At 43.3% G+C, this 129,839-nt stretch overlaps 2 protein-coding genes, 1 long non-coding RNA gene and 1 pseudogene across 5 annotated transcripts; 2 read left to right on the top strand and 2 right to left on the bottom strand.

Annotated features, from left to right (window-relative positions):
• Positions 1-28,128: 28,128 nt before the first annotated feature.
• TSHB (thyroid stimulating hormone subunit beta) lies at positions 28,129-28,959 on the top strand. Its single transcript, XM_036101608.2, has 2 exons — positions 28,129-28,290; positions 28,705-28,959. The coding sequence occupies exons 1-2, from the start codon at positions 28,129-28,131 to the stop codon at positions 28,957-28,959; spliced, it is 417 nt and encodes a 138-aa protein (XP_035957501.2).
• Positions 28,960-32,956: 3,997 nt separating this feature from the next.
• Positions 32,957-36,388, bottom strand: LOC118541801 (large ribosomal subunit protein eL30 pseudogene; annotated as a pseudogene). The gene is made up of 2 exons (XR_013447532.1): positions 36,114-36,388; positions 32,957-34,019 (listed from the first exon to the last, which is right to left on the bottom strand). The product of XR_013447532.1 is annotated as a large ribosomal subunit protein eL30 pseudogene (transcript).
• A 2,590-nt stretch (positions 36,389-38,978) lies between these two features.
• Positions 38,979-94,277, bottom strand: TSPAN2 (tetraspanin 2). 2 transcript variants are annotated; one of them, XM_036101606.2, is made up of 8 exons: positions 94,156-94,277; positions 78,000-78,102; positions 66,194-66,291; positions 64,361-64,435; positions 62,978-63,076; positions 61,660-61,731; positions 42,905-42,988; positions 38,979-40,303 (listed from the first exon to the last, which is right to left on the bottom strand). In XM_036101606.2, the coding sequence occupies exons 1-8, from the start codon at positions 94,222-94,224 to the stop codon at positions 40,238-40,240; spliced, it is 666 nt and encodes a 221-aa protein (XP_035957499.1). In that variant the 5' UTR covers positions 94,225-94,277; the 3' UTR covers positions 38,979-40,237. The 2 variants fall into 2 exon arrangements, with proteins under 2 accessions (XP_035957499.1, XP_035957500.1); XM_036101607.2 differs by lacking the exon at positions 42,905-42,988.
• LOC144381876 (uncharacterized) lies at positions 94,123-110,520 on the top strand. Its single transcript, XR_013447971.1, has 3 exons — positions 94,123-94,185; positions 109,007-109,107; positions 109,910-110,520. It is a non-coding gene; the product is annotated as an uncharacterized LOC144381876 (long non-coding RNA).
• Positions 110,521-129,839: the final 19,319 nt, after the last annotated feature.

The following is a 129,839-nucleotide window of genomic DNA, read 5'->3' as shown; positions in this document are numbered from 1 at the left end:
AGGGGAGGGATGGGGTAGCCAGGTTGATCGGTATTAAGGAGGGCACGTGTTGTGATGCACACTGGGTGTTATATGCAACTGATGAATCTTTGAACACTACATCAAAAACTAATGATGTACTATATGGTGGCTAACTGAACATAATAAAAACATAAATGTGTAAACAATTGAATCATAATGTAAGTAACTCAACAGTATGTAAATGTAAGGTACAGAGACATGAAAGATAATTTCATGTTTTGGCTTCTGAGGCCTTCTAGAAGAGATGAGTTTTGGACATAAATAAGAATACTATAGGGGTGCCTGGGTGGGTCAGTCAGTTGGGTGACTGACTCTTGATTTCTGCTCAGGTCATGATCTCAGGGTTGTGAGACTGGGCCCTGCCTCGGGCTCTCTCCTGAGTGTGGAGCCTGCTTAAGATTCTCTCTCTCCCCCTACCCTTCCCCACCCAACTCACATGCTCGCTCTCTCTTTAAAAAAAAAATGTTATAGGTGTATAAGAAGGACAAGAGAAAATTAAGGCAGAAGAAATAGCAATCTTTAGAAAGCTCATTAAAGGTAAATTGGAACAGGGTGAAGCTATTGCAGCTATTGAAATAGTCCAGGTGGGATATGGGAAGATTTCTTAGACTAAGAATTTAAGTTCCAGACTTTCAGATTATATCTAATACCTAGCCTAAGAAAAATATCCATGATTTTGTCACTTTAACAGTAATAAAATGTCTCCCACTTCATGTAAATGTAAATTCATGATGTCAAAGAGCAACTTGCTTTGGTTGATATAAAGGTTAGAAATAAATTATTTATAATTCAGGCAACCTGAATTCAGTATAATTAATAGTCCACAGGCTATAGAAGTACATCCAGAACTTTAATCAGTGGCAGGTCAGCTCTGGGTTGGAAATAGGCAATAACAAGTAGGAGACAGATAAGACTTAATATTTTTTAAGTTATGAAATCATAGAGTTTAGAGCTGGAGGGAACTGAAAAGATTTAATTTCAACAGATCAGTAATTTGAGGCAATCATAAAAGCAATCAAAATTAAAAGGAAAAGATAGTTTTGAAAAATGACTTGATTTTCTATATGCATATACATAATTTACATCAGTACATAAATATAATCCTATAAAATCTTAGCGCCCTCTTTTTTCCCCCCTTTTGCTTTCGTCCTCACCCTCTTTCTTCCCCTCACTACACACATCAGGGCCCCCCTCTGCCAAATCTCCCTCTCCTAAGGGAAAAAAAATCTTTCCTATTTTTCTCAGTGACAGATAGATGTCGATAATAAATATAATGTACTTAATTACATATTTTCACATATGCATGTATGCACACAGGATTCTCTGGTCATGGTTAATTTATGAAAATGGGATGATATATATACTTTTCAGTATATATAATAAAGTATAATAAAGTCCCACCTGGACTTTAATTTACACCTCACCTCACCACACTCACACCTGTTTTATCTGTTTATAAAAATGACAAATGGCCTTTTGTTGTAGGAAAAAAAAGACTATACTTTTTAATGTTTGATAGAATTCACCAGTGAAATCATCTGGAAATGGGAATTTTCTTTCTTTTTTTTTTTTTTTTTTAGTTTTTGATGTAGTGTTCCATGACTCATTGTTTGCGTATAACACCCAAACACCCAGTGCTCCATTCAGTACGTGCCCTCTTTAATACCTATCACCAGGCTAACCCATCCCCCTACCCCCTCCCCTCTAGAACCCTCAGTTTGGTTCTCAGAGTCCATAGTCTCTCATGGTTCGTCTCCCCCTCCAATTTCCCCCCTTCATTTTCCACTTCCTGCTATCTTCTTCTTCTTTTTTTTTTTTTTAACATATAATGTATTATTTGTTTCAGAGGTACAGGTCTGTGACTCAACAGTCTTACACAATTCACAGCGCTCACCATAGCACATACCCTCCTCAATGTCTATCACCTAGCCACCCCATCCCTCCCACCCGCTGCCACACCAGCAACCCTCAGTTTGTTTCGTGAGATTAAGAATTCCCCATATCAGTGAGGTCATATGATACATGTCTTTCTCTGATTGACTTATTTCGCTCAGCAGTTCCCTATGTCTGTTCTTGTGTTCCATAATTTCTTTCTCTCTTTTGTTCAGCTTCATTATTTTCCATTTTTTAATCTTCTTTATTACTTATTTGTTCCTCTGCTTCTTCCATCCTTGTGTTTATTGCATCAAGTCTGTTTTAAATCTCAGTTATTGTATTTTTCATTTCTGACTGTTCTTTATTTTTTTATTTTTTATTTTTTATTTTTTTAAGATTTTATTTATTTATTTGACAGAGAGAGACACAGCGAGAGAGGGAACACAAGCAGGGGGAGGGGAGAGGGAGAAGCAGGCTTCCTGCTGAGCAGGGAGCCCGATGTGGGGCTCGATCCCAGGACCCTGGGATCATGACCTGAGCCGAAGGCAGACGCTTAACAACTGAGCCACCCAGGCGCCCCTTCTGACTGTTTTTTAACTATCTCTGCAGTAGGGGTCTCCCTGAAGCCTTCCAATCTTTTCTCAAGCCCACTGAGTATCCTTATGACTGTTGCTTTAAATTCTCCACCAGTCATGTTACTTATATCTGTTTTGCTTAAATCTCTGGCTAAGACTTTATCTTGTTCTTTCATGTTGGATGAATTTCTCCCATTTTGGCATTCTAAGTCTCTGTCTTCTTCTCTGTGTTAGAAAAGCCCATTATGTTTCCTGCTCCTAAGAGTAATTGCTTTATGAAGAAGAGGTCATATAGTATCCGGCCTGGTGCTTGAATTCTCTGGTTGGGAGACATGGTGTGGGCAGGGGTTCTGGTGATCTTCTGGGAAAGGGGCCCACCGTGCTGGGACTGAGGCAAACTTGACTGAGAAGGGCAGTACCGCCGTGGTGCAGGGGTATGCGACTTGGTGTAAGCAGGGTACACAGCCAGTGTCAGTGCTGCCCTATTTACCACAATTGGCTCTGTATTTATACTGAGGGGTGCAGGAAGGAAATGGAGCCAGCCAGCCCCCTTGTCTCTGAAGGGGAGTCTCCATGCACACTGCTGCTTAGGGAAGCACTCTGAGAAGAGTAAATAATCTCCTCACTGGTTTGCCCCAGGCATTTTTCAGATCGATGTTTCCACACTGTTTGCTTCTGGTTTGTTTGCCTGCCTCCTTTCCAGGAGCAGGGCAGTGCCCTCTAGGCTCTATCCCAGCCAAGCCTGCTGAGTTTTAAAACTCCAGGCTTTAGGGATGTGGTGTGGACAAGGGGCCTGCACTGGTCTTCTGGGGAAGTATCTTGTCACCTTAGGACTAAGGCAGGCTTGACTGAGAAGGGCAGTTGTGCCAGAGCACAGGGGTGTGGGACTTGGTGTAAGCAGATTAGGCAGTCAGTGTTGGGGCTGAGCTGCTTCCCACAGGTGGCTCTGCATTTATGCTGAGGGGCAGGGGAGAGAAATAGTGCCAGCCAGCTCCTTTGTCTTCAGAGAGGTGTCTCTGTGAATGTTACCTCTCAGGGATGTGCTCTAAGAAGAGTGAATAATCTCCCCTCTGTGTGCTCCAGGTGTTCTTCAGATCCCTGTTTCCATGTGGTCTGCCCCCAGGTTTTTTTGCCTGCCTTCTCTCTAGGAGCAGGGGAACACCCTCAGGGCTCCATATCTGCCAAGCCCCCTGACCTTTAAAACACCAGTCTTTAAACCCTCCTGGTTGCAAGAACTCACAAAAATCAGTCCCTCTCATTTTCCCAGCCAATGGCTTTGGGGAAACATTCTCCTTGTGAGTTTCCTTGTGTTCTCCTCTCTCTCTCTCCTGCCCTTCTCCATGATCATGGCTTCCTCCCCTTCACAGCACCTACGTCAGTTTTCCCCCCATACCACATCTTTGCACTCCTTACCTTCCTCATGGCCTCTTCTTTCCCTCTAGTTATGCAGTTTTGTCAGTCTTCAGGTTGATTTCTGGGGTATTTAGAATGATTTGATAGTTATCTAGTTGGCTTCAGGGGATGAGATGAGTCTAGGGTCCTCCTACTATGCCATCATCTTAGCTCCCCCAACCTCTACTTTAATTTTTTGAGGAAACTCCATACTGTTTTCTGTGGTGGCTGCATCATTTTGCATTCCCACCAACAATGCATGAAGGTTCTCTTTTTTCTACATCTTTCCTAACACTTGTTATTTCTTGTCTTTTTGATAATAGCCAGTATGACAGGTATGAGGTGATATCTCATTGTGGTTTTGATTTGTATTTCTCTAATGATTAGTGAAGTTGAGCATCTTTTCATGTGTCTGTTGGCCATTTGTATGTCTTCTTTGGTGAAATGTCTTTTCAGATTCTCTGCCCATTTTTTGATTGGTTTGTTTTTTTATATTGAGTTGTGTGAATAACTAATGATATTTTTAATGTCTCTGTAGTTTTGCCTTTTACAGAATTCCAGAATGTCATATAGTTGGAATAATACAGTATGTAGCCTTTTCAGATTGCCTTTTTTCACTTAGTAATATGCATTTAGGGTTCCTCCATATTTTTTCATGGCTTGGTAGCATTTTTGTAGCTACTGCTGAATAATATTCCTTTGTCTGGATATACCTTCACCCCTTGAAGGATATCTTGTTGGCTTCCAAGTTTTGACAGTTATGAATAAAGCTGCTATTAACATCTGTGTATAGGTTTTTGTGTGGACATGGTTTTCAAGTTTTTTTGGGTAAACACCAAAGAGTGAGATTGCTGGATCATATGGTAAGAGTATGTTTAATTTTGAGAGAAACTGCCAAACTGTCTTCCAAAGTGGCTGCAGCATTTTGCCTTCCCACCAGCAATGAATGAGAGTTCCTGTTGCTCCAAATTCTTTTAGTAATGTCATTGTTCTGGATTTTGACCATACTAATAGGTGAGTAGTGGTATCTCTTTGCTGTTTTAATTTGCATTTCCCTGATGACATATGATGTGAAGCCTCTTTTCATATGCTTATTTCCCATCTGTGTGTCTTCTTGGTTGCAGTATCTCTTCAGATCTTTTGTCTGTTTTTAAAATCAGATTGTTAGTTTTCTACGGTTGAGTTTTAAGAGTTCTTTGTATATTTCAGATAACAGTCTTTTACCTGATGTGTCTTTTGCCAATATTTTCTCCCAGTCTGTCTTCTCAATCTTTTGACACTCTTGGCTTTTTAGCTATACTTTTATTTTTAGTGATTGCTCTAAGATTTGCAACATCTTCAACTTATCATAGCTTACCTTCAAATAATGTTATAGCACTTCACACATAGTATAAGAATCTTACAGAAATACATTTCCATTTTCCATTCTTGTCCTTTGTTCTGTTCTTGACATGTAATTTACTTTTTTTAAAAAAAGATTTTATTTATTCATTTGACAGAGAGAAAGAGAGCACAAGCAGGGGAAGTGGCAGAGAGAGAGGGAGAAGCAGACTCCCCGCTGAGCAGGGAGCCCGATGCGGGGCTCGATCCCAGCACCCTGGGATCATGACCTGAGCCAAGGCAGACGCTTAACCGACTGAGCAACCCAGAGGCCCTATAATTTACTTTTTTATAACATATGTTACAAATCCCACAATACATTGCTACTTTTGCTTCAAGCTGTCAGTTGTCTTTTTTTTTTTTAAGTTAGGTGAAAATTACATAATAAAATTAAACATTTTAATGTGAACAGTTCTGTGGTATTTAATACATTCACAATGTTGTGCAAGCACTACCTTTATCTAGTTTCAAATCACTTTCATAACCCCAAAAGAATACCCGTTTGCTGTACCCATTTGCTGTTATTCCCTGTTCCCACTCCCTGAAGCTCTTGGTAACTACCAGTGTGCTTTCTGTCTTTATGGATTTACCTATCCTGTATATTTCAAATAAATGGAGTTGCACCATATGTGATCTTTTGTGTCTAGCTTCTCTCACTTCAATTGTTTTTTTTTTTTTTTTAAAGATTTTATTTAGTCATTTGACAGAGAGAGACACAGCAAGACAAGGAACACAAGCAGGGGGAGTGGGAGAGGGAGAAGCAGGCTTCCCACCGAGCAGGGAGCCCAATGCGGGGCTCGATGCCAGGACCTTGGGATCATGACCTGAGCCGAAGGCAGACGCTTAATGACTGAGCCACCCAGGCACCCCTCACTTCAATTGTTTTATACACGCATGTAGTGAAGGAAGTTAACTGCACTATTTATTATTTCTTGGGTACCACAGATTAATTTGCTAACAGAATCTTTTATTGATTTTTGCATATAAAATACTGTGAACTTCTTTTAAAATAAAAGGTGTACTAAACAAAAATGAGAAAAGTTGAAATAATTTTTGGTGAGATTAATAACCAAAAATTAGTGTTACATTGTTGATTAATATTGTTGATTAGCTGCTAGGAAATGGCTACACATGTTATTATGAGTACAGTTAATACTGCTCATATTATTCAGCCAGAGAAATACTATCTAATTACTAAGAGTTTATATGAAGTAACAAAAATAGAGTGAATGATATTACACTAAGGGATCAAGAGATAAGTTTTTATATACAGGAAAGAAAATTTGATACTGATCTGACTTTATAACACTATGAATTTTATTACTGAAGATGCTAGTAATTCCTATTAACATTTATATATAAACTTAATTTCAAAAATGTTTTGAAATGGTTGGAAAAAGCTTATGTAAATTCATATAAATCTGGCATTTTAGGGGCTTTAAAATGTTCCCAGAAGAGAGAAGCAAATTGACATAATTTTTATACATATTAAATCAATTTTGTCTCTCCACTTGGGAGCTTCAGGATAATGAAATGATCAACATGCACATTAGGTCCAACTCTACTTGCTATCATTTATCTGTACTGTTTAAGAAAAAAAGCATTAGAAAGAGTTTAATAAACAGGTTTTGCTTCAAATGGCAGACTAGTCTAAGGTGACCCTCTCAACTCAGATAGATAAACTATTTTTTTTAAAAACTGTTGCACAGGGTTTTTAGAATTTTATGGAAGTAGAGCAAGCTAGAAAATCAGTAAGTCCCAGATTCATATTCCAATGTCGCTCCTCTGTTTAGCTAATTGAAGATTGTGGGTGGCTTTTTTTTTTCTCTTTTAAAATGAGTTAAAATTTTAATGCAATATAAGGACATCAGGAAACTTGAGTTTTAGCCTGCCTTTGCCTGTAACTATCTATAGAACATCAGAGCAGTTGGGGCGCCTGGCTGGCTCAGCTGGTAAAGCATGTGACTCTTGATCTCAGGGTGGTAAGTTAAAGCCCCATGTTGGGCATGGAGCCTACTTAAAAAAGAAAAAAAAAATGCAAAAAAAAAAAAATCCAGAACATCAGAGTAGTTAATAACATCTCTATGTTTCTAATTATAAACTCTGGGAAAAGCATATCTATTTCCATTTATTTATGCATTCAATAAATATTAATTGAACATCCAGTATATGTAATAGGCTGGTTTGAATTCTAAGGATACAGTGATGACCAAGACAGATAATCCCCTCCATTTAGGGTGGTTACATCCTACTTGGAAGGGGAGAAATAGAGAATAAACATGTTAACAAATAACAGAACATCAAAGTTTTAAGTTCTATGAAGAAAGTATGAGATAATGGATTAAAAAACGACAGGGTCGGCGCACATGGGTGGCTCGGTTGAGGATCTGAATTTGGCTCAGGTCATCTCGGAGTCCTGGGATTGAGCCTGGTGTCAGGCTCCCCGCTCAGCAGGGAAATCTGTTTGTCCTGCTCCCTCTGTCCCTCACCCTCACCCTCCCCCTGCTCGTGCCCTCTCTTTTTCTCAAATAAATAAAATCTTAAAAAAAAAATAAATGACAGGGCCAAGGTGCTATAGTAGACTTGGTGAAGGAAGGCTTTTCTGAGGAAGTAGTTTTTAAGCTGACCTGATGAGGAAGCTATTTGGAGAGCTGGTGAAAGAGCTCTTCATAAGGAACAATAGCAAATGAAAAGTCCTGTTATAAGAACAAGTTTAGAATGTTCAAAGGAACATTGTAAGTAATGGGTAGAGTGTGAGAGTGGTATGACATGAAGCCAGAAAAGTGGGCACAGATCATTTCTACAGACTGGATTTTAAAAATGGCTTTGTTGAGGAATAGTTGACATACAATAAACTGCATGTATTTGTTCCCTATGGGCTGCCATAATAAAGTACCACAAACTGAGTGGCTTAAACAACAGAAATTTATTGTCTCACAGTTCTAGAGGCTAGAAGTCTGAGATAAGATGTTAGTAGGGCCAGGCTCCCTCTGATGGTGCTGGGAAAGGATCTGTTCCAAGTCTATGTCCTAGCTTCTGATAGTTCTTTGCCTTGTGGCAGCATAATTCCAATCTTCATTTGGCATTCTCCCTGTCCATGTGTCTGTGTCCAGATTTCCCCTTTTTATAAGGATACCAATCAGTTGGATAAGGAGACTACCCTACTCCAGAATTGCATCTTAACTAATTACATCTGCAATGCCCCTGTTTCCCAAATATGGTCACATTCAGAGATATTAGGGGTTAGGACTTCAACATATGAAATTTGGGGTACACAATTCAAATCATAACACTGCCTATATTTAAAGTACATAATTTGATGGGTTTTGACATATGTATATGCTGTCACAATCAAGATAACATCACAATCAAGATAATAAATATATTCATCCCCCCTAAAAGTTTCCTCTACCCCTTTGCAACCTCTCTTTTCTGCTCTTCCTTCCCGTTCCCCATATTAGGCACTCACTAATTTGCTTTTTCTCTTATGATTAATTTGTATTGTCTAGAATTTTCTATAAACAGAATCATAGTGAGACATAGTTTTTTTTTGGTCTGGCTTTTTCACATAACAATTACATTTTGAGATTCATCCATGTTTTTACTGTATCAATAGTTTATTCCTATTTATTGAAAATATTCCATTGTATGTATATATCATCATTTTTTTTTTTTATCACCTTTGGATGGACATTAGGGTTGTTTCTAGTTTTTGGCTTTTACAAATAAAAATGTTACGAATGTTTGTATATAAGTCTTTGTAGGAACATGTCCTTTGATTTCTCTTGGGTAAGTAGCTAAGAGTGGGATGGCTGGGTCGTAATATAGGTGTATGTTTAACTTCTTAAGAAATTACCTATTTGGGGCACCTGGGTGGCTCAGTCATTAAGTGTCTGCCTTCAGCTCAGGTCATGATCCCAGGGTCCTGGGATCGAGCCCCATGCCAGGCTCCCTGCTCTGTGGGAAGCCTGCTTCTCCCTCTCTTGCTCCCCCTGCTTGTGCTCCCTCTCTGGCTGTCTCTCTCTCTCTGTCAAATAAATAAAATCTTAAAAAAAAAAAAAAAGAAATTGCCTATTTAACAAATTATACCATTTTATATTTCCACCAGCAGTGTATGAGAATTTCAGTTGTTCCACATCCTTGCTAACACTTGATATGGTCAATTTTAAATTTTTAGACATCCCAAGAAGTGTGCAGTAGCACATCACTGAAGTTTTAATTTGCATACTCCTAAGACTCATGATGAACATTTATTTATTGACATAAAATGGAACATTAGTTTCAGGTATACAAAGTGATTTGACAAGTCTATAGGTATGCTATCCTCACCACAAGTATAGCTACTATCTGTCACCATACAATGCTATTATGATACCATTGATTATATTCCTTCTGTTGTACATTTTATTCCTGTGACTTATTCATTCTGTAACTGGAAGCCTGTATCTCCCACTCCCCTTCACCCATTCTGCCCATCCTCGCACCCCCTTCCCTCTGGCAGCCATCAGTTTGTTCTCTGTATTTATGGGGCTTTTTCTGCTTTTTATTTGTCTATTCATTTGTTTTATTTTTTATACTCCATGTGTAAGTGAGATAATATGGTATTTGTCTTTTTCTGTCTGACTTATTTCACTTAGCATAATACCCTCAAGGTCTATCCATGTTGCAAATGCAAGATCTCTTTCTTTTTAATGGCTGACTATTCCATTGTACATATATACTGTATCTTCTTTACCCATTTATCTATCAATGGACACTTGGGTTGCTTCCATATCTTGGCTATTATAAACAATGCTGCAATAAAGATAGGAGTGCATATATCTTTTCAAATTAGTGGGTTTCTTTTTCCTTTGGGTAAATAGTAATGGAATTAACCGAATCATGTGGTATATGAATTTTTAATTTTTTGAGGAACCTCCATATTGTTTTCCACAGTGCATAGTTTTTATGGTTTAGTCTGTTAGTATAGTGAATTACATTGATTGAATGCAAATTAAACTTGCATTCCTGGAATAAACTCTATTTGGTCATGTTTTATCCTTTTATATATTATTTGATTTGATCTGCTAAAATTTTGTGAAGAATTTCATGAAGGTTATTGTCTATGGTTTTCTTTTCTTATAATGTCTTTGTCTAGCTTTGGTATCAGGATAATGTTGGCTTCATATAATGTATTGTGATGTACTTCCTTCTCTTCACATTTTTGAAGAATATGAGTTTGTATACAACTGGTAACGTAGTTCTCATCACATGAGTTGAGAAATGTTCCATCGTCTGTTACTTTCTGGATTTGTGTAAATTTTGTGGTATTTCTTTTCTAAAAGTTTGGTGGAATTTCCCTAGTGAAGTCATTTGAGCCTGGAATAGTATTTCTGGGAATGTTTTTAACTACAAATTCAATTTCTTTACTAGATAAAGGGCTATTCAAGTAACCTTTTTTTTTTTTTTAGCATTAGTTTGTGTCTTTCACAGAATCTGTCAACTTTATCTGAATTGTTGATTTTTTTGACATAAAGTTCTTCATAATACTCTCTTATCATTTTATTTTTTATTTTTATTTTTTAAGTTTTATTTAAGTAATCTCTATATCCAGTATGGGGTTCAAACTCATGACCCTGAGATCAAGAGTTGCATGCTCTTATGACTGCCAGCCAGCAGCCCCCACCACTTACTATTTTAATACCTGTAGAGTCTGTAGTGATGTCACCTCTCTCATTTCTAATCCTAGTCATATGTGTTTATCTTTTTCCTTATCAGTATGGCTAGAGGATTATTGATCTTACTGATCTTCTCAAGGGATTAACTTTTAGTTTCACTGATGTTTTTCTACTGTTTTCTTGTTTTTTATTTAATTCATTTTCTTTTTGACCTTTATTTCCTTTCCTTTGCTTATTTTGGGCTTATTTTGCTCTTCTAGGTTCTTAAGATGGAAGCTGAAGTCGTTGATTTGAGACCATTATCTTTTCTAAGGCATTATCTTCCCAGGCATGCAGTGGTATAAATTTCCCTATAAGTTCTGCTTTAGTTGCATATCCCAAATTTTTATGTGTTGTGTTTTAATTTTCATTCTATTCAAAATACTTTCTAATTTTCCCTTCAAATGTTTTTTTCAACCCAGGGGGTATGTAGAGTGTGTTATTTAGTTTCTAAATATTTGAGGTTATTCCTGATAACTTTTTATTACTGATTTGTAATTTAATTCCATTTTTGTCAGAGATTATACTTTGTATGACTTGAATCTTTTTATAAGAATGTGTATTATATTGTTTTTGGATAGAATGTTCTACAAATATCAATTAGGAAATGTTGGATAATATTGTTTAAATCTTCTCTCTCTCTTTTTTTAAGATTTTACTTATTTATTTATTTGACAGAGAGAGAGAGAGCACAAGTAGGGGTAGCAGCAGGCAGAGGGAGAAGCAGGCTCCTCTCAAGGCAGGGCTCAATCTCAGGGCCCTGGGATCATGACCTGAGCCAAATGCAGACGCTTAATGACTGAGCCCCCCAGATGCCCCTAAATCTTCTCTATCTTTAATAATTCTCTGTCCTTATCTATCAAAAGTTGAGAGAAGGGCATTGAAATTTCCACTTATAGTTATGGTTTTGCAGATTTCTCTTTGACCTGAGCTGAAGGCAGTTGCTTAACCAACTGAGCCACCCAGGCGCCCCAGCAGATTTCTCTTTGAAGTGCTATCATTGTTTCATGTAATTTGAAGCTTTGTTACTATATGTCCTCTTGATGGATTGGCTTCTTTATAATTTTCAAATGACACTTTTTAACCCTGGTAATGTTCTTTGAAATCTAGTTTGTTTTATATTAATATAGTTACTCCAGCTTTCTTACTCCATCTATATTGATGCTAGTATAGTATATCATTTTATATTTTTAACTTGTAACCTATTTATTCATGTTTAAAGTAGGTTTGTTATAGGTGGCATATAATTGAGTAGGTTTTTTCCCCCTCCACTCTGACAGCCTATGCCTTTTAATTGGTGTTCTTTTTTTAAAGATTTTATTTGTTTATTTGAGAGAGAGAATGAGAGAGAGAGAGAGAGCATGAGAAGGGGGATGGTCAGAGGGAGAAGCAGACTCCCTGCTGAACAGGGAGTCCGATGCAGGACTCGATCCCAGGACTCCAGGATCATGACCTGAGCCGAAGGCAGTTGCTTAACCAACTGAGCCACCCAGGGGCCCTTAATTGGTGTTTTTATAACATGTGTTAGTTTGCTGAGTGAGAAATTACCACAAACAGCCATTTAAAACAACATAAATTTATAATTTCATAGTTTACATGGATCACTGGTCTGGTGCATCCTACGTGGGCTGCCTGCTCAGGGCTTCACAAGGCTGACATCAAGGTGCCAGTAGGCTGCATCATCATCTGGAGACTTGATTATGGAAAGATCTGCTTCCAAGCTCCCTCAAATTGTTGGTATAATTCAGTTCCTAGCAGCTGTATGAGTTCTTGCTTATGATCAGGGGCTACTCTCAGCTCCTTGAGGCTACTCTCAGGTCCTTGCCATTTGGCCCTCTCCTCAACATGGCAGTTTGCTTCTTCAAGACCAAGAGGAGGTTATCTGTTATAGCTTTGAATCTTTCTGACTTTTTCTGTTTCTGATCTTCTTTTAAAAGAGCCTACCCATATTTGCAAATATCTTCTCCCATTCTGTGGGTTGCCTCTTTGTTTTGTTGACTGTTTCCTTTGTTGTGCAGAAGCTTTTTAAGGGCTGGTATCCAAGATCTATAAAGAATTTCTCAAACTCAACACCCCAAAAACAAATAATCAAGTCAAAAACTGGGCAGAAGATATGAACAGACACTTCTCTGAAGAAGACTTACAAATGGCTAACAGACACATGAAAAAATGTTCATCATCATTAGCCATCAGGGAAATTCCAATCAAAACCACATTGAGATACCACCTTACACCAGTTAGAATGGCAAAAATTGACAAGGCAAGAAACAATAAATGTTGGAGAGGTTGTAGAGAAATGGGAACCCTCTTACACCGTTGGTGGGAATGCAAGTTGGTACAGCCACTTTGGAAAACAGTGTGGAGGTGCCTCAAAAAATTAAAAATAGAGCTACCCTATGACCCAGCAATTGCACTCCTGGGTATTTACCCCAAAGACACAGATGTAGTGAAAAGAAGGGCCATATGCACCCCAATGTTCATAGCAGCAATGTCCACAATAGTCAAACTGTAGAAAGAGCCGAGATGCCCTTCAACAGATGAATGGATAAAGAAGATGGGGCCCATATATACAATGGAATATTACTCAGCCATCAGAAAGTATGAATACCCAACTTTAACATCAACATGGATGGGACTGGAGGAGATTATGCTAAGTGAAAGAAGTCAAGCAGAGAAAATCAGTTATCATATGGTTTCACTTATTTGTGGAACATAAGGAATAGCATGGAGGACTTTAGAAGAAGGAAGGGAAAAAGGAAGGGGGGGAAATGGGAGGGAGAGATGAACCATGAGAGACTATGGACTCTGAGAAACAAACTGAGGGTTTTAGAGGGGAGGGGGGTGGGGGGATGGGTTAGCCCGGTGATGGGTATTAAGGAGGGCACGTACTGCATGGGGCACTGGGTGTTATACGAAAATAATGAATTGTGGATCACTACATCAAAAACTAATGATGTATTGTATGGCGACTAACATAAAACAAAAAAACAAAAAAAACAAGAGCCTACCCATAATCAAGGGGAGGGAATTATACAGGGTGTACGTAATAGGAGTCAGGAATCTTAGGGGCTCTCTGAGATTCTGCCTACTACAGACTATTTAAATTAATGCAATTATTGATATGGTTGGATTTAAATTTATCATCTTGTTGTTTTCTATTTCACCCATCTGTTTTGTTGTTGTTGTTACCTTTTCCCTTCTTTTTATGACTTTTTTTGGATTGAGCATGTTTTATAATTCTATTTTATTTACTTTGTTTGCTTATTACCTATAATTCTTTGTTGTGTTAATAGTTTAAGTATTATGTCTTCATTCATCTTTAACTTAATCTTAGGCTACCTTCACGTGATATTATATCATTTTACATGGGGTATAAGAACATTATAACAGAATACTCCCATTTCTGCCTCTTGGCCGTTGTGTTATTATTGTCATATAATTTACTTCTTCATATATTATGACCCCTATATTATTATTATTTGTTCCCTAAGCATTCAATTATCTTTTAAAGAAATGTAAATAATGATACAAAAATATCTTATGCATGTAATTACCATTTCCAGTGCTCTTCATTCCTTTGTCTAGGTTTCCATCTGCCTTCATTCCCTTCTGCTTATGGTGCAGATCTGTTGGTGATAAATTCTTTCAGGTTGTGATTGTGTATGTCTGGGAAAGTGTGTATTTTCCCTTCATTTTTGAAAGCTGACTTAAGAATTCTGTGTTGATAGTTTTTTTTTCTTTCAGTATTTTATTTTTTTTATTATTATGTTATGTTAATCACCATACATTACATCATTAGTTTTTGATGTAGTGTTCCATGATTCATTGTTTGCATATAACACCCAGTGCTCCATTCAGAACGTGCCCTCCTTAATATCCATCACCAGGTTAACCCATCCCCCCACCCCCCTCCCCTCTAGAACCCTCAGTTTGTTTTTCAGAGTCCATAGTCTCTCATGGTTCGTCTCTCCCTCTGATTTCCCCCACTTCATTCTTCCCCTCCTGCTATCTTCTTCCCTTTTTTTTTTTTTTTTTTTTTTTAACATATAATGTATTATTTGTTTCAGAGGTACAGGTCTGTGATTCAACAGTCTTACACAATTCACAGCACTCACCATAGCACATACCCTCCCCAGTGTCTATCACCCAGTCACTCCATTCCTCCCACCCCCCACCACTCCAGCAACCCTCAGTTTGTTTCCTGAGATTAAGAATTCCCCATATCAGTGAGGTCATGTGATACATGTCTTTCTCTGATTGACTTATTTTGCTAAGCATAATACCCTCCAGTTTCATCCACAAATTGCAAATGGCAAGATTTCATTCCTTTTGATGGCTGCATAATATTCCATTGTATATATATACCACATCTTCTTTATCCATTCATCTGTCGATGGACATCTTGGCTCTTTCCACAGTTTGGCTATTGTGGACATTGCTGCTATAAACATTGGGGTGTATGTACCCCTTCATAGCCCTACATTTGTATCTTTGGGGTAAATACCCAGTAGTGCAATTGCCGGATCGTAGGGTAGCTCTATTTTCAACTTTTTGAGGAACCTCCATACTGTTTTCCAGAGTGGCTGCACCAGCTTGCATTCCCACCAACAGTGTAGGAGGGTTCCCCTCCCATTTCTGCCTCCCATTTTGATTTGGATTTCCCTGATGCCAAGCGATGCTGAGCACTTTTTCATGTGTCTGTTGGCCATTTGGATGTCTTCTTTGGAAAAATGTCTGTTCATGTCTTCTGCCCATTTCTTGATTGGATCATTTGTTCTTTGGGTGTTGAGTTTAAGAAGTTCTTTATAGATTTTGGATACTAGCCTTTTATCTGATATGTCATTTGCAAATATCTTCTCCCATTCTGTCGGTTGTCTTTTGGTTTTGTTGACTGTTTCTTCCACTGTGCAAAAGCTTTTTATCTTGATGAAGTCCCAATAGTTTAGTTTTGCCCTTGCTTCCCTTGCCTTTGGCGATGTTTCTAGGAAGAAGTTGCTGCAGCTGAGGTCAAAGAGGTTGCTGCCTGTGTTCTCCTTTAGGATTTTGATGGACTCCTGTCTCACATTTAGGTCTTTCAACCATTTTGAGTCTATTTTTGTGTGTGGTGTAAGGAAATGGTCCAGTTTCATTCTTCTGCATGTGGCTGTCCAATTTTCCCAACACCATTTGTTGAAGAGACTGTCCTTTTTCCATTGGACATTCTTTCCTGCTTTGTTGAAGATTAATTGACCATAAAGTTGAGGGTCCATTTCTGGCTCTCTATTCTGTTGCATTGATCTATGTGTCTGTTTTTGTGCCAGTACCATACTGTCTTGATGATGACAGCTTTGTAATAGAGCTTGAAGTCCGGAATTGTGATGCCACCAGCTTTGCTTTTCTTTTTCAACATTCCTCTGGCTATTCGGGGTCTTTTCTGGTTCCATACAAATTTTAGGATTATTTGTTCCATTTCTTTGAAAAAAGCTGATGGTACTTTGATAGGGATTGCATTGAATGTGTAGATTGCTCTAGTTAGCATTGACATCTTCACAATATTTGTTCTTCCAATCCATGAGCATGGAATGTTTTTCCATTTCTTTGTGTCTTCCTCAATTTCTTTCATGAGTATTTTATACTTTTCTGAGTACAGATCCTTTGCCTCTTTGGTTAGATTTATTCCTAGGTATCTTATGGTTTTGGGTGCAATTGTAAATGGGATCGACTCCTTAATTTCTCTTTCTTCTGTCTTGTTGTTAGTTTATAGGAATGCCACTGATTTCTGTGCATTGACTTTATATCCTGCCACTTTACTGAATTCCTGTATGAATTCTAGCAGTTTTGGGGTGGAGTCTTTTGGGTTTTCCACATAAAGTATCATATCATCTGCAAAGAGTGAGAGTTTGACTTCTTCTTTGCCAATTTGGATGCCTTTTATTTCTTTTTGTTGTCTGATTGCTGTGGCTAGGACTTCTAATACTATGTTGAATAACAGTGGTGATAGTGGACATCCCTGCCGCGTTCCTGACCTTAGGGGGAAAGCTCTCAGTTTTTCCCCATTGAGAATGATATTCACTGTAGGTTTTTCATAGATGGCTTTTATGATATTGAGGTATGTACCCTCTATGCCTATACTCTGAAGAGTTTTGATCAAGAAAGGATGCTGTACTTTGTCAAATGCTTTTTCTGCATCTATTGAGAGGATCATATGGTTCTTGTTCTCTCTTTTATTAATGTATTGTATCACATTGATTGATTTGCGGATGTTGAACCAACCTTGCAGCCCAGGGATAAATCCCACTTGGTCGTGGTGAATAATCCTTTTAATGTACTGTTGGATCCTATTGGCTAGTATTTTGGTGAGAATTTTTGCATCCATGTTCATCAAGGATATTGGTCTATAATTCTCCTTTTTGATGGGGTCTTTGTCTGGTTTGGGGATCAAGGTAATGGTGGCCTCATAAAATGAGTTTGGAAGTTTTCCTTCCATTTCTATTTTTTGGAACAGTTTCAGAGAACAGGTATTCATTCTTCTTTAAATGTTTGGTAGAATTCCCGTGGGAAGCCATCCGGCACTGGGCTTTTGTTTGTTGGGAGATTTTTGATGACTGCTTCAATTTCCTTAGTGGTTAAAGGTCTGTTCAGATTTTCTATTTCTTCCTGGTTCAGTTTTGGTAGTTGATACATCTCTAGGAATGCATCCCTTGCTTCCGGATTATCTAATTTGCTGGCATATAGTTGCTCTCTTTCAGTATTTTAAAGATGATGGTCCACTGCCTTTTAGTTTGACTTGATTGTTCCAGTGAGAAATCTCCTGTCATCATTATCTTTGCTCTACTCTGCATTATGTGTCTTTCTCTGGATGCTTTTAAGATTTTTCTCTTTTTTCCTGGCTTTAAGCAATTTAATTATAATGTGTCTTGGTTTGATTTTCTTCACATTTCTTATGTTTAAGGCTCACTGGGCTTTTTGAATCTGTAGATTTGATCGTGTTTATAAACTTTTTTGGCCATTATATCTTCAAGTTTGTTTTTTTTTTCTATATCCCTTGCCTTTAGGAGTCCAACTACATACATTTTTTGGGATCTTGAAGTTGTTCCACAACTGAATCATTTATTGTTCATTTTTTTCATTCTTTTTTCCTCTGTGTATTTTATTTAGAGTAGTTTGACTTGCTATGTCTTTAACTTTACTAATTTTTTTTTTTCTTGGCAATGTCTCCTCTACTGTCAACTCATTTAAATGTATTTTTCATCACAACCATTGTTGTTTTCATCTTTAAAAGTTCAGTTTGGACCTTTTATATCTCCTGTCTCTATATGCTTAATCTTTCCTCTACTTGAACATATGGAAATTAGCTATACTATCTTTTCCCCAAGTGTATTTATTGAGGAATAATTGACAAACTAATTGTTTATATTAAAATTATACAACATGATTTTATACACGCACACACGCACACACACATTGTGAAATAATTACCAAGATCCAGATAATTAATACATCCATAATCTAACATAGTTAAGTCTTTTTTCTTACATATTGAGAATGCTTAACATCTGCTCTGAGCAACTTTCAAGTATATACAATACTGTATTATTAGCTATAGCCATTATGCTGTACTGTAGATCCTCAGAAATTATTCTTCTTATAATTGGAACTTTATACCCTTTGACCTACATATCTCCATTTCTCTCTATCCTCCGCTCCTGGCAACCACCATTTTATTCTCTGTTTCTATGAAATTGCTTCTTTTTTCTTTTTAGATTCTGCATATAAGTGATACCATACAGTATTTGTCTTTGTCTGGCTTATTTCACTTAGCATACCGTCTTCCAGGTTCATCCATATTGTTGAAAAAAGACAGGATTTCCTTCTATTTTATGGTTGAATAATATTCTACTGCATACATATATACCACATCTCCTTTATCCATTATATGTTGACAAACACTTAGGTTGTTTTCATATCTTGGCTATTGTGAATAATGCTTCCATGAACATGGGAGTGCAGATATCTCTTTGAGATACTGATTTCATTTCCTTTGGATATATATCCAGGAGTAGGATTAATGTATCATATGCTAGTTCTACTTTTAATTTTCTAAGAAACTACCATTCTGTTTTCCATAGTGGCTACACCAATTTACACTACTACCAACAGTATATAAGGCTTTTCTTTTCTTCATCCTTGCTAACATTTTGTATCTCTTGTCTTTTGAATGATAGCTCGTCTTACAGGTATGGAGTGATATTTCACAGTTTAGATTTGCATTTCCGAATGATTAGTGATATTGAGCACCTTTTCATTTACCTATTGGCCATCTGTATACCATCTTTGGAAAAATGTCTATTCAGGTCATTTGCCTATTTTTAAATTATATTATTTGCTTTTTTGCTGTTTAGTTGTATGAGTTTTTATATATGTTGGATATTACCTCCTTATCAGATACCTGGTTTGCAAATATTTCCTCCCATTCTGTAGGTTACCTTTTCAATTTATTGACTGTTTCATTTGCTTTGCAGAAGTTTTTAAAATTTGATATAGTTCTACTTATTTAGTTCAGCTTTTGTTACCTGAGTCAGATCCAAAAGATCATAGCCAAGACACGTATCAAAGAGCTTTTTCTTGTGTTTTCTTCTAGGAATTCTAGTTTCAGGTCTTACATTTAAATTGTAATCCATTCTGAGTTGATTTTTTTGAATAGTATAAGATAGGATCCAGTTTCATTTCTTTGCATATGGCTATCCTATTTTTTTTCAATATCATTTATTCAAGAGACTATCCTTTTCCATTGTGTGTTCTTGCCTCCTTGTCAAGGATTAGTTGACCATGTTTATGTGGGTTTATTTCTGGGATCCCTGTTCTGTTCCACTCTTTTACATGTTTTTTTTTTTTTAATGTTAGTATCATACTGTTTTGATTACTATATCTTTTATAATATAGTTTTAAATCAGGATGTGTGATGCCTATAGCTTTGTTTCTCTTTCTCAAAATTGCTTTAGCTATTCAGTCTTTTGTGGTTCTATACAAATTTTAGGATCATTTCTATTTCTTTGAAAAATGCCATTGGAATTTTGATACAGATTGCATTGACTTTGTAGAATGATTTAGGTAAATGGACATTTTAACACTATTATTTCTTCTAATCCATGAAAACAGGGTATCTTTCCATTAATTTGTGACTTCTTCATTTGCTTTCATCAGTGTCTTATAGTTTTCAGTGTATAGGTCTTTCATCTCCTTGTTTAAACTTATTCCTCCTTGTTTAAATTTATTCCTAAGTATTTTATTATTTTTTGCTGCTATTTTAAATGAGATTGCTTTCTTAATTTTTCTTTCAGGTAGTTTATTGTTAGTGTATAGAAATGCAAGTGACTTGTGTGTGTTAATTTTATATTTGGCAAATTTACTGAATTTATTATTATTCTTTTTTTTCAAGTAACTTACTGAAGAGTATTTTCCATATCATTAAATATCCTTGTCCTTATCCTGTGCTTTTCAATAGATGCATAGTTTTGCATTTTATGCTCCTGCTACACACCCACGATTGTTATATCCTTTTGATTGACCCCTTTATCATCACAGAATGACCTTCTTTGTTTCTTGTTATAGTTTTTTTTTATTATGTTATGTTAGTCACCATACAGTACATCATTAGTTTTTGATGTAGTGTTCCATGATTCATTGTTTGCATCTAACACCCAGTGCTCCATGCAATACGTGCCCTCGTTAATACCCATCACTGGGCTAACCTATCCCTCCACCCCCTCCCCTCTAAAACCCTCAGTTTGTTTCTCAGAGTCCATAGTCTCTCATGGTTCATCTCCCCCTCCAAATACCCCCGCTTCATTTTTCTCTTCCTTCTCCTAATGTCCTCCATGCTATTCCTTATGTTCCACATCTTGTTATAATTTTTGACTTAAAAGTCTATTTTGTCTGACACAAGTATAGCTACTCCTGCTCTCTTTTGGTTTCCATTTGCATGGACTGTCTTTTTCCATCCCTTCATTTTTTAGCCTATGAATGTCCTTAAAGCTTAAGTGAGTCTCTTATAGGCAGCATATCATTGGGTCTTTTTTTCTTTCCCCATTCAGTCCAAGTCTTTTAATTGGAGAATTTAAACCATTTACATTTAAAGTGATTATTGATATGTAAGCACTTACTATCACCATTTTGTTATTTTCTGATTGTTTTGTAGTTCTTTTTTGCCCCTTTTCTTCTCTTGTCATCTTTCTTTGTGAATTGATGATTTTTTATAGTGGTATGCTTTGGTTCTTTTCTCTTTATTATTTGTATATCTATTATGGGTTTTTCTTTGTGATTACCATGGCATTTATATAAAACATCTAATGTTTGTAATTGTCTATTTTAAGCTGACAACTTTGCTTCATTTGCATAAAAAGTTCTACATATTTACTTGCCTCCCCCATTTTATGTTTTTGGTGCCCCAATTTAGATATTGTGTATCCATTAACAAAATTTTTTTCAGCAGTTCTCTTTTAACTAACATACTAGAGTTCAATATGATTTACATATTCTTCAGTTCCAGAACTTCTGTTTAGTTATTTTTTATTATTTCTGTCTCTTTGTTGAACTTCTCATTTTTTCATGAGTTCATTGAATTGCCTACATTCCCTCAAATCTTGCTGAGCTTCCTTAAAGTAATTATTTTGGATTGTTTTTCAGGTAACTCCCAGATTTCTATTTCTTTGGGATTAGTTACTGAAAAATTTTGTATTCCTTTGGTAGTGTCATGTTTTGATGTTCTTTGTCTACTAATTCTGTTATCTGTACTATTTATGGGTCAGTTTCAATTGACTAATTTCCTTTTCATTATGAATTGTATTTTCTTGCTTCTTTGCCTGACTGCTAACTTTTTAATTAAATGCCACATATTGTAGATTCTACCTTCTTGGGTGCCAAATATTGTTGCATTCCTATAAATATTCTTCGACTTTGTTCATTGACAGTTATGCTATTTGCAAAGAGTTGATCCTTTTAGGTCTTGTTTGTAAGCTTTTTTTGGCAGGGTCAGAACAGCAGTTAGTTTAGGGCTAATTTTTCCCCTCGCTGAAGCAAAACCCTTCTGAGTATACTGCCTGATTTCCCATGAGTTAGGAGATTTTCCACTGTTGCTGGTGGGTACAAGCACTATACCTATCCCTGTGTGAGTCCCAGGACTATTCTCTTTAATCCTTCCAGATATTTCTTTTCCTAGCCTCATCTAATTTTATCACATGCATGAGTTTATCATTTACAACTGAATACTGAAAGAGATCCTCTGCAGATCTCCAGATTTCTGTGTGTAGTTCTCTCCTCTCCAGTATTCCTCTCTGTGAATTCTAGGACCCGGATTCCATGGACTCCCAAGTCCATCTCCTCATTTTAGGGACAGTGCTGGCCTCAGCCATGCATGGTACATCTCCCTGTACCACCTGCCAGAAACTTTCTCCAGGAAGTAAGCTGTAGTTCTCTTGTTTGTTTCCTATCTCTCTGGGATCACTTTTTGTCATTGTTGCCTAATGTTCACTGTATGCAAAGCATTGTTTTATATATTTTGTCCTGCTTACAGTTATTTTAGGTGAGAGAGTAAATCTGGGCCAGAAGTGAAAGTTCAGTCTGCCTGGATTCTTTTAAGAGTATGAGATCATATCGGGCGCCTGGGTGGCTCAGTTGGTTAAGCGACTGCCTTCGGCTCAGGTCATGATCCTGGAGTCCCGGGATCAAGTCCCACATCAGGCTCCCTGCTCAGTGGGGAGTCTGCTTCTCCCTCTGACCCTCTTCCCTCTTGTGCTCTCTGTCTCTCATTCTCTCTCTCTCAAATAAATAAAATCTTTAAAAAAAAAAAGAGTATGAGATCATATACATGATATTCCCTTTGAAAAGAAAATAATTACCCAAATACATGATATATTTTAATAGTTTTTTAAGTAATAGTAAAAGTATATATCAATTCTATTATACGTATATATATTTCTCAGGGATATGTATGTAAATGTGCTAGAAACTGAGTTCCTGAATTAATAATTTATACAACAGAGGTACTACTTCCACTAGAAACAAACATCTAATGTTCCCAGTTACTGTACTGCTGTCTTAATATCTTGCTTGGAATCACATGAAGCAGGTTAAGTTTGGTATCTTCATTTCCACTTTTCCTGTTTTCAGAGTTTTTCTCTTATTACATAGTAACTTATATTTCTGAGATTTGGAGGCCTCTGGAATGGCTATTCCTGGTAAATATACCAGATTCTGCCTTGATCTCTCCATCCCACCACCAGGGAGACTCACCTATACCCAGACTCATTTTTTTTTTCATTAACTTTTGATAAAGACTAGGATAAATGAAGATCAATGGGGTTGTCAATAATCAAGAATAGTATCTATGATTTATTGAGTATCTACCATATGCCAGATGTCCTATTATTTTCTCTAATTCTTTTAAAACCACTAACCATGAGGAAGGTCTTGGGGAATCAAGAGAGGGCTTTCCAGAAGGTCTGCTTTCTCACTTAACTAATGAAGGATGAGTAGGAATTAGGTGGGATGAGGCATGGAGTGGGGGATCAGGCAGATGTTCTAGACAGAGAGAATGGCATATGAAAGGACTTGGAGGCAAGAAAGAAAGTGACTAATTTGAGGAATTCCATTTAGTTTGGCTGAAGAACATAGAAAGAGGAGGGAGGAGGGAGAAGATAGGGGGAGGGGTGACAGATAAAACCAGAGAGACAAAATAGATTGCAAGGTATCTTGCAAAATAGATTACAAGTATCATTGTAATGGACTTTTTTTCTGAGGGCAATGGAAAATTCTCATTGAACTTTTGGCATATTACCTTGAACAGAGAGTAAAATGGATTGAAAGAAGTAAAATTGAGTTACAGCCATGGGGACGGAGAAAAGTGTATGTTGTTTTCAAAAATTCAATAATTTTTTATTCATGCACTCCCTCAGCCATTTATGCATTAAACATATATAATAACTGCCTGCTACATACTAGGCAATCTGACAAAATAGTTATTAAATAAATAAGTGTTGAATTATTAAATTAGCTATCATTTATTAAGCACTTATTATATCGCAGACACTGTGTTAAGTACTTTACATAAACACTGATATTACCTTTAAATAGGGGACAAAACGGAAATAAAGCTCAAGCATGCTAATGTCATAGTAGATGGCAGAGCCAGGATTTGATTTCAGATCAGTTTGACATCTTGTCAGATTTGGTCATTTACTTAAATGACTGTTCTTACACACATGTAAATTGTATTTATTATTTTTTCAAATCCTAAGATAAAACAATAAAATATTCTGAACTAATTAAGGATTTAATTTAATCCGCAACACATATGCTATTTGCCCTGGATTTCCATTAAAAAGTTGCCTTTGTTTTGTAGATAAGCAATAATTTTATATACCTGTAAATGAGAATTTAGGCAAAATTGGGGGCACTCAAGACTGAAATAAATTCTTTATTCTCAAGACTAACTTAGATGGTATTGAGTTTTTTATTTTTTCTCCTTCTGTGTATATCCTTTGTTAGTATTAATAAATATTAATAAAGGATGTATTTAAAAGGGTAATTTTATTTTGAAATAGGAGAGAGGAAAATTCATGCTGTAATAATGTCAGAGTTTCCAGAGGAGTATGTTGTGAAATTGTTTGTCTAAACACATTTTATTTGGGGTTCAGTATGAATTTTCAATAGCTGTCTTTTCAGATAAGAAAGCAGTAATTCAAACGCAATTATATAAACAAGGAGATCAGAGAGGATTTATCCTGAAGGGTATAAAATGAACCAAGAGTTTTTAGTCTGGGTCATTATACGATCAGCTCCCCAATGCAAAGTAAGGTAGGTGTCTACACTGAGAAGGCTTTGTGAAATGAAATGTTCTCATTCTAATTCTTTTTTTCATTTTCACCATTTAGTTGATATTCAAAAATGGCAAATGCTAAGTGATAATTTTCTTCTATAGACTCTAAGAATTCTAATTATTGCTCCAAAATTGTTCAGTGGTGGGTAAAGGTAGGTAAACTACATATATAAGGATAAGAAAAATTTCATTGACTTCAAGTAAGAGGAATAACTGGTCAATTCCCTCATGAAGGCTAATTGATGTTCATGGCTTTCTCTGTCTATTTTGATTTAAACATTTTTATTAATTGAATAATCTGTATATTAAATCCTATAAATTACTAATGGTTATCTTTGATGATCATATACCTCTGGGGAAACTTACAGGAAATTCACTTTGGATAGTGTCCAATGTACATTCCCTGCCTTATAGTACATATTGGTTTCTAGAAAAATATATTGTTTTAGTGAAGTTCCTGGATTGCTCATAGGGTGGGCAATTGATTCTTTTCATAGCATAGTAAGGAAATTGGAGAGAAAAGGTTGGCAGAGAAAATTGGAAGAGTAGAGAACAATGTGTTTATTAAGAATGAAGGTAGTAAGAACAAAAAGAGGGAGGGAGGCAGGGTAAGGTGGGGTAAGTGGTAAAGGAAAGAAGATATCTTATAATAAGGCAAAATGTTGAAAGTGTAGACAGATGGTCATGCCACTGAAAAAGGCATCTCTCATTATTTAGGGCCTGAAATCATATCATGCCTTCTGAGCTTAGGTGCTCAATAAATCATTTATTGTGATTTTAAAAGAGGCAATTAAGTTGCAGAGATTAGAATCCAGGTGACAATAAAGGAGAAATTATGGCAGATCATACAGGGAGGTGTTAACTAATACTGATTTATATAGTGTTATATAGTTACTAGTCTTTCTTCCATATCATTCCAAGAGCTTCACATATATTGTTTTATTCTTTTTATGATTTTAGGAAGGGGCATATGGAAAAATGAAGGCAAAAAGATATTAAGTTGCTCAGTTACACATAATTGTAATGAAATCTAGAAGCAGAATTCTAGATCACTGACTCATATAAAATAGGGACCTGACACTAATTTATCACATAGAATTACAATCTATTTGTGCTGAAAAGACCTTCTCAATCATTTTCTGGTTCTAAGCCTTCCTTTTATAGATGAGGAAATTGAGGCTCAGAAAGATTCTGTAGGTAAAGTTTTACTATTTGCAATAAAGGGGAAAGAATAATTCTTACTTTTTTTAAATCCACAAAATTATACAGCTACCATTGCTAGTAATTCAGCCCTTTTAGTTTTTCCTTTTGTTAGAGTTTTACATTTATAAGAGGAACTTCAAAAAAATATAGTATCCATAATGAATATGATAACAGTGGGTAAAAGTTCTAAAACAGTGTTTTCTCCTATAATTAAAAATAGGAAGGGAAAACTGAAGGGGGCGGGGAGTCAGAGGGGGAGACGAACAATGAGAGACTATGGACTCCGGGAAACAATCTGAGGGTTTCAGAGCGGAGGGGGGTGAGGAGGGATGGGGTAGCCTGGTGATGGGTATTAAGGAGGGCACATGTTGTAATGAGCACTGGGTGTTATACGCAAATAAAGAATCATTGAACACTACATCAAAAATTAATGATGTACTGTATGGTGACAAACAACACAATAAAAAAAATAGGGTTGGGTTTACTTGCCTCTCTATGTTTTCCAGATGAGAAAATAAGGCCCAGACAGATTAAATATTTTAGTCAATTTCTCATAGATCCATGGGAGATCTTGAAATAGAATTCTATTCCTTGACTCCAGAACTCACCACTAGATCACCACACATCTATTTTATGTAGAATCACAGAGCTAAAATATGTGAGTTATTTTTTATGCAAAAACCCAGTAGTTGGCTGGCTAGAGAGGCAAGAACAATATGATCATGATGGCTGAGTATTTTATGTCATTTTTAGAGGATCCTCTAGGTCTGTGGCTCTAAAATAACAGAACCAATTCTGTACCATAAAGGGAGCTTACATTAGCAAAGCACTTGAGAAAACCAGACTCCATGAGGAAGGAATTCTTATATTTTTGCTCTTTAATTGAAATACCAAAACTTTCTGAAGAATACTTGAATATGCAACATTTTATCTAAAGGAGTTAACCAGGAAAACTTTTTAATGGATTACTTCACTTCCTTGTTTATACAGAAGAAATTTTTGATAATTTTGTGTCTCGGAGTCAAAATTTGGACTCTTTCAGAGCACTTAGAACAATATTTTTTTTATTAGCGCTCAATCTTATCTCCTCTGGTTAGACTGTCAGCCCTTGAAGTCAAGGACCATAGTTTATCCATTTTGTATTTCTCATTGCCTGGTTTAAATGCTCAATATATATTTATCTAATTTATCTGCCATTAGTCATAATTTTATCCAGCTCATTATGATAACCAGAGTTGATATTGAACAAACTCTTCAATAGACACGTTCTATTGAGATACATATTCTTCTTCTGTCTGAGGCACAATGGACCCTCTGTTGTCTTCCATGCAGCCAAAACTTATTCTACTTTCCTGGCTAACCAACAGTGGGTCTGTCCTTGATGGTCTTTCTCTGTGTCAACCTATATTTTTTGCATATCCTCAGAGTTGAAAAAAGGAGGGTTTCTAGATTTCTGGGCTAGCCCTTTAACACCAGTGGTGATTTTAGTTACCTATTCTGGACATTCTCTAGCTTTATCTTGTCTTCCTTGATAGATATTGCATAGAATTATATGCAAGACGATTTGCGCTGAGATGGTACTGAAGTTTGATTATACTTTTTCTTAGTTTCTTTAGGCTTTCTGATTATGACTGGTCTGTTGGCCTTTTAAATCAATGAACTAAAGTTTTTAGAAAACTACGGTTCTGAGAAAGCCCCTACTGAGGCCTCGCTTTTAGCTGACATCTTATAATTAGAGGCAGGTATTCGGACTGTTTCCCTGAGTGAATTGTTTTACACTTAGTTGACGTTATGTGTCTCTGCCACTGTTCTGTTGTGATGTTTCAGGCTTTCCTTTACACTGCCCAGTGTTGCTAAGTGACACTTGCAAGCAGGACCTTTGCTATGTGAGTTCCTACATTATGAGGTATGTGACTCATAGTCACATCTAAATGCATAAAGAAAGGTTATTGAGAGTATTAACTATGTAAAAGCACCTAATATCGGGCCTAGAATGAAGTAGGCATTCAATAAATACAAATATTCACACACACACACACACGCACACACATTTTAGCTCTTTCTAAATGTCACTTCTGAATGTCCTAAAGGATACATGTAATAGATTCTTTAATTTTATCTTTGATTTAGCATGACTGCTATCTACCTGATGTCCATGCTTTTTGGCCTTGCATGTGGGCAAGTAATGTCTTTTTGTTTTCCAACTGAGTATACGATGCATGTCGAAAGGAAAGAGTGTGCTTATTGCCTAACCATCAACACCACCATCTGTGCTGGATATTGTATGACACGGGTATGTAGTTCATCTCACTTCTTTTGGCTGTAAATTAGATAAACCTAGACTCAGTCCATTTCTATCCAGAAAGGAAATGAGATAAATAACAACCTCATTTCCTAAATCTAATGGTTATTGGCTCCTTAGAGGTAGAGTCCCCAGGTTATAATATTATATCGATCTATTTAGCACAATTGGTACAGATAATTTCACTCCCAGAATTTATTTAAACCTTATATTGTTCCCATGATCAAGGATAAAAGAGAGGGGTGTGTGTGTGTGTGTGTGTGTGATTTTTGTCTCTATAGGATTCAGTGTGGATATGTTGACTTGGTGATGGGGAATGGGACTAAGGAATCCTCCCCAGTCTTATTTGTGTCAAAGGAATATAAGTGAATTAACATTATGCTCCCTTTTCTGTTCTTTCATCAGGATATCAATGGCAAACTGTTTCTTCCCAAATATGCTCTGTCCCAGGATGTTTGTACATATAGAGACTTCATGTACAAGACTGTAGAAATACCCGGATGCCCACGCCACGTTCCTCCCTATTTCTCCTACCCTGTAGCTATAAGCTGTAAGTGTGGCAAGTGTGATACCGACTACAGTGACTGCATACATGAGGCCGTCAAGACAAACTACTGCACCAAACCTCAGAAGTCCGATGTGGTGGGATTGTCCATCTAACTTAATAGTGATGTGACTTGCAAGTCAGTTAAATGTGTTCACCTGGAGTAAAATTAATAAAATATCAATATATTTCACAACACATTGTGTACATTTTGAATACCATTTCATCCAAACCTATACCCACACATGCATTAGAGAGCCTACAGGCTTTAGAAGAAAAGGTGAATGAAAGAGCCTTTTGAGCTCATATGAGGGAGAGTTTCCACATGAAAGGGCAGAGTGCAGGTAAAATGGCAAACAGGGATATGAAGTACTAACGAAAGCCAGCCTTGAGCAGGCTTTCTTAACAGAAGCCCATGACATGAGGTTTGTCTTGACATAGAAAATGAATATGGGGATGCTGCCGAGTTATAAGGGTAATGTGATCAGAAGCTGAAGGAACATAGGGCATCAGGGTACTGGAGACACTTGCTTCCAAAAGCTAGAAGCAGGACTGGAGAGGACATAGAGAGTAAAAAATATGTGAAATCTGCAACATAACACTGTATTCTAGTTATTCAAATACACAGGATAGAACTTAACCAAAACTCAATAGACAGTATATTCCATTCTAAAAACTGTTCTCTTTAATTTAATTACTCTGATGGGCCAACTGACTTATGAAAGTTATACCCCAAAAGCCTAGAAAAGAGGCCATGATCATTTTACATGTGGAAGTCTAAATCCTTTGTATTCTTTCAAGTAATAGGAGACACTTTTCAGTATTTATACCAAAAGCAACTTGTGCTGTTTTAGCTTTTGGTGTCCTGAAAAATTAGTATGATTGTGAAAGATTTTAGGGACAGGGGGAGAGTGCTAAGGGATTAAATAGCATAGGATCATCCTAAATTCTAATCTAAAACTTCATCAAAATTGAAACACTGTTTTCTGGCAAATGAACTCCGTAAGTGGCTGTTTATTTATTTATTTTTCCTTCCTTGGGTACTCTTTCATGAATTTGGTCTCAATAGATGCATGAAGTGAGACAGACCTAGTGCCTTGCAGACTTGATCTCAAAAAGATGATTTATCCTATATTTGCCCATTTCTCTCCGTCTAAACTGCTACCATCAGGGTAAAAATCAATTATCATCAGGGATGGTTGTCTTTGCTGTATCCCACAGTCACTGGATGCATTCAGCTGGGCATCTTGTAAATGCCTACATGCTGACAGTGCCCCGTGTGTGTGTGTGTGTGTGTGTGTGTGTGTGTGTGTGTGTGCGCGCGCGCGTGCAGGTGGTGAGGTAGTGTAGATGGATTAGTACCAAGCTCATGCTCTGCCAATGGGGAGCGAATAGTTGAACATTTATATACAAAGTCAGGGATCCACATTATGCTTACCTTAAAATTTGAGGTTGACATCAGCATAGTCTTCAAATATTAATCTGGAGGTTTGGGTTCTCATATCACTTGATAACATGAACACTTAAAGCTGCAGGATTATAACATCCCTTCTAAGAACTGTATATAAAACACAGATCTTTGATTAATGAGTAAAATGTCTAATGTTCAAACCTAACTGGCACTAATCACATATGACTTTCATGGGACCTGAAACTGACAAGACATCTTGGGTCATGAGAGCTCCCCGTCCTAGCTGGTGGATGCCATTCTGAACAAGATTTCCTTTTATTAATTTTCACATTTTGATCAAGATCTTTCTTTCAAAGCCTCACTGATCAAGAGTCAAGTTCTTTCTATTTAATGGGTTTGTCCCTTGGTACCAGGAAGGACTTTTCCTGGTTGTCATGTCCTATGTCAGAGGGAAAGGACAGAGCAGTTAGAAACCACTTCAGGCCACATCTGAGCAAGAAGGAAGGTTAGCAGGGAGAAACTCTCAGGTACTGTTCCTCTAAAGCCTATCTTTTCAGGGCACCTGGGTGGCTCAGTTGGTTAGGTGTCCCGACTCTTCATTTTGGCTCAGCTCATGATTTCAGGGTTGTGGGATCGAGCCCCGCATCAGGCTCTGTGCTCAGTGGGCAGTCTGCTTGTGATTCTCTCTCCCTCCCTCCAGCTCTCTCTCTCTCTCAAATAGATAAACAAATCTTAAAAAAAAAAATAAAGCCTATTTTTTCAAGGTTTTAAGTGTTGGAATTCACCTTGAAGCATTGAGCCAGCATTACCTTATTGGGTATATGTTTTTGTTTTGTTTTGTTTTGTTTTAATTTGAGAGAGAGAGTGAGCAAGAGAGCACAAGAGGGGGAGGGTCATAGGGAGAAGCAGACTCCCAGCTGAGCAGGGAGCCCGATGCTGGACTCGATCCCAGGTCTCCAGGATCATGACCTGAGCTGAAGGCAGTCGCTTAACCAACTGAGCCACCCAGGCGTCCCAGGTACATGGTTTTTAAAAGAAGTTTGACGGTAAAGAAAATACAAAACTTAACATAATAAAAGAAATAACATAACAATTCCAAATTGTATGATGGTTTTAAACCAGGACTCTAGGTGTGAAAATAGCCAACTGAAGTATTTATTGGCATTTATCCCAATTATGGGGAGAAAGGTTCTCCCTGTGAAGGCAAACCTGGAGTCATGCATGCCTCCTATAAGTCTCTGCTTAAAGCGACCATGAAAGCAGATTAGTGAATACTGCAGGAGCGTACTGAAAGAATTAACCTAGTGCATTTGGGAAGACAGAGTGCAGGTATAAACATGAAGAAATAGTTGATGAACTTTTTGAAAAATAGCAAAACTTCAAAGATGTTTTAAAATACTATTTATCTCGAAAGAACTGTTTGGAACCAAATGTGTTATTGATAATACAACCTGTAAGTTTGCAAATTCAGAAACCATAAATCTGGATAAAAATCCAAAGTCAGTTAATAGTTTAGATAAAAGAAGACTTTTGTGAATTCTGAAAATTCTAACCCTTCAGAAAAATCAAGTGAAAATTAATGTGTCCCAAGATTGTAATGAAGTTGTTTCTGAAAGGCCATAATCAAAAGACTAGGTTTTCCTCTTTTGCAAGGGCTTGGGAAATGTGGACAAGAATATGGTCTTCCCATGGAAGAAGCAGAGAGAAGAAGCAACAGGGAGAAAAAGGTATATAGTCCTGTCCAAACATCTTGGAAAAGCTGTCTCATCAGATGTGTCTGCTTCGATTCCAGGAAATCTTTACTTTCAGGTCACCAGATGGTGTGCAGTCAGGCTTTGGTGCTTTCTTTAGATGCATCATGTGAATCCAAGAGTCTATTCCCTGGAGTTTGGCAGCACAAAGGTGGTTAGCAATTCCTGATAATTATGGGCCTGTCCTGCGAGGTCAAAGAGTCTTTCTGGAGGTGTCTTTTCCAACAGATGAAATCCCCAGGTTGTAAGGTATGATGTTTAAGGTCATTGTCTCCTGGGGGTGTACTTCCTCATTCAGGGACCCGGAGCGATTGACAACAGGGCTGGAGTAGGCCAGCAGGTGGAGTGGCAGGTTGCAGCGTGCAGCACAGCCACAGGACATGGAGTACCTGCTGGACATGGGCAGGTTCATGCTTTCTTCTTCAGCATCTGGGTCTCGGGGCAGGGGCTACTCCTCCTGGAAGGGCGTGATTTTGATGATGGAGTAGGGGTTGACTCTCATTAGGACCACAAATGTAGTACATTCTACTGGAGTGTCCAAATCTGTTCCCATCCCAATTTTTACCTCCGAGCCAGGACTCCTGCCTGTCATCCCTCCAAGTGCCCCTCGCCCTGTACCACCCCCACCCACATTTTCAATTCAAATGATGGAGGTGGGCATGCTATTTAGGCTCAACCAACCCTGACTGATTGAGGGATAGGCATGTGAACTAATCTCTTCCAGTAGGAGTCAGTCTCAGGGCTTTTATTATACCTATTGGACAAAGAGGAATGTTTGGCCTATTGGGGTTTGTAAGCTGTGAGCCTAGAGCCACTGCTGGCCATCTTTGGCATCTCCTGGAAACAGCCAGCCTGAGAATAAAGCCCACCCAGAGGACAGCAAGAGAGAGTGAAGGAGAGAGACCTAATGATATCATTTGAGTCTAATCAGAAGCTGGCTTCAACTCTAAATGAAATTGTAATTTTTTTTATTATATTATGTTAATCACCATACATTACATCATTAGTTTTTGATGTAGTGTTCCATGATTCATTGTTTGCATGTAACACCCAGTGCTCCATTCAGTAGATGCCCTCTTTAATACCCATCACCAGGCTAACCCATCCTCCCATCCCCCTCCCCTCTAGAACCCTCAGTTTGTTTCTCAGAGTCCATAGTCTCTTATGGTTCGTCTCCCCCTCCGATTCCCCCCCCCTTTATTTTTCCCTTCCTGCTATCTTCTTCTTTTATTATTTATTTTTAACATATAATGTATTATTTGTTTCAGAGGTTCAGGTCTGTGATTCAACAGTCTTACTGAAATTGTAACTTTTAATCATAACTGCTTAAGCTAGTCCGAGTTGGGTTTCTGACACTTGCAACTGAAAAGTACTGACTGATTCAGCATCTTTCCCCTTAGTTTTTTTTTTTTTTTTTTTTAAACAAGCTGTGGCCAGTTTTATTAAAGGAAAATTTTGCATGATTTACTTTTCACCAGTCTGTTCTGGCATGCTTCTAATGATATCAGAATCACCTGGATCAATGATAGTCAGTGTGCGTACTCTGTAGTATTTCCCACATGCTTTGCCCAATTCAATATTATTGCCACTGTAGTGATGGACACCAGTTTTGGCCCACATGGCGTAGTATTCTATTTCAGATTTCCTCAAGGCTGGGCAGTTGTTCGCGAGGATAACCAGTTCCACTTTGCCATGTCTGATCATTTTCAGAGTCTGCTTGTACCCCAGCACATACTTTCCACTTTTCATAACAAGCTGGGGCCTGGAGTTGATCGACTCCAGTGACTTTTTCATCTTCTTTGTGGCCACCATCTTCCTGCCTTAGTTGCGGGATGGCCCCAACCAAAAGCAGCCGCCAAAATGGCCGGGAGAGAGAAAGGAAAGACTTTCCCCTTAGTTTTAAAAGAGCCCATCCCCCATTTCCTCCAGGACTTTGCTGTTTTCTTTTTTCTCTTCTCTTGCTTCCTCTTTATTGGCTTTTTCTCCTCAGCAAGAATCATTCTTCAATCTCTTCCTAAATAAAAATGCAAAAGCAAAAACAACTAAATCTTCTTGTGAACCTGTGCAACCTTTTGTTTATTTGCTCCTCTCTCTTTGAATTCTTATTCCAGTTTGTGCATGTGTGTGTGTGCGTGTGTGTGTGTGTGTGTAAAAATCCCATCTTAATCTGTTTGGGCGGCTATAACAAAATACCACAGACTGGGTAGCTTATAAACAACAGAAACATGGGGTGCCTGGGTGGCTCAGCCATTTAGCATCTGCTTTCATCTCAGGTCATGATCCCAGGGTCCTGGGATCGAGCCCCACATCGGGCACCCTGCTCAGCGGGAAGCCTGCTTCTCCCTCTCCCACTCCCCCTGCTTGTGTTCCCTCTCTCGCTGTCTCTCTCTGTCAAAAAAGAAATAAAAATCTTAAAAAAAAAAATAAACAACAGAAACTATTTTGGAGGCTGGAAAGTTCAAGGTCATGGTGCTCAGCATGGTTGTGTTCCATTGAGAGATTTTTTTCCTAGTTCATAATTGGTCCTTCTCACTGTGTCCTCATTTGGTGGAAGGGCCAAGAGATCTCTGTGGGGCCTCTTTTATAAGAACACTAATCCCATTTATGGGGGCTCTACTCTCATGACCTAAGAATCTCCAAAAGACCTCACCTCCTAATACCGTTACATTGGGCATTTGGATTTCAACACATGAATTCTAAGGAGACATAAACATTCAGACTATAACAAGCCTCCTACACCGACCATTTATTTCCTCACTTCTCATTTTCTTCTCAACCTACTATAATTTGACTTCCACTCCCATCTTCCCTTGAAACTGTTTCTAGTGGGGGTTGACAATGACTTACTAATAGTCCAATATACAGGTCCTTATCTTCTCTGACCACTGTGTTACCCTAGAAGGCCCAGTGGAGGTCATATATCTGGATTCATAACATAATACATCTATGGCATTTATAATCAGTCCTAATGAGGCCGAAGTCCACATTTTCTCTTTTCATGCCTTTTCTTGCTATCCTTCTCTATGATGAGTAGAAATCCATGCTATGGTCTAGCAGGCAACTGTAATGTAGTTCTGAACTGTACTTCTTCTGAAAATGTAATTTTGCTTTGTGCTATAGGAGTGAAATTTGCACATTTTGTGAAAGAAGGGCTAGTGTTCTGATAATCTTATGTATTCTATTGACCCTTCGGACCCTGTTAAATGTAGAACATATGAGAAACTACCCATTTCAATAAAAGATGATTTAGATGGCAGCTACTGAAGGAGTGCGGGTAGCTGATAGAGACCCTCCAGCCTGAGATGGAGGAATGGATGGGGAGTATAGAACTGTTTCGGGCTTTAAACTTCACTGGAGTAGAGGATTCTAGTTTTTGAAAATTTCTCACTGAGGTCTTTAATGTGAAAGGCTACCCATATTGTTCAAATATGGGCACTACTACTTTTATGTTGCAGATTCCTAAACTATAGTTCCAGCTCAGACTCCTTTCCTGAGCTTCAGGGTATGTATCCAGTGCCTGATTATGTTTCTTCTTGGATGTCCTATAGTCATCTCCAACTTGCTTCATCACTGCAGTCTGCTTTTTCTCCTGGGTACCACCATCCTTCAGCTGTCAGGAAACCTGGGAATGATTCCAGGTTCCTCTTTCCCTCAATTGCCCCTATATCTGTCTACTTCTTGGTAGGAATCCCAGTATGTTAGTTAGAAATCCTCTGGCCTTTGTCCTCCAATCATTGTTCATACTAAAGCTACGTGATTTTTAAAAGGTTCAAATTTGATTTTGTAACTCATTGTTTAAAATTTTTGCTGTGATGGCCGTACAAAGATAAGACTCCTTGGTACAGTTTAACGGGGCCCTTCATCTCCCCAGTTCTTGACATGTCCTCTTGGAATGCTTCCATGCTGTCTGTTTCAGGGTCTTCTTGATGTCGTTACCTCAGTGATCCACTTTTCTTCTCTGCTGCTATTACTTTTTATTTGGATAATTTGTATGAGTTCTTCAGGACTCAGTTTAGAGACCTCAAAATTCAGAAAATCTCTCTCCCCTGACCAGCCTCTCCAAGATAGAGAGGGTCTACTTCTGGTTAATGAATATCATAGCACTTACCTCATGGGAATTATATTTGCCCATTTTTGTCTCAGTCGAAGCTCCTTGAAGGCAGACTTCTCTTATTCATCTTAGCATATCACTTCTTCTAAAGAGTTTTTTCAAATGTATAAAATAGTAGTCCTCAAACAAAGTAAACAAAAATCTAATATTAGAGTGGGTTGCATCTTATAAGGCAGAGCAGGCCCAGAGGAAAATATAGGGACTCAGACTATGGCTATTGATATCAAGTCTTTGAATTAAAATAGAATTGGGAAATATATCAAAAGTTATTCATTAATTCAACAAATGAATGCGTTCAAATAGGTATTTGGTATCATGCAGAAGTATCTTCAGTTGTGCATGATGATGCATATTTGATTTATAATTAACAGAAACTCTCATCAATATAATAATTATAACAATTTAGATAATATTCATTCATTGCCAGGTTTGCTACCTCATAGTTGGTTATTTCTTTTAATTTAAATTTCTTTTATTTAATATAAGTAAAACCAACATTAAATTATACAAGAAAAAAACCAATGAAAACAAATCCCAAAGCTTCAGATGGGTTTTTGGCACATTAGCTAAAAATTTCATGAAATCAGCACAGATTTTGCTTTGCAGCATTCAGGACATATTACTTCTATACTTCATGCTTTCCATAACCCCAGGAGAGAGCCATTGGAATAGTGGTTTCCTGGGACGTATTTAACTTTTTTGACAGTGAGGATATCAACAAAATGATTAATAACATTTTGCATTAGTGTAGTCTTTTTACCTTTCAATGGATGCCTACAGATAATAACTTTCAGGTACATTTTATAGGAAAAAATAGTCATGTTGAAAGAAAGCAGAAACTTTTTGTGCCCCTTAAAATATACCTTAATATAAATTTGATTTTGACAAGTCCAAATTAAGATGATGCAGTTAATTGACTGGCTTAGGGGCCCAGGAATGCTCCCTCATAGGGGTGGGTAAAATAGGGTTGCTGAAATCAGGGGCTGGTGGCCAAAGGGGATGTCAATGGAGCAGTGAACCAGGAAAGTTCCTGAACTCCCAAGGGTGCCTCTTCCTTTTAATCTTTGATACTGACTTGGGAAGATACGCTATCTCCTTCACTGCCTTTTTCCCACAAGCCTCGTTTTCATCAAGTAAACCTATTAATGGGGCACACGGGGAAAGGAGAGCAACTCTCTTGGATGACTGTGCGGGGGACTACACTGGTCCCTGTACCAGTGTGTGGCTTTACAGATTGAACCCTGGACGACAAAGGAGCTATTCTGGATAGTATAGTTTGGATGAGACAATGTTAATTGAAATCTATTTGCACAGAAGTCCTTAGGGTTGCTTTTAAGTCTAGCTCCTCATAGTCACACTACAGAAGGGTTACTATTCTTTCCTTTTTTTTCTTTTTAACCATATTGTTTGGTAGTTGGACATTTAGATAAGTTGTGTAAAGATGTGTATAAAGATATATTAGAATTTTGGGGCACCTGGGTGACTCAGTCGTTAAGGGCCTGTTTTCGGCTCAGGTCATGATCCCAGGGGCCTGGGATCGAGCCCCGCATTGGGCTCCCTCCTCCGCGGGAAGCCTGCTTCTCCCTCTCCCACTCCCCCTGCTTGTGTTCCCTCTCTTGCTGTGTCTATCTCTGTCAAATAAATAAATAAAATCTTTTAAAAAATCCCTTTTAAAAAAGATATAATAGAATTTTAAGAGAAATCAAACAAGCAATTCCAGTACATAGAAAATTTAATTTGAAATAACTTAAAATAGTTCAAGAAATTTTAATTCAGTGCCTTGGTACCAGATGCTTAAGAATATATTTGGGTCTGATCTCAAATCAGTTCAGGTAAACAGATATAACCAAAAATTTATATATATGTGCATGTGTGTGTATATATATATATGTACCCATATATGTATACATGAATATGTCTGTATTCACACACATTCATGCATACATATATTCAAGTTATATATGTATATATATTCAAGAGTTATATATTCAAGATACATAGATTCAAGACACATATAGATTCAAGATATATAGGAATTCAAGATATATATAGATTTACGATATATAAAAATCTGCCCTCACTCAGAGGTGGAATTCTCTAATTTTACTCATGGCACAGATTTTGGAAAAACTACTCCCCAAAGGGACACATTAACCATAGATGGAACAGATCTCCACTCCCCCACTTTTAAGTATTGTAGTCTTCTTAAGGTTGTTAATCAGGTATAGAATGAAACTCAGTGTTTTTGAATCAGAGACGATCCTGAGGTGGAAGAAATGTATGCACTTGGGCCTGTCTTCAGGTAGAGGATGAACTACAGCCATGAAGAGAGATGGGCTCTTTGTTCTTTGCTTAAAAGGTTATATTTCTCACCTACTGGAGTATAAACATCTATTTCATGAAGTGATTTTGTTAAAATAAACTTTTCTTTAGCTATAGACACAGTGAAGTAGCCATGTACAATTAAATTTTTAGCTTGCTTCCAATCTGACTTTTTTTTTTCCAGAAAAGCTTCCTCCAAAGTTCGTAGCCGTAGCAAGTATGGCAGAAGAAGTGTGGTTCTCTATGCAAATAAGACTATTTGTAGTGGTTAAGTCTTTTCAGCAAAACGTTTTGTAAAAGTTTCTTGGGAGTGCACGCTTTCCTTTAGAGCATCCCCAAAGACTTGTGTTCTCACAGGCATATGAACTTACATGGTTTCCAAAGTCCCCAGTACTTTCACTTTTGTGTGGCCTTTTAAAGTGTAATAAAAAACCCCCTCTATGGTCTACTAAATGTACTAAGTTGTTGAAAATTGACAAAGATATAAGTTTAGATTCTAAATTTGGGTTTACCTACCTAAATTGAAGCATCAAGACCATAAAGAATATGAAAATTTTATTTTTATAGGAGATTTACACAGAAAAAAAATATTTCTGTTCTGTGGGTGTATTTTAATTTTCTTAGCTTGTCTCTGCTATGTGCACACAACTAGTAGATGCTTTTCTTTCTTTTGGTTTGGCCAAGGATGCTTATGATATAATATTTGAATTAGGAAGAATTTTGTTTTATCTTAAGGGGTGAAAACTGTAGGTCAAAATCTATGAAGAATAATTCTCTAGGTGAATAAGAAAAATACAAAAAATTAGGAAAATATGTAAACTCAAGTTATGAGGTATTTCAAAGATGCAGTGCCAGTAAAAATTCTCTTTCCCACTATTTGCAACTGCCAGATCTCTTGCTTTAGTCTTTCTATCTGTACATTTGGAGAAACATGGAAAAATTTGAGATAAAAGCCCTTTTGTTCACGGAGGGCTGCTGTAGTTCAGAGCAGACTCAGGAAAAAGAAAGTTATAAAGTAATATTTAAATGTATTTATATAAGAACAAAAAATATCCTTAAAAAGTTACTAAAATGTATTTTTTTAAAGTCCTAAAAACACTCACTTTTATAGGGCACATGATTGTCTGTGTGACCACTCTTTTCAGAGGGAGTTTTTTGTTTTTAAATACTAGGAAAGTATGACTTATTCAAATTAGATTTTCCATGCTATATTTAGTTTTACAGATGTGTGTAGTTCTAAAACTGTGTTTTACTGTGTTCTGGGTAGAGTATGTATATAAAAAAATCCCAGGAAACCCTTACACCTAACTCAGATGTAGTCAATTTTAGCACTACACCATCATCTCTCAAGTCCTGTAACTTATTGCTTCCGTTAAGCAGAAATCCTGAATTCTCTGTATCTAACTTTCTATGGCTAGAATCTGAGAAAATGACCCATTATCATTTCTTCTGAATAGCCAAGTTTTTAAAGTTTATCAAAGTTTGATGATCTTTTTCTGAGAGTCAAATAGGTTGTTCCTCTGATATAATAAGAACCAGGAATTTCCAGCAGATTTCATTATGTACAATGCATACACCAGAAACACACAGACCACACATGAATCTCTGTCAACATACACAGCATTCACTCAAGGGGTAAACGAATAATGAGCCAAACATACATACATGTGCAAATGTACAATTAACAGCATATTATTTTAGATCCTAATGTCCTTTGAATATTAAAAATGAGCCAGGAGACAGTTCCGGTGACAGCCGTATGAAGGCTCTAGATTTGCAATTTTCACGTAGAAGTAGCTTCATATCATATCTCGTGAGGTTCGTATTGCGCAGCAAAGAACCATGCTGAATATCATGCCAAAGATCTGAAACAGAAGGAACCACTTGTTAATGACTTCCAAATGATAGAAATTGATTTTTAAAGAGTCAGCAAACTGCGTGGGTGTCTAACAAATAATTATTACCAATAATTACTGGCTATAATGGCATTTTTATATATACTACTTAATTACGGCTGATGGCTAAAGACTTCCATATTAACCTGTCAACTATTAGTTGTTTATGCTTTGGTCTAAATAGTTTCCTGTTGTTGGAAAAGCTCTGAAATTTTGAAACAGTGACCACAGATTACAAAGTATAGCATCTCTTCACTTTTCCTGCTCCATTTTAAGGTGCAAATGATGCTTCACTATTTAACTCAATAGTTTTCCCAAAGCATAAACTGAGGTGTTGGAACTATGGTATTACTGACGTCTTCTGCCTCTTGGATAATTCTTTGAAAAGCCAAATACTTGGCAAAACCAATAGCGACTGGTATGGTTTGAATAGAAGGATGTCAAAAGATCGTTCTTGTTCTCAATCATTTCCCCTACAATTTCACAGAGCCTATAGAATGTAATCTGTGGGTGCGATGTTTATAAACTACTGTCAATGTTTGTTTAAAGAAATCTGTACCATAACCCTATGATTCTCTCCTTAATCCTATCCTACATCAGGCTAGAATCTATAAATGTTAAATTTAAAAAGCCATGTATTATCTGCTCTTATGGAAGGGAAGAGGTAGGCTTAAGAGAACAGCCTGGAGCAGGGCTCTCCGCTTCTGGCTGCCAGAACTCAGTACCAGTGTATGGCAGGGGAGACACCTAATGGACATTTGGCTAACTGATCACACTGTGCAACTCTTACCTTAAGAAGAAAGGAATTGCAGAAGGAACGCTGGGGGTGCTGATTCAAGATGACCAATAGAGAGCCTTCCCCCTTTAGTGTGGTTGTCAGGTTGGATGCAACCCTTGCTTCGTCCTGGTTGTACTGTAAAGGGACCCCTCAGAAAGGACCATTTCAGCACTGTCCTGGCACTGTCAGGAGTCAGGGGTGACTGCCTCTAGGACGCTCACTCACGGAGACTGTAGAATTGTTAGGAGTGTCTCTGTGATACCTCTATTATGCGGCCCATTTTTAAATCTTCCACCTCAAAATCGTCCTCAGGAAGCCACAGAATAGCAACCAGGCTAGCCCAGAGCAGGTGAGGAGGGCCCGAGAGATGTCCCTGGATTGGGAGGTCCTCAGCATAGTATTTCACCCTGTTGCCTCACCCCTCTGTGCTCTAAATACAGAAAAGAGGGAAGACGCTTGTGTGTCCCGGAAAACTGCCAATGCCTTGATTTTCCTTGTAATGCCCTTTGCCTCTGCCTTAGCTGATACCATGAATTAATCTACCTAGAGAGCTAGAGGGTAAGTACTACCTTAGCATTAGCTGTTATCGCTCAACCCCTGGACAGTGGAAATCACCTCTTTACCGGCCTGACTCAAATCCTGCCTCCCTCCAACTTATCTCCACACGGCAACACAGGTCCTTCTAGCCCTTGGTGGCTTCCTACTACCTTAAGGATAAAGCCCGGTCTCTCAAAAGGGCACACAAAGACCACGGTTATATGGACACTCACACCCTCCTCACGGTCATCTCTTGCTGCTTCTATCACATCCCTTTGGCCCCTGTCAATTCTTGCACACGCTTGTACTTTGGAGGCCTGGAGCCATCTGCCCCTGCCTGGGTGTACTATGCTTCACACTTCTGCATACGTTACTCCCTTTATCTGGATTCTGGGCTTGGGAACACTCAGATTATGTACAGAGCTAGCGTTCATTGAGTGCTATCTTCCAGACACTTTATATGAGTTAATTCCTACAAATACTTTATATGTATTACCCCATTTTATCTTCACAACAATCTCATGAGGTTGGTACATTAAAATCTTCATTTTACAGATGAGGGAATTGAGGGATAGAGAAATTAAGAAACTTTCCCATGATCCCAGGGCCCATAAGTAGCGCAGCCAGGAGGTGAACCCAGGGCCCGTGTGTAGCGCAGCCAGGAGGGGAACCCAGGGCCCGTGTGTAGCGCAGCCAGGAGGTGAACCCAGGGCCCGTGTGTAGCGCAGCCAGGAGGGGAAACCAGGGCCCGTGTGTAGCGCAGCCAGGAGGGGAAACCAGGGCCCGTGTGTAGCGCAGCCAGGAGGGGAACCCAGGGCCCGTGTGTAGCGCAGCCAGGAGGTGAACCCAGACAGCATGATGCCAGAGCTTGCACTATTAATCACTACACTGTGCTACTTCTGCAAATCATAGGTGAGAGAGATTAACCTGGCAGGCTATTTTAAATTTCTAACAGTAAGGAGCGACCCAGAATTGGAAATGACTTGTCTAGTTTAAGCTTGCTGGCCTTAATGTGGGAAGTTATTGCAATGATCAACTCAAGGTCATAATTAGGTTAAAGGTAAAATTGGTATCATATTTTAGAGAACTGAGTATTGCTATATCAAATGAGCTTTGTTCTTAGAAGATGTCCTGTCAACAAACGTCTGTCTTTTACGAGAAATCTCTTCTAAGATACTGCCATATCACACTTGAAGACAAATAAGATGCAAAGGCTTCTTAGAAAGCAAAAAAGGTAAGTTCTAGAACTTTCTCACCGTAAGACCTGCAATCCCAATACCAACAATTCCGATGAGCTGGAGCTTAACACTGATTATGGCCTCAATTTCATCAATGCAATTCTGTTTTGGAAAAAAAAAAGGAATAACAAACGATGGTATCTGTGAATCATCACTCTGATCCAACCCTCTCCTCTACAGAGCATCCTATGAAAGTTAATCCATGTCAGCTTCCGCTCACATTTAAACCACTTCTCTTAGCACCATTCTCATAACCTTAAAGCAAAAATGTGTATTGGGGAAAAAATACAATCCTCTCTTTTTGGTGGAATGTTCCTATTTAGGCCAACGACTGCTTCAGAACCCTGAAACCTGGCTGGAGGAAGCTATTCTAGGACCCGAAGCATTTAAAAATTTGGGGCAACCTCTTGCTTTCAGCATATAAAAATAAGTAAAATATCCCCCAAATAATAGTCCCTTGCTTTTGTATTGTCATTAATAATTTAAAAGACTTTCTACATACTCGGTCCAATTTATTATGGAAGGTAGGTATTACCTAGTAAGAGGCTTAAAAGTCTGTACAGGTTCAAATTAAACAAAAGAAAACTGAATGTTAGCAGTTAGAGGACCACTCCTTTCTATGATGGCTGGGCTGGGTGGGTCTCTCTCCTCTCATCTGCCCCATAGACACTTGTGCAGGGCAGGTTCAAAGAATGGGGGATAATTGGACAGGGAGCAGTACGGATCACTTGTAATTATAAATAGTTTCTCCAGCTTCTATTTGGAATCCTCAAGTACAGAGGTATGCTCTCTACGCAATTTTGTCTTTAGGCTGCCCAGGGCCTTTTATTTGTCACTAGTCAACTCCCTTTAACACTCACATAAGCTATATGAAACCCTTACCACTATTCTTATGTCTCCTATCATACTGCATTCATTCATTCATTCATTCAACAAACAGCTCTTGAGCATCTACCTTGCATCAGGCAGTCACTGGAATGGTGTGGTAGATATGGAGATAAGACATGATTTCTTCTGCCCTTAGGGAGTTCACAGTTTAGAAAAGGATACAGACCCACACAAAAATAATACATTATAATACATTCTGGTACAAGTTTGAGAACCACTGCACTAGAGAGTGGCTCTCTCACTGGAGAAAATGGGAGTCAACCTCTAGAAATCCTCCAACCTTCTTCTCCTTCACCTATAAACTTACGTGCTCCATTCAGGGCCAGGCACTGTTGTAGGCAGTGAGCATGCAAAGTCAACAAGGCAGCACTGTTCCTTACTTCCTTCTCGCTCATCAAACCACAGAAGTGCCCTTCTCTGTTGAAGGTGAACCCTTTTACTAGAGCTGGGTCTCATTCCCTCTCATGGCCTCAGGAAGCCTGTGATGTCAGTTATCTTCTTTTCTTCCTATACATTTAGCCTCTACTTCTCCATTGACATTTCCACTCATCGTATAATGCCATGCCCGTGTTCTTCAGTCTAAAACAGTACCCTCTACTATTGTCCTCCTCTACCTCTGCCCATATCCCCCCTTGCTTTCACACCCAGCTTCTTTTTGTGAAAAAACTAACATGTATTGGTTTCCTTCACTGTAGAAGAAATATGTGTTTACTGTTGAAATTTGGGAAATTTAGTAGTTCCCCCCTTATCTGCGGTTTTGCTTTCGCAGTTTGTTACCCGTGATGAACCACGGGTCTGGAAGCAGATGATCCCCCTAACATATTGTTAGGTCATTAGTAGCCCAATGACCTAGTAATCTCATCATTTTATCATCTTGCATCATCACAAGAACAAGGGTAGGTATGGTACGGCAAGATATTTTGAGTGAGAAAGAGATCACATTCATATAACTTTTATGACAGTATATGATTATGATTGTTTTATTTTATTATTAGTTATTGTTCATGTCTTACGGTGCCTAATTTATAAGTTAAACTTTATCATAGGTATGGATATATAGGAAAAAAGACAGTATATATAGGGTTTGGTACTATTTGTGTTTCAGCCACCAACTGGGGTCTTGCAGCATATCCCCTACAGATAAGGGGGAACTACTGCAGATTTAAAAAAAAAGAAAATAAGACATATTTGTATTCTTACACTAAAGATAATCACTAACACTGTTGGTGTATTCTTTTTCTTTCTTTTTTTTTTTTTTTAAGATTTTATTTTTCTGAAGTAATCTCTACACCCAGCGTGGGGCTTGAACTTACAACCCAGAGATCAGGAGTTCATGCTCTACCAACTGAGCCAGCCAGCCACCCCTATTGGTATATTCTTTTTTTTTTTTTTTTTTTTTAAGATTTTATTTCCTTATTTGAGAGAGAGTGAGAGAGAGCATGAGCAGGGGGGAAGGGGCAGGGAGAGGGAGAGGGGCAAGCTGACTCCCTGCTGAGCATGGAGCTCGATGCGGGGCTCATCCCAGGACATCGAGACCATGACCTGAGCTGAAGTCAGATGCTCGACTGACTGAACCACGCAGGCGCCCCTGGTGTATTCTTAAACACAAACACACACTTAATTCGTTCTTTATATCCAACTATGTGCTTTTTAGACTTAAAACTATGACTTCAAAATTACTTTCTTTAAAAATTCTTTGAAATAGTGGCTTTTAATGGTTGTAAAACAATCATATGATAGTACATAATTTAGACAATCCCCTATTGTTACATATTAATGGCCTATTCAGTATTTTATTCTTATGAAAAACACTGCAATGATACCATATCTCTGATTTCTTTTCCTTAAAATAAATTGAGGAGTGGAATTTCTGAATCAGAGGGCATGAACATACTTAACTCACTAGTCTTTTTAAATTTCTTTTTAAATTTTAATTCCAGTTACTTAACATACAGTGTTTAATATTAGTTTCAGGTGTATAATATAGTAATTAACAGTGCCATACACCACCCTATGCTCATCACAAGTGCACTCCTTAATCCCATTACCTATTGAACCCATCCCCCCACCCCCCTCTCTCTGGTAACCATCAGTTTGTTCTCTATAGTTAAGAGTCTGTTTCTTGATTTGTCTCTCTCTCTTTTACTTTTTCCCCTTTGCTTATTTCTTAAACTCCACATATGAGTGAAATCATACGGTATTTGTCTTTCTCTGACTTCTTTCGCTTAGCATTATACTCTCCAGCTCCATCTTTGTCATTGCAAATGGGGAGATTTCATTTTTTAATGGTTGAATAATATTCCAGTGTGTGTGTGTGTGTGTGTGTGTGTGTGTGTGTGTGTGTGTATACACACAATATCTTCTGTATCCATTCCTCAGTCGATGGACACTTGGGCTACTTTCTTATTTTGGCTTTTGTTGATAATGCTGCTATAAACATCGGGGTGCATGTATCACTTTGAATTAGTGTTCTTGTTTTCTTTGGGTTAATACCCAATAGTGTGATTGCTAGATCATAAGGTAGTTCTATTTTTAACTATGTGAGGAGCCTCCATAATGTTTTCCATAGTGGCTGCACAAGTTTGCATTCACACCAACAGTGCATGAGGGTTCCTTTTTCTTCACATCCTCACCAACACCTGTTCTTTCCTGTGTTTATTTTAGCCATTCTGAGAGGTGTGAGGTGGTATCTCATTGTAGTTTTGACTTGCATTCCCCTCATGATAAGTGATGTTGAGCATTTTTTCATGTGCCTGTTGACCATCCGTATATCTTCTTTGGAGAAACGTCTGTTCATGTCTTCTACCTATTTTTAAATTGGATTATTTGGTTTTTTTGGGTGTTGAGTTTTGTAAGTTCTTTATATATTTTGGATACTAACCCTTTATCAGATATGTCACTTGCAAATATCTTCTCCCATTCTGTAGGTTGCCTTTTAGTTTTGTTGATTGTTTCCTTTGCTGTACAGAAACTTTTTATTTTGATGATGTCCCAATAGTTTATTTTTGCTTTTGTTTTCCGTGCCTCAAGTTGGCTGTAGCAACATATTTCCAGATATGTCTCTTGAGGCACGGAAAACAAAAGCAAAGCTGCCTGTGCTCTCTTCTAGGATTTTTTATAGTTTCATGTGTCACATTTAGGTCTTTAATACATTTTGAGTTTATTTTTGTGTACGGTTTAAGTAAGTGGTCCAGTTTCATTCTTTTGCATATTGCTGTCCAGTTTTCCTAACACCAGTTGTTGAAGAGACTTTTTCCCATTGGATATTCTTTCCTGTTTTGTTGAAGATTAATTGGCCTTTGGGTTGTGGGTTTATTTCTGGATTCTCTATTCTGTTCTGTTGATCTATGTGTCTGTTTTTGTGCAGGTTTTTCACCTCTTTGGTTAGGTTTATTTCTAGGTATCTTGTTATTTTGGGTGCAATTATAAATGGGGTTGTTTTCTTAATTTCTCTTTCTGCTGCTTCATTATTGGTGTGTAGAAATGCAACAGATTTCTGTACATTGATTTTGTATCCTGAGACTTTATTGAATTTGTTTATCAGTTCTAGCAGTTTTTTTGGTGGAGACTTTAAGGTTTTTCTATATATAGTATCATGTTGTTGGCAAATAATGAATGTTTTACTTCTTACTGATTTGGATGCCTTTTATTTCTTGTTGTCTGATTGCTGTGGCTAGGACTTCCAGTACTATTTTGAATAAAAGTGGTGAGAGTGGACATGCTTTTCTTGTTCCTTTATGTTTTTTATTAACTGTTTTATGTATTTAAGTGTTCCCTTGTTGGAAGCATAAAGATTTACAATTGTTATATCTTCTTGTTGCATTGTCCTCTATATTATGATATAATGCCCTTATTCATCTCTTGTTATAGTCTTTGGTTTAAAATCTAGTTTGTCCAATTTAAGTATTGCTATCCCAGCTTTCTTTTGACCTCCACTGTATGATAGACATTTCCCTGTCCCCTCACTTTCTATCTGCATGTGTCTTTAGGTCTAAAATGAGTCTCTTATAGGCAGCATATAGATGGGTCTTGTTTTTTTAATCCATTCTGTCACCCTGTGTCTTTTGATTGGAGCACTTAGTCTATTTACATTCAAAATAATTATTTATAGATGTGTATTTATTGTCATTTTATTATTTGTTTTGTGGTTGTTTGTGAAGATTTTCTCTGAAACTTTCTTGTCTTTCTTTTATGGTTGCTGATTTTCTTTAGTGATATATTTGGCTTCCTCTTTATTCTTTGCACATGTGGTTTTTGATATACCGTTACCATTAGGTTTGTATATAACCTCTTCTGCATATAGTAGTCTATATTAAATTGATGGTTGTTTAAGTTTGAACTGATTGTTTTTTCTTCTCCTCCCCATATTTTTATATGTTGTGATATTATTATATTTTATATCCTTTTTGTGTGAGTTCCTGGACTGATTTTTTACAGAAATATTCATTTTTATTCTTTTTGTATATTCTACTTCATGCTGTCACTTTTGGTCTCTTTATCACTCAAAGAGTCCCCTTTACTATTTCTTGCAGAGCTGGTTTAGTGGCCATTAACTCCTCTGTTGTTTTTTGTTTTATTTTGTTTTGTTTTTTGCCTGGGAAACTCCTTCTCTCTCTTATTCTAAATGATAGAGTATTCTTCCTACATAGAGTGTTCTTGGCTGAAGATCTTTCCCATTCAGCACTCGGAATATTTCATGGCATTCTCTTCTGGCTTGGGAAGTTTCTGCTGGAAAAGCTCCTGCTAGCCTATGGGTTTTCCCTTGTACTGACTTCTTTTGTCTTGCTTTAAAATTTTTTTCTTTATCGCTATATTTTGCCAGTTTAATTACAATATGTCTTGGTGTGGATCTGCTTTTGTTGATTTTGATGGGAATTGTCTGTGTCTCTTAGCTCTAGATATCTGTTTCCTTCCCCAGATTAGGGAAGTTTTCTGCTATTATTTCTTCAAATGAATTTTCTGCCCTTTTTCTCTCTTCTTCTTCTAGGACTCCTATTATAGGAATGCTATTATGTTTGATGGAGTCATTCAGTTCCCTGAGTCTATTCTCATTTTGCATAATTCTTTTCTCTGTCTTTTGCTCAGCTTTCCATTACTTTCCATTACTCTGTCTTCTAGGTCACTAATTCATTCCTCTGCTTCTTTCATCCTGCTGTTCATTCCATCAAGCATGTTTCTCATTTTGTTTATTGAGCCCTTTATTTCTGCTATGTTATTCCTTATCTCTGTGCTAAGGGTCTCACTCAGGTCTTCCACTCTTTTCTCAAGTCCAGTGAGTATCCTTATGATCACTGCTTTAAATATGCCATCAGGTATGTTACTTTTATCTGTTTTGCTTAGATCTCTGGATGTGGCCTTGTCCTGTTATTTTGTTTGGGATAAATTTCTGTCTCCCCATTTTGTCTGCCTCTCTGTGTCTGTTTCTGTGTGTTAAGAAAGTCAGCTGTGTCTTCTGTTCTTGAGACTGCTCTTTTATAAAAAAGAGGTCCTGACACTTCAGGAGAGTATCCTATGTGTGTTGCTTATGCCATTATTGTGTCCGAGTCACTTTTCCTTTCCATGCAATTGTCTGCACTGACTTTCTGCTTGTTGGTGTGTTGTGCTTGCTCTCTGTGGTGTTTGGGACCCAGGGAGGCCAGCTCTGAGTGGGCATGCCTTCCAGGGAACTTGGGAGCAGGGTGGCAGTGTTAGCAAAATTTGCATTGGGCCACTAGTCCTATGCTGGACCCCCAAAGCACTGTGGTAGCTGGGGGCTATGTGCCAGGGCAGCCAGGGGTATGAGGCTGGGCTTGGTATGTAGCTGTGACTTAGCACATGATGGTGGCTAGGGTACTCAGCTGGGCATGGTGCAGCAGCTGGGCACTCAGAGGCTGAGCAGGTGTGCGGGCAGCTTTAACAGAATTTGTCCTGAGCCCAGGGCCAAGGTTAGCAGGCTTGGAGTGGGCGAGTCCTCAGGAGATCTCGTGGTCATGGTGCACTGCTAGCAGATTAGGTAGCAAGTATCTGCGCAGTCCTGCTTCCCACGTTTATGCTGGAGGATGGTGAAGGGAAATGGCACTTGCCAGCTCCTTTGTTTTCGAAGTCACCCAACATGCTCTGAAATCAGTATGAACAGATCTGTCTCTTGTTTGCCCCTGGCACTGTGTAAACTGCTATTTTCATGTTGCCTCTCCATAGAGGCTGCTCTTTAAGGGTGGTGACCCAGCTATCTCTCACCCTCCCAGCTTGCCCAGTGCTGAGTCAGCTCACTCTTCAAGCTCCAGGCTCTAAGTCCCACAGGTTTTACAAACTCACGGAATTCAGCCTCTCTGGTTTTTAAAGCCAAAATTTATGGGGATTAGTCTTCCCTGTGTGAGCTCCCTGGTGCAAGAGTCCATTTCTCTGTCCTCTCTGCATGTGCAGCTCCCTCCCTTCTGCAGGCAGCCTCCCTCTGCCTTTCTGACCTTCCTAACCCTTCAGATGCAGCTTCTCTATATTTAGTTGTGAAGTTTGTTTTTTCAGTCTTTGGATTGCTTTCCAGTTTACTGACTTGGATGTGGGTGATATCTAGCTGTAAATATGGTGAGGTCAGAGTCCTCCTACTCTGCCATCTTAGAAGCTCTCTTAACTCATGAATTTTACAGTCATAATGACCTCTAAACATTTTGTACCAATTTCTCTGAAAGTGCTTGTTTTATATAATTTTTGCCAACATCATATATAATTAATAAGAAAAAAAACCCGGCCAATTTCATAGGTTAAACAATGACAGCTCTTTAATTTACAATTTTTTAAAACATTGCTATTAATTGCTTACATTTTTATGTGTTTAATGGTAATTTCGATTTCATCTTTTCTGAACTCTCTTTTCCTGTCCTTTGCCCCAAGACTACTTGAAAGGGCACCCCTATTCCTTACATCTCATTTCATGCAGCATGGGCTCTGTCCTCACTCTGCCCGACATCAAGGCACCTTTTTAAAATGCTCAATCCTAGGGGTGCCTGGGTGGCTCAGTCGTTAAGCGTCTGCCTTCGGCTCAGGTCATGATCCCAGGGTCCTGGGATCGAGCCCCGCATCGGGCTCCCCGCTCTGCGGGAAGCCTGCTTCTCCCTCTCCCCCTGCTGTGTTCCCTCTCTCGCTGTGTGTCTCTCTCTGTCAAATAAATAAATAAAATCTTAAAAAACAAAATAAAATAAAATAAAATAAAATGCTCAATCCTATCAACATTTCAGTAGTTATCTTACTGAACCTCCTTGGACTTTTAGTTCCCTACACAAACCATCATATTTTCTGTTTCTGTGCCATTGCTTATGCTATTTCCTCTGCAGACAGATCTCCCCCTACCCTCTCCTGTCTAATGCTGCCATAGTTACTTCTCACACCTGAAGAGTTAGCGGAGACATCTTTGCTCCAGTCAGCTTTCCCCTGATCTGTCCAGTCTCTGGCCTCACTAAGTAACTCATTGTGTTTTCATAGCACTTGTACACTCTGTGCATACTTCTGTTCCTGCCCTTTATTCATTTCTGTGCTTATCTTTCCTGTTAAACTGCAAGTTCCTTGAGAGGAGGGACTTTGTATCATTCATCTTTGTATTTGCAGTGCCAGGCATAAGATAGGTATTGATGAATGTTGAGCTGACCTCCATGGCAGCACCTGACCCTGGTGACCATTCCCTCCCCCGACCACGTGTCTTCTCACATGTGTGTCTATTTTTTCTACTTTCCTTATTTGGCAGCTCGTCCTCTCCCCATCCTTAAATGTTCTCGTTCCCTAGAGTTCTATCCTTGCCCTTCTTTCTTCCCAACCTAATGGATCAAATTCTTATCCACAGCTTTAAGTTTCCCACCAGGTACTGACACCCAAACCTCTCGCCTGAGCTGCAAGCTAGACTTTCTGACTGTCTATTGGACATTTCCAGTCGGAAGTTCCACTGACTCCTCAAAATTACCATGTTAAACACTGAACTCACTTTCTTTTCTCCAAAATTTGTTCCTTCTTCTCTATTCCTCAGCTCAATAAATGATACCATCTATCCATCTGGTATCTATCCCTCTTCTTTCATATCTAACTGGTCTGGTGACCAGGTCCTGTAGATTTTACTTTCTAAATGGCCTTCCCTCCATTCCTGGTGCTCAGTCCAGCTCGTTACCAGTTGACATCTCTTGGCTGACAATGAGATGGCAGCCTTCCCAACTGGTCTCCTTGGCTCCAGATTATTCATTTTCCATCAATCCTCCAAACTGCTACTACAGCAAACTCAGAAAAATGCAAATCCCATCCCAGATTCTTTCCCAAGCATACTGCATGAAATTTAGACTTCGGGGTTCACAAGAGTATTCAAGGCCCTTCAAGAACAGGCCCCTCGTCCTTGAAGAACTCATATCCACAGGCACTCACTCCCCACTGCGGGCACTTTTCTGGATACAACTACCTTTTTTTGCCTCCATGCGTTTATCCTATCCCTTCTACCTGGAATACCCTTCTCTTTTGTTTGCTAAACTCCAATTCATCCTTTAAAACTCATCCTAAGAATCACATCAGGGGAGAGGACTTCTGGAAAGATGGCAGAGTAGGATGATCCTAAGCTCACCTCCTCCCATGGACACACCTCGATAAAAGCTACATCCACACAACCAACTCAGAAAACCTGAAGACTAGCAGAACAGACTTTCCATGGTTAATCATAGAGAGGAGGCTACATTGAAAAGGGTAGGGAGGGGTGCCTGGGTGGCTCAGTTGGTTAAGTGACTGCCTTCGGCTCAGGTCATGATCCTGGAGTCCTGGGATCGAGTCCCGCATCGGGCTCCCTGCTCAGCAGGGAGTCTGTTTCTCCCTCTGACCCTCCCCCCTCTCATTCTCTCTCTCAAATAAATAAATAAAATCTTTAAAAAAAAAAAAAAAGAAAAAGAAAAGGGTAGGGAGGGCAGAGATGCAGTTGGGAAACAAACCCCTGGGTAGACTAACCACAAACAGGAGGGGCACCACAAGCATGGAGAAAGGAGAGAGACAGACCCCATCCCAGGCATCCCAGGCACAGGGCACTGGCACTGGGAAGATAAGTCCCCATAACATTTGGCTTTGAAAACCAGAGGGGCTTAACTTTGAGAGTTTTTACAATCAGTGGGGCTTAACACCAGGAACTTTAAAAATCAGCATGCTCTGCTCTGGGAGAGCCAGAGGGCGATAGGAAACTGAGTCACTATTCTTAAAGAGCCAGCATAACAAACAGGCCTACTGAGATAGAGCACAGAAGCAGCAGTTTGAAAGGTACCTGGGGTGTATGGGAGGGAGATTTATTTCCATCTCAGAACGTGTGCTGGAAGGACAGGGACCTTTAGGAGACTTCTCCAAGAACAAAAGACCTGGTGGGCACCATTTCTCTCCCCCTGCTCCCCAGCCTAGATACCTAGATACCTACAGGAACCAGTGAGAACACTTGCCACCTAGCTTGCTAACACCACATTGCCTGCCTCTGTGTTCTCCTGTGGATCTGGGTCCACCCCATCCAACCAGCCCCACTTGGCAGGAGTCTCTCCAGAATGGCTCCTGCCATATCTCAACCTGCAATCAGCCCAGGCAGGGACTCCACTACTCCAAAGTGACTCCTGCCCTGGGAAGAGGGGAAGATAACCATACACACCATTTCAACCGTAGTCTGAGTAGCCAAACCTTATAACTGGCAGTTTAGAGAGAGAGCCCTGCCAATCAGTGCATCTGCAGCTCCAGCAGACAGACTGGGGGCAGACATCTGATCTCATTATTGGCTCTGCCCACCGACAAAAACCTCTTTAGGACCTCACAGGCGGAGAGCCTGGCAGTTCATAGTCACTGCAGCATCAGCAGATGGGTTGGGAACAGACATCTGGTCTGGCTGTGGGCCCCACCCACCAATGAAAGCCTCTCAGGGGACAAGGCAGAGATAGTGCCCTGCAGTTTGGTGTGACCACAGCCCCAGGAGATGGGATGAGGGCAGACATCTGATCTGACTGCTGACGCTGCCCAACAATAAGCCCACTGTGGCCCCAGACTAACCCTGTAACAGCACAAGGACCAAACCCTGCCCACCATAGGCAAAGTGGGCCACTGCAGTTGTCTGGACTGAAGATACACAAGGCTTAGCTAGAACAGTAGGGCCTATGCAACCCACACAGAAGACACCCCTGAAGCTCCTGGCCCCGGTGAACAGGGGACATTGCACTGCAGGGTACCACAGGCCCTCTTCCTCATAGGCCACTACTTTCAAGGTCAAGAGACATAACTGACTTTCCTAATACATAGATACAAACACAGAGAGTTAGACAACATTAGGAGAAAATGTCCTAAATGAAAGAACAGGACAAAAACACAACAAAAGAACTAAATGAAATGGAGATAAGCAATATTCCTGATAAAGAATTCAGAGCAATGGTTACATTCACTGGACTTGAGAAAAGAGTGGAGGATCTCACTGAGATCTTCAACAAAGAGAAAATATAAAAAAGGACCAATCAAAGATGAAGAACTCAATAACCAAAATTAAAAATACAATAGCGGGAATCAATAGATTAGAGGAAACAGAAAAATGGATCAGGGAGCTGGAAAACAGGGTAATGGAAAGCAACCATGATGAACAGCAAAAAGAAAAAAAAAGAACCATAAAAAATGAGAATAGGTTAAGGGAATTCAGTGACATCATCAAGCATAATAAAATTCACATTATAAGAATACCAAAGAAGAAGAAGAGAGAAAATGGGCAGAACATTTATTTGAAGAAATAATAGCTGAAAACTTCCCTAATCTGGGGAAAGAAACAGGTCCAGGCAGCACAGAAAGCTTCTAACAAGACGAACCCATGGAGATACAGACCAAGACACATAATAATTAAAATGGCAAAAAATAGTGATAAAGAGAGAATTTTAAAAGCAGCAAGAGAAAAGTAAACAGTTACATAAAAAAAGAAACCCCATAAGACTACTAGCTGATTTTTCAGCAGAGAATCTGCAGGCCAGAAGAAAGTGGCATGAAAAATACCAAGTGCTGAAAGGAAAAAACCTGCAACCAAGAATACTCTAGCCAGCAAGGCTATCATTCAGAATAGAAGGAGAGATAAAGAGTTTCCCAGATAAACAAAAGTTAAAGGAGTTCATCGCCACTAAACCAGACTTGCAAGGAACATTAAAGGGAGTTCTTTAAGTGGAATGAGAAGGCCATAAACAGGAGTAAGAAAATTATGAAAGGCAAAGATTTCACAGGCAAATACACACATAACGAAAGTAGTAGATTAATCACTTATAAAAACAGTACAGAGATTAAAGCACAAATGCAGTAAAATTAATTATATCTATAAAAATCAGTCAAAGAATTCACAAAATAAAAGAATGTAAAGTGTGACATCATATAAATAAAATGTAGAGAAGGGGGAGTAAAAATTTAGTGCTTTTAGAATGGGTTCAAACTTAAGCGACCACCAGCTTAAGATAGACTGCTATATGCATAAGATGTTGTATATGAGCTTAATGGTAACCACAAATCAAAAACCTGTAATAATATCCAAAAAATAAAGAGAAAGGAATCCAAGCAAATTACGAAAGAAAATCAGCAAATCACAAGGGAAGAGAGAAAAAAGGAAAAAAGAAGAGAGATGAACTACAAAATAACAGTAAAACAAGTAAGAAAATGGCAGTAAGTACATACCTATCAATAATGGCTTTGAATGTAAATGAACTAAATGCTGCAACCAAAAGACACAGGGTGACTGGATGGATAAAAAAACAAGACCAATCTACATGCTGCCTAAAATAGACTCACTTCAGACTTAAAGACACATGCAGATTGAAAGTGAAGGGGTAGAAAAACCTTTACCATGCAAATGGAAGCAAAAAAAAAAAGCTGGGGTAGCAATACTTATATTGGACAAAATAGACTTTAAAACAAAGACTATAATAAGAGACAAAGGAAGGACATTACATGATGATAAAGGGAACAATCCAACAAGAGGATATAACACTTGTAAATATCTATGCACCCAAATACATAAAGCAACTATTAACACACATAAAGGAAGAAACTGGTAGTCTACAATAATAGTAGGGGACTTTAACACCCTACTTACATCAATGGATAGATCATCTAGGCAAAAAATCAACAAGGAAACAGTGGCTTTGAATGATACATTGGACCAGATGGATCTAACAAATATATTTAGAACATTCTATCCAATAAGAATAGAATACACATTCTTTTCAAGTGTATATGGAACATTCTCCAGAACAGGTCACATGTTAGGCCACAAAACATCTCAATAAATTAAAAAAGATTGAAATCATATCATACATATTTTCCGACCACAATAGTATGAAACTAGAAATCAATCACAAGAAAAAATCTGGAAAGAACACAAATATATGAAGGCTAAATAACATGCTAGTAAACAAGGAGTGAGTCAACGAAGAAATCAAAGAGAAAATTAAAAAATACATGGAGACAAACAAAAATGATTACACAGCATTCCAAAATCCTTGTGATGCAGCAAAAGCTGTTCTAAGAGCAAAGATTATAGCAATACATGCCTACCTCAAGAAGCAGGAAAAATCTCAAACAACCTACACTTACACAAAAGGAGCTAGAAAAAAGAAAACAAACCAGGCCCAAAGCCAATGGAAGGAAGGAAATAATAAACATTAGAGCAGAAATAAATGAAATAGAGACTAAAAAGACAGTAGAACAGATCAATGAAAACAGGAGCTGGTTCTTGGAAAAGATCAATAAAATTGATAAACCTTTAGCCAGACTCATCAAAAAAGGAAGAGCAGAACTCAAATAAATAAAATCAGAAACAAAGGAGAAGAAAAAACAACCGACATCACAGAAACATGAAAGATTATAAGAGAATACGAAAAATTTTATGCCAACAAATTGGACACTTAGAAGAAATGGATAAATTCCTAGAAACATAGAACCTCCCACAACTGAATCAGGAAGAAATGAAAAATTTGAACAGACTGAATACTAGCAATGAAATTGAATCAGTAATTTAAAAATTCCCAACGAACAAAAGTACAGGACCAGATGGCATCTCAGGTGAATTCCACCACTTGTTTAAAGAAGAGTTAACACCTATCCTTTTTTTTAGTATTTCCTTCCTTCCTTCCTTCCTTCCTTCCTTCCTTCCTTCCTTCCTTCCTTCCTCCCTCCCTCCCTCCCTCCCTCCCTCCCTCCCTCCTTCCTTCCTTCCTTCCTTCCTTCCTTCCTTCCTTCCTTCCTTCCCTTTTTCTTTCTTTTGAAGTGAGAGAGAAAGAGAGCCCATGAGAGTGGGGGGAGAGGCAGAGGGAGAGAGAAAGAGAGACTCTTAAGTAGGCTCCATGCTCAGCACTGAGCCTGATGTGGGGCTTGATCATAGGACCCTGAGATCATGACCTGAGCCGAAATCAAGAGTCAGATGTTTAATTGACTGAGTCACCCAGGCTCCCTGAGTTAACACCTATTCTCAAATTATTCCAAAAAACAGAAGAGGAAGGAAAGCTTCCAAATTTATTCTATAAGGTCAGCATTACCCTGATACCAAAACCAGACAGAGACACTACAAAATAAGAGAACTACAAGCCAACGTTTCTGTTGAAAAAGATGCAAAAATCCTCAACAAAATACTAGCAAACCAAATCCAACAATACATTAAAAAAAATCATTCACCATGATCAAGTGGGATTTATTCTTAGTATGCAAGGTTAGTTCAGTAGTCACAATTCAATCAACTTGACACATCACATCAATAAGAGAAAGGTTTTACCATATGATCACCTCAATAGATGGAGAAAAAGAATTAAACAAGGTACAACATCCATTCATGATAAAAACCCTCAGCAAAGTAGGTTTAGAGGGAACATGCATCAACATAATAAAGGCCATATATGACAAGTCCACAGCTGAAATTATACTTAAGGGTAAAAAACAGAGCTTTTCCTCTAAGATCAGGAACAAGATAAGGATATCCACTCTTACCATTTTTTTCTTTTTTCCCCACTCTCACCACTTCTATTCAACATAGTACTGGAAGTTCTAGCCACAGCAATCAGGCAACAAAAAGAAAAGGCATCCAAACTGGTAAGGGTGAAATAAAACTGTCACTATTTGCAGATGACATGATACTACACATAGAACATCCTAAAGACTCCACCAAAAAACTACTAGAATAGATAAATGAGTTCAGTAAGGTCACAGGATACAAAATCAATATATAGAAATCTGTTCCATTTCTATACACTAATAATGAAGTAGCAGAATTAGAAATTAAGAAAATAATTCTATTTACTGTTGCACTCAAAATAATAAAATACTTAGGAATAAACCTAGCCAAGGAGGTGAAAGATCTGTACTCTGAAAGCTATAAAACACTGATGAAAGAAATTGAAGATGACACAAAGACATTCCATGCTCATAGACTGGAAGAACAAATATTGCTAAAATGTCCATACTACCCAAAGCAATCTACACATTTAATGCAATCCCTATCAAAATACCAACAATATTTTTCACAGAATGAGAACAAATAATCCCATTTCTATGGAACCACAAAAGGTCCCAAATAGCCAAAGCAATCTTGAGTAACAAGAACAAAGCTGGATAAAATCAATCCCAGATTTCAAGATACCCTACAAAGCTGCAATCATCAAAACAGTATGGCACTGGCACAAAAAAAGACACACAGATCAATGGAACAGAATAGAGTCCAAAAATAAACCCACGCTTTTATGGCCAACTAATCTATGACAAAGGAGGCAAGAATACACAATGGGAAAAAGATAGTCTCTTCAACAAATGGTGCTGGGAAAACTGGACTACTTTTTTACATCATACACAAAAATAAACTCAAAATGTATTCAAGACCTAAATGTGAGACCTGAAAAAATAAAATTCCTAGAAGAAAACATGAGCAGTAATCTCTTTGACATTGGCTGTAGAAACATTTTTCTAGATATGTCTCTTGAGGTATGGGAAACAAAAGCAAAATTAAACTATTAGGACTAATCAAAATAAAAAGCTTCTGCACAGCAAAGGAAACAATCAACAAAACAAAAAGACAACCTATAAATGGGAGAAGACATTTATAAATGGTATATCTGATAAGGCATTAATATCCAAACTACCTAAAGAACTTGTAGAACTCAACACCAAAAAACCAAATAACCCAATTAAAAAATGGGCAGAGGACTTGAATAGACGTTTCTCCAAAGAAGACATCCAGATGACCAACAGACACATGAAAAGATGTTCGACATCACTCAGCATCAGGGAAATGCAAATCAAAACCACAATGAAATATCACCTTACACCTGTCAGAATGGCTAAAATCAAAACACAAGAAACAAGTGTTGATGAGGATGTGGAGAAAAAGGAATCCTCATGCACTGCTGGTGGGAATGCAAGCTGGTGCAGCAACTGTGGAGAACAGTATGGAAGTTCCTCAAAATATTAAAAATAGAAATACCATATGAGCCATCAATCTCACTATTGGGCATTTACCCAAAGAAAAACACTAATTTGAAAAGATATATGGCACCCCTATGTTCATTGCAGCATTATTTATAATAGTGAAGATATGGAAGCAACCCAAATGTCCCACAATAGACAAATGGATAAAGAAGTAGTATATATACACAATGGAATATTACTCAGCCATATAAAAGAACGAAATCTGACCATTTTTTAGATCATTTTCTCAATTTTAATAGTCTTACATAGAAATTATTTTTGTTACTTCCTTATAAGCAAGGAAACAAAAGTCTCTCACCTCTACAGCCTTTGAGTGCCTATATATTTATTTATTTTTTTAAATTTTATTTTATTATGTTATGTTACAACATGGATGGGCCTAGAGGGTATAATGCTAAGTGAAATAGAGAAACACAGTCAGAGAAAGACAAATACCATATGCTTTCACTCATATGTGCAAATTAAGAAACAAAACAGATGAGCAAAGAAAGAAAAAAAAAGACAAAAAACAGACCCTTAAATACAGAGAACAAACTGGTGGTTGCCAGAGGGGAAGTGGGTGGGCGATTGGGTGAAATAGATAAAGGGGATTAAGGACTTGTGATGAGCACAGAATAATGTACAGAAGTATTGAATCGTTACACACCTGAAACGAATTTAACACTGTATGTTAAGATACTTGAACAACAACAAAAACGAACCACATCAGAAGGGCCTCCTGCAAGCCTTCAAATCGCATGCCCTGTTGAGTCTGTGGTGCCGCCTCTCATGCAGCCTTACTCATGCACCACTGCGTGGTGGTGCTGGCTCCCTGGCTGGTCTGTCCAGCAGATGGTGAGAACTCTGAGGGCCCTGGCTGTGCCTTATTCATGCCATCCAACTCACAGGGAGTCAATAAGTTTTCAATGCATGACTCATGACACAAGCTGGAGCTAAGGTCTCATCAGTCCCTTCACAGCTGCATGCTTAGAGCATCCATGTCACTCTCCCCACATTCTCATATCTCCCCCACTTATTTCCCACATTGTATCTGTGCTTTCCCCAATCCCTTCACTGAAACTGCATAGCAAACACCATTAACGATCTCCTAAGACCAAACCCAACACATTATTTCCGGCCTTCATTTCTTTGTCTTCTTCCCAGCGTTGGACTCTATGGACAAACTCTCCTCCTTCACTTCCCAGACGCCACTGTCTTTGGACTCTCCCCAGTCTGATTCCTCCTTCACAGTCTTCTGGTTTCTTGTCCTCTGCTTACCCCTTAAATGACAGGGTTTCCAGCCCACCTCTACCTTACTCTACACAACCTCCCTGGAGGCTCCCTTCTACTGCTATGGCTTCAGCTACCACCACTATGCTGGGATCCCTACACCTATCTTTAGCTCAGATTACATGTAAGTCCCACAGGCACGTAAAGGGCAAACTTGACCAAAACTGCCCCAGGATCTGCTCCTTTCCCTATATTCACCTCTCACAGGGAGCAGAGCCTCTACCCACCCATTCTGCCCAAGCAGAAGTCTGAAGTCTTACTTTCCTCCCTCCCACTCCCCACTCACATGCAAGAGGCCTGTGGATTCCACCCCGAACATTTTGGAATCTGCTGCTTCCTCTCACTTCCTACTGCTTGCCACTTGCATTAGCTCCTCATCCTCTCCTACCAGGGTGACCACAAGTGTCACTGAAGCGGCCTCCCTCCATCACTCTCCAACCTTCTATTCTATCTGTCGCATCCGGCAGCCTGAGTACTGTTTCTACGATACAACGCTGAGTATGTTAATCCTCTGCTAAAAGCAACACCTGTCCCAACGTTCCAGGTGTAAAATCATGCCTTTGTCTACCTCCCCAAACACGTCCCTCACCATCCCCTCTGGAGTCCCTATTTTCCTGGAGTTCCATTCTGCCACACCTCCGTTCCTGCTGCTTTCTGGGCCTGGAATGACCTTCCCTTATCAAAATGCAGCTCAAGGATTCCAGCCTCTGTGAAGCTTTCCTAATACCACTGTGTCCACTGTACTCTGTACAGACCAGGCAGAGCACCTTCTCCCCTGACTAGTCTGCGAGGCCACGGACGCAAGGGGTTCTTCAGCTGAGAGTTTTCAGAACCTGGCACGGTGCCGGCCACACAGCACTTAATAAGTGAAGCATTTATCAGTGACTTCCACGGAGAGGAGTGGGGCAACATTCTCAGGGTGCACGCCCCTGGCCCTGGCAAGTTTAATTAATGCCACAGCATTTGCCCCATTATGGGCAAGTCAGCATACCATCGTTTCCCAGGGTACCAGGACACTGGGACTCGGCGTGCTTCACTTAGTTTACGTAGAATAGAGCTGAGGCACAGAAGTCCCCGGGAGAGGGCCTCCTAGAGTCACACCCATCACCCCATGGGCTAGAACCATCTTCCATGACAGGTGGGATAGGGACCCTGGTAGAGAAGCTTACCTTGGGCCCTAGAAGCTCCTTTGGGCATGTGGGTTGGACCTGTTCAGAGCTTTCTTTTCCACAGCACTGAAACTAGAGTCAGAGAAGAGTTTTTAGGGCACAGGAGGGAGAAGTGGGAGCTACAAGTCTGGGCGTCACTGCTGAGGCCCCGGGGGACTGAGGCAGCAAAGCAGCCACGGGGCCCAGTCACTGCAACCCAAACTGCCCTTTCTAGAAAGACAGTGAAGACTCACATAATCGTGCTAGCAAAACAAGAAAAGGACTTCTGTAAAGTTTTCTGAGTTTTCCGATGGGAAGTGACTCAAGGCAACCCAAACAAAGCAAGAAGGCAATTGACGGTGTCTGTGTAAATTGCTGTTTTTTAGACAGGAATTCGGTCTTTAGATTCTTTTTTTTTTTTCAGCCTGGGGGTAATTTAACCTGCTGAGTAGCTGAAGTTTTATGAGCTTCAGGAAGGGCTCATTAACTGGGGACAGTCTGGGATGGAGAGGAGAAGTGACCACAGTAAATAAACCCTGGAGGCTGACAGGTCAGGGCCTGAAGGCTGGCCAGCGAACAGGTATCCTGCCTTATGGCTGGCCCTTCCAGGACAAAGGAGAGTGTGTGCTGCTTGATGTCCTGGGGGCAGTTGAGGCTGAGAAGGAGAAATGGTTTGCACCTTCCAGGACATTCCCGTGATGAACAAGAATGGCGCTACCTGATAGCACTTGGCACAGGAGTTCATAGCTACTTCTCCATATCGCAGGGCTTAAGACTCTGGCCTGGCCCATCTCCTTTGTGCGCCCTCCTTGGTTAACTGTGTGCAGCCCTCAGCACTGCCCTGAAAGCACAGTCCCATGGAACGTTCCAGGATAAAGGGAGCATGGCTGTGTCCATGCCCTTTCATTTTACAAATGGGGAGCTGAATGATTATCAGGGAGACAAGGAACTTGCTCAAGGTCACGAAGCTGCTCAGTGGCAGGGCTGCAGCTAGAACTGAGCTTGTCCGACTTGAAGGTTGTGGTTGTTTCTGTTACACCACTAGGCCACCTTTTGAGAGACCTTGGTATTTATTTGGGCTGCTTTCTGGGTGTTCTTATTTGTGCTCCTTTGTCTCTCTGGGGCACATTTCTTGACTTCCTCTTGTGAACCCTCTGTGCTAGGCCTCTTCCTCTTATAGGTTCTACACAGACTGTCAACTGTGGCTCCCGTGAGGGCTGAAATACAGGGCTAAGGCTTCATTTCACCAAATTTACCCTGATCCAGGTGATGGGAGAGAAGCTGGCTAATGAATGCTCTTTAGAAGATACGATTTTAAGGAAGAAGTAAAGTTACTTACTGTTGAGTGGAAGGTAATGAGAGTCCCGTTACCCCTTTCCCTGTCTCTCAGGTAATCATTATAAGCCTCTTCATACATGGTCTGAACATGTCGTATAGCCTGAAAAAATACCAGGAAACCAAGGGGACAGTGAGTGGGAAGTTTCAAACATTCTCATTTCATCAAGGAAAACCCCTCTTCCTTACCCTTGGAAAATACAGCCTTTCCCTATGTTTATCTGTATTTTAAGACAATTCTCCAAATATGGGACAGATTACAGACTCTGGAGTTTCTCGGATACTTTTGGAGATGGAAGCATAGACTAACCAAGAATAACTTTCATAGACTAGAAAGATTTCTTAGAGCAGAGGTTCTCAAGCCTGAATGGACATCAGCATCCATCAGCCCCCAGACTCCTGGGCCTACCCAGGAGATTCTGACGTATAGACAGAGTGGTGACTTACGCCTTCTTGGTACCCTACTGGTTAAAAGTACTCATGTCTATTCATGACATGGTTTGAAAAATATTCATGACCAAGGAAAACTGGTTCAGCATACAAATATAATATGAAACTTAGGGAATGCTTTTTCTGGTATAAAGGCAGGTGATCTGACATCCATAACATCTCAAAAGGTCCTAAGATCCAATTCCTCCAACCGAAAGATAGAACCAGTTACTTTAGAAATATTCCAAAGGAGGTGATATTTATTTATTCTACATAGTTACCATTTTTAAAAGAAATCTAAAGTTCATAAACACAATACTGAAAGCACATGAATTTACGTGAAATACAGTAAACTTAAGATTCCATTCTTCCTCCTTTTCATGCCCTGCTTTCCCACAGAGTGTCTTAACACAGTGTGTCCCTTCTGAAAAGGCCATTTCCTCTGTGGGTTCTCTTGATAACCTATTTTGGACACCTGTAGTTTGAACACCGATTTAAATAAACTGGTTTCACCAGCACACAGCAGGTCGGGCTTTAGTCTTTGAGGATGACGTGACCTCTTCTCAGGCCAAGCCCTATGGACAAATGATAGTCTAACAAGGGATGAAAATGCATGTTCCTCTCCATCCCTCTTTCTCATGTGTGCAATCTACCCACTTCCCCATTACAAATGGGATCATCTTAAACTAGAGATCCTTTAAAAGAAATCATAGACTCTTTTATAGATTTAATGAAAGCTATGAACTATCTCCTCAGAAAAATGTGTGCAAGTAAATGTACGCACACTTATACATACAATATGCACAGGTCTGCATAATACTTCTACGTGAAAAAGTTATGTGTAAACGATTATCTTGGGGGTCGTTTTCCAATATCATTGTGGGTGTAATATTCTCATAGCCTTTGCCGCAAAGAAAGCCTTTAACCATCGTAAAAAGAAATTGTAATTTCGACTTACGACATCCTTGCCTATAAAAGCAAATACCCCAGTGGTCACTTCAGCAGCAAATATCACCAGCAGGCAGGTGAAGAACTGTAGGGAAGAGAATACACTCACTTCATTAACTCAATGCCTTTTCAATTTATTTGGCCTCTTTAATGCTAGTTTCATTTGGAAAAACAACAACATTAGGCGAGATTATTAGTTTGAATTGATCTGGTAGGAAGCATCTCCCTCCATTCCCCTGTAGTTTGTTCATTCATTCACTTGCTCATTAATTCATTCAGCAATTATCAGTAAGCATCTACTCTGCACCAGGCACTGTCCTTGCCCTGGGTATACAGCGGTGAATGAGATATGATCCCCGCATCTCTGCTATCACGGACCTCCTATTAGAAAAATGGGAAGAATATGTACCATTTGCATCGACGTGGAGGGGATTATGCTAAGTGAAATAAGCAGAGAAAGACAATTGTCATATGGTTTCACTCATATGTGGAACATAAGGAATAGCGCCGAGGACCCCAGGGGAAGGGAGGGAAAACTGAACGGGAAGAAATCAGAGAGGGAGACAAACCATGAGAGACTCTAGACTCCAGGAAACAAACTGAGGGTTTCAGAGGGGGGTGGGGGGCATGGGGTAGCCAGGTGATGGGTATTCAGGAGGGCACGTGTTGTGATGAGCACTGGGTGTTACACGCAACTAATGAATCGTTGAACACTACATCAAAACTAATGATGTACTATATGTTGGCTAACTGAACATAATAGTAAAAAAAAAAAAAAGAAAATGGGAAGTATGATAAATGAGTAAAGCAATAAAAAAGTGAGTTAGATAATTTCAGGTAGTGATAAAAGAAATCCCACCACTTAGAACAGTGCCTGGCACCTAGGTGCTCAATGAATTCTTGATGAACCAAAGAGATTCCATAAAGATATAAAACAAGGCCAGGACATAGGGAGCAACTGGTGGGGCCTGGGCTTGGGGAAGAAGGGGCCCAGACTGTGTGGGCTGTGAGGCTTCTCTGGGGAGTGGGAGTGGCAGTGAGGGCTGTCCTGGACAGATTTCTGTTCTGGTCTCTTGGGTCTGCTCTGTGTTCAGTGATAAATGACAGGGATGCTCAGCAACAGGGGAAAGACAGGAAGAATGGAGGACTGAGGAGATGAATTAGAGATTTTACTCAGCAAGAGATCAGAAGCATCAGCCACAGTTAAAAGTCAAAGATTGCAACAAGTAAGGAGAGACTGCCCCCCTAAAATTGCTGTTTCTAGACCCCTTGTGGAGACCGACAAAATCATTCTCTCTTCCGGCCCCTCTTCCTTCTCCTTGTCTCCCTCAGGTCACTCTGGTATTGGATGTATAGTAGTAACTAAAATTCATTCTTTTTTTCTTTTCTTTTCCTTTCCTCTTTCTTTCTTTCTCTCTCTCTCTTTCTTTCTTTCAAGACAGAGGCTGCTTAATAAAATAAACTACAAGAGGGATGTTTGGTGAAGTTACTGTTCTCAAACAGCAATTCCTTTCTTATAGTTAACAGCACTTCCCTGACTATAGGAACCGTAGCTGCCTCCCTCACTGTGAAATAATTTTGAAAGAGCAATCATAATTATCCCTTACAGTTATTAGGCACTTTTCCTCTCCAAACATCTTCACGCTAATGACCTCATATTTTTCATACTTTCCATATGAGGCAGGGACAAAGATAATATTATTCTTAAGCAAGAGATGGAGAAACGGAGACTCAGGGAGGAGGGAGTGAGTGCCAAGGTCTCAGCGGGCCCCAGGAGCTGGCGCTGGAGGCCAGATCTGGGGGCCCGCTTCAGACCAGTTCCCTCCCCCGACGCCCCACTTACAGATCCGAGCACACACTGCGACTCCCGCATGGCTCCGCAGCACCCGAAGAAGCCCACAGCCATCATCAGGGCCCCTGCTCCAACCAGCACATACAGCCCTGCGGGGAAGAGTCAGAGGAGTCGCTGACCCTCAGCCGGCGGGCTCCCCGGCCGCTCCAGGGGGCCGCCTCGGCCGGGTGTCACGTCCGCTGCGGATAATGTAATGGGTAACACCTGTTGCATGCACCTGACGGGCCCTGCGCAGGGATCCTGAGAGGCAGGGGCCACGGTTATCCCCAGGGAACAGAGAAAGCTGGTACTTACGGAGGTGAAGGGACCTCCTCACCGTCACTTGAGCCACGAGGATTGGAAACCTCGGCTGTCCGAGTCCCACAGCGCATGCTCTTAATCACCTCCACACGCCACCCCCATGCCAGGCACTTTACCTTCCAGATCTCTACCGCCCCTGTCAAGTGGCTGTTACTATCATTTGCGTAAAAGTGATGCCGTTGAGCCCAGGGGCGGTCAGGATCAGTGCCAGAGCCAGGACACAAACCCACACCTCCTTAGGAGCCCCTTGGGCTCTCATGGCACTCAGGAATTAATGGCTGTCGCCATCATAGGAAAGACCGGGAGGACAAAGGGCTGATGGTCTGCCCAGACGGGGAAGCAGGGACACAATGGGACAGAAGAGAGAGGCTCTAGTTGGGGGTCGGGGGGTGGGGGTGAGGTGGGGGGAGGACACAGCAATAAGGCCGAAAAGTTTTGTGAGAATCACACACTTTAGAGGGCATCACCAGGTACGCTGGGCACACGGGAGGTTGCAATGTTCCAAGAAAACAGCCAAGGAGAGGAGGCGACAAGGTAACACACACCAAATACTCGTACTAATACAATATTAACTACATTTGGGAAGGGCTTGTTTTCTGGGCACAGCAACTGGCGCAGATTTATTAATTTAATCTTCGTGAGGCAAGGTACCGTTATTATATCCATTTTCTAGAGAAACTAGGCCCCCAAAGGTTAAGCGACTTGCCCAAGGTCATAGAGCTGGGATAAAAATACCCATCCGCCTCTAAAGCCATCCCATCACCATTAGCCTCCCCTGCCCCGCCTCCCCGCGATAATGGCAGCCTCAACGTGCGCGCTCATTTCCCTTACTACTCAAGTTACTACGACCTCCTAGGAACCGTTGTTCTCACGGAGAAAGCAAAGGACAGAAATGTTCTTGTTCTGAGAGAAATAAAGCCAAGCCCTTTCTTACTTCCTTTTCTGATCCGGAGATAAGTTAGAACACAATGTGAGGCTGGTCCTTGACTTGCTTAGAATAATGCTAATTGTCCCTATTTTATTTTTTGCATTGTATTCATATGAGTCACCTGGAAACCCCTCCCATTTTCTGAAAGGGTGGGGAGCCGGGCGTTGCACCTCTGGGGGGGAAGCCTGAGCCCACCCGCCCGCGGGGTGCCTGGGGGGGGCCCTCTGGGGTGCTGCCGGTGGTTTGTGGGCAGATCTGTCGGGTCCCTGACACAGACGGGGTGGGGGGGGGGCAGGCCAGGCTGCTGCACTTCCGGTACCACCCAGGCTGTTCTCAGGGCCTCCGCGGGCCGGGAAGCCCTGCAGCGTGTGCAGTCCTGCTCTGCCGGCTCGGCCCCCTCCTCCCCTTTCCTCTCCACCAAAAGCAGGATTTCGTGTGGAATGGATGTGGTCACGCGAGAAATGACACCCTATTAAAAACAGGGCTATTGCAGCCTCCGCTGCCTCAACACCTTATTGTCTTAAACATTTTCTTTTTCTTTTTTTCTTTTTTTAAAGATTTTATTTATTTTATTTGAGAGAGAGAATGAGAGAGAGAGAGAGAGAGAGAGAGCACATGAGAGAGGAGGGTCAGAGGGAGAAGCAGACTCCCTGCCGAGCAGGGAGCCCGATGCGGGACTCGATCCCGGGACTCCAGGATCATGACCTGAGCCGAAGGCAGTCGCTTAACCAACTGAACCACCCAGGCGCCCCGAACATTTTCTTTTTCAAAGCTCCTTCATTTTCATCATTTCACTGGCTTCTCGAACAAGCCTGTTAGGCGAGGCAAGGGTTCCATTTCTGTTTTGCTTCCGGGGGTCAGGCCTGGAGACCCGATTCCAGTCCTGTCCCAACAGGCTGCAGGCAGGGGGACACCCTCACCTTACTCAGTCCCCTCACAAAATGTCTCACTCGCGGGCGGCCTTATTACCTTGATTTCCCTCTACAGATTCTGCTCAGAGTTACAGCCTAGGGCCCGGGCCCACCTGGATCTTTCTCGAGCCTGGGCTCCGGCCACAGGGGAATTCACCGCGACCTGACCTGGCCCTGCTCTTTTCCATTTGGTGCTTTTGCGGGTTCTCATATTTGTCTTTCTCTGTTTACTTAAGTCCACCAACTAACCCTATTCACCCCACCTAGAATATGCCCAGCACAAGACAGAATTCTTGATCAGCCTGGAGGTCTGCCATTGCCCATCTTTGCTGAGAGATACATGCTAGGAATACATCTCAACAGACCCCCAGCGAGCCGCCACAGGGTGGCGCTCTCTCAGGGTCGGGCAGATGAGCGCACGGCTGCACACCCCGAGAACGGTTCCTGGGAGTCTGGAACACGGGAAAGAGGGCTGCTCCTGGGGAGGCTGGGGTGCGGTGGACATAGGCGTGGGGCCTGCGGAGGACACAGTTGTTCCCCGAGCTGCACACAAGCTCACTCAACCCTCGGGCAATAATCCTTGTCCTTCTAGAATAATGACCCCACCCCGACCCCAAGAAAATCTGCTTATTTGTATAGTAGGCCAACCGGAATCCTAGAACTCAGAGCAAACACACCCTGGAACTGACCCAGCAGCTCCAGTTCCTGAGGCCTCTCCCCAGCAACCAAAAAGCCTTGTCTGTACCAACTCATTTTAAAAGGACTCCCCCCTTTGGATTCAGAATGTCTTGGGAGCAATTCATTCTGAAACAAGTTAAGGCACATCCTCTCCCAGAAATGGTTCAGGAATTTTGTCCTGTTTCACATACAAGTAATATACATACACATAATAATATACATTATATATATATATATATATTTAATTTCCATAATTTGTTGCAGATTGCATCTCTCTAGCTCCCAACAGTGTTAGCTGCTATAGTTTCCCATCTCCTTTCTCTGGTCTTTAAGCTGACGGCTTATTGAATTTACCAGAAGCAGTGTGTTGAGATGAAAAGGACATGGTTTTTGGAGTCAGATCTTGTGATCTACTTCTGTCACTCATTAGTTGTGTGCCCTTGGTTAAGTTTCTTCATCTCCACATTTCTGTTTCTTCTGAAAAAATACCTACTTTATATGGTTGTAAGAATTTAAAAAGATAATGTATGTAGGTCACCAAGAACATAGTCCACACTGAATGCTCAAGTTCTCTACCTTTCTTTGTGATATGTAAATCAATGTAATCAATTGGTTTGGAAAAAAAAAAAAATGACCCCCCCCTTTATAGGACTGAAGAGTGGCATGGTCATCAATTTCCGTGGCTTTCTGGCCGCAGACGGTTTTACAGACCCGGCTAATGACCATTTGTCATCTAAGAATGTTTTTTCTCTGCCTCTGGGCAACTCTCCCTCCCTCCCAGCTTGCCCTGGGTGCACATAATTTATATGTATCTAGAATACGGGACGGGACTTAGCTTATGGGGAAGGTAAAGACTTGAGCTCTATGTAAATAACAGCTATCGTTATTGAGTACTGTTGTATGGAGCTTAACATGTATGAGTCACGGAGTCATCCAGCCCTAGAGTGACAACTGCCACTTCCTGGCACCTCAGCCTCTCTGTGCAGCACCCACACTGTGCCCCTGACAGGCATCAGCTCGGGAACCTGCCTCCCGAGAAGCCTCAATGTGATCAACCAGTCTCTCATTCTGACTACACGGCATCTAAAGCACTCACTCCTTTATCTGGCTTTCCTTCTCGCATCCTCCCGTGTAATCGTGCCTGCTGTAGGCTGGCTCCTTCCTTTACTGAGGAGCACAATCACCTACCTACATCAGAATAATCCAACCTACACAACAGGTGCTGCGCTTAAGCGTGCTCTTCTGTTACCTCACGCTATGAGGTCTGTGGATTATTAGTATTCATATTTCACAGCCGGGAGTCTGAGACACGGAGAATTTAAGGCGTTTGCCAGAGACTGCCCAGCTTGTGAGGGGCAAAATTGGACCCGAGCTAGGGAGTCTGCTCCAAGGTACACAGCCTAACTCCTCTGGCACAATTCCAGTGGGAACTCAGAAGAATGGGGGCTCTCGGCTAAAAGGCTGTTCACTTAGCAATTTATAAATGTCACGAGGGTGCCCTTCTTTCTTCTTCCTTCAGAAAAGGGCTTGCGGAGTCTCTAATGGACGATGTCTGGGTTTGCCTCTGAAAATACAGGGCTGGGAGCTAGAGATCCGCCTGTCGACTGACCTTTAAGTACATCTTCTTCCTCAGTTTCATTATCTGTGATAGGGAAATAATAATCTAACTTGTAAAAGTGCTTTGGAGAAACTCTCAACCATGTAAGCTATAGCACCTCTCTTCCGCAACCACCACGACTCTCAGGTACAACTGAAAACCAAGAAGTAAAAAAATACGATCGGAGTGAGTCAGAGTTTTGAAAAAGGCAAGCCAGCTCCTCAGCATTCAGCACTGGAACCCTTCCTTACACATAACGTCCAGGCGCAATTGCAACCAGGCTCCCGGACTCTGAATTCAACAGGGAGAGACAGCTACGGGTCAGCCTGTGACCCTGGAGAGCCAAGGGGTTGCTGTCTGTGAGGGCAGCCCCTTCGTGGAGAAAACCTGCCAACGTCCTCAGCTCACAGACACGGCTTCATGCGCTCCAGCACCCGCGCCCTGTCCAGGCTTCTGAGGCCTGAGGGGCCGGCTCCCCACTGAGCACTCCTGGAAAGAGCCCCCTGCAGTGTCTGTCCCTCCAGGAGGCAGCCCCTGGAGAGGGACTGTAACAGGAAGTCCAAGGGGCAGGTTGGTGGAGTTTGGAAGACAGAGGGTAGGGGAGCTTCCCCCCAGGAGTTTGCTGAGAGAGTCTACAGCGGAGAGAGTGCAGGAAACCCCAAGTTATCCCAGCAGTTCCTCTCTGGCAGGCTCTCCGTTCTCCATGTTAGCACTCCAGGGACACAGATATCCTGCACCAGCCTCCAGACCTTGGCCGGGACTCAGAGGACCTTGAGAAGGGGCGGCAGGTGGAAGTCTGGTTGCCCTCAGCCCCTGCTCCCCTCAGGGCTCAGGGCTGGATCTCTCCACCCTGTCCCCAGCTGTGACGTCAGGGTGGATCTTTACCACAAGAAGGGAACCTCTCTCTGTCACAAGGAAGAAGCAAGGATCCCAGACAGGAAAGCATCCCCCCACCAAGGACAGAGAGAAAGTTCTATAAAGCCTGGCAGTCATCTGCCCAGAAGCAGGGAGCTAGGCCACGTGTGTTCCCGAGGTCCCTCTCAGAGAGGGAACTCTAGGCCATGAGGCTCTATTTCTTTAAGAGCCACTTGAATGTGTGTCTGTTCCCCGACACTCTTTAACAAAGGGGTGATAAGAGTTTCATGGGCTGATTGCTCTGGCACTTATTCTGAAAAGAAAACACACAGCTCAGTGACTGCCACTCTGTGACATGAAGCGAGATTTTCCAAAATCTGGGCCTGCTTCTTTTCTAAAGTCCTATTACCTCACACCGTTTGCTCTGTTAAGTCCACAAATGGTGTCCTGGTGTATTTTTCTTCTTGTTTTATTGCCAGAGAGCAGGTATCTTTCCTATCTAGACAATTATTTATTGAGGAAAGAAATACCAATTTCTGCACACATGTATATGGCTCCATTTATATTATAAGAAATATCTGGAGTGGAGAGGAGGTCTCTGACTTCCCAGGACTGTTCGTTGCCACTGTCCAGGGGAAACAGAACAAGCACAAGCCGGGGTGTCGGCAGACCTGGGTTGTGGGCTGAGCCCCACCACGAAGAGCTGGAAAACCATGGCTGACTGCCAACCCCCGTTGTTTCCTCACTGGTTCCGTTTCCTTATTCTACCTAGTGCTAAGATTCCTTTTTTTTTTTTTTTAAGGTTTTATTTATTTATTTGACAGAGAGTGACACAGTGAGAGAGGGAACATGAGCAGGGGGAGTGGGAGAGGGAGAAGCAAGCTTCCCACTGAGCAGGGAGCCCGATGCAGGGCTCGATCCCAGGGCTCGACCCTGGGATCACGACCTGAGCTGAAGGCAGACACTTAACGACTGAGCCACCCAGGCGCCCCTAGTGCTAACATTCTTGATAACATGTTTCCCTGAACTTGGAGCACTGACCACGAGCATCTTCACCACCGGCCACTCAAGGGCAGACCCGGGGAGGGGAGGTGTGGCTGAGGAAGAATTAAGGGTGGGCGAACCCACATCCATGCCCCAGGCCACCAAGAACACACTAGAAGGACTCAGGCCCTGCCGTATAGACTGTTGTTTTCCCTAGCCAGCATTCACTTCCTCTTCATCTCTGTGAGAGAAACAAACCTTCTCTGCTCAGTCCCTGTGGACTTTAGCCTTTAAGGCAGATGTGAAGCCCAGACTTGGGCCAATGAGCCCATCCCAATGACTGGTGTGGGAACAGGCCCTGGATCCAAGACTGCCAAGCAGAGTGAGGCTCAGGGTTCTCGTCGGAGCTGGTGGAATGAAAGAAATAGGTACCTCCGTTGCCAGGGTTCCTAGGGAGCCGGCCCCTGGAGCTGTGAGCAGCCATGTTAGCACGTCTGGAGGAACCGTGCCCGAGAACGGAGCCAAAGGGGAGCAGAGCGAAGAGACGGGTACAGGCTGGACTCCGACCCCATCATTTGCACCCCCGAGACGAGCACGAATCCTGGACTTCTCGGTTTTGCAAGTCAAGAAATTTCTGTTTTGTTCGAGATAGCCTGTGTCAAGTTTCTGTGACTTGTGATGAACAGAGTCCTGACAGATCTGTCCATCAAGATATGACATTTCTTGCATCTGGGGCCGTTCATATTGCTTCAGTTTAGATTAGCAAATAGGATCTGGAATGTCTGCATGGAACTAGTTCCCCTCCTACTCAGCCCTGGAACCTCCCGAATTGACAAACACTCCATTCTGATTTTTGCCACATTAGTGGTTAAGTAAATACCAATGTAGGGGAAAGTTCACTCTTATTGTGGGAGTCTGCTCAGTTTCTTGGGCTTATAAAAACATGAAAAAGTTTTCTTACGTTGGACCCAAATCGACACGTGTGAAATTGCTATCAGCACTTTGTGGGCCAACGCGGACAGAGGGTGCTCCCCACACTGCACCTCAGGTTCACAGCGCCGCCCCCCCCCCCCCCCCCCCCGCCCCGAGCAGGAGCCCTTCCTTCTGCAACTCAGGTTCCCACTGAGAATCATGAATTATTCCTGCTAGGCTTGATTCTTCTATCACTGATATCTTTGATCGTTTTGATTCCTTCTGTCCCTGACTTTAATACTGTCTAATAATAACGTTTAATAACGTTGCTTGTCTTCCTGTCTCTTTCTTCACAGTTCCTACTGTTGACAACCACCACGCTGATGCCCTTCTGTCTGATGGTATCAGTCACCTAGCATGTTCTTTTCTGTCTCCCCTCTCATTCCACTGCTGCCAGAATAATCTCTTTAAAATGCAGCGCCGATTGTACCTCCCCCCAAACCCTGAATTATCCCTCTGTTGCTTTACCAAATGACATTCAGGGCCCTGTGTGTTTGTCCTCTCCCTCCCTCCCTAGCACTTCTAATCCTACCTCCCACCTTGCCCCAATCTGTTCCACTCCAACCAGAGTCCTCTGCCCAGCCTGGGCTTGCTGATCACCATCCCGTGGATGCGCCTTTGCAGTCTTTGCCCAACAACCTCTGCTGTCCTTGTTTGCCTTCCACTCATTGATGATAGCCTGGTCTTTCAAACCTAAATCAGATCCTTGCCTCGCTGGTTTAGAATGACCCCTGATGCACCCACGGCAAATACCACTTAGCTGGCATTTAGTTACACGCTCGTTTCCATTAGAATTTACATTGTTAACTCTGTGAGTCTTTTCAAATAGATCGCAAAGATACATGGGAGCGAGTATAGCGTTCTCATCCTCTTTTGTGTAACTCCAGAGCCCAGGACTATAGAGGCTGGCTGATGTACCCATGAATAGATTATATTTTTTCCTAAATGGAAGAGCCTGTAAAAAAAGAGGGAAAGAATAGAGGAGCCCCTGCTTCAATGCATAACTATGTTTGCAGAAACCCAAATACCTGATGAAATCCCCAAATTAAAAACACCATGAAGAGATTTTTAGATGGCCAGATGTTTATCCTCATCTGGGATGTCTCCCTCATCTTAAAGGGAGACAGCCTTTCTTACATGTTTTTCATATAACCCAGGTCTTCCTGGTCTTATAAAAATGGCTTTTCTTTACTGCGGCCCAAAATTCCCAGTTCAAGCTCAGGAATTACATTATAGAGACTTACATCTTTCAACCTCAACCTTGGTGGTGAGGGCGGTAGGTGGCTGGGTGTTTGGCAGTTAGTTATTGCCAAACAACTTGAAGGAGAATGTCTGCCTGTAAGTGAACGGGTGGATGTTTTCCCACGTTTTGGTTCTAAAGAAGGGCGGACTCCTCCCCATCCACCCGAGGGCACAAAAGCAGCTTCTGATGGAAAGTCTTGCGAGTCCTACCTGAGGAAGAGGAGATAAATAGGGTTCCGGTGCAGAGCCAACAGCATGTGAAGAGAAGACAGACTGAAGGCTGATACCCTGAACCTCTATATGCCTGAATTTCAGGAGCAAAAGATTTTCACCGTTTTGTTGGGACTGACATCGTGTTAGGACATCATCAGGTAACTACTGAATTCAGAGTAGAGAGAGAAAATAATGTTCACTCTGAGGATCAGTTATATATAGTTGGAGGAGCTAGATTAGGAAGACGCCCCTAAAAGAGTATCCTGAATGATGAGCCATCTCTTCCTCTGGCTAGAGAAATGATGGGCAACTGCGTGCCTTACACTGGCCAGTGCTAACTCAGAGTCCTGAATAAGGCTCTCCCTAACTCAGTCTATCTGAAACCCACTGTCTTCTGAGGCCCTATTCAAGCACCCCTCCATCTTGAGGCCTGTCCCGCTGGCTCCCACTGGCCCCCAGTGTTTTCTTCCTCTTCCTCTTCCTCTTCCTCTTCCTCCTCCTCCTCCTCCTCCTCCTCTTCTTCTTCTTCTTTCTTCTTCTTCTCCTTCTCCTCCTCCTCCTTCTTCCTCTTCCTCTTCTTCTCCTTCTTCTCTTCTCCTTCTTCCCCTTCTTCTCCTTCTTCTCCTTCTTCCCATTCTTCTTCTTCTTCAATGTAAGCTCTTGGCCCAACGTGGAGTTCAAACTCATGACCCTGAGATCAAGAGTAGTATGCTGTACTGACTGAGCCAGCCAGGTGGTTGTTAGAAGCTTCTCCTGAATCTGTGATGCTTTTTTAATGTGACTGCTAAAGTCACAGGCACATACCACCACTGTTCCCACACAGAATCTTTTTTTTTTTTTTAAGTAGGCTCTACACCCAATGTGGGGCTTGAACTCACGACCCCCGAGATCAAGAGTTGCATGCTCTACCCACGGAGCCAGCCAGGTGCCCCTTCTCACTTCTTAATTCAGTGATTCTGTTTGTACCACTCATTAGCACTTAACATATGCTTGTGATTATTGTCTGCTATTTATTATTGCATATGTCTGTAGAGGCAAGAATCCCATTATGGCGGGATCAAAACTTTGCTGTGGGTAATCCAGTGGGCACTGAGATGTGACAATGCCGAGTGGAGTTAGAAATCACAGGGAACAGTTATGAAATAAGCTGCCCCGGGACCATGAGCAACACGAGGGGAGATGCATTCCTTCTGCTACCTTCCTCTGACCGTTCCTGCGCGTCCCCTGGAGGTGGTGCAGGACCAGGACATGCTGAGCTTTGTCCTGGGGCACTGGGGCCTGCTCTGGGATGGAGAATGCTTCTGAGAAGGTTCGCAGAGCCAGGAGTTCCTCAAGGAGAAATATGTTAAGTATGTGTGTTAGCTTTGGACAGAGGGGTGTGTGTAACCTGGAAACCATGTGGGTGGAAAAGAGCATTTCAGTGTTAAGTCTGATGGCAGATTCCTCTGCTTCTTCTTGTAACAAAACTCTGATTTTGTCCAAGTGTGAGGGGCCCTCTGGGGAGCCTGGGCCCCTTCCCAAGCCCAGGGTGATTCTCCTTTAGTCACAGGGGGCAGTCACAGGAGCCCTCCTCTTGGCCAGGCCTCATTCAGGCATGAGCACACAGTACAGTTCTGGCCAAGACTGCAAGGAGAGGTCTGCTGGGGGTCTTCTGACAAAGGTTGTATTCATTCCTAAAAAGGGCCATGTGAGTTGAAACTTCCTTTCTTTCCCCCTCTTTTGGACATTGCTGTATGAGGATATGATACTTGGAGCCACCGCAACTATCTTTTAAACCTGAGGGGATGCATTTGAGGTCATCCCGAGGATGGCCAGGGGAAAGATGGAAAAAACCTCGGTCCTTGATGACTTTGTTGAACTCTGAACTAACTCTGGAGAGTCCCCATCTCCATGCTTCTTTCAGCGTGTTTCACCAATTTCAATATACATTGGACATATTCACATTTTAATGTCCCTAAAATTAGGATGCATATTTTATGGTATGTCATGGTTGAATTGGCAGCATTTCTTCTTTTCTTAGTGGAACTTAAAATAACTGTGTGTTTTACAAAAGACTGCATCTAAGATTTGAGGAAATGTGGACTGTCCTTACTGCCGCCCATCTTATAGTAGGTTTGTGGTTACTTTCTTCTAGAAGTATCCTCGCTGCTACGGCTGCTCTCTTCAGGAGGCTCGGGTTTGGGAAGGGCACTGGGAAGAGGAGGCAGCAGAGCTGTGGGCAGCCCTTTACGAGGCTCGGAGTGAGCGTGGGCGCTCCTTCCCTCCCAGGAAGCAGACGCTGCTTTTCTTCGAACCGGGAGCAAATGACCTGCACAGGACCCTGCTTCTCCCCATACTCTATGTACTCTGTGGCTGGTGCAGACCTTGGAATGGCCAGACACATAGGGCTATGACCTGTAGTGACAATGGTCTCAGGCTTTTTGAAATCTAGAGTCTGGGTGCACTCGGCTGGAGAGTGAGGACAGCCCGCAGAAGAGGATGAGAAGTAGATCAGAGGGACTAAACCCAGGGAAACGCTCAGCCCCTATTTACCACATTGTCTCAGAATTGCAGGCCACCCCCCCACCCCTCACCCCGTCCCCACAGCTGTGGGGGAGGCAACCTCATCCCCAGGGGAGCCCTGCCCTTTGCAGTCTCTAGTTAGAGAGGAAGTGAGTACCTCTGAACCTTGAAATGTCTCTTCACTTGGAATTATATCTCCCTCATGGACAACTTAAAATACAAGATCACAAATAAACCCCTCACTCGGCAGGGACCATATCAGCCCAGATGGACGGATGTGTAACTGACTTTGTGGTGCATCCACTTCGCTCAGTGGGCAAAAAGGAGTCTTCTAATTCTTTGGAAATGAGTGGTGGCTGAAAGAAGCACAGTGGGTCTGTCCTCCCACACTGGTCTTTCTTGATTTCGATGAACCATGTGAGGAGCGGGCAGGCTAGGGGTGCAGGGTCCTCCCCCGCCCTGACCACATAGCCCCTCCAGCCCCCGGGCCAGATAGAGTCTCCAGGACTCAGTTTTGCCTCCTCACTTCCCCTCCCACGGAAGTCCAGGTGCAGGTTCTTCTCTAAGCCTCTGGGGCAGCTCCAGCTAAAGCTCAGGGACGCTGAAATCACTCACCCATGTAGAAATACTCTGGGGACTTGTCTTCCGATGAGAAATCCTTGATGGTGCCTCCAAACCGAAACCATAGTCCAAAACCAATGACAGCAGACCCTGCCAACTGAAAGGGAAACAACACTGGTTTTTAGCAAATGGAAGGGGACAGGGTACACATAGCCCAGGAGTGGGCTGGGGCACAGAGTGCTGAGGCTGGAAAAGGCTATCCCTTTAGAAATCAGCTTGTCTGCCCTTCATGTTTCCTGGAGGAGGAGAAACGATGAGCTCAAAGCCCCCCAGGTCCCTGACGGGATTATCAGAACTGGGGTTTCCTGATGCCAAGCTGAGTTGTCCCTGTTCTGCTGGGCTGCCCTGTGGTTGCTGAGTATAGAGAGCACAGCCCGGGGAGGCGTCTCAAAAAGAATGTTCCAGTAACAGTCCCCCTGGAAGGCGTCTGCCCCCTGCCCTGTTGTCCCTTGCTGGGGACCCCAGACCTCCTCAGCAGCATCACTGTGAGAGGGACTGTGTTTCAGCCTCTGGGTTGCCAACAGCAAGATGAACTCTCAGACCTGGTGGAAACCCGCTCTTCTAAATTAGAAGGAAACACACAACCTTCAGGACCTGCCCACACCTCGGGAGTGTGCAGGGCCAGTTAGAAAGCTGTTTCAGAGACATCTAGGGCACTTTCTCCCCGGGCCCTCCACGGTCACTGTCCTGCCTGGGGATGGTTCTGCAGGCAGAGAGGGAGCTCGGCCGTTCTTTTGTTTTGTTTTGTTTTGTTTTGGGTTTTTTTTTTTTTTTTTTTGGTTGCTATTTTGAGTTTCCATGGAAAGTGAGAAAGGAAAAAATACTTTTCTGAAAAAGCATGGTCTGCGTGCTCTGCTGCTCACGGTGAGGCCGTGTGGCTGGTGCAGGCAGTGGTTGGTAGACTCATCGCCTGCTTCCTCTGGGCCACTCTGAGGGCTTTTGTGAGGCTCCGCATCAACGCTCGGTCTTTTCTATCATGCAGGATTGTGGCAACTGCCTGCCGGCAGGCTCCCACCACAAACACCCATCCCGAATTGCATCACGTCCATCAAGCAACAGACATTCGCGGGGCATCTTCTGGACTCAAGTCACACGGGGAAGTAAGCAGATATAAAGACTGCCTCCTGGTTCTGCCAACCCATCTAGTTAGTGTGGGGGTCCCTAGCCTGTCACCAGATGAACAGTTTAGAGGCTGTCCCTGTCCCTGACCTCCAACAGTGTGGGGGTCCCTAGCCTGTCACCAGATGAACAGTTTAGAGGCTGTCCCTGTCCCTGACCTCCAACAGTGTGGGGGTCCCTAGCCTGTCACCAGATGAACAGTTTAGAGGCTGTCCCTGTCCCTGACCTCCAACAGTGTGGGGGTCCCTAGCCTGTCACCAGATGAACAGTTTAGAGGCTGTCCCTGTCCCTGACCTCCAACAGTGTGGGGGTCCCTAGCCTGTCACCAGATGAACAGTTTAGAGGCTGTCCCTGTCCCTGACCCCCAACAGTGTGGGGGTCCCTAGCCTGTCACCAGATGAACAGTTTAGAGGCTGTACCTGTCCCTGTCCCAAGAGCAGACACAGATGCTGGCAACAGGACAGGATGTAGTCAGACAAGTAGAGGTTTAATAAGGAAAAATGGTATCAAAGTCAGGGGCAGACCAGAGCCCTTTGTACACAGGGTCCCTCTATTAGCAGGGCTGCATATCAAGACCTGGGGCTGCCCTTTGGGGTTCTCTGGCTGGACTTATAGAAGGCCTTAGTCATTCTCTTCTGTCCCCTCCAGGCCAGCTTCTTCAGAAGAGCGGCGTGACTTCAGTGAGGAGTCAGAGGGGCTAGAGCTCAACCAGCTGGACTCTCTCATGTGGAATAAGTAAAAGTTTCCAGTACTCAGAGGAAAGCACTAATTGGATAATGTGAGGGACAGCTAAAGGAGCTGGACTCAACCAGCTTTAAAAGAGTTTTGCATTTTTAAAAGGGTAGCATGGCATGGAAAAATATTGAAAGAAGTCATGCTAAAACATTCACAGTATTTATCTTTGAAGGTAGGATTACAGGTGGCTTTTTTCTTTTCACTCTATCTTTTAAATTGTCCGCATGAAGCATTTAATTACTCTTGTACATTTAAAAAATGTTGTTTTCTCGATGCATTATATGGTAGCTTATCTGCTCAATCCAGAAAAAGTGGAGAGGGTTTTCTTGGGCCGTGTTCTAGTTTGGGAGGAAACCAGCTTTGAGGTCATTGCTGTTCTTGTGCAGGAAAGAGAGTGATGCCCTTGGGAAGGCACTGTCCTGGAAGCTCCCCGAGGCTACCTGGGACAGATATGCCCAGCAAAGCCACACAGGCAACCCCCCCCGCCCCTTCTTGCCTCTGCGGTGACTTGATGGAAAGACAGTTTCCAAATACAAAGCAAAATCTATTGACAGAGGCATCAGGCCAAGGCTTGCAGCCACCAAGCAGACTGTGGAGGAGGTGACTGGTCCCAGGGACACCCTACCACGCGGCCACATTTTTGGCATGTCTGTACACAGACTCTAATTTATTGCTGTCTGGGATCATCCTCCCAGACGGAATACATTTGTCCACTTCTGGCACAGATGTATTTGATGCATAATGGAAAATTAAAAGAGAGGTTGCAATTTCAAGCCACGGGGCAACGAGAAAAAATCTGCGCTTGCTCATCCACACCCCCAACCCCAAACCACACGGGTTTCCTCCCGGGTCAAGGAAACTGTGGCTTAACTGAATGTCATCACTGTGTGGAGGGAATCCTCCCAGCACACAGCCACTGGCCGTGTCAGGAATACGTGGGTGAGGACCCGTCCGGCCTGAGGTTGCTCGTGACAACGGCGATCACTGCTTTGGAAAGTGACATCAACAGAGACCACGTAGCCCTTTGGTCTTTCCAAACTCACCATTCCTGTAAGGCTCCTGTAATACTCTGGTCACTGGGCTTTGGTTGATCTGCCTCACCCTAGAAATGGAATTGAATTGAAAAAATTCACCCCAGTTCCAGACCAGTCAGGAGCAAAGTGAGCAAGGCTAAAGTGTTATGAAGTCCCATTGCTCTGTGTATCCCAAGCCCTGGAAGAGACATCTCATTAAATGATGTGGGGGAAGCCTTCAGGCCCACGAAAAATTTTAACCCCTTCTAGACCCAAACCCCTCTGTTCCCCGTTCTTTCTTCTCTTAATCTCAGCCACAACATTGCCCCTCAGGCAACGTTAGAACAAGTAAGGAATGAGAGGCTGCCCTTTCCTTCTCTTGCCCCTACTCTCATCTCCTTCCCCTTCCTCCCTGTCTTTCAAGGAATCAACTGTGGTCCAGGTTGGGGATGTGCTAGGCTTCAGGGAATCGATGATGAAAGCCAGGACTCACAGTCTCACATGGGAGCTAATCCCATAAATGGGTACGTGTAATATAATGCAGGAAGTGTGCTCAGTGGAAGAGCGTCACACTGCCCAAAGCGCGACAGCTGGTGTTCAGCAGAAGACATTCTGTTTTGATTTACACCTTGAAGAATGAATTTGACGTCCTTGAGCAGGGGAGGACTGGAGGGAGAAGCAAACACCAGACAGAAGGAACTGCATGGGTAAGGCTTCGCTTCCTTACCTGGAGCCTGTCTTGGGCAGAGAGGAATCAGGTTGGAAAAGGCCAAGTTGGGGCAGACCATGCATGGCCCATGGCTTCTTCTTAGCTTGCTACCATCTTGGAAAGCCCATGGCAGGGCCTTGAGGGAGGGGAGACGGGAGCTATTCATTCTGATGGAATCAATCGGGAGCATGAGTGCTCCCTGATGCCAGACAGCGAGGAGCCAGAGATAAAGACCTGATGGCTGAAGGCGAGACGCTGGGGAGTGGATGTGGTGAGCAGTGATGACCAGAAGGATCCACTCTACTGACTAAAGAACGTTGCTGAGGGCTGCCCTGCTTCCAGGACTAGTACCAATCCCCACGCCTTTGGAATAATTATCTCTAGAAATGTTGTTTTTCCAGGAATGGACTTTTTTGTACAACAGCATGAGTGAGACTTTGATGCTAGTCACTTAATAAACATTTATTGTGAGCCAGGAGCCAAGGATTCATAGGAAAGGAAGATCCAGCTCCTTCTCAGGAGGATCTCAGGGGCTCGTGGAGAAGCTGATTCCTCCTGGGTGGTCTAGGAGGGACACTAACCTTGCAGGTGAGAATTCAATCACAGAACCAGCCCAAGAGAAGATGCTGGATATCATCATTTCTTTGTGTCACATTTCTTTCCTGAGTGCCAACTGTGTGTTAGGAACTCAAGAGAATGTGATGAGACAGGATTCCGAGGGCAAAAGTGTGCCCATTATTTAAAAAGAAATAAAATAGAAAAAAAAAAAGCAGCAGTGAAAGGAACAGTGACCTATCAATCCATGTCATTAAATGGGGGGGGGGTCACCAGATACAATTATATTATGCATCTTCACGGGCAAGTGATTTCAGTTTCTAACCATACTCCAGAGAGTCTGCAGGACACAAAATTGCAAATTTTAAGCATATGTTTTTAGAGAAGACAGTTCGTGTTCTAAAACAGAAGTAGCAGAAGAGAGGACTACTGACCTGCTCAGAAAGCATTTAAAGCAAAGTGGATGGGCCAGAAGTTTCCTTTAAGTATGGCTATCTGTCAGAAACAGGTCATTTAGCACGAAGCAGAACTTGTTAAAGGATTTCGGTTTTATTTTACTGTATTTACTTCTACTTTCCTGGGATTGCTGATGAAATGTTCTATCTTGAGGACACTTTTTTTTTTTTTTAACTTAAAAAAAAAAGATTTCATGAATCACAAACTTGGTTCTTGGCACTAAGTTGGAAATCAGGCAGTGCTGAGATGCAAAAAGGCCAAGATTGCTGTCAGAACTGGGTCCCCCAGGCTGCCTAGCTTCCCCCCACCCCCACCCCCACCCGCACCCAGAGGAGGCCAGCCAGCCCTGCTCACAACCCTGAGACACACCACTCTGCTATCTGATGACTAACCCCAGCAGAAAGCCCCCTTTCTGGGTAAAAAGCTTCCTTGGGGAAGTTCTCACACAGCACATGTTTTTTCACCTAAATGGGGGACAATTGTCCTCAGATCCTCTAGCCACACAGTTTCAGTTGCCTCTCCCACTTGGGGGTCTCTGCTCCTGCTATTTCTTTAGCTTAGAAAGCTCTTTTCCCCTACCTGTCCACCTAGCTAACCCCCTCCCCACCCCTGCCCCAGCTGTCAGCTCTGAAGTCACTTCCTCTGGGGAGCCTACCCTGGCCTGGGTATGTACCTGCCTTCATGTCTCATACAACCATTTCTATTTAAATATTTCTGGAATTAAAAAAAAATGAAGGCCTGAGCTGCATGGGCATAGGGACAGTGTGTACACTGCACTTAACCTCTGTGTGCAGAGCAGGCTCCCAACAGACATCTGTTCAAGGAAAGAGTGGAGGGCCTTCACAAAGGTACCAATTAGGCTGTGCTAAGGACTGAGTTGTGTCTCCTGCCCAGATTCATCTGTTGAAGCCCTGCCTCCAGTGTGATGATATTTGGAGGTGGGGCCTTTAAGAGGTGATTAGGTCTGGATGAGGTCATGAGACTGAGACCCCACGATGGGATTCTCTTGTAAGAGAGCCCAGAACGCTCCCTCTCTCTCTCCGTCTCTGTCATGTGAAGACACAGTGAGAAGGCAGCCATCTGAAAGCAGGAAGAAAGCTTTCACCAATACCTTCATCGGCCGATACCTTGATCTTGACCTTCCAGCCTCCAGGATTGTGAGAAATCCATTCCTGTTGTGTAAGGCACTCTGTGGTATATATATATATATATATATATTTTTTTTTTTTAATGGCAACCTGACTTGACTAAGACAGGCTGTCAGGAGTGATTGCCCCCACGGGAATCCTTTGCAAAGTACTATTTTCAAAAATATCTGCCCCTGGGAAACACTGTACAGATACCTCGGAAGGCACGGTGTGAACACACTGTTGAATAGACTCAGCAAAGTACTTTCCCACAGAAAAGCACAACAAAACTAGCGCATGTCGTATCAGTTCTGTGTTTTCTTCAGCCTGTGGGGATGTGTGCCGTGCCTCACGCACGGACACCAAGGGCAAGCCACACAGGCCCTTTAGAGGCAGAGGCTAATGAATGCCTAAGGCAATTAGAGCAGCACTTGAATGCAAGAATGAACAAGGTCAGGTTTGCATTCTTGCTTCCCCAGGGTGAACACCAGATGTCTACACAACCCACCACATCTGCAATTCTCTTCTTTGCAATGAAGTCACAGAAAGCTGGAAATGACACTGTAACCCTAGAGTTTTCATTAAAAGCTTTTAAGCTAATACTTGCTCTTGGTGGCAATTCCCATCCCAGATGCAATCAGGTAATGAGCACTCACAGTCTTGATCTGATTGCAAGCCACATTATGATACCATAAGGGTAATGGAGTTCCATCCTTTTAGCAGGCAAAAGTCAGAAGCACATTTGCTCTGGAAGATGACACTAATTTTCTCCAAGAGGAAAGCCAGCTCCCAAGATTTTCATCCTCTTATTCAGTGAGAGCAAGGCGAGGAGTCAGACGGCACTTTCTCGAAATCAAGGATTCTGTCAGAAGAAATCCAAGAGCCCAATGCCATAGGACATCCATGCAAAACCACCTCCAGGGAAGCTTGCTGCCTTCGCCTTGACGTCAGGAGCAGATGAGGTGGGGCCGCGAGGCCGCGCTGTGGCAGCCTGTGATGAAGCGGCTGTTAGCTTGGAAATGTGCCGGTTAGGGACCAGGGTTTCTGATTTTCCTTATTATTTTTCTCATAACGATTCCATGAGAACAAGCTCACGCTAAGAAATTCCCGAGAGACTTCCTTCAGGTAAGGATATATTTTAAAACCAATCAGTGTTGAATTCTCCATCCTGATGGTAGCATTCTGCAATCACAACCGTGACCAAGTCAGGAGTGTACTATTCATCTCTGGAAGGAATGCGGGTCTATGTAGTTGAGCCAAACATACCTTCTTCGGTTTGCTTAGGTTGTTAGGAAGTTGACTTGTGTGGATCGACTGGCACTGCCGGGAGGCAGTGTGGAAGGGCTGGGGGCATTCAGGGCTCAGGGGAAAGAAACTGACCTGGGGTGAGGGAAAGCTTGCTGTCATGACAAAGCAGATCCAACACAGGTGGTGGGAAGTGTGTTGAGTTTATTCAGTGGTTCTACACAAGGCCTTTTCTCTAAAGAAATACAGGGCAAAGGAGGAGGGAGGAAAGATCAGCAAGAATTAGGAGAAAGAGGGTGGCGGGATAGTTGTCTTTGACAGCAACACAAATATCACAGACTGCGGGCTCGTGACTCCAGGGAGCAGATGGCTTGATTAAGTGAAGATCAAATACGTACAGAATTAAGATCCAATCCACCAAGTCACCGAAGTGAACGAAATCCAAGGTCTGCCTTACCTTACCTAGCGATGATTTCCAGGACAGTAATGGCCTTGTGGACATTCTCTGACTTCCTCCTGGCAACATGGACTGGCTCTTATCTCAGGCTCACCCTCTGAGTAAACACTTACCCTGAGGGATACAATGCCCGCTGTGAGGTCTCATCACTATTGAGCTTCCTATGAGCAAAGACTGGGCGTTTAACAATATTTGTTTTACAGCCTAATATTGTTCAAGGTAGTTTGAGAGAACTACTCTTGAGATAAATAGGATTCTTACATGTCAATCAATGAAAATGATTTACAGCCATTTTTAGTTGTTACTGAGAGTCAATGGCAGGAAAAAAACGTTTCAGGTAGAACTCAGGTTAGCCTCTGGAACAAGCCGAAATACTTTGGTTTATTAAAAAGTTAGCTTGGATGGGATCCCGGAGAAATCATGAAAGTCCAGCTTTTACTTCACAGCAATCTTGCCAGAAGCCATTTTTGTCCTGAAGGCAGGCAGCACTGGGTCATTTGCGGGGGGAACGGACCCACTCAAGCATGTGCAGGGCGAACAAGTGGGCTTCCTGGCTCAGTGCCAGTAGCTTGCAAGGCACCAGGCCCTGCCCTGCTGGGGATTCTGCCATCCCTGCCCAATTCCCTTGCCCCAGTTTATAAGCTGACTCTTTCCCAATCACCATTATGATGGGGAGGACAACTTGGCACGCACTTTGGAATACTGCCAACGGCTCTTCTAGAAGCTTTTACCTCTTCTGAGTATTCAGACTGCATAGTGATGCCCTGAGGCAGAATGATAACAAAAACATCCACCGTAGAGCGCTGTGGTGTCGTGGTGTCGAGAAGCTGCAGCAGATAAAAAAGGGGGGTTCTAGGCATCCTAGATTTGCATCAGGTTCTGTCTGTGATCTTGGGCAAGACACTTGATCGCTCAAAACCTCAGCTTCTTCCTCTGCAAAGTGGAGGTAATAATAGTGCCTCCCTAAGAGGTTAAACGAGTTCGAGTTTCACATTTAGAACGGGGAGTGCCCGGCACTTAGAGTTACTATGGTGGTAGACTTGTTAATGTTACATTCAAACCGAAAACTGAATCCTACCCACGGTAGGAAACACCACTCCCATAGTACCAATAACAAAGTCCTCTGCTGCCTTTCTCCACTCATTTTTATTTTAGCTCTACGCTCTTTCGAGGACAGCTAGAATCCCTTGAGTTTTCTAAATGATCTATACTCAATATGTCAGTGCCCCTTTCTAGAAGCTATGCTCCCCTCTCTCTCTTTAGTTTTAGTTTTATAAGACCCAATAAGAGATAAATAGAAAAATGGTTTAGAGAAAAAGAATAACTATATCTAGGCTAGAGCTATCCAATAGAACTTTCTCCAGTGATGTAATGTAATGTGCTCAATCTGTGCTGTCCAGTATTGCAGCCACTCGCCACCTATGGTTATCAAGCACTTGACATGTGGCTACTGTGATGTAGAAGCTGAGTATTAAATCTCTTTTAGTATTCATGAATTTAAATTTGAATAGCCACGTGTGATTAGTAGCCTAGCCGCCATATTGGAATTCACACGCTTTCTCTCCAACCTTCTCTCCCGTTCGTCTGCAGTTTGGAGTGGTGGACAGCATAGACTCTGGGGCCACACACAGAACCCAGCCCTGCTGCGGGCTGGCTCTGAGTCCCTGGCAAGTCTCTTTAAATTCTCTGGACCTCTGCTTCCTCCTGTGTAAACTGGGGGGTGACAATAGCTGCTATTTCAGGGGGTCAGTGTGAGGATTAAAGGAACCAGTCTACAAAATGCGCTCAGGAAAGCAGCGGCACACAGCTTGCATTTATATCACGCTTACTCTTCTTCAAGTTTTTGCTACTGAAATTAAGTTTAAAAACGTCTCTTGATACATACCTTTTCTCAATTCCCATCTTGCTTTTCCTCTGCCTTAAACTGATCAGTAGTGGTTTCAACCTAGCTCTCCTGCTTCTCTCATATACTGGGCCTGACTTGCAGCTTCTACGTCTGCAACATGGGGATAATTACATTATTTCATGGGATTGCTGCAATTCATGATCAAATGGGATAATGCTTGTGAAAGCATTTTGTAAACTAAAAGACCAAATGAACGTTAATTAGCATTATTAGTTTTGTTCCCAATTAAATCCAAAAAGGATGAAAAGGTGGGCCAAGGTAACCCTTACTCATCTGTAAGATGTGCTCCCAGCCAATCTGATATTCTCATTTTACTTGCTTCTTCCTCCATTCTTTCTCCTGATTCCTTAGCAACCATGATATGGTCTCAGTAGTCAGTACAACATCATTTACTTTAGGAGAACAGCCCTATTGTGATATTAATTGTCAACATTAAGGTAGGGGACAGAGGTCATGTTCTCTTTTGCCACACGTAATTTGAGACCCAAAGACACTGCATGGATGTTTTAGAACTACACAGTGAAATGCAATGGACAATGAACATGTGGCCACCTAGTAATTCTAGAAGCCATCATGTCTTAATATGAAAGAAAAGGTCTTAAAACAATAATGGTAAAATCGTAACTGGAATTAAGAGAAGTGCTATAAGGAAGCCAAGACGAAGGGCTCTCTCTGCCCCATTCAGAAATGAGAGCCACCAGGAGGTCTTTACCAATGGTTCTCAAAGTGTATTCCCTAGGCCAGCAGCATCAGCATCACCTGGAGGCTTGTTGGAAATGCAGACTTCCTGGGGCGCCTGGGTGGCTCAGTTGGTTAAGTGTCAGGCTCTTGCTTTCAGCTCAGGTCATGATCTCAGGGTCCTGGGACCGAGCTCCCTGTCTGCGCTCAGCAGGGAGTCTGCTTGGATTCTCTATCTCCCTTTCCCTCCGCCCCTCCCCCGTTGCATGCTCGTGCGCATATGTGTGTGTGTGTCTCTCTCTCTCTCTGAAATAAATAAATAAATAAGCCTTTAAAAAAAAAAGACCTACTGAACAGAATATGTACTTGGACAAGATCCTCAGATGATTTGCATACACACTGAAATTAGAGAGGCACCAATCACCAAGGTTTTCCCACCCCCTTCCAAGGCTTCCCCTCGGTAGCAGAGAGGCAGGGCAGGGAATAAATAACAGCCCCTGTGCTGGCGTGGGTGCACACAACCCTGTGAGCTGGAGCTTTGCCAGTGACTGCTTTAACCTCTTCTAGGTGCTGAGGGATGTGAGAAGGAGGATCCCAGCAAGAAACAGTCACTGCCTCAAGGAGCCAAGACACTAGAGAGGAAATAAACTACAGGCAAAGGCAAAATGGAGCAGTGAATAGAGGCATGAGTGCCTCAAGGTCAAGGACTGTGTCTTCATCATTTTTGAATGCCCAGGCACTTGCCAGAGTGCAGGGCACAGAGTAGGTCATCAGCATACGCTTCCCAGGTGCCTGCAGAGGAGGAAATCCCTCCTTTGCATTCCATGCCCTTGAGAAGCTACGCAACTCTTGTTCTTTCTCTTGGCTGGTTGGACCTAGGACACCTACTTGCCACTTCTCTTTACTTTTATGAACCTCTTGGATTCTGGTTTCTACTTGTGCTTCCAGTACTTAAATATGACCACTACTAATATCTTACATTATTGAGTATTAATGATGCACATGGACCATACTACTTACTACTTGACATGTATTAACTCATTTTATCTGCACAAAAATCACAGATCGATGTTGGTACTTAATTATGTCCATTTTCCAGATGAGAAAACTGAGGCTCACATAGGCTAAACAACATGCCCGAGGTCCCCTAGGTAGTAAATAATACAGGCAGGAGTCAACCCCGGCAGTGTGATGCCAGCATCCACCTTCCTGGCTTCGAGTTCCTGGCTTTGAATGGCCATCTTGCCTGGGCCTGTCCAAGGGCTGCCAGACTGCTGGCCCTCTACGTCTAGCCTTTGCACACTGGCCCCTATCATAGACTCCTCGCCCCTTCCGGCCATGCCAGGGCCCCCTCGTCCACGTTAGGGGAGGCTGGCCTCTACTGCTGTCTTCCCGCCTTGACAGAAATCAGAAATGAAGACTATCCTACAAGAAGACCAAGGAAATTCCTATCTGCCTTCTGGGGTGGTCTAGCTTTTTGGGTGGACCCCAAAGAATACTTTCTTCAGGTATTTTTTTTTAAACCAGTGTTCCTGACAGGTGGTAGCTCTGAAATTACTGTCTGAAATAAGTTTGAGAAAGAGGAGGAGGCAGCCTGGGTAAGCCGCATCAAACACCTTTCACTCCCAGGCTCGTGGGACACGATCTTTCGTAACGGCCCCCGTTAGGCATCACTGACTGAACCCCCAAAGCTGCACGAAGGCAGGGGGGGAAGGAAAGGAAAGCAAGTTCAGACAAGCCATATACGGTTTGTGACTTTCCACAACGAACAGTCCCGCTTCCTGTCGGTCGCTAACACCGACTTGCTCAGTACAGCACAATGATAGGAAAACGCTGAGCGTACAACAATAAAGCAAGGAATAAACAGCGCCCAGGTTTTTCTTTAAACCGACATATGCGGCTTGGTGGACCGCGGTGTTTTATTTATATTGCTATGCAACGGAGGAAAAAAAAAATAAAGGTGATTCCAGTGAGAGGCATGGGCATCTGCTGTGCTATCTGATTACAGCGTCCGAATTTAGACATGACCGATGTTGGGAGGGGTTCCAGGTTAGACATCAACCATGATAACAGAAATGAATTTAGTGGGGTTCATGGCCAGGCTTTACTTTTGTTTTTAAAAATGTAGTGCTGAATACAGTCAGCGGCCCTGGGCCAGGCAGTGCTGTGCTGGCTCGGGCAGGATCTAGCTGAATGTTTATAAGATCAGGAGCACAGCCTAGGGAAACTTACTTAAACCAAGCTGCCAGAGGAGGCTGCAAATTGATTTGTCAAATTGCAGATCACAGAACACACCCGCCCCCACCTCCTTGCCTGCCTTCTGGTGAATTCCTGATAGGAAAGAGAGTGTGGTCACCCAAGGGGACAAACTGCAGATCACAGAACACACCCACCCCCACCTCCTTGCCTGCTTTCTGGTGAGTTCCTGATAGGAAAAAGAGTGCGGTCACTGAGGGGGACCTTATATCTCACAAGGGCAGGCACCCGAGCAGGCGAAGGGGTGAGTGAATAAGACACTTGAAGTCACAGCGAAAGCCTAGCCTTCTAGGAAAACCAGCCCCCACCTTCTGCCCCTTCCCCAAACTTCCCACAAACCCCTCCAACCAGGAAAAACAACTTCAGAAACTAGGGTGGGGCTTTTCTGGAATCAGGTTCCCTCAGTTATGGTGAAGGCAGATATCTAGATAATTTATCCCCAGTAATCACCTTCCCCTAAAGCATTATGTACGAGTTTCAGTTGGCCCTTTCCCTATGGTGGTGCAGGTCTAAGACTTGGGAAGTCCTCCTGTAACTGCTACCGTTCAGACACCCTCGGTCCCCACCCTCCCGTGGAGTTGGGAGAGAGGAAGGCCCCATACCCCCCTCCTGGACTCAGTCTGTGCAAACAAGGAACAAATCAACAGCTAATGCAAGGAAGAGGTAGGATCAGTCCTCAGATCATTGATTATCATCTGTGCAAACTGGGAAGGCCTTTTGTAGCAAGTGCTAACCTGCAGATTCATTCATTCATTCTACAGATATTTACTGAATGCATCCTGCGTGCCGGGCTCTGTTCTAGGCACTGGAGATATAATTGTGAGCATAACAGAAAAAAAAAAAAAGCCTCCTCTCAAAGTATTCCAAGTTCTAGTGGGGAAAATTCACAAGTACAAATTGAGAGGATAATGTGTAGTCATCCTAAAACAAAGACAAGCTGCAAGTCACTTCGCAAACATAGATGCGATTCCCCCAAATTAAGGGACTTGGGAAAGAGAGTTAACCTTTATTGAATGCTCCTATGTGCAGGCACTAATAACAATGTTTTTTTTGAGCACTTACTATGTACTAGATTCATAAGAAGATGAGGTCAGGCTCTTTACATATTTCATTTTAATCTTCCTGACAACCCTGTTATCCCAATTGTATAGATGAGCAAACAGACACCTAGAAGTAAGAGTAACTTACTCAAGCACACCCTGCTTGGGATCTCTGCACTCAAGCCTGACCCCTTTGTCAGATGGTAGTCACACTCAGCCTTGCGGCTGTTCCTCTGCTGGCGGGTGGCCTGTCACCCCCCTTGCCTCGCCCACCTTCATTCTACCAGTCCTCTGAGGTCCAGCTTAAACACCCTGTTTTTCAGGACAACTGTCCTGACTCTTCACTGTTGCTGTGATCCTTTCTCTGAACTCCTTTTTTTTAAAGATTTATTTATTCCAGAGAGAGGAAGGGAGAGAGAGAGCAAGGGGGAGGGTCAGAGAGAGAGGGAGAGAAAATCTCAAGCAGACTCCTTGCTGAGCGCTGAGCCCGATGTGGGGCTGGATCTCACCACTCTGAGACCATGACCTGAGTCCAAAATCAAGAGTCAGACGCTTAATTGACTGAGCCACACAGGTGCCCCACCGTTCTCTGAACTCCTTAATTAGATCATATATATAAAAGGTCATGTCTAACCCCAGTGGCTAACACATGGCAGACTCAAACATTGCTTTTGTTCCTACTTCCCCTCTTTACTAGGCTTATGGCCAGAAGTGTGACATTTGTCACTTGATTATATACTTACTAACTTGTTGTTGTTCTATATGCATTGGACTTATTTCCTTAACAACATTAGCAGCTTAGGGAACAGCATTTTATATTTACAAATTATATATATTTATTTATATTTATATATTATAAATTATCTTTATAATATTTATTTAATAATTGTTTAACAGCGGTACTCAAACTTGAGCAAGCATCAGAATTACCTGGGGGGCTTGCTAACATAGATTATGGATCCCTCCCCCAGAGTTCCTGCTTCAGCTGGCCTAGAATGGAGCTGCATATGTGTATTTCTGACAAGTTCCCAGGAGATGCTGATGCTGCTTGTCCAGGAACCACCCTCCGAGAACCACCGCTTAGGAGTGTAATGTGCCGCAGTGCTTAGGACCACAGAGGCTGAGTCTGAGTCCCACCTCTGCCACACATTAGCTATGTGACTTTGGGCAAGTCAGCCTACGTGAGCCTCTGTTTCCTCATGTGTAAAAATGGGGATAACAATATTATATACATGAGCATTGTTGCGAGGATTAAGTGTAGTAACGAATGCAATGTGCTTAGCACTGTCCCTGACACACTGAAAACGTTCAATAAATGCTTCCCATGACCCCTGGAAAGGCTGGTACAACACCAGGCACTAAATAAGCACTGAGAAGTCCTTCTGGGGCTGATAGAAAACTTGTTTTGAATTTGTAAGCGGTGAGAGCGAATGGTGTCACCGAAGCATGACATCTATAATTAACAGCTCTTAAAATTAAGCCAGACTATTAAAAAGCACAACATAAAGGACCTTTAGAAATGTCCCTCCCTGTAGCATGCTAAGTATAAATACCTGGTGTTAAAAAACCATATGTGTTTTTAAAATTCAGGGGCCATCACTGGGGTGCCTCCTTCACACCTTCCCCTGCTGAAGGATGCTGAGCGTGGCAAGTTGTCTTTTGAGAGGTTAGGGTTGCTGGAGTCACCCAGGCATCTGGGCTAATGGGTTGGCAGACGCAAGCAGAGCCCATCATTCAATAATTAATTAGTTGCAGTCATGGGAAGACAAACTCCCTGGAGCAGATAGGACAATCACCATCCTCCTCTCTCCTGGTTGTTTCGAAGCACCCAGGCCACTGCTGCTCCCCACTAGCCTTAGGAATCTGTTCACCCAACACAAGATTTATATTTTCCCCCAGGGTCTAACTGAGCTGTTATACTGACGGACAGTTTCTTGAGAACGCCCAAGAGGAATGTGCAGACAAGATAATTCTTAGACCTTGTCTTACAGTCCTTCAGGGCCTGAGACAGGGTATCCAGAGATCTAGGGATGGTCTGGCCCTAACCTTGTCCCAATAATATAGGAGACAAGGGGCATGGCCCCCTATCTCTCTGTGAACCACTAATCCGGGGAATGTTTGTTCGATGCAAAGTTGAATGAGATCATCTGTGGTATTTAGCGGAGGCTGTGGGCTAGGGGCTGTGGGGAGATGTTGCTGCCCTTTGGAAGCCCCTCTCTGCCGTCCATCTGCTTCACGGAAGAGCACCACCACCTCCTCGCAGCCAGGTACCCTCCTCTGATACCCAGAATAAGGACGACACCTGCCCCCCCCATGCCATTTTCACTCCTACCCCCAATTTCCTTAAACAAAACCATCACCGCCAGGTGGTGTCTCCACACACGCCGTTTGGAGCACCACCCCTGGCAGCCCCCGCTCGGGCACAGGGGTTTCTCTCCCAGCGCCCTGGCCAGGCCCTGGCTGCAGTGGAGAGGCAGAGCGACAAGGGGTGAGTGCCCCGGAGGCAAAGGGGGGGCGACTCCTCAGGAGGTGAGGTGAGGAGGGGTTGGTGTCCCCGCACCTGGAGTCACCAGCTGAGGCGGAGATTCCTCAAAGGGAAGAGCCACAAGGTGTCCCCCCCCTTCTCACCATTTCTTGTTGCTCAATCTCTCCCTCCCTCTGCGCTCCCCCCGCTCCATCCCTCCCGCTATCTCTCCCCTCCCTCTTTGTCTGCCTCCTCCTCACCTCCGCCTTTTTGAACACCCAGCCTTCTGGAGCCCGGCTCGGACGCCGCAGCGGCCAGCTCCCCGGGGACCCCGGCCCCGCGCCCCCGCCCGGCCCTCCCCTGCCCGGCCTGCCCGGCTCCGGGTCTCACCCAGAAGAGCAGGTTGAAGCCGAGCAGCAGGTACTTGATGCACCGCAGGCCCCCGCGGAAGCGCCCCATGCTGCGGCCCCGGCGGCGGGATCCCGAGTCCCCAGGCCCGCGCTCGGAGCGCCGGGAGCGGCGGGAGCCGGCGGGGAGGGGGCGGAGCGCGAGGGGCTGTGGGCGGGGCCTCCGGGGGGCGGGGCGGCGGGGCGGGGCCCGGGCCGGGCGCGGGGCGGGAGCCGGCCCCGGGAGACCCCGAGAGGCTGGCGTGGGGTGGGGGCGCAGAGGGGGCGGAGATCCGGCGGCCGGAAGGACGCGTCCCCCGCCCTGCCCCCGTAACGCGGGTCAGTCCACCCGCTGCAGGGCCCCGCGGGCGCAGCGCCCTCGGTACTTCTGCGGGCATCTGCGGGGAAGGAGCGTCCGCTGGGGACCCGAGACCCATTTAATCAGCGCCCTGTGCAGAGACTCATTTGAGGCCTGCGGTGGCTGTAGAGAATGAGGACGCGGCCCCCGTGGCTATGGAAACCTAAGAAGGTGGCCTCGGGTAGAAGAGCAAAGTAGGACTTGGGGTCGCCCTGAAGCTGGCAGCACCCGTCGCGGGGCACCCGGCCCGGGGCTGTGCTCCCCCGGCGCCGGACGAGCGCACAGGCCGCGGGGCCCCTTCTAGGGGACCCTCCGTCGGTCCCTCCCGCGCTCCTCCGGGAACTCTTAACCTTAATAGGCAAGAAGTGGCAGAAGGCGCGGGATGCGGCTGCCTTGCGCCCTGACGGCAGCTCCCCACCCTGCTCCGCCCAGCCAGCGGAGGGGAGTCAGTCAGACCCCTCGGGTCCCGCTGGATTCGACTGATGGGAGGGCTTGGAAAGGAATTCAGATCCTCGGGGATTATTGTGATGTGGAGATGGGAGGAAAGGGGGCGGGTTTTGTTTTGCTCTGTTTTATTAAGTTAGGCTGCTGGCTGGGAAACCAGGCTCCGGCTCCCATTGACTAAGTGTCTGCAATATGTGGTGCCAGACGGCATGGGGGCGACGAGAAAGTGTAAAATCCAGGGATCTTATGCATCGATTCAGCAAACCTTTAAGTGCTTATTATAAGCCAGGCATAGTAGCAAGCCCCAGGGACTCAAGAATGAGGAGAGAGCCAGGTCTGGTAGCATCATCTCTGGTGGTAGAGAGAGCCGTAAGCACATAAATATAGCAGGGCGAGGAGGCTGGGCAAGGTGCAGCCTGACTTCACCTCATTAGACAGAGAAGACTTTTCTGAGGAGAGTGGGCCTCACCTGGCCTCCAAGAATGAGCGCAGACCACAGGCAGTCCAGAGAGAAGGAACAGCATGTGCAAAAAGCACAGGGCTGGAGAGACCAAAGACCACCCCCTCGAACTAGGAGAAATGTAGTTAGCTCAAGTGAAGCAGACAGGAGGTGAGGCTGGGGGGTGTTGGGCATAGCTTTCAGCTGACAGAGGTGCAAAACTACCCTTGGGCCTCAGTTTCCTCATCTGCAACATGGAGATCATAATACCTACTTCATAGAGTTGTGAAGATTAAGGAGTTACTATTTGTAGAGTGCCTAGAACCATGCCTGGCACAGAATAAGTACTCTATAAAGCTTAGCTATTATCACATTGCACTCTATCAATCAACCAGTTTCTACCACTTTGCCATCTTTGCCTCCATCTGTGCTTTTAGACATTTGTTTGAATATCTAATGAATTTTATTTATGAAAATGAGTAGAAGACAGAAAAATGAAATTGCTGATTCTGGTGATAAGAATAAGTCTTAAATAGTGCAATAGAGAAAAAGATGGAAGTCATTAGGTATGCAGAAAGAGGCGGATAGCTTCAGTCGAACGCTGTTCTAGATCTGTCATCTCTGTTCTATTATAAAGGAAAAAAACTAAAGCCTAGTGTCTGATACATGGTGGGCATTCAATAAATTTCTGAACCGAATGAACAACATGATATTATACTTTAAATATATTGTTGAACTTTACGTCTCCAAGACAAAATGCATTTAGAAGTGATATATTCTATAGTCTCTGGAAACAGAACCCCTATCATAACATGTAAATCTATTGTTCTTTCATACTACAGTTTTAGCACAAATGTATTAAAGACAGATGGCTGCCTGCCTAGCACAACAGGTTTGGATTTTGAGTATGGACTTCCCCAGCTCCTCCCTCTAGGAAGTTGTGTCTTAGGGGAGCTGATCCTTGACAGGACTGAGCACTCTAACGACGCATTTTCAAGAGTATGTTATTAAGGAAACTGGGAGACTACATTACATGACATACTAAGGAAGTTAGCCTTTAAACTAGGTGTTATGCAAGGCCACAGACAAGATCCAGGCAGGGGATAAGATGGTTAGTTATCTATTTTTAGAATGGTCAACCTGGGGCCAGATGGAGGATGGTTTGAAGTTAAGACTTAAGACTAAGAGACTGTTAGAGCAGTTCAGGGAAGAAATGAGAACCTGAACCAAGACAGTGGCAGCGGGTGTGGGATGGAAGCTCCGATGTGAGAGAGATTCAAAGACTGAGAAAAGAAAAAGACAGTAGATATGAGGAGCAGAGGAGAAAGAGAGCTAAGGATGACTCCTGGGGCTCCTTACTTGGGTAAGATGGGGAGTATAGGAGGTGGAGCAGGTTTGGCGGAGAATATTACAGATACTGTAGGCGGGTTTACACCATCACCCAATACTGCATTGAATTTAGAGGATAGGGAAATAAAGTACTTGCCTCCTGGCTTCCTTTGCAGCTAGGGCGACAGTTCTGATTAATGGGATTTATGGGGAAGTCTGCTGGGAGGCTTCTGGAAAATCTGAAGCTGTGTTGATAAAAGTTCAGTTGTCACTGGCATTGCTCCCTTCCTCCTTTTCCTATCTTGAACTCAGACATGATGCCTGGGGCTGTAGAACACTTTGTGACTGTGAGGGAAGGGAATGGTAGACCTGCCAGCCAGGAGATCATTGAGGCTGTTGAATCAACACCAGCAGCCACCTACCTCCAGATCTCTTGTTATGTAAGAAAAATCGCCCTCGTTTTGTTTGTTCTATTCTGTTACTTGTAGCTGATGGTATTTCTAACTGACACAGGAAGACAATAAATTCATATTTGGATCTGTTGAGTTTTAGATCTGATGGGAAATCCAGATGGAGCGGTCCAGGAGACAGATGGAAAGATGATTGAGAGTCTGGAGAGAGGTTTGGGCTGTAAGTTTAGGTTAGAGATTCATTAGCAAATGGTGGTGATAGAAACCAACGGGCTTCAAACTTTTGCCCACATGTCCCTTAAAGAATTATGAAAAAATATATTCTTGTTTGTATACTTTCCCCAATATTTTATTGTGAATATTTTCAAACATGTAGAAGAGTTGAAATAATTGAGCAGTGAACAACATATACACGCCACCTAGATTCTACTATAAACGTTTTGCTTTAGCTACATCTGTCCATTTGTCGATCTATCTTATTTTTTATACATTTCCAAATAAATTTTTGACACCAATTCATTTCATCACTGAATTCTTCTGCATGCATAACATGAACTAGAGTTCATATGTTTGTTTATAGTTTTTCTTTTTTTCTTGAGATAAAACTTACCTTAATGAAATGTAGACATCTTAAGTACACCATTTGATGATTTTTGACAGACACTTTTGCCTTTCTAACCTCAAACTCTGTTAAGGCATAGAACATTACTATCACCCCAGAAAGTTCCCTTGGATCCTTTTACAGTTGGTCTATGCCCCCATCCCCCCTAGAAGCAACCAGTGTTCCGATTTTTTTATGATAGATTAATTTTCTCTGTTCTGTAACATCATATAAATGGAATTGTACAGTATTTACCCTCATGTATTTTTCATTTGACATATAAAATTCTTTAACTTTTAAGTTTGCAAAAGATGTCATTTCTAATGTATTTTAATTATTGACATAAAAAAAAAAGTCACATCCCTCATTTTAATGCACCCAGGAGAAACTTAGTGTCAGTGTGATCTGCTACCTACCATCATCCATTTCTTTTTATGTATCAGGTTTAGTGCTCGAAATGACAACAGGAAATTTTTGATCAAGGCTTGTAGATGGCGATCTCTCAATTTTTAAATATTTCTTATTGATGAGAAACTTAACTCAAAATAATTTTTTATTGAGGTGCAATGGATAGACAACATTATATTAGTTTCAGGTGTACAACATAATGATTTGCTATTTGTACCTATTCATTATCCACTTAAAAAAATGTATAAATAAACGCCTCTTTACCAGAGTGAAAGTTTGACATCTTTTCTTTTTCTCCTTAAACTTGTATTTCCATTCCATCTTTTCCATGAAATGTAATCCTAAAGTAATTTTTATGCTTGAAATATTTTTCTTGAACATCCTTTTATACTTGTCTGAATATTATATGTTTATTAAAAGAAATTTTGCCTCCTAAGACCTTAATGCTCTAAGTGTTAATTAATTTATTCTAGCTTGAGCTATCATTAAAATTATTCTTAGTACACAATTGATTACTGATTAAAATAACAGTATAGGTGAAATACATAATTATTAAACATAAAAGTAAAATATTACTGGAGCTGCATCTCTTAATGAGTTTGGTGGGGCTGAGATTTTTTTCTACTACTTCACATATCCATGGATGAATATTCCTTATTGCTAGAAAAACACAGGGCTCAGCATAAATTCCCTTAATATTTTTCATTGCTTTGATATTAATGCTGAGAAACATTGTTTAGATAAGTAAGTGGATGAGGATGGAAGAAGTTGTTATAGCAATGCCAATCAGTTCTTTAAACCCCTTCTGAATTATAAACCCCAATTCACAAGCGGATGTCTCATCAAAAACTATCATCAAATGATCAATAAGCTGACCACTCCATTTGGTCTTTCTTCAATTTTATTGAAAGCAGAGTTGGAATCCTTTTAACTTACAAGAGCATTTATTACCCATATTATAGTCATTCCCTGTATTATAGTCATTGTAGGTAGTCTCAATGTCTACGGCAATTTTTTTTTAATTGAAGTATAGTTGACACACGGTATTACATTGTTTTCAGGTGTACAGCATAGTGATTTGACAAGTCTGTACACGTACGCTGCGCACACCACAAGTGTAGCTGCCATCTGTCCCCATACAACGCTATCACGATAGCATTGGCTCTATTCCTTATGCTGCGCCTTTCATGCCCGTGACTCAGTCATTCCGTAACTGGAAGCCTGTATCTCCCTTCACCCTTCACCCTACACTTCCCTTCGCCCATTTTGCCCATCCCTTACCCCTTCCCCTCTGGCAACCATCAGACTGTTTTCTCTGACAGCAGTTTTTCAAGTTGCTGGCCCAGAGATTTTCCCGTAAACTCTGAAGAGATGTACCCTTCTCAGATTTAGGATGAGTGAGAAGGAGCTCGTGAAGGAAGACGGCTTGATCCCAGGCATATTCTCAGGCAGAGTGACTCTAGGAAGAAATACACATGGCAGTTGAGGATCTGGAAATGGATTCTCTTGAAACTATTCATGTTGGAGTGCCCTCTGGAAAGATTTCTTACGCTGCCAGGTTATTATGTGTGCCCCAGAGATGGGACGGCTGCTTTAAGCCATGAGAGTGGATGATATGGCCAGGGAGGATGTGAAAAGTGTGGAGAATGGAAACTTCACAATAACTACATTTTAAGAAGTGGGCAGAGGAGACATAACACTCAAAGGAGACTGGCTGGAAATGACCAGAGAGGTAAGAGCAAAATCAGAAGAAAGTAATGTCATAGGGGGGTGGGGTGGGGGGAGGAAGAAGTTTCTGAATGGGAGGAATAGCCACAGTGCACGAACCTCAGCAGGAACAAGTGAGATAAGAGTTGACTGGATTTGGTGCTCTGGTCATTCAGGACTCTGGGGTGAGGACTACTTCAGAAGAGTTGGGGTAGGGGTGGAAGCCAGCCTGCAGTTTAGGGGTGAATGAATAGTGGGGGAGTCACTGTAGCCACTCTTCGGGAAGCCAAGCTATGGGAGGGGTAGAGCAAGAAGGGGGGGAGCAAGTTTTCTTTTCTTTCCTTCCTTCCTCAATGGAAAGATCTGGACATGTTCTTAGTGCTTTGGGAAGGTGCCTGTGGAGAAAGACAGGTTGAAGAAGAAACAAGAGCAGAGTCTCGGGGAGAAATAGAAAGGCATGGAGAGACGGAAACTGATGGAGGTCTACATTTGGAGACCGGAGAAAACAGGCAAAGACCGTGTTGTAGGAAAAGCCAGCTTTCTAGATTGCTTAATCTCAACCCTTGAGCTCTCTGCGATCTGATTTTGCTGCCTGTGGAACTTTCTGCCTGTTAATTTTAGTATCTTGTTTCCTTGTGAATTGTGTGATTCCTTTCTCTTTTCTTGCTGTAAGCTGCTCATTTTCCTTGGAAAATTGTGGAAATGCTTTGTGTCCTGAGTTGAGGTTTTGTTTCCCCGGAGAGGATTTACTTGGACTTTTGCAGATCAGTCATCTCAAGGGACCACCACAGAGTATTATTTCAGACAGCAAACCCATTTCAAGACTGGCTTTACAAGATTCCACCCGAAACCCCCCAGACCTCAAGATCATAACATGTCCATTTCCTTCTTGCTCCCTTTCTTACGATGGGTTTATTTCCTCTCTATTCCTACCTTGAGAGCATAGCCCTTGGGAGGGGACACGAGGTTTGGGTAGGGTTTCCTAAAAGACTCTTGACCTTAGTGGGATTTCACTCTTTACTTGATGAATTGCAAGACTTTGCAGCTGTTGAAACAGAAACTCGGGGCCCGGAGGTGGCCTTGGCGCCTTTACTTCCCAGGATTCTTGCTTTCACTTCACTTTGGCCTCTGTAGATTCTTTTTCCTTTGTGCTAGCTAAGCAACGTGTTTTTAAAAAGATGCTGATGTATTTTATCCAGTGTTTTAGTTTCAATGGGGAAAGTAGTTTGGGATATCAAGTCTGCTCTACTGCTGGAAAAAGAAGACTGGTGTGCCTGCTATCATAACTTTTTTTTTTTTTTTAAGATTTTATATATTTATTTATTTGAGAGAGAGAGAGAGCATGAGCAGAGGGAAGAGGCAGAGGGAGAAGCAGGATTCCTGCCTAGCAGGGAGAGCAGGGAGCCCGACGTGGGGCTCGATCTCAGGACCCTGGGATTATGACCTGAGCCGAAGGCAGACGCTTAACGACTGAGCCACCCAGGCGCCCCTCTCCCTTTCATCCTTGTCTTGCTTCTGTGTTTGCTGATGAGAGGAAGGAGCGCACACCTGCTCGTGCAGACATGTGGGAAGCAAGAGAAGGGACCAGGAAACAGGTGAGGGAACAAACACAAAGGATAATTGATTGTTTCCATAGGGCCCCAGGGGAATAATCTGCTCACTTTTGTTTTCACTTTTATAGGAGGTTGGGAAGGGAGAGAACATAACCCATTCAAGGTCCAAGCCTGAATATTTATTGTATCTCAGCGATGATCCCCATTTTCATCACCTGGATTAGGAAAAACCTTACAAAATTACAGAGTAATAAACTGACATAATTTTGTGTGACTTTTCCTGTTGTTTTTTAAGTTTTGACAGAGGCCCCAAAGACTGAGAACAAAATCTTAAGGACCTTTACATTCTAAACCAAGGTGTATGTTTGTCTGTATTTGTAGTGTTCTTTAGAGAAACAGAACCAAAGCGATGTATGTGAATATATATTATAAGGGATTGGCTCACATGATTGGGGAGGTTGAGAAGTCCCAAGATCTGTATTCTGCTTCCAGTCCAAAAGCTGGTAGGCTTAAGATTGAAACAGAGCTGATTTTTCAGTTGAAATCTGGAGGCAGAAAAAGACCAATATCTCAGCTTATGGCAGTCAGATGGGAGGAGGTCTCTCTTACTCAACCCTTTTGTTCTATTCAGATCTTCAGCTGCTTGGATGAGGCCCACCCACATTGGGGAATAATCTGCTTTTACTCAGTCTACCAACATTCACTCAACTGTGAATCTTGTCCAGAAACACCCTCACAGACACATTCAGAATGATGTTTGGCCAAATGTTTAGGCACCGTGTCTCTGATCTGGTTGACACATAAAAATAACCATCATTCTGTCTGTGTAGGACTTGCAAAGGGATGAAATGAAATCTAGTCTACTAGGCAAGGGCATCCCCTATCACCTTGACTTTATAAAAAAAAGGCTAAAAATACACTGACAAACTGGAAAGATAGAGGGTCAGTCTCACCCACCAGGGTGAAAGGAGAGGGAAGAGATTGCTTTCCCCTGAACTCAAGCCAAATCATGAAGTACCCTGTCTCTTTATGTCTGCTAAGTTATTGAAACTTTATTTTGTGGGGAGCAGGAGAACGATATTTGAGCAGATTTGTGTTTTGCCAAAAAGAGCACTGGACAGCGAGGACGCATTCATTCAGCATGCGTGCACTGAGCAGGACCCTATGCAAAATAACCAGATATGACCTCTGGTCTCAGCAAGCCTGCAGATATTCTGAAAGAAAAGGCATCTACCAAAACCTCGCACTTCGAAGAGGCCAACTGAGAGTCCTAAGTGAGAAGTCCCAGGTGCTCCAAGTGCAGTGAGAGCTCAGGGAGACAAGATTCCTTCAGGCTGTGAGACTCTGGGAAAACCTCAGGAAGGGGCGGCAGTGGAGGGTCTTGAATGATTAGTGTGATTTGAGAGGCAGAGTTGGGTGGTGGGACAAACGTTGGAGGGAGTGGTGTGTGTGCGTATGTGTGTGTGTGGGGGGGGCGGGGGGAACGGTGAATTGTCCGCTTTGGCCAGAGTGCAGGGTGTATGAATGAAGGGCACTGAGTGGGAACCAGGGACAGTGTGGTGCCACTAGGGGATGGTTTTTGGTGGCATATGATGGACACTTTAGAGTTTATCAGTTAGGCATTTATATTAATGTACATTGGAAATATTTAAACAATAATGATAATATTGCTTACAATGAAGGAAAGTAAAGAAAATGAGGCAATTTAATAAAATTCACAAAGTAATAATTTGGGTGGTGCACAGATATGACAAAGATCATCAAGGAAAATTTCAGGGAAAGTGGGCTAAGTTTAGAATGATTTAGGAGGGTAGGCACACTAGTGTTTAGGGTGGTGCTTGGGTAGAAAGATCAATCTGGGAGCTGGTGTAAAGTGGAGTAAAGTGGAAAAAGTGATCTAGGTTGGAGAGACCAGTAAGGAAACTATTGTAACGCATTAGTAGTAAGAGTTTCCTCTTTAAGGAACACGCACTACTTTTCCTTCCCACGTTCCTATATTTGCTCAAGGTCTTATTGTAAATTCATCAGCTTGCCTCACGTGGAAGCAACATGTGCCATTGGAAGTGGCCGCAATTTTCCCCACTGCCTTTCTGCAAATAGACATCTCTTGGTTTTGGCAGTGGTGTTTTGAAGATTTGACACATTGCATGTCAGTTTCATCTCTGAGCTTTCTCCTTAGAATCAATGCCATTCTTTTTGCACCAAAAAGTTTTCATCTCATTGCCATGAAAGAAGTCTTCCGTGAAAAGAGTGTGTTGGGGTGGGGGTGGGGGGAGCAATAAGACCTTCTGAAACTGTCAGGCTGATGCCTTGAAATTGCACAAAGAATCTTGAGCTCTATTCCAGTGAAACAAAATAGCAAGGGGGCAAGCAAAGGCTTTCTGTCCCACCCTAATGTCCAAGCCTGTGCCCTTTTTATCTTTAGTTCTTTTGCAATGTCTACTTTCTTTGAAGCATTGTGGATTTCTTAAGATACTGCAACCCACAATGAAATGTTCTTCCTGTGAGAAATTAAGCATTGAATTAGCATATGGTGAGGGAAGTTGCCTGTTCGGGAAGGAAACTACAGTGCTATTCTAACGTGATAGGTCTTCAGGAGCAGGAGAAGTGGCTCTGGCCTGTCTCTGGGTGCTTCCTGCCTAGAGTCTGTCAGCTCATTTTCCTGGCTTTTTGTTCTGACATCCGGAATCTCATGGATGGGTAATGCTTATCCCTTCCTTCATCCTTCCAAAGCAGGGGGACACTTCAGAGTCAGCCTTCTTCTTTATTTTTTTTTTTTTTTTTTTTTTTTTTAAAGATTTTATTTATTTATTCATGAGAGACAGAGAGAGAGAGAGACAGAGGCAGAGGGAGAAGCAGGCTCCCCGCGGAGCAGGGAGCCCGATGCGGGACTCGATCCCAGGACCCTGGGATCACGACCTGAGCCGAAGGCAGACGCTTAACCGACTGAACCACCCAGGCGTCCCCAGCCTTCTTCTTTAGATGGACATGTTTATATGTAATTATTGGTGGAATAAATAAATTCCTTTTCAGTTTCCTCTGCCACCTCTCCATAGCTTGGTGGCTTATTTATTTAGTGGTTGGTTACCTTATCTCTCTGAATGCTATGGATGAGTCAGAGAATGAGGCCTGGGGAGGGTTATGTGGCATGTAACCTGATATGAGGTGCCATCTGGTACCTCCTTTCTCTACTTTCCATCTCCTAAACCTCCCCTATGGCCCACCCCTTGACATGATGCTGCCGGATTTGTTTCTTAGGCAAAACCACAGGTAAATTCAGTTTGTCCTTAATGATCCTCTAGCCTTTTTTTCAGACGCTGTAGTAAATGCCTGATTTTTTTTTTTTTTTTTTTTTTTTTTGGTCCAAATCCCTTCCCACTTCTTTGGGAACATCTCCCCAATTTCTCTGTGATTTTCCGTTGGGGGAACACTCTTCCCCTTGGAAGCTGTCTTACTGAGAGTCTGTCAGTGTAGGTGTGTTGTCTTGTGGCCAAGAAGTGAGCATGTGACCCAACCGAGCTGTCAGGGTCTGTCTCTGGGGAATCAGAGTCCGAGAGACACGTACAAGGACTGGAAAGTGGTCAGGCAGCTTCTTGGGGATGATGGTGACTGTCTATAATCCCCACTTCTGGGATCTGTGGCATTTCCTTTGTTCCTGTCCTTCTCAAGACCCTGTTGTTTAGCCTTTCCTTTGATGTCACAACATCTGCTTCCAATAAATTAGCTTTTTCTGAAGTAAGCCAGACTCTGTTGCTGTTGTTTATGATCAAAGAACCCCAAAAAGGCCACCCTCTGCTCCTTTTTCTCTGTCTCTTGTAGCTCCCACACTGCTTACGGCTTTGGCGGCTTCACATTTCTTTTAGAGCAAGACCCAGCTCCCAGAGCAGCCTGAAGGCCCAGGCCACATGGGCCCTGGGGGCCTCCCCGCCCCAGCTCCTGGGTGATCAGTCTCTCTTCGACCTCCCTGGCCTTCTGTCCTTCATTGTGAGTCCCATGCACTCTCGTGTGGGGATTCACCCGTGCTGCCTTCTGCCTGTGGGGCTCTCGGAGTTGGCCTTCTTGTGCCCTTCCCAACCCTTGCCCAGGTTTGTTGGCTAGGGGCTCTCTTAACACACCTGGTACTTTCTCATCATAACATGTATTTTGCAATCCTGTATCTGTGTGTGGCTTATTTGATCATTGTTTGTCTCCTTCACTAGACCGACCATAAGCTCCTTGAGGACAGGAACTGTGTTTTTGTTCCTGACTGTGTTCTAGGGTCTAACACAGCACCTGCTAGGGGGTAAGAGTCCAAAACATTTTTGCTGAATGAATACAGAAAAAACGTGCAATCAGACCTTGCCAGACCACCTGAGATATGAACTCACTCCCAGTCTCTATCTTATCAGGATTTCTGGGCTTCGTCTGTTCTCTTTAGGGCTCTGGCCTGCCCTGGGCGGTGACGGCTGGAGTTCAAATCAAACCCACAAACACAATGGAGGCTAGCAAGCTTTCCTGCAGCTCTCCTCTCTTTAACCTTTGATCACCCCTGCCTAATGTTCACCTTATGCCACCTGATTATATTCTCCTACAGAGCCCCATTTCATGGTAGGATTATTAGATCCTTGAAGGCAGCAACTAGGGGTGTGAAGACTAATTCTTATTCTGGTTTTGTGCCTGAGTAGCTAATTCAGTTAATCTCATTGAAGCTTAGTTTCCTCATCTTTAAAATGGGGGTAATATTTTTTCTACTGCCTAATACCTGGTGGTTATGAGAACATGAAGAGATAATGTCAAAGCACTTGGGAAAATTACTAAGTGGATATAAAATGTGAGAAATATTTATCATTGCTTTATATCTTTCTGATAGCCATTATAACATTTAGTCTTTTCTAGGCGCTCTCCAAATGCTATGATGCCTTAATCCACCTGCTCTTCATCTAGTAAGTGAGAGAAGATATACTACTAGTTACCGCCGAATACCCACTGAGAGCCAGGCACGCAAATTGCTGAGGGCTTCACATACGGCATCTCATTTAAGGTACACAAGACTTTGAGATGGACATGAGTTTTCCTCCTTTGAGGAGAAAACCGAAGCTAGGAGAGGTCAGGCAACTTATTCAAGGTCACACAACTTGCAAATTGGGGAGCTGGGATTCAAATCCAAACGCACAGACTCCAAGTCCAGTGCTCTTCAGCAGGACCCATAGGGCCTCCCCCTGCAAATCCCTTAGGTGGCTGATCACAGGTCAGACTCTGCTAAGTGCCCGCTATGCTCCGGGCACTGTGTTGGCTGACTGCCATGCCTCTGTTCATTTGAAGTTCACACTGTCATCATCATTTCACAATCGAGGAAGCAGAAGCTGAGAGAGGGAACTTGGACATCTGCTTCTGGGTAAGATACAGAGTTGCAATAGGTCTCCGCAACTGTTGCAGTAAGACAGTACCTAGGGGAAAACTGGATACATTGTTCAAAGTATAAAGACAATGGAGAGCCTTGGAAGCAATGAGTAGGAAGCAACTAAGCTAGAGAAGGAAGAGCCTTTCCTAGGCCAGGTGATCCCCACTCATTTTCTTCCCTGGGGGCATTTGCCTGGTCTGAGCACAGGTGTGCCCTTGATCTGAGTGAGCGGAGACTCCACCGAGGGAAAGAGAAACCACAGAGGATGTGGACATCTCGAGGGGCTGGCAGGACAGAGAAACCAGAGGGGCCCCTAAGGCAAGGCTGGTCTTCTCCACGCAGCATTTGGTGAGCTGTCGGGGAGCTGATAAGAAGGCTCAATAAGCCGGAATATAGCTCTCTCTAAATCTGGGCCAGCCTTGTTTTGATTTTCCTTCCCGGAGCCCATGGGGATCAAGGGATCATCTCCCCTTCTTCCCTCTGGTATCTGTATTCCTCTGCATCAACGGTGTCTACATTTTCTGTGGCAAGTAGCTTTTCACAGACATTGGCGCCCCCTGCTGGCGAAGAGCGGTGCTGTAAGGACTTGGAGCCTGCTCTTAGCATCTTCTGTTCTGATACTGTTCTCCCAAGAACAGGGGGTTTAACCCTGATGATCAATTCCAAAATCTGAGATTTTTGTCTCACTGGTCTCCTCTACCCCTGAGTGTTAACTGTCTAGATTGGTAGACGCCTGTGGCTGTCAGGTCCTCATCTGTAAAACAGCGTTGATGGTGCCCATTTCACGGGTTGTGCATTCCACAAGGCAGGGTATAAAGTTCTTAACATTGCCTGGTATACAGTTAGTGATTGGTAAATAGTAATAATAGCAGTGATCATTGTGATCCTTCTCAAAGCTCCTCAAAGGAGGCAGCCCTGGGTGGGACTCTTGGAGGTGATGAGAGCCTCCGGGATGTTCTGGGAGACATTCTCAGCTCTCCTCATGGGAGTGCACCAGGAACCGGGGCCTGGTGTCCAAAACCAAGGAAGAGGAGAGGAAGAGGAAGGCTGGGCTGGGGCAAGGTGAGTGCCAGGCAGCTCCCTGGACATCAGCATCTGGTCTGTTAACTCGTTAGTGTTGGTGATTCTCAGGCCTCGGGCCCCTGGGAACTGAGGTGGCTGAAACTACCTCTGCCTCTCTGAAGGTTGTGTCTTGGTCCCCTCTTACAAGATGAGACCCCTGACCTCCTTAGATGGAGGCACTCTGAGTTCACTGATCTGATGGAGAAGCATGGTTAGACATTTCAGAATAGTTCTGGACTTGGGGAACTGCTTTTCTGCTTCACACGGTGGGTGCTAGGGTCCGTGGGTATGGGGGGGAAAACTGTCCAGGGGGGCTTCCTGGTGCCGGGCTCCTAGAGCGTGGGTCCCCCAGCGTCGCTGGGAGCTCAGACCTTCAGAGTCTGTGGCTTCAGCTCTGGATCATTCCCGTTTCCTGTTTTCCAGTTTCCCCCACTCTCAGATTCCCGTGCTATGAGCACCCCAATAGCAGCGTTCTCATGGAGGTTTCTTTCCTGGCAATCAAGAAGACTTCCCATCATTCTTCATTTTGAAAGCACACACTGTCCCTTGGGCACCCATCTGCATTCCCCCAGATCTTGGCTTGCCTTCCCCCAGGGCCCGCCCATGATCTTCTCTCTCCCAGCGTGCTTGGCCTCAGCCCTGGCTTGAGAGGACGCAGATGGCTGCCAAGCCCCTGGACTTCTCTCTTGGGGTCCCAAGTTGCCTACCACACAGGGATGCAGCCAGCAGCCCCCTGCAGTGATGGGACAGAGTCTGAGGTGTCCCCCCACCGCCCACAGACCCACAGCATTACGACTCCGTGACTTGAATTTTCATTTACTCGCATGTTGCCTCATACATAGACCGAGGTCTGGGGCTTGTGATTTTGCTCTTTTCTAGGGTTGCCAGATAAAATACGAGACATCTGGTTAAATATAAATTTCAAATAGGCAAGGAATCTTTTTTTTTTTTTTTTTTTTTTAGTTTAAGTATGGCCTATATATTACATACCAAAAAAAATTCCTTATTTATCTGAAATTGAAGTTTAACTGGATGCCCTGTATCTTTATTTGCTAAATCTGGCAACTCTGTTCTCATCTGCCCCATCAGGGACCTCTAGGGGCTTGGGAACTTTCTGGAGGAACCTCCTTTCCTGACAGCGGGGACTTTGCCTCCACCTTTTAGATTAGGAGACTTGTCACCCATGATGTCTTCCTTGGACTGGGAGATCCTTGAAGATAGGACACGTGCCCCTGTCTCCCACTCCCACCCTTCAGATGCTCCCGGTAAGCCTCGCTGTGTGTGCAGGGTCTCGAGCTGGGCCTCCAGGATTCAACTCATGGTGAACAATTTGGGTGTGGGGCTCCCTTTCTTGCCGAGTTACCCGGCAGAGCTAAACCTACATGTGTCCTGTCCACTCGAGGGACCCCATTTCCTGAAATGGCCATGGGCTGGTGAGCAGCAGGGAAACCTGGAGGGGAAAATCCCCCTCTCACAGGTCTAGTGATGTCTGTGGGGCCGGGAGATCGGCTCTGAGCTGAGGGAGCTCCCTCTGGGTGCCTCAAGGCATTTTGCAGGGCACAGAAGCCCACTTCATACTTTTCTGTGACAGGTGGTAGAGGATAAAGATCAGGCCTGGACTTCATTCTCTGCCTGATGGCCTTTCAATTTTTTTGGCTTGTGTTTCATTTCAAAACTTCTTTATACAGATGAGAGGGACTAGTTCGAGCAGGATCTGGCTCTGCAGCTCTCAGTCCGGTGCTCAGCACGAGGCTGTCTCTCTGGGCTGCTGGGGCGGGTGGGATAGAGGAGGATGAGCTAAGGCAGGAGGTTTACCCACAGCCCAAGCTCTGGCAGTGACTGGTTATTGCTTCCCTTCTCGGCAGAGAAGATAGACAGGGTCAAAGCCAAATATTCACTGGAGGTGAAGTCTGAACACTTCAAATAAGATTTAGTGACTCCTCGGTCGTGGGCATCTCAGGAATCCCTGCAGGTTACACATGGAGAGCCCGGCTAAGCTTAGGAAGATGGGCAGGGGCATTTTCAGGTGTTTATGTTTTGAAATGTCTCCTTTTCTCCTCCACACAGGAAAAAGGACTTTTATCCTCAGGTGTGAAGTTGAGGAGGCCTCTGGAAGCCTGTGATCGGTCAGTGACTATGGCAGGGTCTGAACAGTACTGATAGCCTTTGGATTCAAACAACCCCATCCCCTCTCCTTCCCCTTCCCTGGATGTCCACTCATTTCCAGGAACCTGTGCCCATGTGCAGATCAGCCCAACGCTGGTGCTCTTAGAGGTGCAGAGGTCACCCCAACTGTCCCCTGCCTCAATGGCAGATAGGGTATACAGAAAGGTATCTCTTTCTTTAAAAGCACAGCCTCGGGCGCCTGGGTGGCTCAGTTGGTTGAGCGACTGCCTTCGGCTCAGGTCATGATCCTGGAGTCCCGGGATCGAGTCCCACATCGGGCTCCCTGCTCGGCAGGGAGTCTGCTTCTCCCTCTGACCCTCTCATGCTCTCTCTGTCTCATTCTCTCTCTCAAATAAATAAATAAAATCTTTAAAAAAAAAAAAAAAATAAAAGCACAGCCTCACCTGCTTTAGCCTGAGCTCTCCTTAGTGCATTACCCCCACACTCCCTTATTATCAACTTTTTTGCTACATTTCAAATCCCTAAGTGCCCCTTAGAATCCTGTGTTGGGACTTGCCCCGTTCCTCTGGCAAGAGGGAGGGGTCCTCCCGCTGGTTGGTATTTCTAAACTGCAGCCCTTCCCTTGGGCTCTTTCCCACTTTCCCCCACCTCTTGCCCACCTGGCAGCTCTCAGTGAGTGATTAATGGTGTTGTCTCTCCTCACGTTGCTAGAGGGGAGAAGGTGATGATGCTGAAGGAGAGAGGGGGGGCCTGGGTTTGGGGGTGGGTGGGCTTGACTCTTTGGAGGGGCCCGAGATCCTTTGTAATACCTTGGATTTCATGCATGGAACCCAGTGTGGGCAATCAAGTAAGCTTTTAATTAAAAGGAAAGATTTTGAAAGGACTGGCCCCCAACACTGATGCTGTGGTGTGAGAAGAATTCTTAAACAAGACATGAAAAGAATTTACCACAACATTGATTAGATTAAAATAAAGAATTTCTGTTTATTAGACATCTTAAAGATAAGTTGCATACTGGGAGCAGATACTCAGTGTGCGTGTAATTTGCAAGAGATTAATTTCAAGACTATATATGTATAATTCCTACCATTCAATAAAGAGAGAACAAACAACTCAAGAGAAAAATAGGTAAGTCACAGGAATAGGGGTTTCACAGAAAAAGAAATTTATATGGCTAATATACACATGAAGAGATATTCAACTTCTTTAGTTACCAAGGAAAAATAAATTAAGACAACAGTGAGTTAACAATTATCTGTTTAATTGGTAAAAATTACAAAGTTTGTTAATATAGGGAATTGGAAAAGATGTAGGTATTTGTTCATTTATTCAATAAAAATTCATTCAACCCTACTTGGCACTTGGTCCTGTTTTAGGTGTCCAAGCTATAGCAGTAAACAAAAAGATAAAAATGCCAGTTCTTGTGGTGGCTTACATTCTTCTGGGAGGGGATGGACAGTAAGAAATAAATGTAATATAAGGGAGATAGAGAGGAAGGTAAGGAAAATTGAGCATGATGGTGGGGATGGTGCGGTAATTTTCAACTTAAATGGAGTAGGTCAGGGTATATCTCATTAAGAAAGTGACATTTGAGAAAGATTTGAACAAGACTTGAACAAGACTATAGATCAACATGATCTAACAGACATCTATAGAGCACTGCACCTAACTAAAGCAGAATACATGTTCTCAGGTGCACAGAGTACATTCTCCAGGATAGACCATAAGACAAAATTCAATAAATTTTTATTTTATTTTAATTCCAGTATAGCTAACATACAGTATTATATTAGTTTCAGGTGTACAATATAGTGATTCAACACTTCCATATGACACTTGGTGTTTATCACAGCAAGTGCCCTCCTTAATCCCCATCACCTATTTCACACATCCCCACCCTCCTCCCCTCTGATAACCCTCAGTGTGTTCTCTGTAGTTAAGAGTCGGCTTCTTGATTTGTCTCTCTCTCTCTCTTCTTTCCCTATGATTATTTGTTTTGTTTCTTAAATTCCACATATGAGTGAAATCATATGGTATTTGTCTTTCTCTGACTGACTTGTTTCACTTAGCATAATACTTTCTAGCTCCATCCATGTCATTGGAAATGGCAAGATTTCATTCCCCCCCCCTTTTTTTTACGGTTGAGTAATAGTCCACTGTGTATATACACCACATCTCCTTTATCCATTCATCAGTCAATGGACACTTGGGCTGTTTCCATAATTTGGCTATTGTAAATAATTAAAGTTCAATAAATTTAATACAATTGAAATAACATAAAATCTGTTGTCTGACCATAATGGAATGAAATCAGAAGCCAATAGCAGAAACAAAGCTGGGGAATGTGTAAATATATGGAAATTATGCAACACGCTATCAAATAACTAGTGGGTCAAAGAAGAAATCACAAAAGAAATCACAAAACTGCTTGGAGATGAATGAAAACACAATGTACCCAAGCTCATGGCTTACATGAAGGCAGTGCTAAGAGGGTATAAACACATGAAACAAATATTTGTCTCTCAGGTCAAAATTACCTTCCACCTAAAGACACTAGAGAAAGAAAAGCAATCTAAAACATTCCAAGAGAGGTGAGGCCGAGCCTATGACCATTCTCACTATTACCAATATCCAATATTACTTTTCTTTCCTTTTCCTTTGTTTACCCAACTCGAGTGGTAGTCTCCTGAGGGCGGGAGCAGGGACTGCTTATACTCACTGTTGTATCTCCAGTGCCTAGTATGGTGTCCAGTACACGGGACGGACTGAGAGTTTTGTGGGATGAAAAGATGTACCCTTATTGCTGTACTTGTGGGGAGTACCACATAAGGCATAGATTGTCCCGTCCTTGGGTTGGGCACCTGAAACCAATGTAATACTGTGTGTCAACTATACGTCACAAAAAATACTCTTAGAAGGTCTTTTGTCTGTCTGGGGTGAGTTTCTCAAACTCAACACTCTTGATGTTTTGGGCCAAATGAGCTTTTATTCTTGTGGCTGGCCCTGTGCCCTGGAGGAGGTGTGGTGATATCCTCACCTACTCGATGCCAGTGGCCTCCCCCGGTTGTGATGACCAAAAGTGTCTCTAAACAGTGCCACATGTGCCTTGGGGTGGGGGGGGACAAAAAAATCCCCTGGCAGAGAGCCATTGGCCTAGTGGCACAATCTTGAGCCTTCCTGAAGTTTGGACAAAGGACCTTATAACCACTTCTTGGGTTTGATGCATTTCTTAATATGAGAATTGTTGACAGTGGCGAGGTTGTAAATGAGGAAGTTTTGTTTTCAAACGCTCCATTATATATATCAGTTCACCCTTTACTTTGTTTCTCTCCATCCACATTGAATCACAGCGATTGAGGAGCAGCCAGGTGGCCCTGCCAATATTCTGCCTGCAAATTGCAGATCATCAAGTTAGTTCGGCATGGGTCCTGGTTTCCATGTTATTACAGGTGAACGTATTACCAGAATTTGTGCCATGGCAGAGAGCGAGTGCCCTGTCCTCCAGCTTCCCATCATGTCTTCCTTTAAGCGCGCACTGACAGGCTACTAGAGGCAATCAGCCTTCGCTGCGGACAGCATCTTAAGGTCCTTCCGACTCCCAACCGTCTGCCAGTTACAAAGCCACTGCCAAGTGTTTTTGGCTTTGTGAAGGCAGCACACCACTTCCAGGTACTGAACTCTGCTCTGGTTATCTGCTGCTGCATCACACATTGCCCTCCAACTTAAAAGGACAATCATTTTCTGTCTCTTGTGGATTCAGGAAGGGTTGGGCTTGGCGGTTCTAGATCAGGGTGTCTGGGGAGGTTGCAGTCAGTGTGGCTGGTGCTGGGGTTGTGGGGATGTGAAGTGGCTGAGGGTCTTCTCTTCTCTGTATGGTTTTAAGAACTTGCCGTGTGTCACTCAGCATGGGCTCATTTGGGCTTCCACTCAGCATGGTGGCCTCAGGGCAGCAGGACTCCTTCTATGGCACCATCCTTCCCCTAGAGTGAGCACTGCAGCAGAGTGAGACAAAGCCCATAGCATTTTTTGACCTACCCTTGGAAGTCACACAATATAACTTTCATCATACTCTGCTGATTGAGGTCGTCCCAAAGATCTGCCCAGGTTTAAGGAAAGGACATAGGCTTTGATGGAAGAAGTATCAACGTCATCTTGGAAGGAGCTTGTGAGTGGGAAATATTGTTGAGGTCATCTTTGGAAAATACAATCTGCCACAGCAAACATATATTCAGGTGTATCACACAAGAAGATTATGTTAGTGCTTTAGGAAAGAAGAGGCAGAAAGGTGGGATAGGACGGAAGGTGGGTATATTTTGCTTAATGTTCTAGTTGGTGGGATGGGTGGTAGGCAGGGTCATCCAGTACAGTCATGCAAGATGGACTTTGAACCACTGCAAACCACAAATGACAATGTGAGTGGTATTTCCAGAGCTGTGCAGTATGGCAGCCCTGGGTGCATTCACAAATCAAATATTTATTATATATTAATGTAATTTATCATAATAAAAATAACAAATAATAGCAAATGAATACATAAGAGGAAAAAATAAATACATAAAATAAAAGAGGGAAAAGAATAGTCTAAGTTTTAGTCTGTCAGAGAGCCAACAGCACTTTGGGGGCAGCCAAGAGCCACTTCTTGGAAGGAGTCCTGAGATACAAGGGCTCTCTTTAGAGAGATTCAGGCCTCATGGTGGCAAATTCACTGGAGTGCTTGACTCATGGCCATTCTTCCTTCTCTGGGGCCAGCGGAGGTGGGTCCTGGCTGGCTCTGTCTCAGGCCCAGCGTCTGGCTGGCTGATCTAGAAGTCCACACCTGACCCATCTGGGCTTCTCAGAGAATACCCTGGCCCTGACCACAGGATTGATCCTCTGACCAAGTCAGGCCTGTTAGTTATTCCTCAGAGTTTTTCCAAACTGGAATTGGAAGTAGGAGCCAAAGGCTTTGAAGCTCTCGGGCCCTCAGCTGCCAGGCAACCTGCAAGGGACATGGTCAGTCAGCAGAAGAGAATGAAGCAGCAGGCAGAGAAAAGCAGAGCAGGAAACGGATGGTGAGCTGTGGCATCTGAGTCCAGCTATATTCTCGCCCTTCCTTGATGTGGTGTGCAACCTTCCTTTGGTTACATGATCCCAGCCTCCTTCCAATAACTTTCCCTTTTGGCCTGGCCTAGTGTCAGTGGGGTTCCTGTCACTTGTCCTCACAAGGTCAGGGAGAACACATACACATGGTGACTAAGGAATGCCTTCACACAGCCATGTTTCAACATGCAGATTGAACGTGAACACCAAGTGCTGATGAGTTTCTAAGTAGGAAGGTAAATAGTTGAGGTCCATCAGAGAAGCCCAAATGCATGCATTCATTTATTCTCTTTATTCATTCTTTCAGTCAACATCTATTGGGTATCTGCTGTGTGCTGGGCTTTTATAAGCTCTGGTTATTCATAAGTGGGCAAACCTGCCATGATACCAACCCCCATGAAGCTCATCGTCTGGTGAGAGGCAAGCATTAAAAGAAATTAGCCAACATATAACTATATAATTATAAATTCTGATAAACGCGCTGAAGGAAAAAGGTAAGATGTTATGAGAAAATAATAGGAGGGATGGACTTGAGAGTAGGTGATCAGAAAGGCCTGTCTAGGGAAGGGATGCATAAACCAAGATGAAGATGGGAAAGGGGTCAGCCAGGGGAAGAATGGACTGGAGGGAGAAGAGCATGTGCACAGCTGCAATGGAGAAAATGATACTAATAAAAACACGTGGTACTTACTATAAGCCAGGTGTTCTTAAAATTAACCCTCACAACAACCCTGTGAGGTAGATACCGTTATTACATATTTCTTTTCTTTTCACAATTGGAAACCATGGGGTAGAGAGGTGAAGTAAGCTGCCCAAGATCACACAGCCAGTAAATGGTAGAGCTGTGATTCTTACCCAGGAGAAGGCCACTGAGGTTGGAACTGGAAGGTGAGGACAGGAACCGCAGGAGATTGGGCTGGGGCTCTGAGGAGGGTCTGGGTCCTGTCCAGCCTTGCAGGCCATGGATAAGGAGTTTACATTTTATTCTGTGTGTCATGACAAACTATGGAAAAGACTTAAGCAGGAGAGTACATGATTTAATGTACAAGTAGAAAAGCCAGTGATGCGAGTTCAATCAAGTCTCAGGATACAAAACCAACATATAGAAATCTGTTGCACGTCTACACACAAATAATGAAGCAGCAGAAAGAGAAATCAAGGAATTGATCTCATTTGCAATTATACCAAAATCCATAAGATATCTAGGAATAAATCGAATCAAAGAGGTGAAAGATCTGTATGCTGAAAACTATAGAACACTGAAGAAAGAAATTGAAGATGACACAAAGGGAAAAACATTCCATGCTCATGGATTGGAAGAAAAAATATTGTTAAAATGTCTATGCTGCCCAGAGCAAGCTACATATTTGATGCCATCCCTATCAAAATACTACCAGCATTTGTCACAGAGCTAGAACAAACAATCCTAAAACTTGTGTGGAACCACAAAACCCCAAATAGCCAAAGCAACCTTGAAAAAGAAAAACAAAGTTAGAAGCATCACAATTCCAGACTTCAAGCTATATTACAAAGTTGTGATCAAAACAGTATGGCACTGGAACAAAAAATAGACCCATAAATCAATGGAACAGAATAGAAAACCCAGAAATGGACCCTCAACTATATGATCAATTAATCTTCAAAAAAGCAGGAAAGAATATCCAATGGGAAAAAGACAGTCTCTTCAACAAGTGGTGTTGGGAAAACTGGACAGCAACATGCAAAAGAATGAGACTGGACCACTTTCTTGCACCATATACAAAGATAAATTCAAAAAGACCTAAATGTGAGACAGGAAATCATTAAAATCCTGGAGGAGAACACAGGCAGCAACCATTTTGACATCAGCCATAGCAACTTCTTACTAGATATGTCTCCTGAGGCAAGGGAAACAAAAGCAAAAATAAACTATTGGGACTTCATCAAAATTAAAAAGCTTCTGCACAGTGAAGGAAACAAGCAATAAAACTAAGAGGTAATCTACAGAATGGGAGAAGATATTTGCAAATGACATATTCGATAAAGGGTTAGTATCCAAAATATATAAAGAACTTATAAGACTCAACACCCCCCAAAATGAATAACCCAATTAAAAAATGGGCAGAAGACATGAATAGACATTTCTCCAAAGAAGACACCCAGATGGCCAACAGACACATGAAAGGATGCTCAACGTCACTTATCATGAGAGGAATGCAAATCAAAACTACAATGAGATACCACCTCACACCAGTCAGAATGGCTAAAATTAACAAGTCAGGAAACGACAGGTGTTGGCAAGGCTGCGGAGAAAGGGGAACCCTCTTACTCTGTTGGTGGGAATCCAAACTGGTGCAGCCACTCTGGAAAATAGTATGGAGTTTCCTCAATATGTTAAAAATAGAATTACTCTATGAGCCTGCACTTGCACTATGAGGTATTTACCCAAAGAATACAAAAATACTAATTCAAAGGGATACATGCACCCCGATCTTTATAGCAGCATTATTTATGACAGCCAAATTATGGAAAACAGCCCAAGTATCCACTGATTGATGAATGGATGAAGAAGATGTGGTATATATATAGAATGCAATATCACTCAGCCATAAAAAGAAAAAAAATCTTGTCACTTGCAATGATGTGGATGGAGTTAGAGAGTATTATGCTAAGCGAAATAAGTCGGTCAGAGGAAGACAAACATCTTATGATTTCACTCATATGTGAATTTAAAAAACAAAACAACAATCATAGTGAAAAAAAAGAGAGAGAGAGACAGAGACAAACCAAGAAACAGACTTTTAACTCTAGAGAACACACTGATGGTTCCAGAGGAGAGGGGGGTGAAGTAGGTGAAGGGGATTAAGGAGTGCACTTGTCATGATGAGCACCCGGTGATGTAAAAAAGTGTTGAATCACTAAATTGTACACCTGAAGCTGATATTACACTGTATGTTAACTAACTGGAATTTGAATAAAAACTTAAAAAGAAAAGAAAAGCCAGTGATGAATTTTATTATTTTTTAAAACACACTGATCATATTCTATGAATATAAAACCCACATATTGTTCATTTGGAACACACAGAAAAACACAAAGTAGAAAATAAACGTCACCTTTAATCCCACTGCCTGAAGACAATAGGTAATCGCTGTAAACCTTGGAATATAGCAATCTTGGCATATAAGTTTTCCAACCACTGATAAATATTTGTATGATAATTGTAGCATAATTGGAATGATCACCCTATCCATATTGCTTTGTCAATCAGCACTCAAGAAACATAAGAGTGTCACATGGTGGTTTTGTTCCAGGGTTTGCAGGAAGAGGTGAACATTGGTGAGGCGACAGGAGCCTGGAGGGCCGGGTTGGGGGATGGAGAGAAGCCCATTATGTTCCAGGAAGACGGGTGTGTCTGGGCCATGGGTGTAGGGTGCCACTTTGGAAGGATGCTTGTGAGCCACCTGTGAGCTCCCTGAAGCGTTCTCCAGGGAACAGATTAGAGGCAACACCTTTTCCTCCACTGCAGGCCTTCGCCACAAAAACCCAGCTGCCCGTGCAGCTCATCATGGGGGAGATTGTCCCGCGCTGCTCCATGGGCCTCTCTTCCACCCTCCCTAGGGCCTAATTCCGGTGTGAGAGGATGGGCAGCTTGTATACCCCGGCCTACCCTACCTGCTCATAATTACAGTACCTCTCCGATTTTGTATCAGGCATGGCGACAAGTACTTTTTATATGTGTCACTTTAATTAATCCGACCTACACTTCTCTGAGGTAGGTCACATCAGTCCTCTGACGCTCAGCAGCCGGAAGTGACAGAGCTGGCAGAACTCAAGTATGTCAGACCCCAACCTCCACGTGTTTAACCTCTTCTGCACATGGCCTATGTCCCCTGAGACACTCTCGTCATCCTGGTCTGATGGCTGCAGGAGTTCACGTTCTCCATCTGACTCTGGGATTGGGCCAGCTGAGGTACGCCCCCAGGTTACCGGGGAGGCTGAAGCAGCCCTAAAGCTGGGGGTACTGAAGTCATGCAAATAATGGGTAGGTGCTTGGAAGGCAGCTAGCCCAAGGCCAGAAACCCAGGCTGATGGACTACCACGCAGGTCCAGCAGGGAGAGAAGGCCGGGTGGGAGAAGCAGGACTCCCTCCCGTTTAAAGAGCAGGGCTGAAAGGCTGAATCCCCACACCCATCGGGGCCTCGGCCACAGCTGGATCAGGTTGGAGTAAAGTCCCCAAAGCCAACTGGGAAAGTCCCCAGGATGCTCGGTGGCTCAGGAAGCGTTCCCAGGGAGGCCGCCCCTGCTGCTGCCCCCTTCCCTCCATTCATGGAAAAGTACAGACTGCCAGGCCTCCATGCAAATGCCTGGCTGCCCTCCGCACTCACAACGGCAAGCGCTGACTCGTTTGTCCTTGGTCCAGGGCTGGAGGAAAATAGTTTCCCAAAAAAGCAGCTTAAAAAAAATGTGGAAAAAAATCCACACCCCAAGTGTCTGCAGTGGGAGCGGGAAGTCCTCTAGACGGGCTTGCAGCCGGAGAGGAGATTCTTTGGTCCTCTTGCGAAGAGGCAGGGAAGGAATATGAAACCCTATCGCTCCCCGGGGGGAGGAGACAGGCACATTGTGCCTTTCACTTTCTGCTTGCTCTTGGAGGCATCTGGGACTCACGCTGGGAAGTCGTGGCCTCCTGAGAGGCTGCCTCAGACGGCAGGGGTTCAGTGAGTCAGGATCCCTGGTTCGATCCCCAGATGCTCAGGGGGACCTGGAGCATGCATCTGTTTTCTCAAGGATGCTGCAGCTACCTCGGCCTCCCAGGGCTAACCTACTCTCTGTGACCTCTTCCTCACTTCCTACCTTAGGTAGTGATTCACAGTTTACACATGATCTCATTTGACACTTGCTGTCAACGGGGAGGTGGGGTGTAGAAGGTAGACACTACTAGGTCTATTGTACAAAACAGAGGCTCAGGGTCAGGAGGAGAGGTGTCTGCTTAGGGCCACATAGACCTCAGTCTCCTGTGAGTCCAGCATCCCTTCTGCTAGGTTGTGGGCTGCCCCTCAGTCTTTCGCCTCAGACACCCCGTGGGACCCTGCTGCATTATTTCAGAGGTGGGAGGTGCTGGAGAGTGAAGGCTCTGGAGTCAGGAGCCCGACCTTCGTGGCACTGTGCCTGGCCCTTAGGTGGCTTCTTGATTGTGTGAAAGAATGAGTGTCTGCCCTTGGGCAAGTTGCTTTAATCCTTCTGTGCCTCAGTTTCTTCATCTGCACAATGCAAGCGTAGAGTTGGAGCATCTCTGAAGTCTGAGCCCCTTTCCATTCTCAGGCTTTGAGGGGTGAGCCGTTCTGATCAAACCCAGATGTGCTAGCTCGTGGCAATGCAGCCTTCGCCCCCGCCGTCCAGTCACACTCTGCTGGGACCCTTCCTGATCCCTACCTGCCCCAGTGAGCTGGGCTGAGCACAGAGCTGGAGGCCCAAGGTCTATTTTTACCTCTGCCTCTCCCTCTGCAAGTGTTGGATCCTCCTGCATGCCCCAGCCGTGGGTCATCTGGATTCAGTGATTCAGGGGGGTGTATTTCCTTTTTCTGGTCTTAGATGGCTGGCTCCTTGACTGGGCTAATGGTATGGGGCACAGAAAAGGCAAGCGAGGGGCTCCAACAAGCATCAGGGGGCTAAGTTCTTGAAGCACATGGGTGTGCTCGAGGGGGTCCAAGGGCTGGATTTTCACACCCGTGAGCGGCTGAGCACTGTATGGAGATTCTATCAACATGACTCCTCCATGCGCCTGGCCTGCCCTGCTCTGGCGATGGCCTGGTGTGGGGAGAGCATGGGGACGCTGACTTGGGGAAGGGTGGGGCTGCATCTCTGTCAGGGCTGGAATGGCCTACTTCTGTGTGTGCAGAGGTGGTGGGGAGGGGTGGAGGGTGGCTTGTGGCCCCAGGCTTCCCCAGCCTAGCCACCATGTTGGAAATCCAGTTTATTGAATTTACAGTAAAGGTTTTATGGGGCTTTCCTGGAAGCTTCTCATTATGGAAACTCTTGTGCTGGCAGTTTGGTGGCTGGTGTCTGGTTTGTTTGGGAGAGTTTGAGTCAGGTCCTGCCTTGATGGAAAGTTCCTCTGCCTGGGTCACTTGAGGGGAGCAGGCTGGGGGCCTGAGTGGGTCTGCCAGATTCTGGGAGGGGACCAGCCATCCTGCAGCTTGGTCCTGAACGGGTCCCCACTTGTTTCTTATCTGACAATTCTTTGTGGGTTCCAGATATCTTTTTGGGGGAAGCTGTGGCCAAAAAAAAAAAAAAAAAAAGTAATCCCAGTTATTAAAGCCATTTTCATTATTTTCCACATAGTGGAAAAGTAGGAGGTGCCAGTTGACTGAGTAAAAACAAGCCAACTGCATGAAAATGGATTTGCTGATTATAAACATCAGGCACACGCCACACGTGTGAGGGCGACTGGATGGAGAGTCCTTGGGCCTCAGCATGAAGGGCCTCCAGCTGCCCCTTAGAGGCTGCTCTGTCTGGCTTTTCCAGCTTCCTCTTGGACTCTCACTCTGCACCCTCCTCACCACTGGGCTCACCTGCCTACCCCAATACGCCGGATTTCATGGGGAGAAGAGCAGGGCTTTGGCCTTAGGATCTTTGAAAAGGCCCAGAAGCCCAGTTTATGAATGTGGGTGTCTCGCCAAGGTCCGAAGCAGAGATTGATTCACAAGTCACTAACCTTCCTTTGGCTGCTGGGGAGATGATTAGATCCTGCAGCGCTGGGTCACTAGTCCTTTCCTGGGTGGTTTTGTTTGTTTTTGTTTAAGTGTTTAGATCACCGGTGTTCTCCGTCTTTAAAACAAGGGCCATTCATAAAACAGAACACACTGCTTGGGATCTGAATGGCAGTCGTGAAAGTCAGGTTGTTCAGGTTCCTCTGGGGACTGAGGCAGGTCCCTTCGTACGGGATGCGGAGGGAGACTTCCCCTTGGCCTGCTGGTGGACGGGCGTGTTTGTAAGGGTCCCAGGTATTCACAAGCACGGTCTGTGCTACCCCAGGGCGTAGCAAGCCGCCTGTCGCCGGGTTTGCATGGACTTGCTCCGAAGGGTGGTTGGCCCGGAAAATCTCTGAGCCTCCTGGAGTGGACAGGTCTCAGCTTTGCAGTCCGACAGCTCTGGGTTCAAGCCTCAATTCTCCCACATGCTCGGTTTCCTTCTCTGCAGAAGAGAACATAATGATATCAAGGCTGCATTGGGGCATGGCACACGGGGCACCTGAACCCGGGATGGTGGCTTGCTATGACACCCCCCTCTTCCTTTCCAAGTCAACTGTGTGCTCAGAGCGTGGGTATTTTAAATAAACCACCGCTTAGCTTCATTTGATACGGGATCTATACACACACACGAGTATTTGGGTCTTGTTTTGATTTCTCCCCACCGCCTGTGTTTCCCACACGTATGTCTGGGTGAGTGTGTCCTCGATGGCAGAGCGGGAGGGACTCGGGGCCGCACGGGGCACAAGGCTGGCCTTGTGGTGACAACACCGTCGCCGACACGGACAACACCCATCTTATGTTTGTGATTGCGTCTGACTTTCGCAGGACCCCTCGGAGGCAGGAAGGACTGCTGAGGTGAGTGGTACCGCTGATGAGAGACGAGCTCACGGCCGGGGTCGCAACAGGCCCAGGCCCAGAGCACAGGCCCAGCTTGCGGGCTGCGCTCGAGACTCCCCAGGATGGCCCTCTCTCTGCCTCCCCCCAATTCCCCTGCTCCCCAAGATGTTCTTTTCTTAATGTCTTGGGCCCCTTTCTATCTGGACTTGGCTTGAGTCCCAGTAACCAACTGAGATGGCTAATTTTCCACGTGGGCTCTGAGTATGACCTAAAAGACAAGGAAGGCTTTTCCTTGGACCCTGTAGGCTTGGGGACCGGGGTAGCCAAGGGCTCAGCTGCCTGCAGACTAGAGGAACACACCATTTGTCCAGGGAGCTGTAGGTTACCTGGCTTTCGAAAGTGATCTGGTCAGTCTTTTTTTCCTCCCTAAATTAATATGTTCATTCATTCACGCCTCTGGCCTGCATGGCATGTTATACTCAGTGCTTCGTCATATGCAGGAAAGGTAAGATCCTCCCTGGCCTTGAGGATTTTGCAGTCTGGTTGATGAGTCAACTAGACAATGAAGATGGGCAAATGGGAGCACCAGAGAATAATCTAAAGGCTGAGAGAGAGAGAGAAAAAAAAAATCATGGCAAAGCCAGGGTTTCAATCCTGGCCCAGTGTGGGGAGTGGGGATTGGGCTGAGGGGCTGCTGTGGAGTCTCAGGTGAGAAGGACACAGGGCCTGGCTGTGGGTCACCTGTGAGTCTGAGCGCACTGGATGTGCCTGTCACTGTCGCCCCGCTGGCCTCCCACTCGCAGCCGCTTGCTCTGGGAAACAGCCCAAGGCTTTCATTTTTGCACAAGGCTGGCCCGGATCGGACAGAGCATCTGCCCTAAGTGCAACTCTCCTCTAGGCCTGCCCTTGACTTGGTTTGTTTGAAAAGATGAGCCAGGCCCGGTGAGATTCCCCTCTAACTGCTCTGAACCAGAAAAAGCTGAAGAATGAGCTAGCCATGGAAGCTGAAGCTGCGAGATCACGAAGTGGGACGGGAGGGTGGCCGGGATGGACGTGGGCAAGACGCTCTGAGAAGCAGAAGCTGTGAGGTGGGGAGAAGCTGCATATAGAGGCAGCCAGAGAGCCACTCAGAGGTGGGAAATGAGAGGAAGGCACAGAAGGAAGCCAAATCACGTTCGTGGTGGCCCATTAGCTGGAAGATGTACAAACTCTGCTGTTGAGGGCTGCTGTGGATCCGGGACCTACCCCCAGGGGCTGCCCCTCCCCTGATGCCAGGCTGCTTGGCTTTCCTGGGTTCTTGCATCCATGTACCCGTCAAGAAACCCCCATGAAGAGAGGAAGCATTGATCAGTTTCAGTCTCATGCATACAACAGATATAGTAGCCTAACTAACTTCCTAGAAACCTGGGGAATGAAGGTCAGGGGATGGCCACACGTGCACACACGAACACACATACACATGCACGCACACACGTGCATATCTTAATTTAAATGCATTTACAGACTTGGTTGCCATACGGAAGTTCTATAAGCATGGAGCAGCAGGGCTGTGATGGGGTGGATGGGATGGGCAAAGGAAAGCAAAGCTCCCTTCCCGGATAGTCCAGTTGGAAAAACAAATGGGTCATGGCAGTAGAAACTGCTAATTTTAGTTTCCTTGATGATGTAGATGTCATTTAAAATCAAACTGTTTCCTAATACTTGTGCCCAGAAAGTGATTTATTGAGGAGTGCTAATGCTGTTCTCTGTGTCCGAAGTGGGCAGTGTGATGCTGTCCCGGAGCAGGGGACATGTGGCCAGTGAGCAGTGTTTCTCTCGGCTGCCCCGAGACCCTCCACCGAGGTGGATTCCTCTTCACTTCAAATACGTTTCACATGTGTCATCTTCACATACCCTTTCGGCCTTAGAGGTTTGTGTTTGTGTTGGCGGTGTATTGCTTTCTTTGTTTCCCTGAACCCTGGGGTTGGAGTCAGGAGTTCCTGCTTGGGCACTCTGTGCTGCGGGACCTTTGGCAAGCTGTGAGCCTCTCCGAACCTCTGTTTCCCCGTCTGTAAAATGGGAACAATGACATCTGAAGATTGATATTATGCTCTTCTTGTAAGGATTTTGCTTTATAGTTTTTACTGGCTCTATCACAACCCCAACCCCAACCAAATTAGCATACCGATGGGCAGATAGGGGCGGCTCAGTCAATAATTGTTGAATGTGATCACTGTTGTTGCCATCTTCGTGAATTGCTTATTAATGCCCGTCTGGTGCTGCACAGAGAGCTCACCCTCCCTGCCACACTGACGGATGAGTATGGACACACACATGCTCATGGGAAGGCAGAAAGTTTCGTAACGTGCCAGTGGAGAATAAACATCAGTTACACAAAAAGGTTAAGTGCATTCTGGTGGTTAGAAAAAGTGATGAATGAATAATTGAGGTAAGGAAAGCAGCTTGCAGGAACAGCTTTAAGATGCAGATTGAAGCGGGGTGGGGCAGGGGCAACTGCTTATGTGATTAATCTAAGAAGACCTTGCAGAGGAAGTGGGCTTTCAGGAGCAGATAGATTGGAGAAAGAGATAGGCTTGGCAAAGAGGTGGCCAGGGAACATTCCAGGCCCATGAGTGTTGTTTCTGCAGGCCTGAGGTGCTGAGGTGCCCTTAGAGTGGTTCACTTCTTTGGACTGCTTGGAGTGGCTAGAGGTGTATGTGTGTGTGCGCGTGTGTGTGGATGGTAGAGAAGGAGGGCAGTGAGACAGTGAGGTAGGAGAAGAAAGTATGATGAGTGATGAAGAAAGTGTGAGGTTGTTAAACTTGAGGCATGAGATATTTCTGAGGAACCCCATCAAGAGTGTTATGTCCAATAAGGATGTCCCAGCTTCCGTGTTTGGATTCAGAAGTTGGACTTGGGGTGAGATTGAAATCAAAAGTAGGGATAAGGTTAGGGGTGAGAACAGAGTAAAGGACCCAGATTCCAAGATCCATAGGATGATTTACAGATCTTACTAGAGTTTGGCCAAGACTGGCCAGTTGGCCTACCACCTTTCCTTTTGAAAGTTTACCATTGAAATTGAGCTTTTATTTCCTTGCTGCTCCTTGTGGAGAACCGTCATTAACCCCCCCACCTCAGGCCTCAGAAGTGAGCAATGTGATCCGGAAGCCATTGTGACATTGGCTTGTGCTTCTGGATACGCATATCCTCTGGAAGTTGGGAGGAGGACTGGCCTTCCCTCTGTCCAAGCCAACAATCCAGACATGATCTCATTGGGGCCACTCCCTGGAGGGAAGCTGGAGGCTGTTTCATCCCATTTCCAGATGGAGAAACTGAGGAATGAGAGGAGCTGCATAAGGACGAGACGATGAACTCACTGCGGAGCCGAAAAAAATTGGGCTCCTGCTCAGAGTGGCTACCATCCAGTAGAGTCAGTGTGTGTGCGTGCATGCGTGTTCCTCTCTAGTCCTCCTACATCTTCAAGGACACTGGGGATGACATAGTTTAAAAACAGACCCGGGTTCCTGAGAAAGAATGTGTGGCATCTGGAGAATTACATAATCTTTATAAATTCGATGTCCTCATCTGTAAATAGGGAATAATGATAATACTTACCTCGTACCACTGCTGTGATGGGCCACTGAGGTCGCTAATGGATCTAAATCTCAGGACCCAATTTCTGACCCCTAGCTGAACGTGTGAGCCACCTGACCACAATGCCCACTTGGTGGAGATTTGTCCACGTGAGCTGAGCCCACTCTCCATTACCCTGTTCAGGGGTGGGAGCCATGACCTGGTCAGTCTAGACACCGGCTAATCCAATGTGGGTCTGTATTCTGTTAGATTTATTTTCCTAATTGTTTTATCAAAGTGGGGGAGGGAGCTAGCTTTGAGTGCTTACTATGCGCTGGGCAATTTTCTAGGTGCTCCCCCTAAAGGATTTTATTGAATTCTTACAGTCCCGTAAGGAGTGTTATCAAACGAAGGGTTTGCCTCCTCTAGAAGATACTGTACCTGGGTAGCGCTGGAAGCTGAGTGGTAGAAGGAAAAAGATATTTTCAGAATCCAAGTTGAAGAGTGTGTGTAAGACCACAGGTATTCTTCAACCCATTGCAAAACACATAGTCCTGGTGGTCACTGGACAAGATTGATCACAGGCTTCTTGAAGCTCTCTTCCATGGCTTCAGTCCTTTCTGGTTCTCCTTCCACTTCAGTTGTTCCTCTTGGTCTCCCTGGGGGACAACTTTTCTTCTGCCAGCTTCTTACAAATGAGCTTTCCCTAAGGGTCTGTCCTCAGCTCTCTCCTCTCTTCATATAGACTGTGCACCTTGAGACAGTTTCCCCTCCAATGCCACAGATTATTCCCAACCCCCAAATCAGTTCCCAGAGCTCCAGACTGAATAGTCAATGAACAGCTGCCTTCCAGAATTTTCCTCGGGGCTGTCCCTCAGGCACATCCAATTCTACCTGTTCAGAACTGAGCTGACCTTCTCGCATCCTGATCTGCTCCTTCTCTTTGTTTCTGGTTTGACAGGTGACATCACTGTCATGCTAACCTGTGTCCTTTACCCTCTGCACCCCGTCCACAACCAAGGCCTGTAGACCTTCCTTCCTTCACATCTCCTCCTCTGTGCCTTCGACATCTTCGGTTTAGGCCCTTGGTTTTTCCTTGCGCTTCAACTTCCGCCCCCTTTACCAGAGAAATCCTTTTAAATCTGTAAAATTGATTTATGTTTCTCTGGCTTCTATCACCTTTGGGATGAAGGCCAAACCCTCCTTTATCTGACCTGATTTCCTGCTCTCCAACTTCTTCTCTGGCCGTGCCCCCCACCTTCTCTTTCTCCCAGATGGGACTAGAACACCTCCAGTCTGTGCTGTTCTGTCTAGAAGGCCTGTTTCCCACTTATCTGTCTGGCACACATCTCATCCGGAGGGTCACCCGTTTTGGGAAGACCTTCCTGTGCCACCTCTTCTGCTTCTGCGAGGCCAGGGCCCTTCTCTCTCTCTCTCTCTCTCTCTCTCTCTCTCTCTCTCTCACACACACACACACACACACACACACACACACACACACACACAGCTACCACGACGCGTCCGGCCTCCCCAGCGAGCCTGAAACCCTCTTGAGGGAGTGATGATGTCTCACTCGCTTGTCTATGGTGGTGGTGAGCACGTAGTGGGGATTCCAGCAGTTATCTGTGGAATGCGCGCCCAGAGAAGGTGATGGATGAATAGACCCCAGCCGCTCTGCGCAGACCTGAGGGTGGCGAGTGCTTGTTGCTCCCGCTAGAGGGCACTGTCGCCGTGTGCTTCGCTGGGCGCCCGGCAGAGGCGGGCTCCTTAGGCAGCTTCTCAAGGCGAGCTCCAGGGGCGCCATGGGAGCTGTGCCGTCCTTACCAGCCTCCCGTCACTCCCGTTAGATGCATCCTTTGTATTTCTTACTACCCTTCCCTAACCTCATGCCCCCTTGGACGTATACCACAACCCTCAACTGTGGCAGACTCACACGTGTCCTTCCTTCCTTTAGTGGTAGCCAATAACATCTGAAATCACTCTGGCTAAGACACTAATTGTTGCAAGTTTGAGGGTGTCATCCTCCTATTGACGTGGTGGCATCTTTTTTTTTTTTTAAAGATTTTTATTTATTTATTTAACAGAGATAGAGAGATAGCACAAGTAGGCAAAGCGGCAGACAGAGGGAGAGGGAGAAGCAGGCTTCCTGCTGAGCAGGGAGCCCGATGCGGGGCTCGATCCCAGGACCCTGGGATCATGACCTGAGCCGAAGGCAGCCGCTTAACCGACTGAGCCACTCAGGCGCCCGACGTGGTGGCATCTTTTTTTTTTTTTTTTTAATTTTTTTATTGTTATGTTAATCCCTATACATTACATCATTAGTTTTAGATATAGTGTTCCATGATTCATTGTTTGTGCATAACACCCAGTGCTCCATGCAGAACGTGCCCTCCTCAATACCCATCACCAGGCTAACCCATCCTCCCAACCCCCTCCCCTCTAGAACCCTCAGTTTGTTTTTCAGAGTCCATCGTCTCTCATGGTTCTTCTCCCCCTCCGATTTCCCCCCCTTCATTCTTCCCCTCCTGCTACATTCTTCTTCTTCTTTTTTTCTTTCTTAACATATATTGCATTATTTGTTTCAGAGGTACAGATCTGAGATTCAACAGTCTTGCACAATTCACAGCGCTTACCAGAACACATACCCTCCCCAGTGTCCATCACCCAGTCACCCCATCCCTCCCACCCCACCCCCCACTCCAGCAACCCTCAGTTTATTTCCTGAGATTAAGAATTCCTCATATCAGTGAGGTCATATGATACATGTCTTTCTCTGTTTGACTTATTTCGCTCAGCATAATACCCTCCAGTTCCATCCACGTCGTTGCAAATGGCAAGATCTTATTCCTTTTGATGCCTGCATAATATTCCATTGTATATATATACCACATCTTCTTTATCCATTCATCTGTTGATGGACATCTTGGCTCTTTCCACAGTTTGGCTATTGTGGACATTGCTGCTATAAACATCGGGGTGCACGTAGCCTTTCGGGTCCCTACTTTTGTATCTTTGGGGTAAATACCCAGGAGTGCAATTGCTGGATCATATGGTAGCTCTATTTTCAACTTTTTGAGGAACCTCCATACTGTTTTCCAGAGTGGCTGCACCAGCTTGCATTCCCACCAACAGTGTAGGAGGGTTCCCCTTTCTCCGCATCCCCGCCAACATCTGTCATTTCCTGACTTGTTAATTTTAGCCATTCTGACTGGTGTGAGGTGGTATCTCATTGAGGTTTTGATTTGGATTTCCCTGATGCCGAGCGATATTGAACACTTTTTCATGTGTCTGTTGGCCATTTGGATGTCTTCTTTGGAAAAATGTCTGTTCATGTCTTCTGCCCATTTCTTGATTGGATTCTTTGTTCTTTTGGTGTTGAGTTTGATGAGTTCTTTATAGATTTTGGATACTAGCCCTTTATCTGATACGACGTGGTGGCATCTTAACAATCGCTTTCAATGCCTTTGAGTCACATGGTATGTGCCCAGGCAGTGGGCATGGCTTGGTGGGAGGGGTGGGGATGCCCTCAGAGCCCCTCCAGTCACACACAGGGTGGCGGGCCTCTTAGTGCTCAGTCCCTCTTGACGTGCTAAGGCGCACATCCATCAGCCTACCACCCACAACTCGCCTTCCCTGCGGAGAGCAGTGCCCACCTCTGAAAGCTGGTGTCC

The sequence above is a fragment of the Halichoerus grypus genome, chromosome 5 (genome assembly GCF_964656455.1).
Source record: "Halichoerus grypus chromosome 5, mHalGry1.hap1.1, whole genome shotgun sequence".
Taxonomy (NCBI): domain Eukaryota; kingdom Metazoa; phylum Chordata; class Mammalia; order Carnivora; family Phocidae; genus Halichoerus; species Halichoerus grypus.
This window is presented reverse-complemented; position numbering and strand designations above follow the sequence as displayed.

What these genes read in the sequence shown, in the direction of transcription:
- TSHB (XM_036101608.2), top strand. Translation starts at nt 28,129, where the DNA reads ATGACTGCTATCTACCTGATGTCCATGCTTTTTGGCCTTGCATGTGGG. An exon ending in CTGGATATTGTATGACACGG is followed by an intron (nt 28,291 to 28,704) that starts GTATGTAGTTCA and finishes TTCTTTCATCAG; the next exon opens with GATATCAATGGCAAACTGTT.
- TSPAN2 (XM_036101606.2), bottom strand. Translation starts at nt 94,224, where the DNA reads ATGGGGCGCTTCCGCGGGGGCCTGCGGTGCATCAAGTACCTGCTGCTC. An exon ending in CTTTTATAGGCAAGGATGTC is followed by an intron (nt 63,077 to 64,360) that starts GTAAGTCGAAAT and finishes GTATTTTTTCAG; the next exon opens with GCTATACGACATGTTCAGAC. An exon ending in AGGAGCTTCTAGGGCCCAAG is followed by an intron (nt 42,989 to 61,659) that starts GTAAGCTTCTCT and finishes TTTCCAAAACAG; the next exon opens with AATTGCATTGATGAAATTGA.